The sequence below is a fragment of the Somniosus microcephalus genome, chromosome 9 (assembly GCF_052327205.1).
Source record: "Somniosus microcephalus isolate GS21.2 chromosome 9, FLI_Smic_1.0, whole genome shotgun sequence".
Classification (NCBI taxonomy): domain Eukaryota; kingdom Metazoa; phylum Chordata; class Chondrichthyes; order Squaliformes; family Somniosidae; genus Somniosus; species Somniosus microcephalus.
The window spans coordinates 228,652,940-228,787,710 of NC_140995.1; the positions used below are offsets into that span (position 1 = coordinate 228,652,940).

The window sequence follows — 134,771 nt, forward strand, 5'->3', positions numbered from 1 at the left end:
CCTGAGTGTATAAATATACAGGTAGACTATCCTTTATCCGAAAACCTCGGGACCAGCCGTGTTTCGGTTTTTGGAAAATTTCGGATTTCGGAAGGTATTTTATAAGACTGGGAAATTTGTTGGGGGTGGGTTGGCGGGAGTCGGGGGGGTCGGCGGGGGGGGTCGGCGGGGGTCCGCGGGGGGGGTCGGCGGGAGTCGGGGTCGGCGGGGGGGTCGGCGGGGATCGGGGTCGGCGGGGGGGTCGGCGGGAGTCGGGGTCGGCGGGGGGGGGTCGGCGGGGGTCCCCGGGGGGGTCAGCGGGAGTCGGGGTTGGTGGGGGGGTCGGCGGGGGGGTCGGCGGGAGTCGGGGTCGGCGGGGGGGTCGGCGGGTGTCAGGGTCGGCGGGGGGGTCCGCGGGGGGTCGTCGGCGGGGGTCGGGGTCGTGCGCACGACTTACGCTGACCCTCTGCTCAGCGTAAGTCGTGCGCCACTCTGGTCATGTCATGCGCACGACTTACGCTGAACGAAAAAACCTTCGGTTTTTAGAGGGTTTCAGTTTTCGGAAGTTCGGATAAAAGGTACTCTACCTGTACTTTCATATAATTTATATATACTCTTTTCTTATATTTAGTGGTTGTCCCTCTGTTTATGGCAAGCTGTAACATAGTGTGCCGCTAGTGTTACGCAATTTCTCTCTTCCCCTAGTAGGTATGGGAGTTTTTGGTCGTCATTCAAATTTCTGAATTCAGGGCATATTTTTGTGAATTTTGGGTAGAAATTCTCCCTTATGCCCTGATATTTTCTACAAGCTGTGAGGAAGTGCATCTCTGTCTCCACCACTCCCTGGCTGCAGTGAGAGCATATCCTGTCCTCTCTTGGTAGCCGGGTCTGCCTGTGTCTACCTTTTTCGATCGCCAGGTTATGTTCACTAAGTCTGTACATTGTCAAAGTTTTTCTCAGTTTGCTATCCTTTACCATGGTCAGGTAATCAGCCATGTTGTATTGTCTGTTTAGGGCCAAGTAGCAATTGAGTTTGCTTTGGGTACACTGGGGTACAGGTCTGCTGGGTACAGGTCTGTCATTATCAGGACCGATCTCCATCAGTAGCAAGACAAGCCTAATATCCAGAGAACAGCTGCAAACCTAAAGAGGACTTTTTTTTGGCGGGAATGTGTTTTTAGAAGCAGTCAGTCAGCTTCTGCCAGTTTTCTAAGTTGCTTTGAATCAGTAACGTACTGTAGGAATTCCAAACTAATAACTGAGGTCGACTCAGGAGATCAATCAAACAGGTCTTTAATGTAAAACTAAACGAGTTCAAACAGTTTGATGAGATCGATACAGGAGAACCACGAAACAGGTCTTAACAAGATGGAGCTTCCACGAGGACTGCCTGGGCAGTCACATGGTTTGCGACATGACGTCATCGCGTTTGCCCGCGTTTTCCCGCACTCTTAAAGGGGCCACGCCCCGTGCATACAAACACTATATACAAAACGAAGTAATGTCTAACACAATGGTACAGGTGTTAGAACACCGTTAAAGGGAATTATGTACAGTTGCCCGGAGTCATTCAGTGGCTCCGCCACATGCGCCCCCCCAGAATTCGCTTTAACAAACAAAGTCAAATGGCGAGGGGGTCTGATGAGCCTGTCGGAACGACTCCTGTACTCCTGAGGTGGAGGCTGCTGGGCGGCTGGCGGTTTGGCGGGCGGTTGCGCTTGGTCTGCCGGAACGGCAATGGGTGGCCGACCTCATCTTGGCGGGAGTGCTGTCTCGACGGGGCGGTCGAGTCCAGATGTGCCGGCTTCAATCGATCGACTGAAATGTGGTCCGGCTTACCACCAACATCTACGGTGAAGGTTTTGTCCCCTGCCTCCAACACGCAGAAGGGACCAGTAAATGGGGCCTTGAGTGGATTCCTGTGAGCATCGTGGCGGACAAAGACGTATTCTGCCTTGTGAAGCCCCGTTGGATCGCGCGAACGCTGCAGCCCGTGGTGCGAAGTGGGCACCGGCGCAAAACAGCTGGCCACCTCCCGGTGACTAGTAAGCTGGTCAGATGTGGACCAAGGCTTTGTCGATTCTGGTAGGAAATCTCCTGGGACTCGCAACGGTTGTCCGTACACCAGCTCCGCGGATGAAGAGTGAAGGTCTTCTTTGGGGGCCGTGCGAAGGCTCAACAGGACCCACGGTAGCTTGTCTGCCCATCCAGCGTCCTGGAGGCTGGCCCTCAGGGCGGCTTTCAGCGACCGGTGGAAACGTTCACAGAGACCATTCGCCTGTGGGTGGTAGGCTGTGGTGCGGTATCATTTGACACCGAGTCCTTGGGCCACTGCATTCCAGAGTTCGGAGGAAAACTGTGGTCCCCTGTCTGAAGAAATATCAGCGGGCACTCCGAAACGGGTGACCCAGGTGGAAATGAACGCCCTGGCCACGTCCGCCGAAGTAGTGGACGATAGGGGAACCGCCTCCGGCCATCTGGTGGTGCGGTCAACCATGGTCAGGATGTGTGAAAAACCATGGGAGGGTGGGAGTGGACCCACCAGGTCCACATTGACATGGTCAAACCGTTGCTCCGGCACTGTGAAGGTGGCCAACGGAGCTTTGAAGTGACACTGCACTTTGGCCTTTTGGCAGACCACGCAGGTGTTGGTCCAGTCGCGGACATCCTTGTGCATGCTGTGCCATATGAATTTCGCTGACATCAGCTTCTGGGAGGCCTTCATTCCTGGGTGTGACAACCCATGTATGGCGTCGAACACTTTGCGGTGCCAGCCGGCCGGTACAACAGGGCGAGGGTCCCGTACGGAGACGTCCCGTACAGAGCGTGGCACCTGCCGCATGGAGCTTGACGTCGGCCAACTGGAGGCCAGTGACGGTGGTTCTGTAGGCTTGGACTTCTGGGTCCGAGGCTTGATCCGCTGCCATGAGGGCGTAATCGATGCCTAAATGAACCGTATTGACGGTCGCGCGGGAGAGGCAGTCAGCCACCAGGTTGTCCTTACCGGCCACATGCTGTATATCTGTGGTGAACTTGGATATATAGGTCAGTTGACGTTGCTGTCAGGATGACCATGGTTCGGCGGTCTTGGCTATGGCGAAGGTGAGCGGTTTATGGTCCACGAAGGCGGTGAAGGGACGTCCTTCGAGGAGGAAGCGAAAATGGCGGATGGCCAGAAAAAGAGCGAGCAACTCCCGGTCAAAAGTGCTATACGCTCTCTCGTTCCACCGTAGTTGATGGCTGAAGAATGCCAACGGCTGCCACGTCCCGTTCACCCACTGCTCTTGCACGGCGCCGATTGCGTAATCTGACGTGTCGGTGGTGAGGGCAATGGTGGCTCCTGGCAGCGGGTGCACCAGCATAGTCGCATTGGCCAAGGCGCTTTTGGTGTCAGCGAACACCCGGGTCATGTCATCCGTCCAGTCTACCTTATCTTTGCCAGTCTTGCCCTTGAGGGCCTCGTACAGGGGCTGCATGAGTAGTGCTGCCTTAGGCACGAAACGGTGGTAAAAGTTTACCATGCCTAGGAAGTCCTGCAGGGCCCTAATGGTTTGCGGGCATGGAAAGGATGTCACCGCCTCTACCTTCGCTTGTAAAGGAACCGCTCCCTCTGAAGTGATGCGATGCCCCAGGAAATCAATTTGTTGCAGGCCAAACTGACACTTGGCCGTGTTGATAATCAGGCCATGTTGGCTGAGACGTCGAAAGAGGGTGCGTAGGTGACAGATGTGTTCTTTTTTATTGGGACTGGCAATGAGAATATCGTCCAGGTAGACGAAGAGGAACTTGAGGTCCCGCAGCACGGAGTCCATCAGGCATTGGAAAGCCTGGGCGGCGTTCTTCAACCCAAACGGCATTCTTAAAAACTCGAAAAGGCCGAATGGGGTGATGACTGCGGTCTTCTGGACGTCTTGGGGATGAACGGGGACCTGGTGGTAGCCCCGGATGAGGTCGACTTTCGAGAAGACAGTGTTCCCTGCCAAATGGGCGGAGAAATCCTGGATGTGGGGGATCGGGTACCGATCAGGAGTGGTGGCATCGTTTAGGCGTCGATAGTTGCCGCATGGCCGCCATCCGCCGCCAGGCTTCGGGACAATGTGGACGGGAAAGACCAGGGACTATTCGACCGGCGAATAATCCCTAACCGTTCCATGGTCGCGAACTCCGCTTTTGCAACCGCCAGCTTGCCAGGTTCCAGGCGCCGGGCCCGCGCGTAGACCGGGGGGCCGTTGGTGGTGATGTGGTGTTCCACACCGTGTTTCGTGGCTGTGGAGGAGAACGTGGGTCTGGTCAGGTCGAGGAATTCACCGAGCAGGCGAGCGAACTCATCCGGAGCCGGAAAAGCACAGGCGACGGTGCGCGACGTAATGTTACTGCGGTAACAAGGGATAGAATGAAAAGTTGCCGCATTGACCAACCGTCGGTTCCGCACGTCGACCAAGAGGCTGTTGGCGCACAGGAAATCCGCGCCGAGAATGGGTTGCGAAACCTTGGCTGTAACAAAGCCCCGTGCATACAAACACTATATACAAAACGAAGTAATGTCTAACACAATGGTACAGGCTTAAGCTGGTGTTAGAACATCGTTAAAGTGAATTATGTACAGTTGCCCAGAGCCATTCAGTGGCTCCGCCACAGTACCCATCTTCCGATGTGATTCTGCAGCTGTGGGGTGCAGCATGTGTTCATCATTAAATGACCGCTAACGTGGCCTTAATGAGTTAAATTGGTCTTTTCTTCACTTCCTATTAACCTTTTTCACAGGTGCAGATGCTCAGCAAAAATAAAACCCGCAAACAAATCATGCATTGGTGCTTTCTATACCGATCGCGGTCGGTACGTGTCAGCTCAGTTGGTCGCACTCTGAGTCAGAAGGTTGTGGGTTCAAACCCCGCTCTAGCTCTTGCGTGTATTAATCTAGGCTGATACTCGGTGCAGTACTGAAGGAGTGCAGCATTGCTGGAGGTATATAAATACAAGTTGTTGTTGTTGTTGTTGTTGAGGTGCCATCTTTCAGATGAGATCGCGCTACCTGATCAGATGGACATTAAGGATTTTATGGTCTCGTTTGAAGACAAGCAGAAACGTGTCCTGCTCTGTACTTTGCTGCCACCCATAAACCGGGGTTCTTTCCCTCAGTGCCAATTGTGGGACCTTGCTGTGCGCAAAATGGCTGCCTGCATTACAGCAGTCGCTGTATGTCAGCGCTGTTTTTACTGAACACGGAAATGCCGCCGTAGGGCGCTTAAATATTTTTGCTATAAAATGGATTTCTTTTTGTTGTTCAGGAATAGCAGAACATCTGATTTTAATACAGTTACAAATGTAAGGTTTTGTTTGTTTTTCCAAAAACTAGCTCAGCAATTGAATTTTTCCTCCCAGCGCTCCAGTGTTTCCCGCCGGGACTCCACCTCCCCGATTTTTGTTTACTGCACGTGTGCGAGCTTCCCGATTATGGATTGGATTGTGGTGCGGAGTGTTTCCGAGAAAGGGGGACCCGGTGACTCAACCATCGCTGTTGCCACGACGCCTCCACGCAGGGCGGCAACGGCAGCGACAGCAAGGTGAGAGGTTTCTCACTCGGGAACGTTTCCCGAAGGCGTCGACTGAATCTGGCAGGGCATTTCCTGAGAGAGGCCTTTTCTTGGGCCCGACAGCGTGGTTGGCCAGAATTGGACTACTTCCAACACTGGGATGTTTCGTGAAAGACTAGTTTCTGAACACATTGAAAAGGAAGGCAGCTGTGCATCTTTAGTTACGGAACAACACACACAAAAAAAATCAGGTGATACTTTTCCCAGTGGAATCTTACTGTAAATAAGTAACAGGTTTGCCGAGTGCACGTACTTCCTTCTCACTCTCTTCTGCCATTAAAGACATATGGTAGATTTGATGGGCATCCTGTCACATGCTGATTTTTATTGTGCTCTAGATGTATAAAGGCCAACTTAAGTCAGGCCTTCAAGGAAATTAATTAGCTCCCCAATGGTCCTTTATTTGTTCATTTGTTGTTGGGATGTGGGCGACACCAGCAAGGCAGCATTTATTGCCCATGCCCAGTTGCCCTGAGAGTTTTAAGAGTCAACCACATAGTGTGGGACATGTGTGCCACGTGTAGTCCGGACCGGGCAAGGGTGGCAGGTTCCCTGTGCTGAAAGTCGGTGGTGAAGCAGTTGCCTTTTTACGACAATCCAGCATCTTTCACCCACCTAACATTGGCCCAGTAATTTCTGTCACAACGTGTGAGTACAGACGGGGTACTCACGCGTGTGCCCGGAGGAATTGCCGGTTTTCAGCATGCACAGCGCATGCGCTGAAAACCGGCATTTCCTGTCCTCTGACCCAAGGGGTTAAGAGGCAGAAATCTTGCGACTTATGATGCAGCGCGTGCGCGCTGAAATTCCTTTTTTTTTCCAGAGTTGCCCGAGTGTAAAGGCCTCCGTTTTTCACGCGTGGAAAAACCAGACATAAGTATTTAGTTTTACAGGTAAGTGGTCTTTTAGTACAATTTAGAAAAAAAATTTCCACAGGTTTATTATTTTTAAAGAATTTACAGTAAGGTAAGTTTAGTTTTAGACCCTATTTTTAAAAAATTTATTTTTTTCAAAAATTTGATTAATTGTTTAAAATATTTTTTTAACTTATTTATAGTTAATATAATCAGTGGGATGTTTTTTTAAATTTTATTTAAAGTTTAAGTAGTGTTTTGGCAGCCCATACTTTTCATGAGTTTGACAGTTCTTACTCTCAAACTCATGAATGAAGTTTCCCCTCCCCTGATTGGCTGCACAGTGCTCACCTGATCCCAGCCGGCACATCGCACTAACTACGCCGCTGGATCAGGTAAGCACATCGCGCCGACATCCGAACCGGGCCAGTGACAGGAAATGCAAGCAGGCCCGGGCTTCGGATGTCGGCGCGCAGGGTGAGTGCAGATCGGGGGCTTGCACGCGCGGCAAGCTCCCGATCCTAATTTCAGGGCCATTATCAGTTTGTATTGAGTACAATTTAACTGCTCACTATGAAAGAAAGACTTGCATTTCTATCGCACCTTTTACAGCCTCAGGACATTCCAAAGAGCTTTACAGCCAATGAAAGACTTTTTGAGGTGTAGGCACTGTTGTAGTGTAGGAAACGCGGCAGCCAATTTGCGCACAGCAAGCTCCCACAAACAGTAATAATCTGTTTTTAGGTGTTGGCTGAGGGATAACTATTGGCCTCATCCTGTTCCTATGTTCCTAATCCCAGTTCCCTGTCCTTCTTCCTTGGCGATATTCCACAGTCCTGCCCTCCCAGCAGTGTAGCTGCACTCACCGGAAGCTCAGAGTCGAAGATGGGGCAACAGCACTTTAGCCCTTTAGCAGGCTCAACGGGCCGAGTGGCTTGCCCCAGTTGCTGGGTTCCTTCCCTGGTCTGTGCTCTGATCTCAGTAAGGGTGAGGAGGGGGAACTCGAGGTTGTGCTAATGGAGGAAACAATTTTGGGCAGGGTGCCCACTGAAATGAGAAAGTACGTGTAGGCTCAGGACCGGATCACCTGTGGTCAAATTATCTAACATAATAATGCTGGGCAGGAAAAGACCAGCTAGTCAATCAAGTCTGCCCCACACTCATGATGCCTGGAGTGCCATGACTAACACTTCCACCGCCCCCCCCCCACCCATCTCACCCCCCACCACCACTGGCATGTAATCTCCTGGGAGAGGTAAAGAATCAGGAAGAAATAACAGGGCCACCAATAAGGGGGGAAATAACTCTGGAAAATTCCTCTACGACCCCCCCCTCAGGCGATCAAAACCAGCCCAGGAGACCCCATTGGCCATATGTATGTTAACTGTTAATTCCCTTACCTTTTATATGGTGCAGTCTCTGCCCCAGTCACGAAGCGGTCCAGCTCCCTTTTGAAGGCGTGCTGAGAGTCAGCACCCACCGCATCAGAGGCTCACTTTTTCTTTTCATTCCTGGTGTGTGGGCATCGCTGGCAAGGCCAGCATTTATTGCCCATCCCTAATTGCCCTTGAGAAGGTGGTGGTGAGCGGCTTTCTTGAACCGTTGCAGTCCGTGTGGTGAAGGTACTCCCACAGTTCTGTTAGCGAGGGAGTTCCAGGATTTTGACCCAGTGACGATGAAGGAACGGCCGATATACTTCCAAGTCAGGGTGGTGTGTGACTTGGAGGAGAACTTGGAAGTGGTGGTGTTCCCATGAGTCTGCTGCCCTTGTCCTTTTAAGTGGTAGAGGTCGCAGGTTAGGGAGGTGCAGCCGAAGAAGCCTTGGCGAGTTGCTGATGTGCATCTTGTAGATGGTACACACTGCAGCCACAGTACGCCAGTGGTGGAGGGAGTGAATGTTTAAGGTGGTGGATGGGGTGCCAATCAAGTAGGCTGCTTTGTCCTGGATGGTGATGAGCTTCTTGAGTGTTGTTGGAGCTTCACTCATCCAGGCACTACTCTCTGGGTAGAGAAACCACCGAACATCTAGCCTGTTACTACTTTTGTTTAGTTCAAATGTAAGTCCTCTGATCCTGCCCCAATCTGCTCACATTCACTGTCCAGCAATGAGCCGGCATAGACACGATGGGTCGAATGGCCTCCTTCTGTGCTGTAACCTTCCATGTTGCTACGGTCTAGGCTCACACATGGAAGAATTGTTGAGGGACCAGAGGGAGAGGCTTGGTTCCAATGGAAATGCATGCTAGTGCGAGCCAGCACCATCGGAAGGGAACGGAAGAACATTGGAAATAATCAGCATCAGATGTTACAAGGAGGGGGAAAGTGGAAAAGCTAAAAATGGGGTATGTGTTATTGCATCTTGACCGAACAGTAATGAATGGAGGAGACAGAATGTACCTTTTACTATTTACTGAGTAAATGGGTGGACATTACAGCACATTGTCTGCAGGGCAGAACCCGAAACTGAAAGTGAAAGACAAAGTAAAACCGAGCCCCCCAGCACCCCCTTCAGGTAACACCCGGGAACTGGGACAAACTTAATTGAAGCAAAACTCAAAACACAACACTCCTTTCCCCCAGATAAAACCACTTAGTCCTCCAGGCGTCTGGGACGGAATCTAACCCGGCTTGAACGCCGCTGGACAGGCATAGTCGGGGTGCCACTGCTAGCCGCAGGAAAACCTTCCTCCGTGACTGATGACTCCGTGACACCTTCTGTCGATGTGGCTTCCGTCGTTGTTGCAGGAAGCAGGCCATCACTGCCTGGCAGAGGTGGCAGAGACAATGGCCTAGCCTGTGACGTCTCTGTTACTCTCACCGGAGTACGACCCCGTAGCTGGTCTATGTGGTGTCTGTGTAGCTGGCCATCAGGTGTACGGACGCTGTACGACAGGGGACCCGTGGCCTGCTCCACCACGGCAGGCATCCATTTGTCTCCTCCTGCATAGCAACGGGCAAACACAGTCTCTGACGGCTCGAACTGCCTGGCGGTGCCCTGGTGCTTCTTAGCCAGCTCTTCTTGCTTTGTGTGCACCTCATCCCTGTAGTCCGGGTGTAGCCGGTCCAGTGCAGTCGCCAGCCGGCGACCCATCAGCATCTCGGCAGGACTCTTCCCCGTTGCTGAGTTTGGTATGGTATGCTGTGATAACAGGAACCTGGCCAATCTGGTTTGCCAGTCCCCCACCGATATCCTCACCAGTGTGGTTTGCACCATCCTCTCTGCCTGCCCGTTAGAGGAGGGGTGATAGGGCGCTGTGTTCACATGGCGGATCCCGTTTCTGCCTGCAAAAGCCTTGAACTCCGCTGACGTGAAGGCTGCTCCATTGTCCGAAACCAGCACGTCGGGGACCCCATGTGTGGCAAACAGCAAACGCAACGCGTTGATCACTGCACTGGATGTCATGGAGCTCATGATAGCCACCTCCAGCCATTTCGAATGAGAATCCACCACTATCAAAAAGACCTTCCCCTGAAATGGCCCTGCAAAGTCAATGTGGAGTCTTGACCATTTACGAGTGGTCCACTCCCAGGGGTGAAGGGGAGCCTTGGATGGGCTGTGGCGAATCAGCTGACATGTCTCACAGCTCTTTACCACCTCCTCCACGTCTCGGTCCAACCCCGGCCACCAGACGTAGCTTCTCGCCAACGCCTTCATGTGCACAATCCCAGGGCGTGAGTCATGCAGCATTTTCAGCACCTCCTCTCTTGCGGCGGCAGGAACCACCACACGGCTTCCCCAGAGCACGCAGTTCTTGTGTGCAGACATTTCATGGCGCCTCTGAACGAAGGGCTTGAAATGCTCCTCCTGGACCTCGGAGGGCCAGCCATGCAGCAGCCAGCGTAGCACCCGTGATAAGACTGGATCTTCCTGTGTGAGGCTGCCAATCCGTTGGGTATGGAGTGGGGCCTCCGGAACCTTCTCCAGTAGCAGCACCTCCAGGGGCGGTGGCGTCTCAGCCATCGGCCGGTTCAAAGGCAAGCGACTCAGAGCATCAGCATTAGCCAGCATCTTCCCAGGCCTGTAGCAAAGTTCATAACTGTAGGCCCCCAACATCAGACTCCACCGAAGCATACACGGTGATATGATCTGGGGCATGGGCTTGGAGTGATGCAGGAGCCCCAAGAGTGGCTTGTGGTCTGTGTAGATGACGAACTGTCTCCCTAACAGGTACTGGCTGAACTTCTTTACCCCAAATATGATGGCTAGGGCCTCCTTGTCAATCTGGGCGTAATTACGTTCTGTTGTTGAGAGTGTTCTTAAGGCAAAACTGATAGGCGCTTCCCGGCCATCTGGCTCTATGTGACCCAACAGAGCTCCCAGCCTGTATGGTGAGGCATCACACACCAACACCAATGGCTTGTTTTCATCATAGTGTGCCAGAACCTTATCTGCTTGTAGCAGTTCCTTTGCCTGTCTGTAGGCTGTTTCATGAGCTGAGGTCCAGTTCCACACTGTTGCTTGGTCTAACAGCCTGTGCAGTGGCTCTAAGATTGTGGCTTTGCCCTTGAGAAAACAACTGTAGAAGTTTAACAGTCCGAGGAATGCCTGCAGTTCGGTCTTGTTCTTGGGGGTGGGAGCGCTCCTGATAGCCTCCACCTTCTCCGTAGTCAGATGCACACCGTCTTTGTCCACTCGGAATCCCAAGAACTCCACCCCATTGGCAGCGAACACACATTTCTCCTTCTGAAGGCGTAGTCCTACCTCAGCCAGCCGGCGTAGTACTTCCTGCAGCCGCTCATCATGGGCTTCCTGTGTCTTGCCTGTAATCAGTATGTCATCCAAGTAAGGCTGAACTCCCGGAACACCAGCCAACAGGGTGTCCATGAACCTCTGAAAGATTGCCACAGCCGTAGACACCCCAAACTGCAGCCTTGTGGCTCGGAAAAGTCCTCTGTGGATGTTGATTGTCAACAGCTCGGCTGACTCTTCATCCAGGACCAGTTGCTGGTATGCTTGCTTGAGATCCAGCTTGGTGAACAGAGTGCCTCCAGCCAGTGTTGAAAACAGCTCTGTAACTGTTGGTAAGGGATACACATCTGGTAACACAGCAGTATTAACCGTACATCTGTAATCTCCACAGATTCGCAGGCCCCCATCCTTCTTTGCAATGGGCACGATAGGGGTGGCCCAACGGAAGTTCTTCACTGGCAAGAGAACCCCTTGGTTCACCAGCTTATCCAGGGCCTCATCCACCTTCTTGCGCAACGCAAAAGGAACTGGTCGCGCCTTGAAGAACTTAGGCGCTACCCCTGGGTCCACTTCGATTGAGACTGGCGGTCCCTGACAGGCCCCGAACGCACCAAAAACCTCTTCATAGTTCTCCAACATAGGCATTATGGGCTGTCGCTGTACCGTGTGTACTCCTGTCACTTCAATACCGAGGAGCTCAAACCAATCTCTGCCCAGCAGGCTTGTGCCCTGCCCCACCACCACGTAAAGTGGAAGTGTGTCCTTGACTGCCTGATACTTAACTTCCACATGAATCATACCCAGCACCTGGAGTTGAGCTTGGGACCACTGCCGTAGCACGCCACTGACCTGAGCCATCGCCAGGGGTTCACTTGGCCACAGCCTATTGCAAGTCTCTTCACTTATCAACGAACACGCTGAGCCTGAATCCACCTCCATGCAGAGTGGTGCCCCATTCATGATCACATTTGCCGTGTATCCCCACCGTCCGTGGGGTAGCTGCTCAGCTTCCGTGGTATACACTGTGTACTCATCGTTGTCCTCCAGTGTCAGGGTGTGTGTCTGCGATGCTTGTGTTGGCTCTGCTGCAGCAGCCTGAGCTTTCTTCATGCAGACACGAGCTATGTGTCCTCTTTTCTTACAGAAATGACATACCGCTGACACAAATTTGCATGTAGTGGAACCATGGAGAGCCCCACAGCAGAAACATTTTCTTCCTGTCTCTTTAGTTGCCTCCATGTCTCTTGCAGCAGCAGCTGCGTGTGTGGTCTTGTGCACCTCCTCGGCGGCCTGAGATGGTGCTGCCTCTGTACGGAGCATACGTGTGTTCATCGATGCAGCCTCTGCTGCTAAAGCCTTCTCCTTGGCCAGTCGGAACGTCAGGACCTTCTCCGCTAACAGCTGTCTCTGCAATGCCGAGTCCAGCACTCCACACACAATCCGATCACGGAGCATATTGTCTAACTGGCCACCAAAATTACAATGTGATGAGCATTTCCTCAACTCAGCAATGTAACTTGAAATAGATTGTCCAGGCTGTTGTTTACAATTGTGAAAATGGAAACGCTGCACAATCTCTGAGGGTTTTGGGTTAAAATGTTTCTGCAGCTTCTTAATCAAATCAGCATAATCCACCTCACTAGGTTTACGAGGAGCCACCAATGAACGCAGGATGGAGTAAGTAGCAGCTCCACATACACTTAGCAACACTGAGCGCTTCTTCTCTTCTTTGTCAATATTATTGGCCTCAAAGAAACACCCCAGTCTTTCTGCGTATTCCTCCCATGAACTGTCCTTATCCCCAGAGAACTCTTCAATACGTCTCAAGGTTGTCATAGTTTTAATGTGCACTGTCCCTTTAAGATCCACGGACTTTTTTCTTTTTTTTAAAGTTCTTTTTCTCCTCCGGCCAGAGTTACGGAAGCTACACTCACGGCAGTTGCCTGGCCCACACAATACTCTGTCCGCCGTCTACGTCGCAGCTAGCCAACTATCAAAATGCCGTTGATGTTGCTAGCTGAGTGGCCCGCTCGTCGCAATTTCCAATATCACGGCTGTAGGTTCGCATGTCTATCTCCGTCCTTCTAGAGAGTTCAACAGTCGTCTCGTCGCCAGTATTTCATCTTGACCGAACAGTAATGAATAGAGGAGACAGAATGTACCTTTTACTATTTACTGAGTAAATGGGTGGACATTACAGCACATTGTCTGCATGGCAGAACCCGAAACTGAAAGTGAAAGACAAAGTAAAACCGAGCCCCCCAGCACCCCCTTCAGGTAACACCCGGGAACTGGGACAAACTTAATTGAAGCAAAACTCAAAACACAACGGCCTAGAAATTCAGTTGCTTGCGCCTTAGGAGGAGGAGATGTTGGGCGCTAGGCGGCTAGCGGCCGGGCGCAGCGCGATCTGCGCCTCTCCCCAACTTCACTCACGATTTAGCGGCGGCGCAAAGTCTTTGCGCGCGCTCAGCTGCGCGTGCAGATCCTGACGTCATTTCCTCATGCAACGCCCTTTGTGCGCCCCAAACCGGAAATTCAGTGGCGCCGCCCTTCTTTGCGCCTGGCGCCCCCAGTGACTGGTAGAGGGGAACGGTTCCCAGTCGCTGCGGGGTGCGGGGGGCGCTATTTAAAGGGGACTCCTCCTGCAGTATAAGTGGCAGCCATTTTGTGCCAATCCCTCTGTGTGAGAGACGGATATTTGGAGAGAGACAAAGGCAGAGAGCTTTCTGCTTTGACTCAGCGCTTGCACAGGTACTTGTGGCTTCAGGCCAGAGCTTTGCACTTGGATTTCACTTTCAGTGCCATAGCCTTGAGTCGCCACATATAATGGGGGCTGCAATGGGTGGAAACGTTGGCTTTCTGCATTGCATTCAAAGGGATCAGAGACGCCGTGAGAGAGTGCCAGTCATGGCCAGACGGAGATTGGCCAACAGGCGTCGGCACAGGAGGCCTTACCCACCCAGGGTATACCGCCAGCAGTTCTCATATCTGAGCATGTCTGAGGAGCAGTGTGTTCGGAGGATGCGATTCAGAAGGGAGGTGGTCACTGAGATCTGCCACCTGCTTCGCAGAGATCTGCAGCCACAGCTGAGGAGCAGGACGTCTCTGTCAGTGGCAGTGAAGGTGACGGTGGCTCTCAACTTCGATGCCACTGGCTCCTTCCAATCCGCTACTGGGGACATTGCCAACATCTCCCAGTTCGCAGTACATTGCTGCATCCGCCAGGTGAACAATGCCCTTTTCAGAAGGAGACGTCAGTACATCTCCTTCCCCATGACCCTGGACAAGCAGCAAGAGTGTGCAATCGGCTTTGGAAGAATAGCGGGCTTCCCCATGGTTGAGGGCGTAGAACTGATGAACCAGCAATGGTCAGGCCTTGCTTCAGGGCTGCAGTGTGCAGGGCATGGCAGCCAAACAAGTCGACCCTTCCCCTTTAAGAGCTGACCGGCGCCAGCGTGTCTGCCTTCATTGAGCAACTCGCCGCTCCTGCGCTGCACCCGTCCTCGGTGTTAGCGCCCCGGATCACCGGCTTAGCGCCTAATGATAGTTGTGCATCGCCTGCTTTAGCGCAGCAGCAACCTCTTGGGGCGATGCAACTGAATATCGGCGAAGGTGGCACGAAGTTGCGCCGGGCGCAAACTTTAGCGGCCGCCCGGCTGTAGCGCCCCAAACGTGGCTATACTGAATTTCTAGGCCAACATGTGTGACGATTGCCCATGACAGAGTGACTTTGCCATGAATCGGGTTCCTTTCTTGCAGACAAATTTGAAGTTCTAGCTTCTTATCTTGTGTTTACACTCCAAGTTTTACAGTAATATGAAGAAATGTCCTCAATGTGAGCCAACCATTAATAGAGACATAGGCCTAGAAATTCATTAAGGCGCTGCCAGCTTTGCGGCCAGTTACCGCCTAAAGAGGGCTTCTGCGCCAAAAAGGAGTTTGCGCTGATATTCAACGCAGCGGTATTGGCGGCGGTAGCCGTTAGCGCTACGCCGGCACCGATGACGTCATCGGTGTGCGCAGTGCCCCGGTTCCGCCCTGAAACCGGCCCGATCCCCATATTTAGTTGCGGCCGCCTCCTCCGCAGCGGCCGCAAACAGCGACCAGAAAACGGGGCCGTACTGTAGCCTTAGTGGGGCGCTTTAAGGTGGAGGTGCGGCTGGCCGCTTTTTCGGTGGCCGCCTGCCCGCACCTTCTTCCCCGGCCTCCTCCACCACCCCCCCCGCGGCATTGCCGGCTGCTTTCCGCGAACCCGGCACTTCTCCGTGGTGCCGGGCTCATTTGTCGGCACTATCCAGCGGCGATCTTCCCGTTGCAGGCAGCTCCCCCTTAAGAGAAGGAGGAGGCCTGCAGTACCGCAGCCTGCCGCTCCGCAGCGGCTGGCGCAGCGGCGCCAAGAGCGCTGAAATTCAGTTTCAGCGCCCCAAGTGGAGGCGGGCACACCCTGGAATAGCGCCCGGTTCCGAATTGGGGCGCAAAAACTGAATATCTGACGATCGCAAATGGCTCCCCGCCCAATGCTAACTTTTGGGCGCTAGCCAGCTGGCGGGGCCATAGTGAATTTCTAGGCCATAATTTCCTGGTAGTGACTATTGTACTGGAATTGGATTTGCATTTACAATGAGTCACAGAGATAACCACCTGGACTAGTACCATGGCAGATTGTTGAAGTATGCTGTTTCACAAGATCAAAAGATAGCGTAGAAGGAAAAGGAAGTTGGGGGAAAGAATTTAGTGATCCCTAAAGTAAAGGATGCACAGGTGTTGATGGTGAATTGGAGGAGATGAAGGGAGAAAGTCCATGATAGATTGATCATACCGAGACTCTGCACGGAGCAAAGTTGAGAGAATGAATGGCCTTTTATTGCTTCTTCATGTTCAAGCAGAGGCCTTCGACCCAGTTGATCTCACCCTACTGCCTGCCTCCAAGCGATTCGGCCCCAGATGGAGGCGAACCGTGAAGTACTGAAGCTTGGGAAGATATACAAGATGGCTGCTCCCGCTGGTGGAACCATCACCCTGGCAACAGTCAGTGCTATTCCGGAATCTTCTGAAAGACAGGATATCTGCCCGCCATAAGAAGAACTTGTATTTTTTTATAGTGTCTTTCAGGACCTCGGGGAAATCCCAAAGCACTTTACAACCACTGAAGTACTTTTGAAGTGTAGTCAGTCTTGTAATGTAAGAAAGGCAGTAGCCAATATGCGCAAAGCAAGGTCCCATAAACCGCAATGTGATAACAACCAGATAATCTGTTCTAGTGATGTTAGTTGAGGGATAGGTACTGGTGCAGGACACCATGGAGAACACTCCTGTTCTTCTTCAAATAATGCCATGGGATCATTTACCTGGGACCTTGGCTTAACGTCTCATCCAGAAAGACAGCACCTCTCTGGAGTGGGACTTGAACCCACAACCTTGTGACTCAAAGACAAGAGTGCTACCAACTGAGCCACAACTGACATAAAGATATGCCCCTGTCCTGATCAATTTTCCAGTCCCTTAAATCATTTCGGCAGGCTCCCAGGCCTCCACCCGATGATCCACTGCACAGAGGTTCCAGGCCTTAGAAGTTAACTATCTCAGGCCGCCCTGACGTCCAGCCCAGGTTTGTCGCAGATGGCGGAACACACGTTGGATGATGTGCTTCCGCCGTTTGAGCATCTTTGCGCCGTGCACACCCACGTACGAGTGAGCCGTCGCCCGCCGCTTCCAATGGGAAATCGGACGGCTGCCGAAATGGACGGCGGCCTAACGGAATGACCATCCGGCTCATTTCCTGCGGTGGGAGGGAGACGGAATTTCAGCCCCTGTACAGCGATCGGTATATAGAAAAGTCTTGACTTGTCCTGTATGTGTCTGTCACACTCCAGACATCTCACTTTGAACTGGTAAAGTATTAAAAAGAAGAGAGAAAGATAGTCGTATCATACCAGCTTCTCCTCACCGAGAGCCAAAATATTAGAATCAGCTGCCAGTTCGCACATTTCCCTCACCTACACCAATCGGCGTCGAATTTATAGAAATTGCTCGATGAAAAAAGACCAAGGTCCATCCAGTTCGCCTTCTACCATCCTGGTAGTCACTCAATACAACGCTCATGGAGCTGTTGACTAACTGTAGCAATCAATCTCTATCAATTAGTCTACAGCAGACCCAGACGTGGGGCAAGGAAAACCCCCCAGCGGTGGAGAACTTTGGGAACCAGAGGTCCAAAGTCACCTGTTCCTCCCGAGCATGCTACACTCACCACACGTCATGTCTCAGATTACTCAAACATGTGTATCCCAAAATGTTACTTTCTGAAAGAAATCGATCTCATTTACATTTGAATGAATCGACACTAACTGCTTCCAGCGTCTCCCGAGGGAGTCTGTTCCATAGATTGGCCACTTGCTCACTGAAATAATGTTGCTGCAGACTATTGAATTTACCCCACTTCCAGCGCAGTCCGTGTCCTCTGGTTCGACTGTCCTGGAGAAGGTGAAACAACTCATCATGGTCCCTTTAGAATCCTAAAAACAGCAAGCCTCGCCTCTCAACCTTCTCTTTTCCAGTAAGAATTGACCTCAGTATGTTTCTATGTGGAGCAATTTATGAGAACGGTAGCGTAGTGGTAATGTTACTGGGCTAATAATCCAGCAAGCCTGGACTAATGATCCGGAGACATGAGTTCAAATCCCACCATGGCAGCTGGTGAATTTAAAATTCAGTTAATTAAATAAATCTGGAATAAAAAGCTAGTGCCAGTAATGGTAACCATGAAATTACCAGATTGTCGTAGAAACCCATCTGGTTCACTAATGTCTTTAGGGAAGGAAATCTGCTGTCCTTACCCGGTCTGGCCTATATGTGACTCCAGACCCACAGCAATGTGGTTGACTCTTAGTTGACCTCTGAAATGGCCTAGCAAGTCACTCAGTAGCAACAAACCACTACAGAAAATAATAATAAGAAAAACGGACAGACCACCTGGCGTTGAGCTCGGCACCGGCTTTGGATCTCTGTTCCTTTATCATCGCTGGGTCAAAATCCTGGAACTCCTTCCTTAACAGCACTGTGGGAGTACCTTCACCGCACGGACTGCAGCGGTTCAAGAAGGCGGCTCATCACCACCTTCTCAAGGGCAATTAGGCATGGGCAATAAATGCTGGCCTTGCCAGCGATGCCCACACCCCAGAAACAAATTTTAAAAATGTTGTTGTCTTCAAGGGCTATGCTAACTTGAGGACAGGAGCAGAATAATACATTGTGCATCACATGGTACCATGTTCCTGTCACTAGAAATCTGTGTGTCCTCCAACTTCACATTAGCAACACCACTGGAGATTTGCTGCCATATTAAAGGGCGTGAGGGCTTGTTCAGAGACGAGACTGAGTTGAAAAGTCTGGGGCATTGGCGTGGAGAGATCAATAGAGAGGAGACTTGAGAGAGACACACATAAAGAGGAAATGAGAGAGAGAAAGAGAAAGAAAACAAGAGGGAAAAAGACGAAAGAGAAAGAAAGAGGGGTAGTGAAAGAAAAGGACAGAGAGAGAAAGGACGAGGGGGAAAGAAAGAAACAAAAAAGAAGGGAAAAAGAAAGGTGAAAAGAGGGAGAAATGGGAAAGGAGTGTGATAAAGAGTAAAAAAGAGCAAAAGAAAGCATGAGAACAAAAGGGAGAGAAAAAGAAAACGCAAGAAAAGTGAGAAAGACAGAGCGAGAAAGAAAGAAAGCTGAGAGACATTTCTGGCCTCAAATAGAAATGAAATTGCATTTTGCACTGACCTCTGGCAGCGATGCCTATCAGCAACATCCTTACACCTGTGCATGTGTTAGTCTGACAGCTGCCTACATGCGATGCAACAGATGGGATTGGACGCATCCAAACTTATCAGTGGGTTTATCGTGCATGCAGACGGCGCAGGACTCGATTTAAAAAGACTTTAAATGTCAATCAATAGTCACCATCAGCGAGCCTCTCCGTCAAAGCCCACCACAGCTAAACTCTCGCTGACCCTGGAAGCTTCACAACGATTTTATTATTTCATCAGCAGCGGCAGGCCCCGAGTTTGGTAGTGAGGATTTGTTATGTTTCAATTAGCTTTACTCCCTCGGGCGTGAGAAGTTATCTCCCGGATAACCACGTTCCCCCACCCCACCCCACCCCCGCTTTGTTTCGATAAGCTGCTGCACAATTACATTGCACTGTGTGTGGGTGGGTGGGTGCGGGGGAGGGGGGCAGTGCAGGGCTGTTTTTGGGGATGGGGTGGGGGAAGTGATGGAAAGGGGGGAATACGGGAATATTGCTGGCTATGCAGAAATAGGAGGACGTCCGAGGACACTGTACTGAATGCCTCGAGCGCAGGCAGCCTTGATCTGCAGCCTACATCTTATCGTCTTGACTTGCAAGTCTACAATCCAGACTAAAAGGTATGATCAGTAAGTTCGCAGATGACACGAAAATCGGTGGGGTGGTAAATTGTGAGGAGGAAAGCCTCAGGCTACAGGACGATATAAACGGGTTGGTCAGATGGGCGGAAAAGTGGCAAATGGAATTTAACCCTGAAAAGTGCGAGGTGATGCATTTTGGACGGACAAATAAGGCAAGGGAATACACAATGAGTGGTAGGACGCTAGGAAGTACAGAGGGTCAGAGGGACCTTGGTGTACATGTACATAGATCCCTGAAGGCAGCGGAACAGGTAGATAAGGTGGTTAAAAAGGCATATGGGATACTTGCCTTCATTAGCCGAGGCATAGAATATAAGAGCAGGGAGGTTATGATGGAGCTGTACAAAACGCTGGTGAGGCCACAGCTGGAGTACTGTGTGCAGTTCTGGTCGCCTCACTATAGGAAGGATGTGATTGCTTTGGAGAGGGTGCAGAGAAGATTCACCAGGATGTTACCTGGGATGGAGCGCCTCAGCTATGAAGAGAGGCTGGACAGGCTGGGGTTGTTTTCCTTGGAGCAAAGAAGGCTGAGGGGGGACCTGATTGAGGTGTACAAAATGATGAAGGGCATAGATAGGGTAGATAAAGAGGAACTTTTCCCCTCAGTAGGGGGGTCAATAACAAGGGGGCATAGATTCAGGGTAAGGGGCAGGAGATTTAGAGGGGATTTGAGGAGGAACTTTTTCACCCAGAGGGTGGTTGGAATGTGGAACGCACTGCCTGAAAGGGTGGTAGAGGCAGGAACCCTCACAACATTCAAGAAGCATTTGGATGAGCACTTGAAATGCCATTGCATACAAGGCTATGGACCAAATGCTGGAAAATGGGATTAGACTGGACAGGGATGGAAGGGCGGCGCAGACACGATGGGCCGAAGGGCCTCTTTCTGTGCTGTAAAACTCTATGACTCTATGACTCTATGACTAAATATCATCCTGGCGAGGCTTGTGAGAGCTCTTACTTTCTTAGGAGAGGAGGCAGCAACGCGTAATGGAAGTGACACTTGGAGCTTACAGGCGGGTCGAGCGTGTTAAACCAACTTTGCGCAGGCTGATGCGATTACGCTTCTTTTGGAAAACGTCTTCTGCAATTTCCGTGCAGCTGTCTGTCGAGGTGACAATGTTGAGCGCTAAATGCTTGAAACCAGTGATAAAAGAAAGAGCTTTGCATTTCTATAGCGCCTTTCGTGACCTCAGGACGCCCCCGAAGCACTTTACAGCCCATTCATTACATTTTGAAGAACTGCTGTAATGTAGGCAAATGCGGCCGCCAATTTGCGCACAGCGAGGTCCCACAAATGGCAATGTGATAATGACCTGTTTTTAGAGGCGTTGGTTGATGGATAAATGTTGGCCAGGACAACGGGAGATCTCCCCTGCTCTTCACTGAATAGTGTCACGCAAGGTTCCCTCTGAATTTTTGGGCCGCGCGGCCCCTTTAAGGGGCAGCACAGCCCATTCAAAAAACTGTGCATGCGCTGTTTTTGCATTTAAAAGCCAGTGCGCCGGCTGCGCGGGAGCACCAGGCCGCTGCCTGGCCACCCAGCTTAAAGGGAACATTGGTGCCATCTTTTACATCCACTTGAATAGGCAGACCGTGCCTTGATTTAACATCATCCGAAAGATGGTACCTCCGGCAGTGCAGCACTCCCTCAGTACTGCGTTGAAATGTCAACCTGGAATTACGTGTTCAAGTCTCTAGAGTGGGGCTTGAACCCACAACCTCCTGACTCAGAAGCAAAAGCGTTACCACTCAGCCACAGCTAACACCTCTAAATGCTAACGTTTAAGCAATGAAAGATGCAAGGAACGCATAGGCGAAACCCCGACCGCCCTCTCAGGTGGACGTAAAAGATCCTGTGGCACTGTTCAAAGAAAAGCAGAGGAGTTCACCCTGGTGGCCTGACCAATATTTATCATTAAAACAGATGATCTGGTCATTATCGCACTGTTTTTTGTGGGATCTTGCTGTGTGCAAATTGGCTGCCACCTTTCCTACATTACAGCAGTGACTACACTTCGAATAGTACTTCATTGGCTGTAAAGAGCTTTGGGATGTCCTGAGGTTGTGAAAGGTGCTGTATAAATGCAAGTTATTTCTTTCTTTCTTTCTTCCCTCCTGCTCAGCAGCCACTAATCCCTTTGCTCGGTACCGGGCTCAGACATGTTGTTGCGCATGTGAGGATTCCATTGAAAATGCAAGTTGTTGTTTACGTATGTCTGCATTTATAATTGAAACTCCCTGTGTAAACATGTCGTGCAGTAATAAAATGTTCTCACCAGTGCAGATGCTGCAGTGCCACCACTGGTGGGAGGGTGTAATTGCAGCATGACAAGTTTACATAGGCAGTTTCCATTGTAAATGTGGACATAGGAGTGTATAACGGAAATATAAAAATAAGGACAATGTGAATGACATTTAAAATGGGGACTGAATCGCATCTGTGCATTCTGGTCTAATTATCCCCACCTTCTAATCCTACTTCATCAGAAGATTTACCTTTGCTCTTGACTTGCTGTGTGCAAGAAGATCGACTCATCCCAATAAAGTGTACATCTGCTTTGGAACAGAATGTGGAAAGATAAGATTCGTGTGAGCTTTCATTTTGAATCTTTTCTTTATGAAGGCAATCTTTGAAAAAAACATGTTTGAATTAATTGACTTGTTTTGAGGGTGTGCGTGTGCAAATGTGTCTGTGTGTCCACTTTTTTCTGTGTGTGTGTGTGTACGTGTGCATAGGCATGTGTGTGTGCACGCATGCGTGTTATATTTGTTTAATGATTGCAGAACACACTGACCTGAACTCTCTGGTGCAGGACAATGTGTAACATTGCACAATTAGGTTATATAACCTATGCTCCGTATTTGAATACCGGACACTTTAATGATGTTTGCTTGCCCTCCCTTGACAACTGCAAGGGAGTTTCCTTGAGCCCGTTCAGATCTTTGCTTCCTGGGGTGGTGTCCGATTTCCTGGAAGGTCGTGTTATGAGATAGATTGCTGTTAATCTGGCTGTAATTAATTTGAGAGGCTTCGTTTGGACAGATCTCCGTGTTGTAGTCTGTTTATGTAACTTATCTAGTGCCTGCTCTGGCACTGTACTGTAACTTCCAATTAATCAGCATCTTATATGTACTGTTTATAAAAAGACAACAGTTGGACTCGCACCAATTCATAGTGCAAAGGTCTGTTTAGTCTCTCTCTATCTCATTCACTATCTCTTTTTTCTCTCTTGGTGTCTCGCTGTCTCTTTCACTGACTTGGGCTGATTCTGCAATCCAGGTCTCCCAGCGGATGGGGTAGTGTATAGTGGTTCCAGTGCTGAACTAGCAAACCCCAAGGTTGTCAGTTCAAATACTGCCATGGCAAATTGAGCATCTGAACTCAATTAATTGGGTAATTTGGAGGCTAGCAGCAGGAAAAACGACCGTCAAATCAACCAGATTGTTGTAAAAAAGTAACTGAACTGGTTCACTAATGTCCTTCAGGGAAGGGGATCTACCACCTCCACCCATTGTCTCACCATCTTCTCAGGATAAGTAGGGATGAGCAATAAAGATAATCTTGCAGTTTGCTGATTTCACCCATCTACAACACCATTAACGTAATAAAACGTCCCAAGGTGCTTCACAGGAGCATAATCAAACAAAATTTGACACCGAGCTACATAAGGAAATATTAGGGCAGGTGACTAAAAGTTGGTCAAAGAGGTAGGTTTAAAGGAGCGTCTTAAAGGTAGAAAGGTGGAGAGGTTTAGGGAGGGAATTCCAGAACTTAAGGCTGAGGCAGCTAAAGGTACGGCCGTCAGTGGTGGAGCGATGAAAATCATGAATGTGCAAGAGGCCAAAATTGGAGCAGCGCAGAGATCTCAGAGGGTTGTAGGGCTGGAGGAGGTTACAGAGATAGGGAGGGGCGAGGCCATGGAGGGACTGAACACAAAGATGAGAATTTTAAAATTGAGGCATTGCTAGACCGGGAATCAATGTAGGTCAGCGAGCAGAGGGGTGATGCGTGAATGGGACTTGGTGCGAGTTAGGACACGGACAGCAGAGTTTTGGATGACCTCAAGTTTACCGTGAGTGGAAGCTGGGAGGAGAGGTCAGTGAATTTCTTCTAGTATTGAGTAACCCTGCAACGGTTGCTGGAGTAGGGACTCACTGCCAAAACCACCTCTTTCCACGGACCTAGAACATGGGTTTGCCACCCTCAGGGTCAAAGCATTGTGTCCTTCTTTGCTGGATTCCAGACAAAGCTTACACTCTTGCCTCTGGGTCTGAAAACTGTGGGTTCATGCCCCACTCCAGAGACTGGAGCTCATAATCTCGGCTGAGGGAGTGCTGCACTGTCAGAGCTGCTGTCTTTTGGATGAGATGTCAATCCGTCTACCCTCACAGTTGACCCCAGGACGTCCCAAAGTGCTTCACAGCCAATGAAGTACTTTTTGAAGTGTAGTCACACGTAGGGAAATGAGGCAACCACTTTCCGCACAGCAAGGTCCCACAAACGTCAATGAGATAAACGACCAGGTAATGTCTTTTGATGATGTTGGCTGAGGGACAAATGTTGACCAGGACACTGGGGAGAGCTCCCCTGCTAGACTAAGAAAAGGAAAAGTCAGCCAGGATTCTTGGTCTGAACTGTTCTCCATTCACCCCTTTCGGAAAACACAGGAGAGAACAGGATCACCTTGGCTGGCCGCCCATCTTCAACGCCCCTCCTCTCTACGCCCCCTCACTACCCCACCCCAGGACTAGATGCCTTCCAGAACTCACTGTCTAGCCTAACACATGAACATTGTCCACTTAATTAGTTACCAGAGGGCATCAGGTGCCCACGAAACTGCACGCTAGCATGACTTGGCAAATTCAAGAGCCAAAAAATGACGCAGAGAGCAAACAAAAATAACATTTGTATTGATGCAGTTGAACTTGACTTAATTTAGTCCTTAGGATAACTGGCCGGATAGTAACCAGTCACCCATCAATTACTCAGATATTGCAAAAAATTAAGGAAGTTCATTTTAATAAGCACATTTATTTTCATTTTAGTCTGGTATTAAGTTACATTATTTTCAGCATCATTTACCAGTGTTGTCGGGAAGGTTTCTAATATGTGACCCACTGAAAAAAAGAAGAAAAGGGAAGACTATGATTTACAGTGTACCTTATCGTAGCTCCAAGAAACATCCCAGAAGTACTTTACATGAATTACTTTGAAGTGCGGATGGTGCTTTATGTAGATAAATGTGGCAATCATTCATGGCAGCCATTTTGCACAGACTGGTGTTGCACAAACAGCAATCCTTGTCTGTTTTAGGTGAGGGAGGAATGTTGGCCAGGAAACTCCCTTTCTCTTTGAATAGTGCCGTGGGATCTTTAACATCCATCTGAACAGGCAGTACTGCAATAGATTATGTGCTTCAGCCTTGGAGTGGGGTTACTTCCTGACTGATGGGCGAGAACACTACCTACTGAGCAATGCCGATAGTTCAGCCAGCTCAGAGATGAAGAACTGATCCATCTTCCCAGTGGAAATGAGAGCTTTAAAGAAACAATAATATAACTGATTTCCTGCCTTCCCATCTCAACCTTCTCTCCCCCCCCCTCTTTATTAAGGTGCTAACTCCTACTGGGGTACAGTCCAATTGAGGGCCGACAACCATCTGGTGTCCAGTTCCAGCACCCGTTCTTCGTGTGTGACCTAGACAATGAGTGTCCATAACTATTTTGAAAGACTGAACAGGCTGGGGCTCTTTTCTCCAGAAAAGAGATGACTCAGAGGTGACCTAATAGAGGTGTTTCAAATTACATAAAATTACATAGAATCTACAGCACAGAAACAGGCCATTCGGCCCAACCAGTCCATGCCGGCGTTTATGCTCCACACAAGCCTCTTCCCACCCTACTTCATCTCACCCCATCAACATATAACATAAAAATCTCATATAACCCTACCACATGGAGTAGTTGAGGTGGATAGCAAGGGGAGGCTAGATAAACACACGAGGGAGAAAGGAATAGAAGGATATGTTGATAGAGTGAGATGAAGTGTTCATAAACACCAACAGATGCTGCCTTGATGTCAAGGGCAGTCACTCTCACCTCACCTCTGGAATTCAGCTCCTTTGTCCATGTTTGGACCAAGACTGTAATGAGGTCGGGAGCCGAGTGGTCTTGGCGGAACCCAAACTGGGCATCAGTGAGCAGGTGATTGGTGATTAAGCGCCGCTTGATAGCACTGTCAATGACACCTTCCATTACTTTGCTGATGATTGAGAGTAGACTGATGGGGCGGTAATTGGCTAGGTTGGATTTGTCCTGCATTTTGTGGACAGGACATATCTGGGCAGTTTTCCACATTGTCGGTTAGATGCCAGTGTTGTAGCTGTACTAGAACAGCTTGGCTAGAGGTGCGGCTAGTTCTGGAGCACAAGTCTTCAGCATGATAGCCGGGATGTTGTCAGGACCCATAGCCTTTGCTGTATCCAGTGTGCTCAGCCATTTCTTGATATCGTGTGGAGTGAATCGAATTGGCTGAAGACTGGCTACTGTAGTTGTGGGGATCTCAGGAGTAGGCCGAGTGGTGAGAATGTGGAACTCGCTACCACAGGGAGTAGTTGAGGCAAACAGAGTCATAGAGTCATAACGGCACAGAAGGAGGCTATTCGGCCCATCGAGTCCGTGCCAGCTCTCTGTAGAGCAATCTAGTCAGTCCCATTCCCCTGCTCTATCCAGTCTCCCCTTGAAAACATTGAGTGTCTCCGCTTCCACTACTTCCGTCGGCAGCGAATTCCAGGTCATCACCACTCAATGCGTATAAAAGCTTTTTCGCACATCCTCCCTGTATCTCTTGCCCAAAACCTTAAATCTGTGTCCCCTTAGTCCTTGTACCATCAACTAGTGGGAACAGCCTTTCCCCGTCCAGCCTATCCAAACCCGACATAATCTTGTACACCTCTATCAAATCACCCCTCAACCTCCTTTGCTCTAATGAAAACAAATCCAGCTTCTCCAACCTGTCCTTGTAGCTAAGATCCCCCATCCCCGGAACCATTCTGGTAAATCTCCTCTGCGCCCTCTCAAGTATAGTGTAGATGCATTGAAGAGGAGGTTAGATAAGCATATGAGGGAGAAGGGAATAGAGGGTTATGCTGATACAGTTAGACACCAACAGTTGGGCCGAATGGCCTGTTTCTGTGCTATACAATTCAATGAAATTCTGTATATTCATTTATATAGGGCATTACAGCTGAGCCGAATCCTATTCTCTCTCAATGTAATTTTATCAGAATAGCAATCAGGAAGAGGAACCCTCACTGATTTTTCCATTCATTAAGCCTAGGCGATGCTCTGTCCCATTCCAGTGACCTCACTACTACCCAGTCTGGGCTCAGTTAACACAGCACAGACTAGGGATTGGACCTGCAACTTTCCCAGTTTGCATGCGTTCAATTGTAAGTGCCCCACACCCCCGCCCCCACCTTATGTTCAATAAAGCTATGAAGAGACTTGAGAAGCTGGGATTGTTCTCCATGGAGCAGCGAAGGTTAAGGGAAGATTTAATAGAGGTGTTCAAATTTATGAGGGGTTTTGATAGAGGAGATCGGGAGAAACTGTTTCCACTGGCAGGGGGATCGGTAACCAGAGGACACCGATTTAAGGTGATTGGCAAAAGAACCAGGGGGGAGATGAGGAGAATATTTTTTTTATGCAGCAAGTTAATATGATCTGGGATGCACTGTCTGAAAGGATGTTGGAAGCATATTCAATGGTAACTTTCAAAATTATTAAAATGGTAACTTTCAACACTATTTTGAAATGGACATATACTTGAAAAAGAAACATTTGCAGGGCTATGAGGAAAGAGCAGGAGAGTGGGACTAATTGGAGAGCTCTTTCAAAAAGCCGACACAGGCATAATGGGCCAAATGGCCTCCTTTTGTGCTGTATGATTCTACGTTAAGATCCCAGCAATACTTGATCCTGAAAAGCAAGCCTTGGGGTGACTCTCCAGGGATCAAGGCAGCCATGGGTCAATATCCCAGGACGTCAAGTGAAGGTAGAAATAATGGGGTACTTGACTGCACCAGAGTTATCATCGAGCATGCCAATGGCATGCTGAAGCAAAGCCTCAGGTGTTTGGATTGATCTGGGGGGTGTCCTGCAATACTGCATAACAAGGGTTTTAGGGATTCACCCTTGGCTCAGTGGGTAGCACTCTTACTTCTGAGTCAGAAGGTCATGAGTTAAAGCCCCACTCCAGTGACTTGAGCGCATAATCCAGGCTGACACTCCAGTGCAGTACTGAGGGAGTGCTGCTCTATTGGAGGCACCGTCTTTCAGGTGAGATATTAAACAGCCCCCTCAGGTGGACGTAAAAGATCCCATGCCACTATTTCGAAGAAGAGCAAGAGAGTTCTTCCTGGCTAAAATTTATCCCTCAACCAACATCACTAAAACAGATTATCTGGTCACGTTCACATTGCTGTTTGTGGGAGCTTGCTGTGCGCAAACTGGCTGCAGCGTTTCCTAAATTACAACAGTGACTCCACTTCAAAAAGTACCTCATTGGCTGTAATGCACCTTGGAATGTCCCGAGGTTGTGAAAGGCGCTATAGAAATGCAAGTTCTTTCTTTAGTTCTTATTGATACTGTCTGCTGTGAGGTGGGGGCTCCTGTATGCTAGGCATCTGCTCGCTACCCGCGCACAGCGACCTGGGGAATCGGTGGAGGAGTTCCTAGGCATCCTGAAAACGCTTGGCAAAGACTGCAAGTGCCAAGATGTAAAAGCCGCAGTGTACACTGACGAGCTTGTTCGCGATGCCTTTATCACAGGCCTCAGCTCCACTTACATCTGGCAGAGACTGCTGGAAAAAACGGGATTGGACCTGAAAAGGGCTGCGGACACAGCGTGATCCCTGGATGTGGCCCAGAGAAACTCGGACGCCTACTCTTCAGCCCGCGCCATCCACGCCGCCATGTGTGCCCCAAGGGCGCCGCCATCTTGGAAGGCATCTTCCCCGCCCGGCAGCCCGACACCGTCGGGGCCCCGCTCTCCCCTCAGAAGCCCTACGACAGCCGCGACGCGTCGGGGACCCAACTGCTACTTCTGCGGGCAGCCGAAGCACACCAGAAACCTGTGCCCGGTGAAAGGCACCACCTGCTTTAAGTGCAGTAAGAAGGGGCACTTCAGGAAGGTGCACAGAGGGAACCCCGCCGGAAAACCCGCCACCGCCGCGTGTGCGCCGTGGGAGTGGCCATCTTGGACGCCATCTTGCCCGACCTCGTGGGGTCCGCCATCTTGTGAGCAGACAGCGTGGACACCATCTTGTCTTGATCAGGGCCCTACAGTGGCATCGGTCACAGTGGACCAGACCAGGCCGCACCCGCTATCCAAATCAATGGTGGATATCGAGGTAAACGGGTGCGGGGTTAAATGTTTAATTGACAGTGGAAGCACGGAGAGTTTTATCCACCCTGAACTGGCACAACAACTCTCCCTAAAGGTGGTCCCTACTCGGGGTACCATCTCTATGGCTGATAAAACCCAGACATCGACCATTATGGGTTACTGCACGGTACAATTGTCCGTTAACGGAACTGTATACGATAATTTTAAAGTACTAATCATGAAGAATCTATGTGCGAGCGTGATCTTGGGCCTGGATTTCCAGTGCAACCACCAAAGCATCACATAGAAAACATAGAAAACATAGAGATAGGAACAGGAGTAGGCCATTCGGCCCTTCGAGCCTGCTCCGCCATTCAATGAGATCATGGCTGATCTTCGTCTGAGATCATAGCTGATCTTACCAGTTCAGTACCCCGTCCCTGCCTTTTCACGCTCAAGTACGGTGGGTCCCAGCCGCCCCTCACAGTGTGCGGTCTGGCTACCCTGAAGGTAAAGCCGCCTTCGCTATTCGCGAACCTTACTCCCAACTGCCGGCCAATAGTGACCAAAAGCAGGAGGTACAGCTGGGAGGACAGGCGGTTTATCGCGACCGAGGTAGACAGGCTCCTGAAGGAGCGCATTATTGAACGCAGCAACAGCCCGTGGCGCGCCCAAGTGGTGGTGGTAAGGGGTAGCGAGAAGAAACGGATGGTGATCGACTATAGCCAAACGATCAACAGGTACACCCAACTAGACGCCTACCCGTTACCCCACATATCAGAAATGGTGAACCAAATCGCCCAATACCGGGTGTTCTCCACCATCGACCTCAAGTCAGCGTACCACCAGCTCCCTATCAGACCAGAGGACCGCCCGTACACCGCCTTCGAGGCGAACGGACGCCTCTACCAATTCCTCAGAGTCCCCTTTGGGGTGACGAATGGGGTCTCGGTCTTTCAGAGGGAGATGGACCGCATGGTCGATGACCACCACTTGCAGGCAACCTTCCCCTACCTCGACAACGTCACCATCTACGGTCACAACCAGCAGGATCACGACTCGAACCTCGAGAGGTTCCTGAAAACCGCACAAAAACTCAACCTCACCTACAACGAGGACAAGTGCGTTTTCAACACCACGCGCCTCTGCATACTAGGCAGCGTGGTGGAGAATGGGGAAATCGGACCAGACCCCGACCGATTGCGCCCCCTACGGGAGTTGCCCCTGCCCAACACTCCCAAAGCCCTGAAAAGGTTCCTGGGGTTATTTTCTTATTATTCCCAATGGGTCCCCAACTACTCCGACAAAGCCCGCCCCCTCTTGAAAGCATCCTCTTTTCCGCTCTCTGCTGAGGCCCACGCCGCCTTCAAAAGCATTAAGCATGATATTGAGCGGGCCACGCTACAGGCAGTGGACGAGAACACTCCATTTCAAGTGGAAAGTGATGCGTCTGACTTTGCCTTGGCGGCCACCCTCAACCAGGCGGGGCGGCCCGTAGCTTTCTTCTCGAGGACCCTCCAAGGACCCGAGATGAGACACTCCTCCGTGGAAAAGGAGGCCCAAGCCATTGTGGAGGCAGTGCGCCACTGGCGCCACTACCTAGCCGGCAAACGCTTCACCCTACTTACCGACCAGCGGTCGGTAGCGTTTATGTTCAATAATAAACAGAGGGGGGAGATTAAAAATGATAAGATTCTTAGGTGGCGGATCGAGCTTTCCACCTTCGATTATGACATCATTTACCGGCCAGGGGCCCTTAACGAATCCCCTGACGCCCTCTCACGAGGGATGTGTGCCAGCGCCACCGGGGATCGGCTACAGACCCTCCACAACGACCTCTGCCACCCAGGGGTCACGCGGCTGTTCCACTTCATAAAGTCCCGCAACTTACCCTACTCGATTGAGGAAGTTCGGTCTCTGACCAGGAACTGCCGCACTTGCGCTGAGTGCAAGCCTCGGTTCTACCGCCCAGATAGAGCCCACTTAATCAAAGCTACACGGCCCTTTGAGCGGCTCAGCTTAGATTTCAAGGGCCCCCTCCCGTCCGTCGACCGCAATGTTTACTTCCTGAACATTGTGGATGAATACTCCCGGTTCCCATTCGCCTTCCCCTGCCCAGACATGACCAGCGCCACGGTCATTAAATGCCTCAACAGCCTGTTCTGCCTGTTCGGTATGCCAAGCTACATCCATACGGATAGGGGGGCGTCCTTCATGAGTGAAGAGCTACGCCAGTACATGCTGTCCAGGGGGATCGCCACGAGCCGTACCACCAGCTACAATCCCCGGGGTAACGGTCAAGTGGAGCGAGAGAACGGGACAGTATGGAAAGCAGTCACTCTAGCTCTAAGGACCAAGGGCCTCCCCATCTCCCGCTGGCAGGAAGTCCTCCCAGATGTGCTCCATTTGATACGGTCGCTATTGTGTACTGCCACTAATGCCACGCCTCATGAACGAATGTTTGTCTTTCCCCGGAAATCCACCTCAGGCGTATCCATGCCGTCATGGCTCTCCACCCCAGGTCCGGTATTCGTGCGAAGGCATGTGAGGGGCCACAAGACGGACCCTCTCGTGGAGTCAGTGCACCTACTCCACGCCAACCCCCAATACGCGTATGTCCGGCGCGCCGACGGAAGGGAGGACACCGTGTCCATAAAAGACATCGCCCCAGCCGGTAACGACAACAACCATGACAACAGCAGCAACAACGATCACAGCAACTCTTACCCACCCACTACTTACCCACCCACTACTCTTTCATCACCCCCGGAAGAACATCGACCAACGGTACCCCCACCAACTACCCCTTCAACAACCCTGGCGGCACCCCCGGCAGAGACCCAGGAGGCCACCGGGGACACCCAGCCGACACCCGCGGCACCACAACAGCCACGTCGGTCACAGAGGACTATCAAACCCCCGAACAGACTAAATCTATAGAAGGGGTGAATGTGATGAAATATGCCATTCATCACTCACAGTATTCTCTGCCTGTGACTGTGGTTTAGTTTCAGTTTCATTTCCCTTACCTCAGTTCCGTTTCCTCACCATTGTATTGTGTTGTAATGTATTGTGTGTAGGGCTCCGCCCATACCTGGCCCCTATGTAAGCTGGCTCAGCCTGCCTCGCATCCAGTACAGCAGACCTCTGGATGGAAGATACCTCTCCACTGTGTGTTACCTTCTAAGTTAATAAAAGCCTTGTTTTGTTCCGCTAACATTGAGTCTCGGATTTATTGAGGCACATCACCTAGCTCCCTAAATTCTTGTTGCAGGACCTCATCCCTCTTTCTACCCATGTCATTGGTACCAATGTGAACCACGACCTCTGACTGTTCGCACTCCCACTACAGAATGCCCTGCAGCCGTTCAGTGACATCCTTGACCCTGGCACCAGGGAGGCACCATACCATCCTGGAGTCACATCTGCAGCCACAGAAATGCCTATCTGTTCCCCTTATGATAGAATCCCCTATCACTATTGCTCTCCCACTCTTTTTCCTCCCTTCCTGTGCAGCTGAGCCACTCGTAGTGCTACGGACTTGGCTCTTGCTGCATTCCCCTGAGAAACCATCTCCCCCAGCAGAATCCAAAACAGAAAATCTGTCGGAGAGGGAGATGGATCCAGGGGACTCCTGCACTACCTTCCTAGTTCTTTTACCCTGACTGGCGGTCACCCATTTCCTGTCTGCCTGTGCACTCTTTACCTGCGGTGTGATCACCTCGTTAAACATGCTATCCACGAAGATCTCAGCTTCGCAGATGCTCCACAGTGACTCCAGCCACAGCTCCAGCTCCGAAACGTGAATTTCGAGTAGCTGCAGCTGGAGACACTTCCTGCACATGTGTTCACCCTGGACACCAAAAGTGTCCCTGACTTCCTACATAGCACAGTTTGAGCACTCCACGCTGCCGAGCTGCCCTGCCATATCCTACCCTTAATTTACTCCCTTTACTTCCTTTAAATTAAAGAATATTAAATACACTAGGGACCTTACTTCCCTTTAAACACAACTTACTCTAAACTAGAGACCTTATTTCTCTTTAACGACTGAACTGTAGAAATACTCACCAGGTCCTACTTACCAATTAGCTCCTTCCCTGGTTGTGACGTCACTTTAACGGTTTCGTAGTTGTTGCTGTTTGACTGCTCCCGCTCTCGGACTCTTTCCTTGGTGTAAAGTAAGAACCAATTCCTACAGTGTGAAAAGTTAGGAAAAACAAAGGCGAAGCAAGGGAGCTCCTCCTTCCACTCCTCACAAGACTCCCTGACTCAACCAACTCATAGCACTCTGTTCAAACCACACTCAGTGCAAAATCGCACTTCAAAGCCTGTTTTATAGGCCCTGAAACAAAGGAGACTTGCTGAGCCCAGCTACAGGAGAACCAGTTTAATCTAGTTTCCCTAATTAACTGCCTTCAGCTGCTCTGAATTGTAGACCTTGTATATCCCTTTATAACCCTGCTTAAAGCTGGGAAATTTAGATTTTAAACAGTAGACAGTCACAGTAAATGTGGAGAGAGACACACAGGCTGCGAGATTCTCAGCAGCTCAGCTCTGCTCGGTGCTGTGTGAACGGGCTGCTCCACACCCCGGCTGCTCGTGGGGAATGCCAGTGCGGAGGGCCCAGTGCAGAAGGCCTAGGGTGGAAGACCCAGAGGAGAATGTCCTAGGCGGGAGGCCCAGCACGGAGGACCCTAGGCGGGGGGCGCAGGGCGGAGCGGCTGGTTGACAGAAGCGGAGTCGGGAGATGCTGTGGGTGAGCATGCTGTACAGTTTCTAAAGTTGAAGAATGGTCTCCGGACCGAATGAGTTCTAGCGGCCCCGTCTGTGCTCCGTTTGGTAGCAGCTGTGAGGCTTTTTCTCGGTGACGGGTGCCGGATTGTGTGCTGCCATTTTGGTGGAGGAAAGACAGACTGTTCCCATCTATAGTATGGCGCTTGAGTGGCCATAAGGTGGGAAATGAGAACGGAATAATAGTGAAAAAGGAAAAAAGGAAAATAAAAGGAAGATAAAAGGCAAAACAAAGTAATATCAGCAAGGAATAATGAATGTCTTGATGGCTGGGTCCTGTGAGTGATAACAGCAAGAAGGAAATTTGAGTAGTCGTTTTCTTCTTTTACAGAATTTGAGAAAGTGGTCGGCTTCTTTTCTGTGGAAAAGTTGAAGACTGTGGACAAGGATCATGACATTATATGGTTAGATAACATTATATGGTTAGATAGCCCTGTTCCTGGGACTAGGGACAGGGTCACTGGACAAGGCTTGGAAGCTAAGCAGAGCCAGGCCTGGTTAGTACCTGGTAGGGGTGACCATCAGGGAAGACCAGGTGCAGAAGGTCACGGAAGGAGCCCCGAGGAGGGGCGGTTGGTGAGAAGGTCACGGAAGGAGCCCCAGGAGGAGCGGCTGGTGAGCAGGCCCGGGTGTTGGGCTGAAGATTGTCGGACAGGAGGAATGGTGGAAATGGAATGGCGGCGTGCACCGACGCAGCGGCTTTGCTTCTCCCAGTCATGGGAGCTTGCAAGATCACATTTTGTTGTTCATGTACTTGTGCAATGACAATAAAGTTGAATTATTATTATTAAGTGAAAACGAGGAGTTATTAGAGTGCCAATAGGACTGGCGTAGAACTGGTATTTACTTGTTTTGCTGAAGAAGTTTCGGGTTTCTGGTTAAAAGTAGTTTACTTGAAGTTTTAATTGATTTCTGATATGGTTATGGGACTTTGTATATTGTGGTGTTATTTAGTGTTAAAGCCTTCCTCAATGTATGGACGAATGAACGAATGCTCAAGTGAACGCACGCATGCGGACACAAATAATACGCACGCACACACGCATACACAATGGAACTTACGTTCGACCGAATGAAGGGCCCTCGCTCCCCAGGATGAAGTCTGGCATCCTATTGGGTGAGCATGAGGCCTGCCAGGACGGATGAACGAACGCACGCATGCACGCAGGTAGACAAATGACATGCAGACATGCACAATGGAATTTACGCTTGAGTGAATGAACGAACGAACGAACGAACGGAGGAATGAATGACTGAATGATTGAGCGATGCCAGTGGGACTGGCATATACGGGTTCTTTCGTTTCTTGGTTTATTAAATAGTGGCAGTTTGTACTGTAAACATTATTGATTCATCTGTAAAAAATTATTATTGTATTTATATTGTTGACCATAAAGCTGTTTTTGAGGCTTTTTTTTGTGGTCAATGAATGTAATGGATTTACTATGTAATTGATGAGTTGTATAAGTACTGTTGTACTTGAATGTTAAAATAAAAAAGGACAACAGGTAATACCAAGCAAAAACGAAGAGTTACTAGATTGCCAATAGGACTGGCGTAAAATTGTTTTTCACTATGGGTACCTGTACTGTTAATATTGTTGATTTGTCTGTAAAATTTACCACTGCATTTGTACTGTTAATCCTAAAGCTGTTTTTAAGGCTTTGTTTTATTGCGGCTAATGAATGTAATGGATTTATTATGTAATTGATGAGTTGTAACAAGTACTACCATATTTAAATAAATATGTTTGACTCAAAACAAACACTAAATGTGAAACAAACAAAAGTTTGATTTTAGCAACCAATTAAGACTCCCTGACTCACCCAACTTGCAGCACTCTGTTCAAACCACACTCAGGTAGAGAATTTCACAGGTTCACCACCCTCTGAATGAAGAAATTTCTTCTCAGCTCTGTCCTAAATATCCTACCCCATATCCTGGGACTGTGATCCCTCGTTCTAGACGCCCCAGCCAGGGGAAACATCTTCCCTGCATCCAGTCTGTCCAGCCCTGTCAAAATTGTATACGTTTCAATGAGATCCCCTCTCATTCTTCTAAACTCTAGTGAATACAGACCTAGTTGGCCAATCTCTCCTCATACAACAGTCCTGCCATCCCAGGAATCAGTCTGGTGAACCTTCACCGCACTCCCTCTATGGCAAGCATATCCTTTCTTAGGAGACCAAAATTGCTCACAGTGCTCCAGGTGATGTCTCACCACGGCCCTGTGTAACTAGTAAGACATCCTTGCTCCTATACTCAAATCCTCTTGCAATGAAGGCCAACATATCATTTGCCTTCCTAACTGCTTGCTGCACCTGCATGTTTGCTTTCAGTGACTGGTGTACAAGGACACCCAGGTCCCTTTGTACATCAACATTTCCCAATCTATCACCATTTAAATAATACTCTACCTTTCTGTTTATCCAACCAAAGTGGATAATTTCACATTTATCCACATTATACTGCATCTGCCATGTATTTGCCCACTCACTCAACTTCTCTAAATCGCCTTGAAGCCTCTTTGCATCCTCCTCACAACTCACAATCCCACCTACTCACATCAGCATACTTGGAAATATTACATTTGGTTCCCTCATCCAAATCATTGATATATATTGTGAATAGCTGGGGCCCAAGCACTGATCCCTGCGGTACCCCACTAGTCACCGCCTGCCACCCCAAAAAAGATCCATTTATTCCTACTCTCCGATTCCTGTCTGTTAACCAATTTTCAATCCATGCCAGTACATTACCGTGAATCCCATGTGCTTTAATTTGCACACAAACTTCTAAAGTGGGACTTTATCAAAGGACTTCTGAAACTCCAAATACACCACATCCACTGGTTCTCCCTTATCTACACTACCAGTAACATCCTCAAAAATATTCCAGTAGGTTTTTCAAACACAATTTCCCTTTCATAAATACACTGAGCATTAATGGTCCCAGCACTGAGCATTAATGGTCCCAGCACTGAGCATTAATGGTCCCAGCACTGAGCATTACTGGTCATAGAAACATAGAAACATAGAAGATAGGAGCAGGAGTAGGCCATTCGGCCCCTCGAGCCTGCTCCACCATTCAATGAGATCATGGCTGATCATCCAAATTCAGTACCCGGTCCCTGCTTTCTCCCCATACCCCTTGATCCCTTTAGCCTTAAGAAACATATCCAACTCCTTCTTAAATAAATTTAAGAATTGGCCTCTACTGCCTTCTGTGGTAGAGAATTCCACAGGTTCACCACTCTCTGGGTGAAGAAATTCCTCCTCATTTCTGTCCCAAATGACTTACCCCTTATCCGTAGACTGTGACCCCTGGTTCTGGACTCCCCAACCATCGGGAACATCCTTCCTGCATCAAATCTGTCCAGTCCTGTCAGAATTTTATAAGTTTCAATGAGATCCCCTCTCATTCTTCTAAACTCCAGCGAGTATAAGCCCAAATTGACTCAGAGACTAAGGTCCTGAATTTAAACAAGGGGAATTATGATGCCATGAGACGGGAACTGAGTAGGTCTGATTGGACAACGTTCCTGGGAGGACTGGAGGTAGATAAACAATGGCAAACATTTAAAGATAGAATGACAAAATTGCAAAAATTGTTTATACCAATCTGGCATAAAAGGAAATCTAAAAAGGTGACTCAACCGTGGATAACAGGGGAAATTAGAGACAGCATAAAATCCAAAGATAGGGCGTATAAAATAGCCAAAAAAAGCGCCAGAGCGGAAGATTGGGAACAGTTTAAGATAGAGCAAAGGAGGGCAAAGGGCATGATCAAGAGGGGCAAAATAGCTTACGAAAACAAGCTGGCGGAAAATATAAAAACTAACTCCAAAAGCTTTTATAAATATATCAAAAGGAAAAGACTGGTGAAAACCAAAGTTGGTCCATTGCAGTCAGATACGGGGGAATATATAATGGGAAATAAGGAAATGGCAGATCAACTAAATGCATACTTTGGGTCAGTCTTTACGAAGGAAGACACAAAAAACCTCCCTGGGATATCGGGAAAAATAGGGACATTGGCAAAGGAGGAACTGACGCAAATCAATATCTCTAAGGATATGGTGTTAAGGAAGCTAAAGGGATTGAAGGTGGACAAATCCCCAGGGCCTGATAACATGCATCCTAGGGTACTGAAGGAGGTGGCCCTAGAGATAGCGGATGCACTAAGGATGATTTTTCAGAATTCATTAGACTCGGGAACAGTGCCGATGGATTGGAGGGTAGCTAACGTTACCCCACTATTCAAAAAGGGGGGTAGGGAAAAAGCAGGTAATTACAGACCTGTAAGCCTTACATCAGTTGTGGGCAAAATGCTGGAGTCCATCATTAAGGATGAAATAGCGGAGCACTTAGCAAATGGGGACAGGATAGGACAGAGTCAACATGGATTTACAAAGGGTAAATCGTGCTTGACTAATCTATTGGAATTTTTTGAGGGAGTAACTGGTAGAATAGATGGGGGAGAGCCAGTAGATGTGGTGTACCTGGACTTCCAAAAGGCCTTCGATAAGGTCCCACATAAAAGATTAGCATGGAAAATTGAGGCTCATGGGATAAAGGGGAAAGTTTTGGCGTGGATAGGGAACTGGCTGTCAGATAGAAAACAGAGAGTTGGAATAAACGGCTCATTTTCTGAATGGCAGGCAGTAACAAGTGGGGTACCACAGGGATCTGTCCTGGGCCCCCAGCTGTTCACAATTTACATTAATGACCTGGATCAGGGAGTCGGATGCAGCATTTCCAAATTTGCAGACGACACTAAACTAGGAGGGGGGGTGGGCTCAGAGGAAGAGACCAGGAAGCTCCAGAGCGATTTGGACAGACTGGGCGATTGGGCGGATAAATGGCAGATGCACTATAATGTGGACAAGTGCGAAGTTATCCACCTTGGGTGCAGGAACGGGAGGGCAAATTATTATTTAAATGGCAATAGATTGGGAGAGGGGGAAGTACAGAGAGACCTGGGTGTTCTTGTACACCAGTCACTGAAGGCGAGCATGCAGGTGCAACAGGCGGTCAAGAAGGCAAACGGTATGCTGGCCTTCATAGCAAAAGGGTTAGAATACAGGAACAGGGATACCTTGCTGCAGCTGTACAGGGCACTGGTGAGACCACACCTCGAGTACTGTGTACAGTTTTGGTCGCCTCATCTGAGGAAGGATGTTCTTGCCATGGAGGGGGTGCAGCGGCGATTCACCAGGCTGATACCAGGAATGGCGGGAATGACCTATGAGGAGAGACTATGTAGTTTAGGGATGTACACACTGGAGTTTAGAAGATTGAGAGGGGACCTCATAGAAGTGTATAAAATTCTGACAGGTCTAGACAGACTGGATGCAGAAGGAATGTTTCCCTTGGCGGGTGAGAACAGAACTAGAGGACATAATTTAAGGATAAGGGCTAAACCATTTAGGACAGATGAGGGGGAATTTCTTCACTCAGAGAGTGGTGAACCTGTGGAACTCATTGCCACAGAGGGCAGTGTACGCCAGCTCATTAAATATATTTAAGAGGGAATTAGATATATTTCTACGGGCAAAAGGGGTTAAGGGTTACGGAGAGAAGGCGGGGACGGGATACTGAATTAAAGGATCAGCCATGATCTCATCGAATGGCGGAGCAGGCACGAAGGGCCGAATGGCCTACTCCTGCTCCTATCTTCTATGTATCTATGTAATCGACCCAATCTCTCCTCATACATCATTCCTGCCATCCCAGGTATCAGCCTAGTGAATCTTCACTAAACTCCTTCCAAGGCAAGAACATCCTTCCTCAGATAAGGCGGCCAAAACTGCACACAATACTCAAGATGTGGTCTCACCAAGGCCCTGTACAACTGCAGCAAGACATCCTTGTTCCTGTACTCAAACCCTCTCGCTACGAAGGCCAACATACCATTTGCCTTCTTAACCGCCTGCTGCACCTGCATGCTTACCTTCAGCGACTGGTGCACAAGGACACCCAGGTCTTGTTGCACGTCCCCTTCTCCCAATCGATTGCCATTCAAATAATAATCTGCCTTCCTGTTTTTGCCACCAAAGTGGATAACCTCACATTTATCCACGTTATATTGCAGCTGCCATGCTTCTGCCCAATCACCCAACCTGTCCAAATCTTCCTGGAGTTTCTCGGCATCCTCCTCACAGCACACACGCCCACCCAGCTTTGTGTCGTCTGCAAATTTGGAGATATTACATCTAGTTCCCTTGTCTAGATCATTAATATATATTGTGAATAGCTGGGGTCCAAGGACCGAACCCTGCGGTACCCCACTAGTCACTGCCTGCCACTCGGAAAAAGACCCGTTTATTCCAACTCTTTGCTTTCTGTCTGCCAACCAGTTCTCTATCCAAGTCAATACCTTGCCCCCAATCCCATGTGCCTTAACTTTACACGTTAATCTCTTATGCGGGACCTTATCGAAAGGCCTCTGAAAGTCCAAATACACCACGTCCACTGGTTCTCCCTTATCTATTTTACCAGTTACATCCTCAAAAAATTCCAGTAGATTATTGAAGCACGATTTACCTTTTGTAAATGCATATTGACTTTGTCCGATCCTGTCACTTTTTTTCAAGTGCTCTGCTATTACATCTTTTATAATGGACTCTAGCATTTTCCCCACTGCCGATGTCAGGCTGTAATTCCCCGTTTTCTCTCTACCACCTTTTTTGAATAGTGGGGTAACATTAGCTACCCTCCAATCCATGGGTACTGTTCCAGATTCCATCGAATGTTGGAAGATGATCAGCAATGCATCTACTGTTTCTAGGGCCACTTCCTTAAGTACCCTAGGATGTAGATTATCAGGCCCTGGGGATTTATCGGCCTTCAATCCCATCAATTTCCCTAACACCATTTCCCTACAAATACTGATTTCTTTCAGTTCCTCCCTTTCAGACCCTATGTTCCCCGACATCTCTGGGAGGTTATTTGTGTCCTCCTTTGTGAAGACAGAAACAAAATATGTATTTAATTGGTCTGCCATTTCTTTGTTCCCCATTATAAATTCCCCTGATTCTGACTGCAAGGGACCTATGCTTGACTTCACCAGTCTTTTTCTCTTCACATATCAATAAAAGCTTTTACAGTCAGTTTTTATGTTCCCTGCAAGCTTAGTCTCTTATTCTATTTTCCCCTTCTTAATTAATCCCTTTGTCCTCCTTTGTTGAATCCTAAACTGCTCCCAATCCTCAGGTTTACTGCTTTTTCTGGCCAATTTATATGTCCTCTCCTTGGATCTTATGCTATCCCTAATTTCCCTTGTTAGCCATGGTTGAGTCACCTTTTTTGTTTTATTTTTATGCCAAACTGGGATGAACAAATTCTGTAGTTCATCCATGTGGCCTTTGAATGTTTGCCATTGCCTATCCACCGTCAACCCTTTGAGTGACATTCCCCAATCAATCCTACCCAACTCGCTCCTCAGACCATCGTAGTTTCCTTTATTTAAATTCAGGACCCTAGTCTCTGAGTCAACTGCTTCATTCTCCATCTTAATGAAGAATTCGATCATATTATGATCGCTCCGACCCAAAGGGCCTCGTACAACAAGATTGCTAATTAATCCTTTCTCGTTACATAATACCCAGTCTAAGATGGCCTGATCTCTGGTTGGTTCCTCAACATATTGGTCCAGGTAGCCATCCAGTAAACACTCCAGGAATTCCTCCTCCACAGTATTGTTACTAATTTGGTTAGCCCAATCTATATTTAGATTAAAGTCACCCATGATGACTGCTGTGACCTTATTGCACACTTCTCTAATTTCCCTTTTAATGCCATCCCCAACCTCTGCATTACTGTTTGGCGGTCTATATACCACTCCCACTAACGTTTTCTGCCCCTTGGTATTTCTCAGTTCTACCCATACAGATTCCACATCATCAGAGCTAATATCCTTCCTTATAATTGTGTTAATCCCTTCTTTAACCAGCAATGCTACCCCACCTCCCTTTCCTTTTTGCCTATCTTTCCTGAATATTGAATACCCCTGGATGTTGAGTTCCCAGCCTTGGTCACCCTGGAGCCATGTTTCCGTAATCCCAATCAAATCATATTCGTTTACCTCTATTTGCGCAGCTAATTCATCTACCTTATTACGAATGCTCCTCGCATTAAGACACAAAGCCTTCAGGCTTGTTTTCTTAACGCTCTTAGACCTATTCGAATTATTATTTACTGTGGCCATGTTTGATTTAAACCGTTGATTTCTCTGACTGCCACTTTTGTTTTTCTCCTTCCTATCTTTTGCTTTTATCCTTGTTTCCCTTTCCTCTGTCTCCCTGCTCAGGTTCCCAACCCCCTGCAATTTTAGATTAAACCCTCCCCCACAGCACTAGCAAACACTCCTCCTAGGACATCGGTCCCGGCCCTGCCCAGGTGCAAACCGTCCATTTGAACTGGTCCCACCTCCCCCAGAACCGGTTCCAATGTCCCAGGAATTTGAATCCCTCCCCCTTGCACCATTCCTCTAGCCACGTATTCATCTGAAATATCCTTCTATTTCTACTCTGACTAGCACGTGGCACTGGTAGCAATCCTGAGATTACTACCTTTGAGGTCCTATTTTTTAATTTACCTCCTAACTCCCTATATTCAGCTTTTAGGACCTCATCCTGTTTTTTACCTATATCGTTGGTACCTCTATGCACCACGAGAACTGGCTGTTCACCCTCCCCTTCCAAAATGTTCTGCAGCCACTCTGAGACATCCTTGACCCTTGCACCAGGGAGGCAACAAACCATCCTGGAGTCTCGTTTGTGGCCGCAGAAACACCTATCTATTCCCCTTACAATAGAATCCCCTATTACTGTAGCTCTACCCCTCTTTTTCCTCCCGTCTTGTGCAGCAGAGCCACCCCTGGTGCCAGGAAGTTGGCTGCTGCTGCCTTCCTCTGATAAACCATCCCCCCCAACAGTACTCAAAGTGGTGTATCTGTTTGAGTGGGGGATGTCCACAGGGGACCCCTCCACTACCTGCCTGCGCCTAGTACTCTGTCTGTTGGTCACCCCTTCCCTTTCTGCCTGTCCAACCCTTACCTGCGGTGTGACCAACTGCTTAAACGTGATATCCACGACGTCCTCAGCATCGCGAATGGCCCAGTATGTATCCAATCACAGCTCCAGCGCCGCAATGTGGTCTGCTAGTAGCTGCAGCTGGACACACTTCCTGCACACATAGTTGTCAGGGACACAGGAAGTGTCCCTGAGTTCCCACATAGCGCAGGAGGTGCATACCACGGGGCAATATGGTCCCATCACTGAGCATTAATGGACCCAGTACTGAGCATTAATGGTCCCAGCACTGAGCATTAATCTTCCCAGCACTGAGCACTAATGGTCCCAGTACTGAGCATTAATGGTCCCAGTACTGAGCATTAATAGTCCCAGCACTGAGCATTAATGGTCCCAGCACTGAGCATTAATGGTCCCAGCACTGAGCATTAATGGTCCCAGCACTGAGCATTAATGGTCCCAGCACTGAGCATTAATGGTCCCAGCACTGAGCATTAATGGTCCCAGCACTGTGCATTAATGGTCCCAGCACTGTGCATTAATGGTCCCAGCACTGTGCATTAATGGTCCCAGCAGTAAGCATTAATGATCCCAGCACTGAGCATTAATGATCCCAGCACTGAGCATTAATGGTCCCAGCGCTGAGTCATCCCAGATATGCGGGTCCTGTTCCTGGGCCTGAGCAGGTATCGCTTTGAACAGAAAACTTGTTGATGACGCTCCCTTTCTCCATGGGGTACTTCTGGTCTCTGTTCTGCATCCCTTTGCAATCGTACTGGTAAATCTCGGCGATGCAGTGATGTGAGGACGTGAGATGGGGCACCTTTATCAATTCCCTGTCCTGCATCCATTCTGGGATTCAGTGTCCATAAAAGGAAAAGAAGGAAGAAGGTAAGAAGTTGGAACATAGGAACAGGAGTAGGTCATTCAGCCCCTTCAGCCTGTTCCTCCATTCAGTTAGCTCATGGCTGATCTGTATCTTAACTCCATCTACCCGCCTTGGTTCCGTAACCTTTAATACCCTTGCCTAACAAAAATCTATCGATAGTTTTATTGAGGTTGCATTTCTATAGCACCTTACACACCCTCAGGGAATGACAGAGTACTTTACAACCACTGAATTGCTTTTGAAGTGCAGTCCCTCATTCACACGGAGGTTAAAGAGTCCATGGCACAACTTGAAAAAGAACAAGGAGTTCTTCCGGTGCCCTGGCCAAGATTCTTCCCTCAAAATCCATGAACCAAAAAAAATAAAGCAGATAAACTGGTCATTCACCTTATTGCTGATGGTCAAACCGTGTTGGTACAGAATTGGCTGCCCGCGTTTGCCTACATAACACCAATGATTGTGCTTCAAAAGTCCTTCATTGGCCGTGAAGCGCTTTTGGGAGGTCTTGAGGATTTGGAAAAAGCGCTGTATGAAATGGCGAGTCCTTTTATTTCCACTGGGGGAAAGGGAGCCAAAAGTCTTCACAACAGAGTCATGTTAGGAATTCCTAAGTCCCCTGAGCACCAAGAACAATCAGGGCTCCTCTGCAACCCTCCCCCAACCACCCCTCTCTGCCCCCCTCCCTCGCACGATCCTTCCCCCCACCCCCCAACGATCCATAAAACATAAACCTGTAGTAAAACACAAAGAAAAGAAAGAAAGACTTGTGCCTTTCACGACCACTGGACATCTCAAAGCGCTTTACAGCCAATAAAGTACTATTTGAAGTGGAGTAATGTGGAAAACGTGACAGCCAATTTGCACATGGCAAGGTCCCACAAACAACAATGTGATAATGACCAGATAATCTGTTTTAGTGATGTTGATTGAGGGATAAATATTGGCCAGGACACTGGGGAGAACTCCCCTGCTCTTCTTCAAAATAGTGCCGTGGGATCTTTTACGTCCCCCTGAGAGAGCAGACGGGGCCTCGGTTTAACGTCTGACTCAGGGGCGAGTGTGCTACCAACAGAGCCACAGCTGACGCTTGAAGAAATAGGCCCATAGAATGTTTACACACTGCATTAATGATAGTTACTTTACCAGAATGGTACCAGGGATGATGGGACTTTGGTTATGTGGAGGGACTAGAGAAGCTGGGATTGTCCTCATTAGAACAGAGACGGTTAAGGGGAGATTTAATAGAGGTGCTCAAAATCATGAGGTATTTTGATAGACTAAATAAGGCGCAATTGTTTCCAGTGGCAGAAGGGTCAGTCACCAGAGGACACAGATTTAAGGCAATTGGCAAAAGAACCAGAGGGGAGATGAGGAGACATGTTTTACATCGTGATTTGTTATGATCTGGAATGCACTGCTTGAAAGGGTGGTGGAGGCAGATTCAATGATAACTTTAAAAGGGAATTGGACAAGGAAATATTTGCAGGGCTACGGGGAAAGAGCTGGGAGAAGTGGGACTAATTGGATAGCTCTACCAAAGAGCCAGCACAGCCACGATGGGCCGAATGGTCTCCTTTTTGATGTAAGATCCTAAGATAAAAGTCCTGGCCGGCCTCCCATCTTCCATCCTCCATAAACTTGAAGTCATCCAAAACTCTGCTGCCCGTGTCCTGCCTTGCACCCTGTGCTCGCTGACCTACATTGGCTCCCAGTTAAGCAAAGCCTCGATTTTAAAATTCTCATCCTTGTTTTCAAATCCCTCCATGGCCTCGCCCCTCCCTATCTCTGTAATCTCCTCCAGCCCCACAACCCTCCGAGATCTCTGCGCTCCTCCAATTCTGCCCTCTTGAGCATCCCCGATTATAATCGCTCCACCATTGGCGGCCGGGCCTTCTGTTGCCTAGGCCCCGAGCTCTGGAATTCCCTGCCTAAACCTCTCCGCCTCGCTACCTCTCTTTCCTCCTTTAAGACGCTCCTTAAAACCTACCTCTTTGACCAAGCTTTTGGTCACCTGTCCTAATTTATCCTTATCTGGCTCGGTGTCAATTTTTTTTGTCTTATAACACTCCTGTGCAGCGCCTTGGGACGTTTTACTATGTTAAAGGCGCTATATAAATATTTGAAAGCACTGGAGAGGTACCACCAACGCTGCCTCCGCAAGATCCTGCAAATCCATTGGCAGGATAGGCGCACCAACGTCAGTGTTCTTGCTCAGGCCAACATCCCCAGCATCGAAGCTTTGACCACGCTCAATCAGCTCCGATGGACGCGTCACATTGTCCGCATGCCCGATACGAGACTCCCAAAACAAGCGCTCTACTCGGAGCTCCGACACGGCAAGAGAGCCCTAGGTGGGCAGAGGAAACGCTTCAAGGACATCCTCAAAGCCTCCTTGAAAAAGTGTAACATCCCCACTGACACCTGGAAATCCCTGGCCCAGGACCGCACAAAGTGGAGGAGAAGCATCCGGGAAGGCGCCAAACACCTCGAGTCTCTTCGCCGGGAGCAAGCGGAAGCCAAGCGCAAGGAGCGCACGTCAACCCAAGCACCCCACCCACCCGCCCCTTCAACCACCGTCTGCCCCACCTGTGACAGAGACTGTAGGTCCCGCATTGGGCTCATCAGTCACCTGAGAACTCATTTTTAATGTGGAAGCAAGTCATCCTCGGTTCCGAGGGACTGCCTAAGAAGAAGATAAATATAAGTTGTTATATATTAGTCAATATAAATTAAAATGAACCAGCGGTTGTGTGCAGTCTTTCTGCCTTACAGTGACTGTTACCGGGGGCCCCGTATTTGCCTGGTGTGTGTTAATCTGCCCTGTCTTAAAACCATCGGTGTCCCTTTAGATATGCTATGCTGCTGGCACTGGGCTCTGCTCAGCCGAATCTCAGGCAGACGGATGGCGGCAGCCAGCGTAAACCTTCCACTCTAATCCTCCACAAATCCGGCGTCTAGCGCCTCCTGCTGTCAAAGTGCAAACATGAGGACAACATTTACTTGTTCACTTTCATTGTATCCACGGTATCGTCGATTTAACAGAGTTCTGCATGCAACGACCCCTTGTCTAGTTATGCAATTGATATATATATATAATAATAACTATCAAGGTTGGCGTTGGAGGATTTTCACATGCAAAGCCCCATGCACACACCCTCATGTCGATATCCAATGAAACTGACTTTATGGCTTCCCACAAGTTAAATCAAATCGCACTTTTAGTGAACTGACTGCGATGGTTGATTTTAAACACATTATTCATCATGGTTTAAAAGGAGAAAAAGATCACCGGATCTCTTAAGATTGTGTTGTGGATGTTTTAATTGAATTTACTTTTTTTTTAAATCTATTAATCGGCCCATTGATTCCAGCCGGTGGTAATATGTAATCTTGTCACCTCTCATAAAGGGGACATAATGAAAATACGTTTTAATGCGAGTTATTATATAATATGTGTGTAAAATATGAAGATATTAAAGTTGTATATGTAGTCTTGGTGAAAGTGAAGCAATTCTGTCTTTCTAGGAACCTTGAAGTCTTTAATCCCCCCTCAAGTCCCTGCAGTTTGTAAATCAGGACAGTTTTTTTTATTCGTTTATAGGATGTGGGCGTCGCTGGCAAGGCCAGCATTTATTGCCCATCCCTAATTGCCCTTGAGCTGCCTTCTTGAACCGCTGCAGTCCGTGTGGTGAAGGTACTCCCACAGTGCTGTTAGGGAGGGAGTTCCAGGATTTTGACCCAGCAACGATGAAGGATCGGCGATATACTTCTAAGTCAGGTTGGTGCGTGACTTGGAGGGGAACTTGGAGGTGGTGGTGTTCCCATGTGCCTGCTGCCCTTGTCCTTCTAGGTGGAAGAGGTTGCGGGTTTGGGAAGTGCTGCCGAAGAAGCCTTGGCAAGTTGGTGCACTGCATCTTGTAGATGGTACACACTGCAGCCATGGTACGCCAGTGGTGGAGGGAGTGAATGATTAAGGTGCTGGATGGGGTGCCAATCAAGCAGGCTGCTTTGTCCTGGATGTTGTCGAGCTTCTTGTGTTGTTGGAGCTGCACTCATCCAGGCAAGTGGAGAGTATTCTATCACACTCCTTACTTGTGCCTTGTAGATGGTGGAAAGGCTTTGGGGAGTCAGGAGGTGAGACACTCGCCACAGAATACCTAGCCTCTGACCTGCTTTTGTTGCCACAGTATTTATGTGGCTGGTCCAGTTAAGTTTCTGGTCAATGGTGACCCCCAGAATGTTGATGGTGGGGGATTCGGTGATGGTGATGCCATTGAATGTCAAGGGGCGGTGGTTAGACTCTCGCTTGTTGGAGATAGTCATTGTCTGGCACTTCTCTGGCGCGAATGTTACCTACCACTTATCAGCCCAAGTCTGAACGTCGTCCAGGTCTTGTTGCATGCCAGCATGGACTGCTTCATTATCTGAGGAGTTGTGAATGGCACTGAACACTGTGCAGTCATCAGTGAACATCCCCATTTCTGACCTTATGTTGGAGGGAAGATCATTGATGAAGCAGCTGAAGATGGCTTGGCCTAGGACACTGCCTTGAGGAACTCCTGCAGCAGTCCTGATTGACCTTCAACCACCACAACCATCTTCCTTTGTGCTAGGTATGACTCCAGCCAGTGGAGCATTTCCACCCGCCCCCCCCCCCGATTCCCATTGACTTCAGTTTTACTAGGGCTCCTTGATGCCACCAAATGCTGCCTTGATGTCAAAAGCAGTCACTCTCACCTCAGGAATTCAGCTCCTTTGTCCATGTTTGGACCAAGGCTGTAATGAGGTTGGGAGCCGAGTGGTCCTGGCAGAACCCAAACTGGGCATCAGTGAGCAGGTACCGCTTGATAGCACTGTCGATGACACCTTCCATCACTTTACTGATGATTGAGAGTAGACTGATGGGGCAGTAATTGGATTTGTCCTGCTTTTTGTGGACAGGACATATCTGGGCAGTTTTCCACATTGTCGGATAGATGCCAGTGTTGTAGCTGTACTGGAACAGCTTGGCTAGAGGTGCGCCTAGTTCTGGAGCACATGTCTTCAGCACGATAGCCGGGATGTTGTCGGGGTCCACAGCTGCTGTATCCAGTGCGCTGAGCTGTTTCTTGATATCACATGGAGTGAATCAAATTGGCTGAAGACTGGCTTCTGTGATGGTGGGGATCTTGGGAGTAGGCCAATATGGATCATCCGGCACTTCTGGCTTAAGATGGTTGCAAATGCTTCAAGCCTTGTCTTTTGCACTCACCTGCTGGGCTCCACCATCATTGAGGATGGGGATAGTCATGGAGCCTCCTCCCGTTAGTTGTTTAATGGTCCACCACTGGATGTGGCAGGACCTGATCCATTGATTGTGGGATTGCTTAGCCCTGTCTATAGCATGCTGCTTCTGCTTTTTAGCATGCATTTAGTCCTGTGTTGCAGCTTCCCCAGGTTGGCATCTCATTTTTAGGTACACCTGTTGCTGGCTCCTGGCAAGCTCTTCTACACTCCTTATTAAACCAGGCTTGATGGTAATGTGAGGGATATGCCAGGCCATGAGGTTACAGATTGTGGTGGAATACAATTCTGCTGCTGCTGATGGCCCACAGCGCCTCAGAGGTATGACTAGTCTGTGGGACAGCTTTCCCAATTTTGGCCCAAGTCCCCAGATGTTGGGGAGGAGAATTTTGCAGGGTCGACTGGGCTGGGCGTGCTGTTGCCAGTGCCGAGGTTGATGCCAGGTGGTTCCTTCGAGTTACATTCTTATTATTGTGTTTTGTAATAGTTTGTTAGGCCATTTCAGAGTCAACCACATTGCTGTGTGGTCTGATATAGGCCAGACCAGATGGGTTTTTACAACAATCCAATAGTTTCATGGTTACCATTACTGATACTAGTTTTTTAATTCCAGACTTTTATTTAATTAACTGAAATTAAATTCCCCAGTTGCCGTGGTGGGATTTGAACTCACTGGATCATTAGGCCAGGCCGCTGGATTGCTAGCCCAGTGATATTACCCCTATGCTACCATTCCCCTTGATACTACCAACTTGCTTAATTTCATGTTGCCTGGAGTCAATTCATAAATAGGGTTATAGATTGTTATTTTGTACTGTCTCAGTGCATGACGTCAATAGCATTTGATATAACCAGGAGGATCTATTTTTAAAATGCAAGCATCAACATATCAGTTTGCCAATTGTGCTTTACTGCGGACAGCGGGATGCTTAGTAAAGATTCTCTCAGTTTGTGCTTAGTCTTTTTTACAGAACCTTATTTCTTTCAGGGTGTGTTTTATATCGTTGCATTCTCCACCGATCCTGCCTGCAGAAAATGCCTTCCGTCCCTCTCTCTCTCTCTCTCACTCCCCCTTTGCTGCTTCAGCCAGACGCCAGTCACACGTGGGCTTTGGGTTTCCAACGCTCCAGGGTTGTCCCAGAGCGCCCGGGAATTAAAGATTCATCTCCTGCTGCGAACAACCCGGGAGAAAACTCACAGGGGTGTCGAAAAAAATGGTGTTTTTTCCCCATTTTCTTTGAACGTTCTCATAGAATCATAGAATGGTTACAGCACAGAAGGAGGCCATTCAGCCCATCGAGCCCGTGCCGGCTCTCTGCAAGAGCACTTCAGCTAATCCCACTCCCCCGCCCTTTCCCCGTAGCCCTGCAAATTTTTTTCCTTCAGGTACTTATCCAATTCCCTTTTGAAAATCACGACTGAATCTGCCTCCACCGCCCTCTCAGGCGGTGCATTCCAGATCCTAACCACTCGCTGCGTAAAAAAGTTTCTCCTCATGTCGCCTTTGGTTCTTCTGCCAATCACCTTCAATCTGTGTCCTCTGGTTCTCAACCCTTCCGCCAATGGGAACAGTTCCTCTCTATCTACTCTGTCCAGACCCCTCATGATTTTGAACACCTCTATCAAAGCTCCTCTCAATCTTCTCTGCTCTAAGGAGAACAACCCCAGTTTCTCCAGTCTATCCACGTAACTGAAGTCCCTCATATCTGGAATCATTTTTGTAAATCTTTTCTGCACCCTCTCCAAGGCCTTCACATCCTTCCTAAAGTGCGGTGCCCAGAATTCGACACAATTCTCCAGTTGAGGCCGAACCAGTGTTTTATAAAGTTTCATCATAACTTCCTTGTGTTTGTGCTCCACACGAGCGTCCTCCCACTTTTCTTCATCTAACCCTATCAATATGTCCTTCTATTCCTTTCCCCCTCATGTACTTATCTAGCCTCCCTGAAAGGCATCGATGATTTCATATTGTTTATTGGTAATAAAATTATTGGAGATGAAGAGATAAAAAGGCTGTTTGACTGGGACGGGGCGAGGCAGAGCAGTTGGAGGTCGAAGGTTATGTGATCAAACCTCCAAGAACACATCCAGCCAGAGCTGGCAACCTTATACAATAACAAATGTTCTAGGCTGACACTCCAGTGCAGTACTGGGGGGGCGCTGCACTGTCAGAGGGTCAGTACTGAGGGAGTGCTGCACTGTCGGAGGGTCAGTACTGAGGGGATGCTGCACTGTCGGAGGGGCAGTACTGAGGGGACGCTGCACTGTCAGAGGATCAGTACTGAGGGAGCGCTGCACGGTCGGAGGGGCAGTACTGAGGGAGCACTGCACTGTCAGAGGGTCAGTACCGAGGGAATGCTGCACTGTCGGAGGGGCAGTACTGAGTGAGCACTGCACTGTCAGAAGGTTCGTACCGAGGGAGCGCTGCACTGTCAGAGGGGCAGTACTGAGGGAGTGCTGCACTGTCGGAGGGTCAGTACTGAGGGGACGCTGCACTGTCGGAGGGGCAGTACTGAGGGAGCATTGCACTGTTGGAGGGGCAATACTGAGGGAGCGCAGCACTGTCAGAGGGGCAGTACTGATGGAATGCTGCATCGTCGGAGGGGCAGTACTGAGGGAGCACTGCAGTGTCGGAGGGGCAGTACTGAGGGAGCGCTGCACTGTCGGAGGGGCAGTACTGAGGGAGCACTGCACTGTCGGAGGGGCAGTACTGATGGAACGCTGCATCGTCGGAGGGGCAGTACTGAGGGAGCACTGCAGTGTCGGAGGGGCAGTACTGAGGGAGCGCTGCACTGTCGGAGGGGCAGTACTGAGGGAGCGCTGCACTGTCGGAGGGGCGGTACTGAGGGAGCGCCGCACTGTCGGAGGGGCAGTACTGAGGGAGCGCTGCACTGTCAGAGGGGCAGTACTGAGGGAGCGCTGCACTGTCGGAGGGGCAGTACTGAGGGAGCGCTGCACTGTCGGAGGGGCAGTACTGAGGGAGCGCTGCACTGTCGGAGGGGCAGTACTGAGGGAGCGCTGCACTGTCGGAGGGGCAGTACTGAGGGAGCGCTGCACTGTCGGAGGGGCAGTACTGAGGGAGCGCTGCACTGTCGGAGGGGCAGTAATGAGGGAGCGCTGCACTGTCGGAGGGGCAGTACTGAGGGAGCACTTCACTGTCAGAAGGGCAGTACTGAGGGAGCGCTGCACGGTCGGAGGGGCGGTACTGAGGGAGCACTGCACTGTCAGAGGGTCAGTACCGAGGGAATGCTGCACTGTCGGAGGGGCAGTACTGAGTGAGCATTGCACTGTCAGAGGGTTCGTACCGAGGGAGCGCTGCACTGTCAGAGGGGCAGTACTGAGGGAGTGCTGCACTGTCGGAGGGGCAGTACTGAGGGAGCGCTGCACTGTCGGAGGGGCAGTACTGAGGGAGCGCTGCACTGTCGGAGGGGTAGTACTGAGGGAGTGCTGCACTGTCGGAGGGGCAGTACTGAGGGAGCACTGCACTGTCGGAGGGGCAGTACTGAGGGAGCGCTGCACTGTCGGAGGGGCAGTACTGAGGGAGCGCTGCACTGTGGGAGGGGCAGTACTGAGGGAGTGCTGCACTGTCGGAGGGGCAGTACTGAGGGAGCGCTGCACTGTCAGTGGGTCAGTACTGAGGGAGTGCTGCACTGTCAGAGGGGCAGTACTGAGGGAGCACTGCACTGTCGGACGGGCAGTATTGAGGGAGCGCTGCACTGTCGGAGGGGCAGTACTGAGGGAGCGCTGCGCTGTCGGAGGAGCAGTACTGAGGGAGCGCTGCACTGTCAGAGGGGCAGTACTGAGGGAGCGCTGCACTGTTGGAGGTGCAGTACGGAGGGAGTGCTGCACTGTCGGAGGTGCAGTACCGAGGGAGCGCGGCACGGTCGGAGGTGCGGTACTGAGGGAGCGCTGCACTGTCCGAGGTACAGTACTGAGGGAGCGCTGCACTGTCCGAGGTGCAGTACTGAGGGAGCGCTGCACTGTCAGAGGGGCAGTACTGAGGGAGCGCTGCACTGTCGGAGGGTCTGTACTGAGGGAGTGCCGCACTGTCTGAGGGACAGTACTGAGGGAGCGCTGCATGTCGGAGGGGCAGTACTGAGGGAGCGCTGCACTGTTGGAGGGGCAGTACTGTGGGAGCGCTACACTGTCAGAGGTGCAGTACTGAGGGAGTGCTGCACGGTCGGAGGTGCGGTACTAAGGGAGCGCTGCACTGTCCGAGGTGCAGTACTGAGGGAGCACTGCACTGTCCGAGGTGCAATACTGAGGGAGCGCTGCACTGTTGGAGGGTCAGTACTGAGGGAGCGCTGCACTGTGGGAGGGGCAGTACTGAGGGAGCGCTGCACTGTGGGAGGGGCAGTACTGAGGGAGTGTTGCACTGTGGGAGGGGCAATACTGAGGGAGCGCTGCACTGTGGGAGGGGCAGTACTGTGGGAGTGCTGCACTGTCGGAGGGGCAGTGCTGAGGGAGTGCTGCACTGTGGGAGGGGCAATACTGAGGGAGCGCTGCACTGTGGGAGGGGCAGTACTGAGGGAGCGCTGCACTGTGGGAGGGGCAGTACTGAGGGAGTGCTGCACTGTCGGAGGGGCAGTGCTGAGGGAGTGCTGCACTGTCCGAGGTGCAGTACTGAGGGAGTGCTGCACTGTCCGAGGTGCAGTACTGAGGGAGCGCTGCACTGTCAGAGGGGCAGTACTGAGGGAGCGCTGCACTGTTGGAGGGTCTGTACTGAGGGTGTGCCGCACTGTCTGAGGGACAGTACTGAGGGAGCGCTGCATGTCGGAGGGGCAGTACTGAGGGAGCGCTGCACTGTTGGAGGGGCAGTACTGTGGGAGCGCTACACTGTCAGAGGTGCAGTACTGAGGGAGCGCTGCACGGTCGGAGGTGCGGTACTAAGGGAGCGCTGCACTGTCCGAGGTGCAGTACTGAGGGAGCACTGCACTGTCCGAGGTGCAATACTGAGGGAGCGCTGCACTGTCGGAGGGTCAGTACTGAGGGAGCGCTGCACTGTGGGAGGGGCAGTACTGAGGGAGCGCTGCACTGTGGGAGGGGCAGTACTGAGGGAGTGTTGCACTGTGGGAGGGGCAGTACTGAGGGAGCGCTGCACTGTGGGAGGGGCAGTACTGAGGGAGCGCTGCACTGTGGGAGGGGCAGTACTGAGGGAGTGCTGCACTGTCGGAGAGGCAATGCTGAGGGAGTGCTGCACTGTCAGAGGGGCAGTACTGAGGGAGCGCTGCGCTGTCGGAGGGGCAGTGCTGAGGGAGCGCTGCACTGTCGGAGGGGCAGTGCTCAGGGAGCGCTGCAATGTCAGAGGTGCAGTACTGAGGGATCACTGCACTGTCAGAGGGGCAGTACTGAGGGAGCGCTGCTCTGTCGGAGGGGCCGTCTTTCAGATGAGACGTTAAACCCAGGCCCCAGCTGCCCTCTCAGGTGGATGTAAAAGATCCCACAGCCACGACTCGAAGAAGAGCTGGGGATTTCTCCCCGGTGTCCAGGGCCAATATTTATCCCTCAACTAACATCACTAAAAAGCAGATTATCTGGCCACTATCACATTGCAAGTACCCAGAAACAGGTTGATAGCCCCCCGAGACCCCCACCCACCATGATCGTGACCCGTACCCCTCTCCCCAGAAAATAACCTCATTGCCGGCATGCTGCGGCCCGATCTTGAGGCCTCGATCCGGTTAGCTGCGCTGGGAATGCTGGTTTTCCACCTCACAGCTCGCCTGCTAGATTTAAAGGAGGCCGGGGCTTCACAGGACGGGGGTCGGTAGAATGGGCGGTCGACCAGCCCCCCCATACCCCACCCCACAGAGTGTAAGAGTGGGAGAAACAGTCACACAGTGCAGGAGCCAGTTTACAGCTTTGTTTAAACTGCCAGGCTATAACCTATACTCTAGCTAATGGGCATTACATCTTCTACCACAATAGCAAAATACCGCGGATGCTGGAAATCCGAAATAACAACAGAAAATGCTGGAAAAACTCAGCAGGCCAGGCAACATCCGTGGAGAGAGAAACAGAGTCAATGTTTCAGGTCGAAACCCTTCTTCTACCACCACGGTCCAAGGGAAAGCAGCTCGGAGACAGGGCTATAACATTGTGGGCCCGAATCTCCAACACAGTGAGGGCAGCTCTCCATTTGGGAGCACGGAAATCAACACTGAGATGGATAGGTTTTTGGTGGGTAACGGTACCAAGGGATATGGAGCAAAGGTGGGCAAATGGAGTTGAGATGCAGATCAGCCGGGATCTGATCGAATGGGGGAGCAGGCTCGAGGGGTTGAATGGCCTTCTCCTGTTCCTACGGTTGCGGAATTATTCCCTCAATGTATTGAGTGCACAGGCACATTATGAGGATACGGTCGCGCAGACTTTGCTTGTATTCCCTTGCGTTTAAAGTATTGAGGGGTAAGCTAATCGAGGTGTTTAAAATGGTAAAGGGATTCGATAGGGTAGATAGAGTGAAACTATTTCCACTAGTGGGGGAATCCAGAACAAGGGGGCATCACCTTAAAATTAGAGTTAGGCTTCAGGGGTGAAATCAGGAAGCACAAAGGGGAGTGGAAATGAGGAACTCTCTCCCCCAGAAAGGCTGTGGATGCTGAAGGACAATTGACTTTATCAGGACTGAGATCGATAGACTGACTGAAACTGTTCGGTTTAACCAGGAAGATGCTAAAGTAGAATTAATTACACTTTGAAAAAAGGGAGACAGACAGAGAGTAAAATACACTGAAACCATGGAAACCCCTTATTGTCTGCCGAGAGACAGTCTGTACAGACTTGGAGCTCCAGTCTCCTTTAGTGTATCGCACAAAAAGAACATTTTAAAGCAAATTGTTCCTTTTTGGGAGCCATCACAGTGCTCCTCCCTGCTTTTACTGCCTATGTATCAGGTTGGTTTTTTTCAGATGTGTTGCTCCAACAGCGACTGGCCTCTGAAGGGGAGGGAATCGTCACTATGCTCGCCCCACTTCTGAGCAATCTTCATCCCCTGTATTAACTCATTACCAGTCACTCCCCTCTGGTACAGCGCATTAGCTGGATTATCATGAGGGCCCTTGTACCAGGAACAGGGGATGCATTGTGTGAGGCCTTCATTAGAATTGCTTAAAAAGGAAGTCCTTCCGTGTGATTAAAAAAAAAAAAAAATAATCCCTCCAGGGTTTTCTGTGTAACAAAGTGTAATAGTCCTGGCAAACACTCCATGGCCCACTGCACAGAAACACATAGACAGGCATGCACTGAGACACACCTACACACATACAGATATATACACACACACAAACATACACACATATACATACACATATAGATACAGAGAAACAGACACACATACATATACACATATAAACATGCACACAGAGAAGCATACACACACACACAGAAATATATACACACATAAACACAGGCACATAGAGAGAGACACAGACACCCATCACGGAGATATACAGAGATATGCACACACAGAAACACACATACACAGAGTTACACACAAAGACACAGACAGACATTTACACACAAACATAAGCACACATAGCAAACACCCACACAGATACACACACACACAGAAAAATGCATAGACATTCACATAAATACATGTATGTACACATACACTTAGATAAACTCACATACATAGATACACACACATACACAAGCACACAGCAGATACATACATAGGGGCGCAAACCCATAGACACACAGCCACAACTAGAGACTGGGTAACAACCCCAGAGACACACAGCCACAGCTAGAGACTGGGTAACAACCCCAGAGACACACAGCCACAGCTAGAGACTGGGTAACAACCCCAGAGACACACAGCCACAGCTAGAGACTGGGTAACAACCCCAGAGACACACAGCCACAACTAGAGACTGGGTAACAACCCCAGAGACACACAGCCACAGCTAGAGACTGGGTAACAACCCCAGAGACACACAGCCACAGCTAGAGACTGGGTAACAACCCCATAGACACACAGCCACAGCTAGAGACTGGGTAACAACCCCAGAGACACACCGCCACAGCTAGAGACTGGGTAACAACCCCAGAGACACACAGTCACAGCTAGAGACTGGGTAACAACCCCATAGACACACAGCCACAGCTAGAGACTGGGTAACAACCCCAGAGACACACCGCCACAGCTAGAGACTGGGTAACAACCCCAGAGACACACAGTCACAGCTAGAGACTGGGTAACAACCCCAGAGACACACAGCCACAGCTAGAGACTGGGTAACAACCCCAGAGACACACAGTCACAGCTAGAGACTGGGTAACAACCCCAGAGACACACAGCCACAACTAGAGACTGGGTAACAACCCCAGATACACACAGCCACAGCTAGAGACTGGGTAACAACCCCACAGACACACAGCCACAGCTGGAGACTGGGTAACAACCCCAGAGACACACAGCCACAACTAGAGACTGGGTAACAACCCCAGAGACACACCGCCACAACTGGAGACTGGGTAACAACCCCAGAGACACACAGTCACAGCTAGAGACTGGGTAACAACCCCAGAGACACACAGTCACAGCTAGAGACTGGGTAACAACCCCAGAGACACACAGTCACAGCTAGAGACTGGGTAACAACCCTAGAGACACACCGCCACAGCTAGAGACTGGGTAACAACCCCAGAGACACACAGCCACAGCTAGAGACTGGGTAACAACCCCAGAGACACACAGCCACAGCTAGAGACTGGGTAACAACCCCAGAGACACACAGTCACAGCTAGAGACTGGGTAACAACCCCAGAGACACACAGCCACAACTAGAGACTGGGTAACAACCCCAGAGGCACACAGTCACAGCTAGAGACTGGGTAACAACCCCAGAGACACACAGCCAGAACTGGAGACTGGGTAACAACCCCACAGACACACAGCCACAGCTAGAGACTTGGTAACAACCCCACAGACACACAGCCACAGCTAGAGACTTGGTAACAACCCCAGAGACACACAGCCACCCTATACAACATCACTTTCCAACAGTTCACACCGTCCGTTTAACCTCGACCATTTGCTTTCATCATTTTTCCCCAGTGCCGTCTAATGCCAGAAAGAAACCTCAAAGAAGTATCCGACTTAATGGTTTGGTCCTGTGTTTGCTTTAGTGATGGTAAAAGGTTTATTGTAGTAGCCGGTTTGCTGGCAATCCCAGCGAGGACCCCCAGCCCACCACCCACAGCACAGACACAACAAAAAGGGTCGCAGTATGAAAGTGTCAAGGAAAGCATTCCAGGAAAGCCAGACACACCTGGAAACTCAGCCTGTGTCACAGTGCGTGTGGGCTGGAGATCTGGGGCGTGTGTGTATCGCTACATTACAACCCAACTCTCGAATATTTTATCACGCTATTTTGTCATTCTAATCTTTGCCCGTAGATTGATTTAATACAATCAGTCATAGCTTCAAATAAATCCCTTGAAGGCTCCCAGTAGTGTGTCTAGGGGAAGGTAACATCATTTTAAAAGGAAAACTCTCCCCTCCCCTTTTTTTTAATGAGTGTGAAATCGATTGGTGTTCCACCACAGTCCAACGAACCCGTTGATCCGGACTACACAGAGAGAGAGACCCGTCCGCCCTGAGAGCTGAGGGGAGTTGTTACTGTAAATTCACCAGCCATCCTAACAAATTAACATCGATTTCCCGAGCGGCCGCGAGTTCATTTATTGTCTCCCCCACCCCCGCCAAGCTCGGTTTCAGACATTTGCAGAAACGCACTCGACCCCCAGCTTCAAAGCGCGCTGGTCTGGCCTCAGACTCAAGCCCGTCACTTGCACCGTCTGAAAGGGGCATCGCCGACCGTCCCTTTTTATTCATTAGCTTGACTTCCCGATTTACCCCGGCGCTTCACAGTAAAATATTTGCATCGACCGTACCAGGAAGTTACTTCTGTCCACTTTGTGTGTGTGTGATGTGTGATGTGTGCGTTTCATTTCTCTATTTGGTGGGACCCGCTTTTTAATAAAGTAATTTTCGATCCAGTTTTTTTTCACAATGGAGGAAAAACGGACGTGTACAACTGCATGTACAGTGCAGCCTGCGCGGCTCTTACAGCCCCAGCGGTGAAGCAATAAACGGAATTAAAAGGGCAATACATTTTATATGTGTTCCTACTATTGCCTTGGCACATAATAGAAAGTCCCATCAAGCTGGTTTCCTCCCCCTCCCCCAGTAACTAGAGACCCTTTTTTGAGAAGCTGCTCCTCCGCCCCCCCCCGGTCATTTATATATATTGTGAATAGCTGGGATCCAAGCACCGATCCCTGCAATACCCCGCTAGTCACTGCCTGCCACTCGGAAAAGGACCTGTTTATTCCAACTCTTCCAAGAGGTTATCCACTTCGGTGGCAAAAACTGGAAGACCGATTATTATCTGAGATTGGGAGAAGGGGAAGTGCAACGAGACCTGGGTGTTCTTGTGCACCAGTCACTGAAGGTAAGCATGCAGGTGCAGCAGGCAGTTAAGAAGGCAAGTGGTATGTTGGCCTTCATAGCGAGAGGATTTGAGTACAGGAACAAGGATGTCTTGCTGCAGTTGTACAGGGCCTTGGTGAGACCACATCTCGAGTATTGTGTGCAGTTTTTGGTCGCCTTATCTGAGGAAGGATGTTCTTGCCATGGAGAGAGTACAGCGAAGATTCACCAAACTAATACCTGGGATGGCAGGAATGACTTATGAGGAGAGATTGGGTCGATTAGGCTTATATTCACTAGAGTTTAGAAGAATGAGAGGGGATCTCATTGAAAGTTATAAAATTCTAACAGGACTAGACAGACTAGATGCAGGAAGGGTGTTCCCGATGATGGGAGAGTCCAGAACCAGGGGTCACAGTCTAAGGATAAGGGGTAAGCCATTTAGGACTGAGATGCGGAGGAATTTCTTCACCCAGAGAGTGGTGAACCTGTGGAATTCTCTACCACAGAAGGCAGTGGAGGCCAATTCATTAAATATATTCAAGAAGGAGTTAGATATATTTCTTAAGGCTATAGGGATCAAGGGATATGGGGAGAAGGCAGGGACAGGGTACTGAATTTGGATGATCAGCCATGATCTCATTGAATGGCGGAACAGGCTCGAGGGGCCGAATGGCCTACTCCTGCTCCTATCTTCTATGTATCTATGTATCTGCAGCCACTGTTTGCTCTAGAACCCACCACCTGCACTTGAAGGATTCACAAACACTCCGGCTGGAGAGGGTCAGTGTTACCCGTGGCCCAGTGGGTAGCACCTTCGCCTTTGACTCAGAAAGTTGTGGGTTCAAGTCCCACTCCAGAGACTTGAGCACAAAAATCTAGGCTGACACTGCAGTGCAGTACTAAGGGAGTGCTGCACTGTCTGAGGTGCCGCCTTTCAGATGAGATGTTAAACCAAAGCCCTGTCTGCTTTCAGGTGGACGTAAAAGATCCTAAGGCACTATTTTGAAGAAGAGCAGGGGAGTTCTCCCCGGTGTCCTGGCCAATATTTATCACTAAAAACAGATTATCTGGTCATTATCTGATTAGCTGCCACGTTTCCAACATTACAACAGTGGCTGCACTTCAAAAAGTACTTAAGTGGCCGTAAAGCGCATTGAGACGTCCAGTGGTTGTGAAAGGTGCTATATAAATGCAAGTCTTTCTTTATTTCAAGGCAAGTTCCCCGGAGTTCAGTTGCCGACCTGTGCAATAAAGGCTATAGATGCTGAGAGTCAATTCAAGCTTTCGAGACTGATATCGATAGGTTTTGGTTGGGTGAGGGCATCAAGAGATATGGAGCAAAGGCAGGTAAATGGGGTTGAGGTACAGATCGGTCGTGATCGAATTGAATGGCAGAGCAGGCTCGAGGTGGCTGAATGGCCGACTCCTGCTCCGATGTATCTCGTAAGAAAGGGGGAGGGGGAGAGGGAGGGAAACCTAGACAGGAGCACCACAGTTGCATGGTCCCTGGCATCCCCTAGTGGCCAGTTATAGGCAAGGAGGCATTAGTGATAACTGTGAGCTCACCCTCCCAGCCACAGGGTGTCAAGTCAGAAATCAAAGTGAAAAAGGGGAATTATGAGTAAAATAACCTTGTAACCAAAATAAAATGAACACTCCTGGATAAAAGAAAATGAACAATTACATTGTCAAAAGCTCAAAATATATATATTTTTTTTTACACAAGGCACATGATCATAGGTAGGGGCCAGTGATTCAGCAAGACAATAACAACACTTTTCAATTCTACAGTGCCTTTAACGTAATAAAAGGTCCCAAGATACTTCACAGGAGTGTTATTAAGCAAAATTTGACATCGAGTCACGTAAGGAGATGTTTGGATGGGTGAGCAAAAGCTTGGTCAAAGAGATAGGTTTCAAGGAGCATCTTAAAAGAGGAAAGAGAGGTAGAGAGACATAGAGGCTTAGAGATGGAATTCCAGAGCTTAGGGCCTAGGCAGCTGAAAGCACGGCCACCAATGGTGGAGTGATGAAAATTGGGGATGTGCAAGAGGCCAGAGTTTGAGCCGTGCAGACATTTGGGAGGGTTGTAGGGCTGGAGGAGTTTACAGAGATAGGGAGATAGACATCAACAAATCCCAACATTTTCTACAAGGGGTCAGAAAGCTCCCAGATTCGATTCCTGGTCTATGGTCACTGGGCTAGGGATGGGGGAAGCAGGGCTGGGGGAGATGGGGAGGGGTAAGTCAGCCAGGGTTCTTGCCGCTGATTGTTGCTGCCATCCAATGACCCCCCATCCAGTTGGACATCAGGGGGAGGACAAGATCAGCCTCGCTTGTGATGTCCTTCCACAGCCGAATAGCCTGCCAGAACTCACTGACCAGCCTCGTGTGCAAAGAAAAAAAAGCCCACTTGGGGAAGGGAGCAAATGGCTGCTTGCAGTCATGGAGCTGTACCCTAGCATTGAGCCAGTGAGCTCAGGAAACAAAGGGTAATGAGTGCAAATTAAAGCCTTTTTACATAGTGTGCAGATAATGACATATGCACAGAAGCACATTGCTTCCCCATTACAATTGCAATGCAGAATGACATTTTCCAGAATCCTCAGCAATAATATAAAAGTGTCATCAGAATAAGGAATTACTCCAGTATGTCTTTAGCTTAACCTGGTCCCTCTTCCCCTCTGGATCCGTTGGGTACAAAGTAACAGAAGAGAAGTGCATCTTACACTCTTGTATTTTGATCTCGACAGGTCCCATTCCATGGCTGTCAATGAATATATAAATTAGCTTTCATCTACATTAAACCTTTAGGATCACAGCTGGATCAATTGATCCTGGGAGTGACTGCAAGGCTGGAATCTAATCGAGGGGTTCAGATGGTTTATATATAGAATAATGGATACCTGGGAGTGATTACAGACTGGAATCTAATCGAGGGGTTCAGATGGTTTATATATAGAATAATGGATACCTGGGAGTGATTACAGACTGGAATCTAATCGAGGGGTTCAGATGGTTTATATATAGAATAATGGATACCTGGGAGTGATTACAGGCTGGAATCTAATCGAGGGGTTCAGATGGTTTATATATAGAATAATGGATACCTGGGAGTGATTACAGACTGGAATCTAATCGAGGGGTTCAGATGGTTTATATATAGAATAATGGATACCTGGGAGTGATTACAGACTGGAATCTAATCGAGGGGTTCAGATGGTTTATATATAGAATAATGGATACCTGGGAGTGATTACAGGCTGGAATCTAATCGAGGGGTTCAGATAGTTAATATATAGAATAATGGATACCTGGGAGTGATTACAGGCTGGAATCTAATCGAGGGGTTCAGATAGTTAATATATAGAATAATGGATACCTGGGAGTGATTACAGACTGGAATCTAATCGAGGGGTTCAGATGGTTTATATATAGAATAATGGATACCTGGGAGTGATTACAGACTGGAATCTAATCGAGGGGTTCAGATGGTTTATATATAGAATAATGGATACCTGGGAGTGATTACAGACTGGAATCTAATCGAGGGGTTCAGATGGTTTATATATAGAATAATGGATACCTGGGAGGGATTACAGGCTGGAATCTAATCGAGGGGTTCAGATGGTTTATATATAGAATAATGGATACCTGGGAGTGATTACAGGCTGGAATCTAATCGAGGGGTTCAGATGGTTTATATATAAAATAATGGATACCTGGGAGTGATTACAGACTGGAATCTAATCGAGGGGTTCAGATGGTTTATATATAGAATAATGGATACCTGGGAGTGATTACAGACTGGAATCTAATCGAGGGGTTCAGATGGTTTATATATAGAATAATGGATACCTGGGAGTGATTACAGACTGGAATCTAATCGAGGGGTTCAGATGGTTTATATATAGAATAATGGATACCTGGGAGTGATTACAGACTGGAATCTAATCGAGGGGTTCAGATGGTTTATATATAGAATAATGGATACCTGGGAGTGATTACAGACTGGAATCTAATCGAGGGGTTCAGATGGTTAATATATAGAATAATGGATACCTGGGAGTGATTACAGACTGGAATCTAATCGAGGGGTTCAGATGGGTTATATATAGAATAATGGATACCTGGGAGGGATTACAGACTGGAATCTAATCGAGGGGTTCAGATGGTTTATATATAGAATAAAGGATACCTGGGAGTGATTACAGACTGGAATCTAATCGAGGGGTTCAGATGGTTAATATATAGAATAATGGATACCTGGGAGTGATTACAGACTGGAATCTAATCGAGGGGTTCAGATGGTTTATATATAGAATAATAGATACCTGGGAGTGATTACAGACTGGAATCTAATCGAGGGGTTCAGATGGTTTATATATAGAATAATGGATACCCGGGAGTGATTACAGACTGGAATCTAATCGAGGGGTTCAGATGGTTTATATATAGAATAATGGATACCAGGGAGTGATTACAGACTGGAATCTAATCGAGGGGTTCAGATGGTTTATATATAGAATAATAGATACCTGGGAGTGATTACAGACTGGAATCTAATCGAGGGGTTCAGATGGTTTATATATAGAATAATAGATACCTGGGAGTGATTACAGGCTGGAATCTAATCGAGGGGTTCAGATGGTTTATATATAGAATAATGGATACCTGGGAGTGATTACAGACTGGAATCTAATCGAGGGGTTCAGATGGTTTATATATAGAATAATGGATACCTGGGAGTGATTACAGACTGGAATCTAATCGAGGGGTTCAGATGGTTTATATATAGAATAATGGATACCTGGGAGTGATTACAGACTGGAATCTAATCGAGGGGTTCGGATGGTTTATATATAGAATAATGGATACCTGGGAGTGATTACAGACTGGAATCTAATCGAGAGGTTCAGATGGTTTATATATAGAATAATGGATACCTGGGAGTGATTACAGACTGGAATCTAATCGAGGGGTTCGGATGGTTTATATATAGAATAATGGATACCTGGGAGTGATTACAGACTGGAATCTAATCGAGGGGTTCGGATGGTTTATATATAGAATAATGGATACCTGGGAGTGATTACAGACTGGAATCTAATCGAGGGGTTCAGATGGTTTATATATAGAATAATGGATACCTGGGAGTGATTACAGGCTGGAATCTAATCGAGGGGTTCAGATGGTTTATATATAGAATAATCGATACCTGGGAGTGATTACAGACTGGAATCTAATCGAGGGATTCAGATGGTTTATATATAGAATAATGGATACCTGGGAGTGATTACAGACTGGAATCTAATCGAGGGGTTCAGATGGTTTATATATAGAATAATGGATACCTGGGAGTGATTACAGACTGGAATCTAATCGAGGGGTTCAGATGGTTTATATATAGAATAATGGATACCTGGGAGTGATTACAGACTGGAATCTAATCGAGGGGTTCAGATGGTTTATATATAGAATAATGGATACCTGGGAGAGATTACAGACTGGAATCTAATCGAGGGGTTCAGATGGTTTATATATAGAATAATGGATACCTGGGAGTGATTACAGACTGGAATCTAATCGAGGGGTTCAGATGGTTTATATATAGAATAATAGATACCTGGGAGTGATTACAGACTGGAATCTAATCGAGGGGTTCAGATGGTTTATATATAGAATAATAGATACCTGGGAGTGATTACAGGCTGGAATCTAATCGAGGGGTTCAGATGGTTTATATATAGAATAATGGATACCTGGGAGTGATTACAGACTGGAATCTAATCGAAGGGTTCGGATGGTTTATATATAGAATAATAATGGATACCTGGGAGTGATTACAGACTGGAATCTAATCGAGGGGTTCAGATGGTTTATATATAGAATAATGGATACCTGGGAGTGATTACAGGCTGGAATCTAATCGAGGGGTTCAGATGGTTAATATATAGAATAATGGATACCTGGGAGTGATTACAGACTGGAATCTAATCGAGGGGTTCAGATGGTTTATATATAGAATAATGGATACCTGGGAGTGATTACAGGCTGGAATCTAATCGAGGGGTTCAGATGGTTTATATATAGAATAATGGATACCTGGGAGTGATTACAGACTGGAATCTAATCGAGGGGTTCAGATGGTTAATATATAGAATAATGGATACCTGGGAGTGATTACAGGCTGGAATCTAATCGAGGGGTTCAGATGGTTAATATATAGAATAATGGATACCTGGGAGTGATTACAGACTGGAATCTAATCGAGGGGTTCAGATGGTTTATATATAGAATAATGGATACCTGGGAGTGATTACAGACTGGAATCTAATCGAGGGGTTCAGATGGTTTATATATAGAATAATGGATACCTGGGAGTGATTACAGACTGGAATCTAATCGAGGGGTTCAGATGGTTTATATATAGAATAATGGATACCTGGGAGTGATTACAGACTGGAATCTAATCGAGGGGTTCAGATGGTTTATATATAGAATAATGGATACCTGGGAGTGATTACAGACTGGAATCTAATCGAGGGGTTCAGATGGTTTATATATAGAATAATGGATACCTGGGAGTGATTACAGACTGGAATCTAATCGAGGGGTTCAGATGGTTAATATATAGAATAATGGATACCTGGGAGTGATTACAGACTGGAATCTAATCGAGGGGTTCAGATGGTTTATATATAGAATAATGGATACCTGGGAGAGATTACAGACTGGAATCTAATCGAGGGGTTCAGATGGTTTATATATAGAATAATGGATACCTGGGAGTGATTACAGGCTGGAATCTAATCGAGGGGTTCAGATGGTTTATATATAGAATAATGGATACCTGGGAGTGATTACAGACTGGAATCTAATCGAGGGGTTCAGATGGTTTATATATAGAATAATGGATACCTGGGAGAGATTACAGACTGGAATCTAATCGAGGGGTTCAGATGGTTTATATATAGAATAATGGATACCTGGGAGTGATTACAGACTGGAATCTAATCGAGGGGTTCAGATAGTTTATATATAGAATAATAGATACCTGGGAGTGATTACAGGCTGGAATCTAATCGAGGGGTTCAGATGGTTTATATATAGAATAATGGATACCTGGGAGTGATTACAGGCTGGAATCTAATCGAGGGGTTCAGATGGTTTATATATAGAATAATAGATACTTGGGAGTGATTACAGGCTGGAATCTAATCGAGGGGTTCAGATAGTTTATATATAGAATAATGGATACCTGGGAGTGATTACAGGCTGGAATCTAATCGAGAGGTTCAGATGGTTTATACATAGAATAATGAATACCTGGGAGTGATTACAGACTGGAATCTAATCGAGGGGTTCAGATGGTTTATATATAGAATAATGGATACCTGGGAGTGATTACAGACTGGAATCTAATCGAGGGGTTCAGATAGTTTATATATAGAATAATGGATACCTGGGAGTGATTACAGACTGGAATCTAATCGAGAGGTTCAGATGGTTTATACATAGAATAATGAATACCTGGGAGTGATTACAGACTGGAATCTAATCGAGGGGTTCAGATGGTTTATATATAGAATAATGGATACCTGGGAGTGATTACAGACTGGAATCTAATCGAGAGGTTCAGATGGTTTATACATAGAATAATGGATACCTGGGAGTGATTACAGACTGGAATCTAATCGAGGGGTTCAAATGGTTTATATATAGAATAATAGATACCTGGGAGTGATTACAGACTGGAATCTAATCGAGGGGTTCAGATGGTTTATATATAGAATAATGGATACCTGGGAGTGATTACAGGCTGGAATCTAATCGAGGGGTTCAGATGGTTTATATATAGAATAATGGATACCTGGGAGTGATTACAGACTGGAATCTAATCGAGGGGTTCAGATGGTTTATATTTAGAATAATGGATACCTGGGAGTGATTACAGACTGGAATCTAATCGAGGGGTTCAGATGGTTTATATATAGAATAATGGATACCTGGGAGTGATTACAGGCTGGAATCTAATCGAGAGGTTCAGATGGTTTATATTTAGAATAATGGATACCTGGGAGTGATTACAGACTGGAATCTAATCGAGGGGTTCAGATGGTTTATATATAGAATAATGGATACCTGGGAGTGATTACAGACTGGAATCTAATCGAGAGGTTCAGATGGTTTATATTTAGAATAATGGATACCTGGGAGTGATTACAGACTGGAATCTAATCGAGGGGTTCAGATGGTTTATATATAGAATAATGGATACCTGGGAGTGATTACAGACTGGAATCTAATCGAGGGGTTCAGATGGTTTATATATAGAATAATAGATACCTGGGAGTGATTACAGACTGGAATCTAATCGAGGGGTTCAGATGGTTTATATATAGAATAATAGATACCTGGGAGTGATTACAGACTGGAATCTAATCGAGGGGTTCAGATGGTTTATATATAGAATAATGGATACCTGGGAGTGATTACAGACTGGAATCTAATCGAGAGGTTCAGATGGTTTATATTTAGAATAATGGATACCTGGGAGTGATTACAGACTGGAATCTAATCGAGGGGTTCAGATGGTTTATATATAGAATAATGGATACCTGGGAGTGATTACAGACTGGAATCTAATCGAGGGGTTCAGATGGTTTATATATAGAATAATGGATACCTGGGAGTGATTACAGACTGGAATCTAATCGAGGGGTTCAGATGGTTTATATATAGAATAATGGATACCTGGGAGTGATTACAGACTGGAATCTAATCAAGGGGTTCAGATGGTTTATATATAGAATAATGGATACCTGGGAGTGATTACAGACTGGAATCTAATCGAGGGGTTCAGATAGTTTATATATAGAATAATGGATACCTGGGAGTGATTACAGACTGGAATCTAATCGAGGGGTTCAGATGGTTTATATATAGAATAATGGATACCTGGGAGTGATTACAGACTGGAATCTAATCGAGGGGTTGAGATGGTTTATATATAGAATAATGGATACCTGGGAGTGATTACAGACTGGAATCTAATCGAGGGGTTCAGATGGTTTATATATAGAATAATCGATACCTGGGAGTGATTACAGACTGGAATCTAATCGAGGGGTTCAGATGGTTTATATATAGAATAATGGATACCCGGGAGTGATTACAGACTGGTATCTAATCGAGGGGTTCAGATGGTTTATATATAGAATAATGGATACCTGGGAGTGATTACAGACTGGAATCTAATCGAGGGGTTCAGATGGTTTATATATAGAATAATGGATCCCTGGGAGTGATTACAGGCTGGAATCTAATCGAGGGGTTCAGATGGTTTATATATAGAATAATGGATACCTGGGAGTGATTACAGACTGGAATCTAATCGAGGGGTTCAGATAGTTTATATATAGAATAATGGATACCTGGGAGTGATTACAGAATGGAATCTAATCGAGGGGTTCAGATGGTTTATATATAGAATAATGGATACCTGGGAGTGATTACAGACTGGAATCTAATCGAGGGGTTCAGATGGTTTATATTTAGAATAATAGATACCTGGGAGTGATTACAGACTGGAATCTAATCGAGGGGTTCAGATGGTTTATATATAGAATAATGGATACCTGGGAGTGATTACAGACTGGAATCTAATCGAGGGGTTCAGATGGTTTATATATAGAATAATGGATACCTGGGAGTGATTACAGACTGGAATCTAATCGAGGGGTTCAGATGGTTTATATATAGAATAATGGATACCTGGGAGTGATTACAGACTGGAATCTAATCGAGGGGTTCAGATAGTTTATATATAGAATAATGGATACCTGGGAGTGATTACAGACTGGAATCTAATCGAGGGGTTCAGATGGTTTATATATAGAATAATGGATACCTGGGAGTGATTACAGACTGGAATCTAATCGAGGGGTTCAGATGGTTTATATATAGAATAATGGATACCTGGGAGTGATTACAGACTGGAATCTAATCGAGGGGTTGAGATGGTTTATATATAGAATAATGGATACCCGGGAGTGATTACAGACTGGAATCTAATCGAGGGGTTGAGATGGTTTATATATAGAATAATGGATACCTGGGAGTGATTACAGACTGGAATCTAATCGAGAGGTTCAGATAGTTTATATATAGAATAATGGATACCAGGGAGTGATTACAGACTGGAATCTAATCGAGGGGTTCAGATGGTTTACATATAGAATAATGGATACCTGGGAGTGATTACAGACTGGAATCTAATCGAGGGGTTCAGATGGTTTATATATAGAATAATGGATACCCGGGAGTGATTACAGACTGGAATCTAATCGAGGGGTTCAGATGGTTTATATATAGAATAATGGATACCTGGGAGTGATTACAGACTGGAATCTAATCGAGGGGTTCAGATGGTTTATATATAGAATAATGGATACCTGGGAGTGATTACAGACTGGAATCTAATCGAGGGGTTCTGATGGTTTATATATAGAATAATGGATACCTGGGAGTGATTACAGACTGGAATCTAATCGAGGGGTTCAGATGGTTTATATATAGAATAATGGATACCTGGGAGTGATTACAGACTGGAATCTAATCGAGGGGTTCAGATGGTTTATATATAGAATAATGGATACCTGGGAGTGATTACAGACTGGAATCTAATCGAGGGGTTGAGATGGTTTATATATAGAATAATGGATACCCGGGAGTGATTACAGACTGGAATCTAATCGAGGGGTTCAGATGGTTAATATATAGAATAATGGATACCTGGGAGTGATTACAGACTGGAATCTAATCGAGGGGTTCAGATGGTTTATATATAGAATAATGGATACCTGGGAGTAATTACAGGCTGGAATCTAATCGAGGGGTTCAGGTGGTTAATATATAGAATAATGGATACCCGGGAGTGATTACAGACTGGAATCTAATCGAGGGGTTCAGATGGTTTATATATAGAATAATAGATACCTGGGAGTGATTACAGACTGGAATCTAATCGAGGGGTTCAGGTGGTTAATATATAGAATAATGGATACCTGGGAGTGATTACAGACTGGAATCTAATCGAGGGGTTCAGATGGTTTATATATAGAATAATGGATACCTGGGAGTGATTACAGACTGGAATCTAATCGAGGGGTTCAGATGGTTTATATATAGAATAATGGATACCTGGGAGTGATTACAGACTGGAATCTAATCGAGGGGTTCAGGTGGTTTATATATAGAATAATGGATACCCGGGAGTGATTACAGACTGGAATCTAATCGAGGGGTTCAGATGGTTTATATATAGAATAATGGATACCTGGGAGTGATTACAGACTGGAATCTAATCGAGGAGTTCAGATGGTTTATATATAGAATAATGGATACCTGGGAGTGATTACAGACTGGAATCTAATCGAGGGGTTCAGGTGGTTTATATATAGAATAATGGATACCTGGGAGTGATTACAGACTGGAATCTAATCGAGGGGTTCAGGTGGTTTATATATAGAATAATGGATACCCGGGAGTGATTACAGACTGGAATCTAATCGAGGGGTTCAGATGGTTTATATATAGAATAATGGATACCTGGGAGTGATTACAGACTGGAATCTAATCGAGGGGTTCAGCTGGTTTATATATAGAATAATGGATACCTGGGAGTGATTACAGACTGGAATCTAATCGAGGGGTTCAGCTGGTTTATATATAGAATAATGGATACCTGGGAGTGATTACAGACTGGAATCTAATCGAGGGGTTCAGATGGTTTATATATAGAATAATGGATACCTGGGAGTGATTACAGACTGGAATCTAATCGAGGGGTTCAGCTGGTTTATATATAAAATAATGGATACCTGGGAGTGATTACAGGCTGGAATCTAATCGAGGTGTTCAGATAGTTTATATATAGAATAATGGATACCTGGGAGTGATTACAGGCTGGAATCTAATCGAGGGGTTCAGCTGGTTTATATATAGAATAATGGATACCTGGGAGTGATTACAGGCTGGAATCTAATCGAGGGGTTCAGGTGGTTAATATATAGAATAATGGATACCCGGGAGTGATTACAGACTGGAATCTAATCGAGGGGTTCAGATGGTTTATATATAGAATAATGGATACCTGGGAGTGATTACAGACTGGAATCTAATCGAGGGGTTCAGATGGTTAATATATAGAATAATGGATACCCGGGAGTGATTACAGACTGGAATCTAATCGAGGGGTTCAGATGGTTTATATATAGAATAATGGATACCTGGGAGTGATTACAGGCTGGAATCTAATCGAGGGGTTCAGGTGGTTAATATATAGAATAATGGATACCCGGGAGTGATTACAGACTGGAATCTAATCGAGGGGTTCAGATGGTTAATATATAGAATAATGGATACCCGGGAGTGATTACAGACTGGAATCTAATCGAGGGGTTCAGGTGGTTAATATATAGAATAATGGATACCCGGGAGTGATTACAGGCTGGAATCTAATCGAGGGGTTCAGGTGGTTAATATATAGAATAATGGATACCCGGGAGTGATTACAGGCTGGAATCTAATCGAGGGGTTCAGGTGGTTAATATATAGAATAATGGATACCCGGGAGTGATTACAGACTGGAATCTAATCGAGGAGTTCAGATGGTTTTTATATAGAATAATGGATACCTGGGAGTGATTACAGACTGGAATCTAATCGAGGGGTTCAGATGGTTTATATATAGAATAATGGATACCTGGGAGTGATTACAGACTGGAATCAAATCGAGGGGTTCAGATGGTTTATATATAGAATAATGGATACCCGGGAGTGATTACAGACTGGAATCTAATCGAGAGGTTCAGATGGTTTTTATATAGAATAATGGATACCTGGGAGTGATTACAGACTGGAATCTAATCGAGGGGTTCAGATGGTTTATATATAGAATAATGGATACCTGGGAGTGATTACAGACTGGAATCTAATCGAGGGGTTCAGATGGTTTATATATAGAATAATGGATACCTGGGAGTGATTACAGGCTGGAATCTAATCGAGGGGTTCAGATGGTTTTTATATAGAATAATGGATACCTGGGAGTGATTACAGACTGGAATCAAATCGAGGGGTTCAGATGGTTTATATATAGAATAATGGATACCTGGGAGTGATTACAGACTGGAATCTAACTGAGTTTAGAAGTTTCGACTGTGTTGTCAGTTATTTATAAACTATGCTGTGAATGTCTTGACGTAGCTTTATTCAATTTTCTCTTGGGGGAGGTGGGATGGGCATTGCTGTGGCCAGTGTGCGCTGGGCTGTCAATACTAGATGATGTCAATACTGCTGAACTAATGTCTGCAATATAATTATTGCAAATTGATTGAGTCACAGTCAGCAGTTCATTTCCAGGAAATCGCACCTCAGTGGACACTATATAATCAATAACCGTGTTCTAAATTATAGAACGATTCAGCACAGAAGGAGACCATTCGGCCCATCGTGCCAGTGCTGTCCAATTGGCCCCACTCCCCTAAGTAAAATCAAACGTTATCTGCTGTTGCTCCCGTCTTTTCAGAGCGAGAGAACTTTTGCAAACGGACATGGTCTGCGCGCCCCCTTTAAAACAGTAAAAGTTGTTTGATCAAACAGCTCGGATGTTTAAATAGAGGGGCGGAGATCACATGGCCCAGAGGTTGCCAGCGCCTCAGGGGTACCGCCTCTACACCGCCCGACCAATGGCCGAGGGAGCTTACTCGACATGCACTCGAGTCATTCGAGACAGCTCATTTCATCAGACGGAAAAGGGAAAGAGTGAAAGGCGCAGAGACAGAGAGAGGCCAAGAAAGCAGAGACGGTATATACAAGCAGAAGAACATTAATTGATAAAACATCAAAGGCAAGGAAAGGCTGAGTTTATTCCCTGTTGCATTTTGATGCTGCCTCGTGTGTTCTTGACTTTCCCTCAGATCAGACCAAATATTTAACTTTGAGTAAAGGAGATCTGCTTTAAGCTTTATTTTGAAATGATATTCCGAGTTTACTTGATCTAAGCGATTTATCTCTCCAGGATGGTTCCTCTCTCTGGACTTCAGTCTCTCTGAACCCCCTCCTCGTTGCTCATCCCCCCTCGACAGTCGGGATCATTGTTCTCCACTGGACCCTCTCCAAAGTTTGTATAAGGGTTTTTTTTTACAGCTTGGAATCTAGAAATGAACACAGCAGGGATAAAATAACAAGTCAGACAAGAAAGACCAGGCAGTGGGAGCTAGAGGTGAGATGTGGAAAGAGAGAGGGAGACAGGTAGAGAGAGAGGAAAGGGGAAAATCATGAGGCAGGGAGGAAAGACAGAGACAGCAAAACAAGTGGAGACACAGATACACCGGGAGAAACAGAATGCAACAGAGAGAGAGGAGGGAGTGGAGCGATGCAAGTGTAGAAATCAGTGCCAGTAATATTAAAGACTCAATACATTTCCAATGATATTCTTTTGTCAGAGGCATTAACCCATTTAAAATGAACAGCTTAAAGCCTCTGATACAACAGTGGACATGGGGAATGTCCAAAATACACATTAAACATTCATCTGCTGATATCAGCCACGGTAATTCTTGGCAATGGAGGGACAGATACAGAGAGAAAGAAAGAACACAGATGGCAAGTGAAACAGAGATAGGAGAGACAGATTATATATATATATATATATATATATATAGAGAGAGATGAACAGGCAAACAGACTCATACAGATACAGAGAGGAGAAATACAGACAGCGAGAAACAGAGATAGGAGAGACAGAGGTATATTTAGAGAGGCAGGTGGACAGACCGATACAGATACAGAAAGAAAGAGCCTAGGCTGCAAGAGAAACCGATGATAGAGTCACATTGTATATATAGAGAGAGAGACGGAGAAACTGTACAGATACAGAGAGGGCAGACAAAGAGGAGCGACAGCAAGAAATTGTTCTGCTCTCCATATTAAAAGGATAGAGAGGCACTGGAAAAGGTGCAAAAAAGGATTTACTAGAATGATACCAGAACCGAGAGGAAAGATTGAACAGACTGAGGCTCTATTCTCTAGAAAAGAGAAGGTTGAGGGGGTGACCTGATAGAGGTCACAAGATTATGAAGGGTTTGATAGAGTAGATGTCGAGATGTTTCCACTTGCGGGCGAGGCCAGAACTGGGGCCATAAATCTAAGATAGTCACTAATAAATCCAGTAGGGAATTCAGGAGAAACTTCTTTACCCAGAGAGTGGTGAGAATGTGGAACTCGCTGCCACAGGGAGTAGTGGAGGCGAATAGCGGAGATGAATTTAAGGGGAAGCTAGATAAACACATGAGGGAGAAAGGAATAGAAGGGTGTGTTGATGGGGTTGGATGAATTGGGGTGGGAGGAGGTTCGTGGGGAGCATGAACACCGGCATAGACCGGTTGGGCCGAATGGCCTGTTTCTGTGCTGTGCATACCAGGGAATTCCAATTCAAACACACATTGAGATTCATGGGGCCGGCCGGATTGTTCAACCTATCAGACGATACCCAGCGCCAGACATTTTCAGGGAGCAGCTGGCATTCTATGTACAGGCCACAATAAGATACTGAACCTGCAATGGCTATTGCCCATGGAGTTACTCCCTCTGCTTCTGATCTCTTCTACAACACCATGACATCAGTAGAGTGTGCATCACCTTCACCGCAGTAAGTCCCTCTCACCTTTATTCCTTCACCCCATCCACATACACACACAAACATCTTTATTCAACATTTCATAAAACCATGGACACCTCCACACAGAAGGAATCCATTCCGCCCTTTCCTGCCCCTCCCTCCATGCCAGTGCTACGCTCCAATCCCATTTCCCTCCCTTGCCCCGGTGCCCTTTAATATTTATTCTTCAAGTCTTAGTCTAATTCCTTCAATTGACTTGTCTTCAATAGCCCATTTGTGGTAATGTACTTCATACCCTGACAACCCTTTGCATAAAAATGTACTGAAACGTAGACATGCATAGAAGTTGCAAAGCAGAAACAGGCCATTCGGCCCACCCAATCCATGTCAGGCTTTCCCCTCCACTCCAGCCAATAGTCCAGATCACATTGACCCGCCCTGTTCCCATTTCCCTTTCATCCCCTTTTCCTTCATTGCCACCCCCTGTACCCAATGTAACCTTGAATGTTCTAACCTTCCTCTTTTACTCCTGATACTAATTCTCCCCTTGTTAACCTGCGGAGATATCTTTCACTCTTTACTCTCAAACCCTTTCTTCGGTAATTAAAGAATCAATATTATTATTGTTCGAGAACAAAACAGCAAATTGAACAAAATCAAAACTAGCTGTGAAAAGACTGTACCTTGGACCCGCAGTCGCCGCCTAGCTCACATGCCTATACATGAGCGTTGCCCTTTTAAGAATAGGCACTCAATCCAACTTTCGCTTTTAAAATCTCGTTCTTATTTCCACACGCTGGGTTTAGTTTCAGGAGTTGCCGAGAAGGCAAGGCAAGGTTGATAGACTGCAGAGGCTCCCTCTGTGAGACGCTGGGTCTTACCAATAATCCAATAGGTGGGGAACATTGGAAATGCTGGACGAGAAAAGGACAGCGGTCCACCCAATTCACTTTCTACCATCCTGGCAGTCGCATGATACAACGATCATGGAGTTGTCGATTTATCATGGCAATCAATCTCTATCAATTACCTGCCCAGAGCCAGAATCCGAGCTGGGGGAAATCCCCAGTGTCCTTAGGAGAGCTTTGGGAACCTGAGGTCCGCGGTCACCTGTTGCTCCCGAGCATGCTGCACCTCCAATTACTCCTGTCCTGCATCCCAAAACCTTACTTACCGAAAGAAATCGATCTCATTCGGATTTGGAATGTATCGACACAACCTGTAATAAACAATTGAAGCCCAAGTAGATCAATTTCCCCAGACCAATGTCCAGAACTGTCACCGCACAGATGATTCTAAAATTCGGATTTTTCTGGGGGGTTAAGGGAATAACTCCCCAACTTTTTTTTCTCAATAACGAGCAGACGACAAGCGATCAAACGATTGGCAACGCCCATCAGTGCAGAGAGTTACTCTATTGGCGGAGCAGTGAGTGTTCAATTGGACCAGAGAGAGAGTGAGAGAGGGAACCAGCGCAGTTAAACTCAGCGAGACTGGCAGTCGGATTACCAACACAAGGCGTTCGAGAGCCCACTTCCAACCCAGTACTTTTTCCCCCCTCCTCCCCATAATTCTATAAATACATATACAGATTTTTTTTTTGTTGGAATTGCTTCTCCTTCGGTGCTGGATTTGTTTTTCTTGCTCCAACTACAGCAGAGGATCTTGGATTTGAATTTTCATGACATATATTTATCAAGAATTTTTTTTTCTTTTTTTTTGAAAACAAGTTGTGGGCTTCAACCAGCCAGCCAGCCAACCAACCGTCCCCCTCGCTCCCCTGCAAGAGCAGAGGACAAGCAGCTGTCTGAACAGGAGCGGATCGCTCGTGTGTGTTTGTGTGTATGTGTCTGTCTGTGAGAGAGAAAGTCTGTGCAATCAACTTCGTCTTTGCAGTTGGCCAGCCGAAGACGTGTGTGTAGAGAAAGAGAGAAACACACACACACACTCAGAGGAGAGTGAAAAAAATTAAGAGGGTCGATGGTGTTTTCCCCACACAGGAGGGATGTTACATTGAGAACAGAGGATTGAACGCGGGAGAACAGAAGTGGAAGAGAGAGAGAGACCGGGAGGGGGAAAAAACCCGAAACTGTTACACACAGGAGATCGGCGTACTTGCTCGAAACCCCTTGGCAGTAAAACATTACAAGAGATCGTGATATTGCAACAAGAACGATTCTATTTGTTTTTACAACCCTCCAAAAACAGACACGGGCCGTGGAGTACGATGACGACAGTCTGCTTATAGCGCGCAGACTCTTTTCAATATTGCTTTTTAATTTTTTTTCAAAAGTCTAACGCAATCAAGAAAGTTCCTCTCGTCGTATTTCTGGTGGGATACAATATAACCGAGCGACCATGAACTCGCTCCTCAGTTTATTCAACTGCTTTCTGGCCGCTCTGCTGTACTTTCACAGTGCTAAGGTAAGTCCCACTCTCCGGATATATAGAGAGATTTATTTATTACCCTAATGATTAATAATTGAATATATTATATATTTGTTATTGTTAAATTATTGTACAGCAGCACGTGTGAGTTGCAGAGCCGGTTTGACACCGGCTGGAGGGGAGGGCAAGTAATGATGAAATTGATAATATTGTTCAATTTCACTTTCTCTCTTCACTCTCCCTCTCTCCCCCTGTTTCTCTCCCTCTCTGTCTCTCTTTCCCCTTCTCCCTCTCACCCTTTCTCTGTCTCTCCCTCTCCCTCTCTCTCACCCTGTCTCCGTCTCTCTCCTTCTCTACCTCTCTCTCTCTCTCACACCCTCTCTCTCTCTCCTTCTCTACCTCTCGCTCTCTCTCACCCTCTCTCCTTCTCTACCTCTCTCACCCTCTCTCTCTCCTTCTCTACCTCTCTCACCCTCTCTCTGTCTCTCCCTATGTCTCTCTCACCCTCTGTCTCTCTCCTTCTCTCCCTCTCACTGTCTCTCTCCTTCTCTACCTCTCTCTCCCTCTCCCTCTCTCCCCCGCTGTCTCTCTTATCCTCTCTCCGTCTCTCCTTTTCCCCTCTCACCCTCTCTCTGTCTCCTTCTCCAGCTCTCTCTCCCTCTGTCTCTCTCACCCTCTCTCATCCTCTCTCCTTCTCTCCCTCTGTCTCTCTCCTTCCCTACCTCTCTTTCCCTCTGTCTCTCTCCTTCCCTACCTCTCTCTCCCTCTCCCTGATTCTCTCTGCCTCTCTCTCTCTCTCCCTCTCTTTCTCCTGCTCTCTCCCCACACACACACCAACCAGAGTTTGACCAGATTTAACCCTGGTTGCTGCGGTTTGACTCGCAGACCGAATTGCGGCTGAACGGACCCGGTCTCCGGAGAGAGGGAGGGAGGGAAACTTATTTGTCTATTCATGTACTCTCCTCCCCCCCTCACCCCCCGCCACATCTTGTAAGACAATGATGTGACTACCTACTTAAAAGGGAAATATTCGCGCGTTTGGATACGTTTAAAAAAAAACAATAAATTCAGGACGGCAAACTCCACAGCTGCCTAGTGTGTCCCGCGCAGTGACAAGTCCCTTTCATAAAGTTTGATATTTTTTACAAAAAATCTCAGGGGGCTGTTGCCAGCTCTGATCCTCCCTCTCCCCCTCTCCCTCTCCCCCTCCTTCTCCCTCTCCCCCTCCTTCTCCCTCTCCCCCTCCTTCTCCCCCTCCTTCTCCCTCCCCCTCCTTCTCCCTCTCCCCCTCCTTCTCCCTCTCCCCCTCCTTCTCCCTCTCCCCCTCCTTCTCCCTCTCCCCCTCCTTCTCCCTCTCCCCCTCTCTGCCTGACCCTGAAAACGGGTTGAGATCACGAATTGGACCACGGGTTTCGGAGACTTTCCACCTTTGCCCAGAGCCGCTTGCAGCTTCCAGGCTTGTGAAGGAGATGGGCGGGCGGGCGGGGGGGGGCGGGATTCTCAGACAGGCTCTGTAAAGCAGTGATTGGAGTCATTTCTATGAAAGCCGTGAGACGGGAGGCGGTGACTATTAATTATTATTGTTTCTGGGAGGGGGGAAAGAGATGCTGATTTACATTCAAATCCTTCAGTAATCTGCACATTTCCATAGAGAGCCGCCGGCTGAGCATCACAGCTCCGCGCCTGACCGGACTGTTAATGCCCATCATTACTAGTTAAAGGGCACGGAATAGACACACAGGGAGACAGACCCCGAGACAGACATCGAAACACGCAAACTGGCTAATACACTCACTCATACACTGCCACACTTATACACACTCACACACACACTGCCACACTTATACACACTCACACACACACTGCCACACTTATACACACTCACACACACACTGCCACACTTATACACACTCACACACACACTGCCACACTTATACACACACACACACTGCCACACTTATACACACTCACTCACACACTGCCACACTTATACACACTCACACACACACTGCCACACTTATACACACTCACTCACACACTGCCACACTTATACACACTCACACACACACTGCCACACTTATACACACTCACACACACACTGCCACACTTATACACACTCACTCACACACTGCCACACTTATACACACTCACTCACACACTGCCACACTTATACACACTCACACACACACTTACACACACACTCACACTCTCACTCACACACACACACACACTCTCACACTCACACACACTGCCACACTTATACACACTCACACAAACACTCTCACTCAAACACACTCTCACTCACACACACAGTCACACTTACACACACACTCACACACACTGTCACACACTCTCATACACACTCTCACACTCTCACTCTCACACACACTGCCACACTTATACACACTCAACCACACCCTCACACACACACTGTCACACACTCACACACACTCTCTCATGCACACACACTCGCACACACTGCCACACTTATACACGCTCTCACACACACTCAAACACACACTCACACACACTGTCACACACACACTCACGCACTCACACACACACACTTATACACTCTCACACACACTCAAACACACCTTCACACTCACACACTGTCACACACACTCTCATACTTATACACACACTCTCACACACACTGCCACACTCACACACACTCTCACTCACTCACACACACACTGCCACACTCACACACACTCTCACATACTTTCACACACACACTCACATACACACTGTCATATTTATACACATGCTCATACACACTCTCACACATTGTCACTTATATAAAGGCACACACACTTATAACCACATTCACACACACTTATACACACACTCTCTCACACTCACTTATATACACAGTCACACACACACTTATACACACACTTACATATATATATGCACAGACACACTTATACACACACTTACATATATATATGCACAGACACACTTATACACACACACACACAATAAACGGACACAGAAATAAATACAAATAAAGAGACACTCATGAGACCAGACAGACGTCTGCCGAGACAGACAACCTTTCAAAAGTGTGACTGATGCTGTTTTTGCACTTGTCTCTCATTCTGTCTACCCCCTCCCTCCCGCTGCCTCATTCCGTCTATCCCCTTCTATTTTGTCCCTACATTTCTCCATCCCCCTGTCTCTTTCCCTTTCCACCTATTTCTCTCTCTCCGATTCTCTGTTGAATTCCCCTTTTCCCTTTCTGTTTCTCCACCCGTTTCAATCTCTATTTGTCCCTTTACTTCTCCCTCGCCACCCATCCATCTATCTCTTCCCCCGGACTCTCCATTTCTCCCTCTCCCTCCACCTCCACCTGTTTCTCCCTCTTTCTATCTATCTATTCGCCCACCGACTTGTTTTCGACACGTCCAATGTTTGAACGACCAGTGAAAGCGGCAACCTCTCTGCCTGAAACTTTCACCCCTCTCCAGCTTGCGACACACGTTGAGCCCAAGTGCAGCAGGTGCCGCTCTTCGGCGATGGTTAATGTTACACTGAAGACATTCTTGACAATTATTGCCTGTTCCTTGACTAAATATTTTCTCCCGCTCTCTCTCTCTCTCTTCAATGATTATTATTCCTGCGAGTAAATCAATATTTTTGTATAAAGTCCGTGATGTCGAAATGTGAAATCAGGAGGTCGCATTTCAAAATAAATAACTGAATCCCCCTTTGACCTGGGTTCATGATCTAGTCACTCCTCCCGCCCTTGTGCTGCCGCCAATTTTTGTTTAGAAGTGAACTTTTTTTTAAGTAAACTGAGGTTCGCTGAAATGTTTGGTTGTCACGCCCGGCCAACTTAAAAATATATCTTGTAAAAAAAAGCAGGAACAAGATATTGTCAGAGAGGTCTGAATATTAATTCTCGGCCATGTGAATCCTGGAATTGTATCTATCATTTCTTTTGAAAAAAATGAATAAGATAAAATACTTGAGCAATGTGCAGGGCTCTGGGGAAAGAGCTGGGGAGTGGGGCCAATTGGAGAGCTCTTTCAGAGAGCTAGCACAGGCAGGGTGGGCCGAATGGCCTGCTGCTGTGCTGTGTCATTCTATAAGTCATTTTTGTTAAGGGGTTAAAAATACAAATAGTGTAAAATAATCCACATTTCTGGAAATCAAGCCATTGGCAAACCTGTTGCAGACTGGAACCTTTATGTTTGTCCAGTATGTTTGCAATGCGTCCTTTTTTTTGTCTGTGTGTTCTTTTGCTGCCACCTCGTTTAATAAATGACAGCCTGGGGTGAATGCCAATGCCTTTTTTTAACTATTTATCATCTCTCTTCCCTCCTCTGTTTTATTTTTTGCTCTGTAGACGGCGCACATCCCCAGCGAGGGACCTCGAAGGAACGAAGGTAACGAACTGTTGCATGTAACGAACGATTGCGGTAATTTCAGACCAAACGTTATCTATTTCCCTCCCCACCCTCGACCCTCCTGTTGAAATGAGACAGATTCGCGTTTGAATCACTGGCGGCTCCAGATTGCTCAGCACGGGATTAGATTGCCACCTGCTGGTCACTGGCAGAAGCACGGCTGCCAGCCTGTATTCCCCTCCCCTCCCCTCCCCCCCCCCCCCCCCCCCCCCAAGGCTTCGCTGGGATGTTCATTATCTGTATCTGGTATCCAGAGGCGGTGGTGGTGAAGAGGCCTTTTGGGCTATTTAAAGAGCCACTATTTCCATGAATTGGTATCTGGCAAACTGGTTGTAAGCACAATTGTGTCAAAGATTTCATATGAGGGCAGTGTAACCGACACAGGGCTGTTCCCATTTCCCCAAATCCCCGTCACCTCCAAAGAAATTATTTGGCATTCACTTGAGTACGGAGTCGGCAACTTCTGGTTGGGCATCGGCGCCAGTAACGTTGCGCTAAACCTTTAGAAATCACTGGTTAGGCCTCAGCTGGAGTGTTGTGTCCAATTCTGGGCACCGTCCTTTAGGAAGGATGGCAAGGCCTTAGAGAGAGTTCAGAGGAGATTTAGTAGAATGGTACCAGGAATCAGGGACTTCAGTTATGTGGAGAGACTGGAGCAGCTGGGGTTGTTGGGCAGAGAAGGTTAAGGAAAGATTAACAGTGGTGTTCAAAATTATGAGGGGTTGCGATTGAGTAAATAAGGCAAAACTGTTTCCAATATCAGGTGGCTTGACAGAAAGGGATCGGGGCGTATGAGAGACTGAGTGGTATATGGCATTTTTCATGAGTTGGACACTGTTCAAATGCCGTGCTCTCTGGAGATTTTGCTTCAATGTAAAGCTGTATTGGTTGCGTTCTGATGTAAGATGCGCTGATTAATTCCAAATTATCATCGAGCACACAAGATTCATTACAGACAGGTAGTGATACTGTAAGAGGTACTGATACTGGTACAGACACTTACACTTGTACAGGTACTGATACTGGTACAGACACTGATACTGGTACAGGCTCTGACACTTGTACAGGTACTGCCACTTGTACAGGTACTGATACTGGTACAGACACTGATACTGGTACAGACACTGATACTGGTACAGGCACTTATACTGGTACAGTCACTGATACTGGTACAGACACTGATACTGGTACAGACACTGATACTGGTACAGACACTAATACTGGTACAGTCACTGATACTGGTACAGACACTGATACTGGTACAGACACTGATACTGGTACAGACACTGATACTGGTACAGTCACTGATACTGGTAAAGACACTGATACTGGTACAGACACTGATACTGGTACAGTCACTGGTACAGGTACAGGTACTGATACTGGTACAGTCACTGACACTGGTACAGGCACTGATACTGGTACAGACACTGATACTGGTACAGGTACTGATACTGGTACAGACAATGATACTGGTACATGCAATGATACTGGTACAGACACTGATACTGGTACAGACACTGATACTGGTACAGACACTGATACTGATACAGGCACTGATACTGGTACAGGCACTGATACAGGTACAGGCACTGATACTGATACAGACACTGACACTGGTACAGGTACTGATACTGGTACAGTCACTGATACTGGTACAGACACTGATATTGGTACAAACACTGATACTGGTACAGGCATTGATACCGGTATAGACACTGATACTGGTACAGTCACTGATAATGGTACAGACACTGATACTGGTACAGTCACTGACACTGGTACAGACACTGATAATGGTACAGACACTGATACTGGCATAGACACTGATACTGGTACAGGTACTGATACTGGTAGAGACATTGATACTGGTACAGGTACTGATACTGGTACAGACACTGATACTGGTACAGTCACTGTTACTGGTACAGACACTGATACTGGTACAGGCACTGATACTGGTAAAGGCACTGATACTGGTACAGTCGCGGATACTGTTACAGACAGTGATACAGGTACAGACACTGATACTGGTGCAGATACTGATACTGGTTCAGACACTGATACTGGTGCAGACACTGATACTGGTACAGTCACTGGTACTGGTACAGACGCTGATAATGGTACAGGCACTGATACTGGTACAGGCACTGATACTGGTACAGGCACTGATACTGGTGCAGACACTGATACTGGTACAGGCACTTATACTGGTACAGACACTGATACTGGTACAGACACTGATACTGGTACAGTCACTGATACTGGTACAGACACTGATACTGGTACAGACACTGATCCTGGTACAGTCACTGATACTGGTACAGGTACTGATACTGGTACAGTCACTGATACTGGTACAGGCACTGATACTGGTACAGATACTGATACTGGCACAGTCACTGATAATGGTACAGACACTGATACTGGTATAGACACTGATACTGGTACAGGTACTGATACTGGTAGAGACACTGATACTGGTACAGACACTGATACTGGTACAGACACTGATACTGGTACAGTCACTGTTACTGGTACAGACACTGATACTGGTACAGGCACTGATACTGGTACAGACACTGATACTGGTACAGACACTGATACTGGTAAAGGCACTGATACTGGTACAGTCACTGACACTGTTACAGTCACTGATACAGGTACAGACACTGATACTGGTACAAACACTGATACTGGTGCAGACACTGATACTGGTACAGTCACTGGTACTGGGACAGACGCTGATACTGGTACAGACACTGATATTGGTACAAACACTGATACTGGTACAGGCATTGATACCGGTATAGACACTGATACTGGTACAGTCACTGATAATGGTACAGACACTGATACTGGTACAGTCACTGACACTGGTACAGACACTGATAATGGTACAGACACTGATACTGGTATAGACACTGATACTGGTACAGACACTGATACTGGTACCGACAGTAATACTGATACAGACACTGATACTAGTACAGGCAGCGATACTGGTACAGACACTGATACTGGTACAGGCACTGATACTGGTACAGACACTGATACTGGTACAGGCACTGATACTGGTACAGGCACTGATACTGATACAGACACTGATACTGGTACAGGTACTGATACTGGTACAGTCACTGATAATGGTACAGACACTGATACTGGTACAGACACTGATACTTGTACAGGCATTGATACTGGTACAGACACTGATACTGGTAGAGTCACTGATACTGTTACAGAGACTGATACTGGTACAGACACTGACACTGGTACAGACACTGATAATGGTACAGACACTGATACTGGTATAGACACTGATACTGGTACAGGTACTGATACTGGTAGAGACACTGATACTGGTACAGGTACTGATACTGGTACAGACACTGATACTGGTACAGACACTGATACTGGTACAGTCACTGTTACTGGTACAGACACTGATACTGGTAAAGGCACTGATACTGGTACAGTCGCTGATACTGTTACAGACAGTGATACAGGTACAGACACTGATACTGGTACAGACACTGATACTGGTGCAGACACTGATACTGGTACAGTCACTGATACTGGTACAGGTACTGATACTGGTACAGACACTGATACTGGTACAGACACTGATACTGGTACAGTCACTGATACTGGTACAGACACTGATACTGGTACAGACACTGATACTGGTACAGACACTGATACTGGTACAGACACTGATACTGGTACAGTCACTGATACTGGTACAGACACTGATACTAGTACAGGCACTGATACTGGTAGAGACACTGATACTGGTAAATACACTGATACTGGTACACTGATACTGGTACGGACACTGATACTGGTACAGACACTGATACTGGTACAGTCACTGATACTGGTACAGAAATTGATACTTGTACAGTCACTGATACTGGCACAGTCACTGATACTGGTACAGACACTGATACTGGTACAGACACTGATACTTGTACGGACACTGATACTGGTTCAGCTCCTGGTACTGGTAGAGACACTTATACTGGTATAGTCACTGATACTGGTACAGACACTGATACTGGTACAGACACTGATACTGGTACAGACACTTATACTGGTACAGGTACTGATACTGGTACAGACACTGATACTGGCACAGTCACTGATAATGGTACAGACACTGATACTGGTACAGACACTGATACTGGTACAGGCATTGATACTGGTACAGTCACTGATACTGTTACAGACACTGATACAGGTACAGACATTGATACTGGTGCAGACACTGATACTGGTACAGACACTGATACTGGTGCAGTCACTGGTGCTGGTACAGATGCTGATACTGGTACAGGCACTGATACTGGTACAGGCACTGATACTGGTACAGGCAGAGATACTGGTACAGACACTGATACTCGTACAGTCACTGATACTGGTACAGACACTGATACTGGTACAGGTACTGATACTGGTACAGACACTGATACTGGTACAGACACTGATACTGGTACCGACAGTAATACTGATACAGACACTGGTACTGGTACAGGCAGAGATACTGGTACAGACACTGATACCGGTACAGGTACTGATACCGGTACAGGCACTGATACTGGTACAGACACTGATACTGGTACAGGCAGCGATACTGGTACAGTCACTGATACTGGTACAGACACTGATACTGGTACAAGTACTGATACTGGTACAGTCACTGATACTGGTACAGACACTGATATTGGTACAGACACTGATACTGGTACAGACACTGATACTGGTACAGGCACTGATACTGGTACAGTCACTGATACTGGTACAGACACTGATACTGGTACACTGATACTGGTACAGACACTGATACTGGTACAGGCAGCAATACTGGTACAGACACTGATACGGGTACAGTCACTGATACTGGTACAGACACTGATACTGGTACAGATACTGGTACAGGTACTGATCCTGGCACAGACACTGATACTGGTACAGTCACTGATACTGGTACAGACACTGATACTGGTACAGGCACTGATACTAGTAAATACACTGATACTGGTACACTGATACTGGTACAGACACTGATACTTGTACAGTCACTGATACTGGCACAGTCACTGATACTGGCACAGTCACTGATACTGGTACAAACACTGATACTGGTACAGACACTGATACTGGTACAGTCACAGATACTGGTACAGACACTGATACTGGTACAGGTACTGATACTGGTAGAGACACTGATACTGGTACAATCACTGATACTGGTACAGACACTGGTACTGGTACAGACACTGATACTGGTATAGGCACTGATACTGGTACGGACACTTATACTGGTACAGTCACTGATACTGGTACAGACACTGATACTTGTACAGTCACTGATAATGGTACAGACACTGATACTGGTATAGGCACTGATACTGGTACAGACACTGATACTGGTATATACACTGATACTGGTACACTGATACTGGTACAGACACTGATACTGGTACAGGCAGCGATACTGATACAGGTACTGATACTGGTACAGACACTGATACTGGCACAGTCACTGATAATGGTACAGACACTGATATTGGTACAGGCACTGATACTTGTACAGACACTGATACTGGTACAGTCATTGATACTGGTACAGACACTGATACTGGTACAGGCAGCGATACTGGTACAGTCACTGATACTGGTACAGGCACTGATACTTGTACAAGTACTGATACTGGTACAGGTACTGATATTGGTACAGACATTGGTACTGGTACAGGCATTGATACTGGTACAGACACTGATACTGGTACAGGGACTGATACTGTTACACACACTGATACTGGTACAGGCACTGATACTTGTACAGACACTGATACTGGTACAGACACTGAAACTGGTACAGTCATTGATACTGGTACAGGCACTGATGCTGGTACAGACACTGATACTGTTACAATCTCTGATACTGGTACAGCACTGCTACTGGTACAGACACTGATACTGGTACAGGCAGCGATACTGGTACAGTCACTGATACTGGTACAGACACTGATACTGGTACAAGTACTGATACTGGCACAGTCACTGATACTGGTACAGTCACTGATACTGGTACAGACACTGATATTGGTACAGACACTGATACTGGTAGAGTCACTGATACTGGTACAGGCACTGATACTGGTACAGAAACTGATACTGGTACAGACACTGATATTGGTACAGACACTGATACTGGTACAGGCACTGATACTGGTACAGGCACTGATACTGGTACAGGTACTGATACTGTTACAGGCACTGATACTGGTACAGACACTGATGCTGGTACAGACACTGATACTGGTGCAGACACCTATACTGGTACAGTCACTGATACTGGTACAGTCACTGATACTGGTACAGGTATTGATATTGGTAGAGACATTGGTACTGGTTTAGGTACTGACATTGGTACAGGCATTGATACTGGTACAGACATTGATACTGGTACAGGTACTGATACTGGTACAGGCACTGATACTGGTACAGGCACTGATACTGGTACAGACACTGATACTGGTACAGACACTGATACTGGTACAGACACTGATACTGGTAGAGTCACTGATACTGGTACAGGCACTGATACTGGTACAGAAACTGATACTGGTACAGACACTGATATTGGTACAGACACTGATACTGGTACAGGCACTGATACTGGTACAGGTATTGATATTGGTAGAGACATTGGTACTGGTTTAGGTACTGGCATTGGTACAGGCATTGATACTGGTACAGACATTGATACTGGTACAGGTACTGATACTGGTACAGGCACTGATACTGGTACAGGCACTGATACTGGTACAGACACTGATACTGGTACAGACACTGATACTGGTACAGTCAATGATACTGGTACAGACACTGATACTGGTACAGGCACTGATACTGGTACAGTCACTGATACTGGTACAGTCACTGATACTGGTACATCCACTGATACTGGTACAGACACTGATACTGGTACAGACACTGATACTGGTACAGTCACTGATACTGGTACAGTCACTGATACTGGTACAGACACTGATACTGGTGCAGTCACTGACACTGTTACATGCACTGATACTGGTACAGTCACTGATACTGATACTGGTACATGCACTGATACTGTTGCAGTGTGGGAAACGTGGCAGCCAACTTGCGCACAGCAGGGTCCCACAAACAGAAAATGATAATAACCAAATAATCTGTTTTTTGAGGGATAAATAGTGGCCAGGACACCTGGGATAACCCCCCTGCTCTTGTTCGAAATAGTGCCATGGGATCTTTTACATCCACCTGAGAGAGCAGCTAGAGCCTCGGTTTAACATCTCATTTGAAGGACGGCACCTCCGGCAGTGCAGCACTCCCTCAGCACCGCACTGGAGTGCCAGTCTAGCTTTATGTGCTCAAGTCCCTGGAGTGGGACTCTGAACCCACAACCGTCTAACTCAGAGGCGAGTGTGCTACCCACTGAGCCATGGCTGGCACTATAGGGAAAGAAATCTGCCGTCCTTACCCGGTCTGGCCTCTCCGTGACTCCAGACCCACAGCAACCTGGTTGACTCTTCACTGCCCTCGGAAATGGCCTAGCAAGACACTCAGTTGTACCAAACCGCAACAACATGGACTGCAGCGGTTGAAGAAGGTGGCTCACCACTACCTTCACAAGAGAACTTAAGGATAGGCAATAAAGGGCGGCCTTGCCAGCGATGCCCACATCCCATGAACGAATCAAAAAAAACACTGTAAAAGCCATCTCATTAAATTTTAAAATGAAATTCATTGTTGAAACGGTTCTGTTTCTGTGCACACATTCAGCTCCGGAGTCAGGGAATGTGTAGAGTCCTAATAATAAACCGTTTATGTAGTTCTCAGTGTTTTATATGCAGTTTATATAATGTGCCCCCAACTTCCTCTGAGTTCTCCTCAACCCTCCTCTCGCTCCCCGCAGGGTTTGGCTCTGTGTGCGGCAGAGATCCAGTGATCAGGCGAGGAGATCGCCACAGTCAGTTTCAACGTCCCTGGGCTTGCGAAACATAGCCAGGTCTCCCGCTCCTGATCGCTGCCCTCCCACTTACCCACCCCCCACCACCCACCGCCCCCCTCACTGATGTGTTTTTAAGAGAGTAATGGAAGCAAGGGATGTCATACTGCAGGATGCTCTGTACATAATAACAAATCTTCTTGGCCGACACTCCGGTGCAGTACTGAGGGAGTGCTGCACTGTCGGAGGTGCCGTCTCTTGGATGAGACGTTAAACCCAGGCCCCGTCTGCTCTCTCAGGTGGACGTAAAAGATCCCATGGCACTATTTCGGACAAGAGCCGGGGAGTTCTCCCCGGTGTCCTGGCCAATAGTTATGCCTCAACATACATCATTAATGCAGATGATCTGGTCATTATCACGTTGCTGTTTGTGGGATCTTGCTGTGCGCAAATTGGCTGCCGCGTTGCCTACATTACAAGAGTGACTACACTGCGGAAAGTACTTCATTGGCGGTAAAGCGTTTAGGGACGTCTTGAGGTCGTGAATGACACAATAGAAATGCAAGTTATTTCTTTGATAAACAGAGAGATCATTTTATGTCTCTATAGCTTATGACGTAAAGCTTTGGGTACCAGAGATATCGATCAGAAACGCAGGCATGTGAATCCCAGCATTCCAAACACTGAAGACTAACATTTACCTCCGGGTGTTAGGGAGGGAACTGTATGTAGTGTGTGTTGCATCAGAAAGTGGGACAGCTAGATGTGTTGGTATTTTTGTTCTTTGTGCTGCCTCTGTTAGAGTGGGAGCTGTAAGCTGCATGTGTTATTTCAAAGTCTGCCCCATTGGGCAGTTGACACACTTTGCATCTCCAGATCTTGGCCAGTATAAAAACATGGCCAGCGCTATCACTGAATAGGGTCTTTTATATTCTCGGAATGGCAGCTGAGGGGAGCCGCCCGGTGCTCCTTCTATTGGGCCCACTTCATGGTGCGAACAGCACTCCTCCGCCCCACCCCATGCCCACCCCACCATTGTGTTTGTGGAATTGGTGGCATCACAGACCCACAGAACCAGTCCAATGCTTCTCCAGCATGTGTCAGCTGTGGCTCAGTGAGTAGCACTCTCACCTCTGAGTGAGAGACTTGAGCACAAAATCTAGGCTGACACTCCAGTGCAGTACTGAGGGAGTGCTGTGCTGTTGGAGGTGCTGTCTTTCGGATGAGATGTGAAACCGAGGCCACGTCTGCTCTCTCAGGTGGATGTAAAAGATCCCGTGGCACTATTTTCGAAGAAGAGCAGGGGAGTTATCCCTGGTGTCCTGGCCAATATTTATCCCTCAATCAGCATCACTAAAACAGATTCTCTGGCCTTTATTACATTGCTGTTTGTGGGAGCTTGCTGTGTGCAAATTGGCTGCCATGTTTCCTACATTACAACAGTGACACTTCAAAAAGTATTTCTTTGGCTGTAAAGTGCTTTGGGACATCCGGTGGTCGTGAAAGGTGCAATAGGAATGCAAGTCTTTTTAGCTGATACAGCAACTGGGTTTCAACATTCCCTAGCTGATCCTGCGCTGGGCACCCCACGGTGAGGTAAATGGGGGAAGAATGACGCACCAAGGTCACACTCCATAGTCAAAAATAATAAAAATACGCAACATCTATATAATATATGACATGTAGCATGCACTTCCTCTAAGCGTCACACTTATTTCCTGTCACACCTTATCCGTCACACTTTAGGGTATCCTCTGACTCGCCGCGAACAAGGCTACAGGAGATCTGCCATAAGTACCTTAGAAGTCTAGCGCGTATTTCCAGTAAGTGTCACACTTACTTCCTGTAAAGCTTTTCCTGTCATACCCCTGTTCTAAAACCACTCATCCCCCAGCTCGCCGTGACTAATGGTAGGGGAAGCACAAAACAGAAAATGGTGGAATTTCACAACGGGTCTGTCGGCACCTGAAAGGGAAAAGACGGGATCAAATATTTTTTTGGTTCATTTGGTTGCTTGTTTTCTCAGTTCTCATGGTGTGGCGGTTCAGGGTAGGTTGGCTCGCACTTGCAGTATAACTGGGATCCCTTGGAACGCCTGGAGCATGTTAGAAGCTTACCCAGATGTTTTTTCTTCTCTGTTTACGTTTTGCGTGGTCTGGTCACACGTGCAGTGTCAGCAGTGGCTCAGTGGGTTGCACACTCTCGCCTCTGAGTCAGAAGGTCGTGGGTTCATGGTCCCACTCCAGAAACCTGAGTTTGTAATCTAGGCTGACACTCGAGTGCAGTACTGAGGGAGTGCTGCACTGCCAGAGGTGCCGTCTTTCGGATAAAACTGAGGCCCTGTCTGCCCTCTCAAGTGGATGTAAAAGATCCCAGGGCACAATTTTGAAGAAGAGCAGGGGGGGGTCTCCCTGGTGTCCATTTATCCCTCAATCAACACCACCAAAACATGATCTGGTCATTTCTAGCATTGCTGTTGGTGGGAGCTTGCTGTGCGCAAATTGGCAGCTGCATTTCCCTACATCAGAACATGGACTACGCTCCAAAAGTATTTCATTAGCTGTAAAGACGTCCTGTGGTCGTGAAAGGCGCTGTAGAAATACAAGTCGTTTCTTTCTCGCTCTGGCCCTGAGAGTGGGATTTGCTGCCTGGCCGAATAAATCAAGGTGCTGCTGATCGCAAATGGATACTATAGCTACTGGCCTCAGGGTCAGCCATAAGTAGGCCCTAATATCAGCAACATATTCAAAGTACAGGACTACAAGCCCCTTCAGTGCCTTTCCCTGCGCACTACCCAATCCCCCTTCAGGGAGAAGGTCCTTTATGATCGGGTCATGAGGGTGGCTTCGATTACCACACAAAAGACAGTGGTGGTCGAGGGAGGCTTTGTAGCTGTCCTGATAGTGCAGCGTTATCTGATCTCGCTCCACATTCGACCACAGCATATACAATTGGGGTGGGGTTGGTGGTGGAGTGGTGGTTGGGGGGTGGTAGTGGGGGCGCGGGGTGGTTGAGAGACAGAGAGATAGAAAACTGAATAAACAGCTCTGTGTACAGTTTAGCAAAATATAAGATAAGATACCAGCAGACCTGGTTGCTAAAGGCCATCTTTAAAATGTGATTGAACAGCAACAACACGAGACAAGGTCATACAGTAGAGGCTTGTCCTTCATTGACCTGCCTTTTGCGAACTCGTATTCACAGTGTCTTGCTTCAGAATTCGGTTTAAACCTTTCATGGCTCTGTTGGTGAATCTTCCATTACCACAGTTTAATTTTTTTAAATGTAATTTTATTTGGGTGGGGAGGGGGGATTGTGTGTGTGGTGAGTGTGGGAGAAGGCTCTTGTGTAGTAGCTTGTAAGATAGCCACAGGCAGTCACGGAAAGTTCCAGACTTGACTCCCCGCCTCCCTTCCCCAACCCTCGATTGGCGTTCTTGGTACTGAGCGCTACAGACCAGGAAGGATCAGTGGGTTAAAAGCCCTCCCAGTCCCTTGCTGAGTTAGTTGATGTCTGCTGGGACTACTCTCTAAGGGAGAGGAAAGGAGAAGGGAAGGTTGGGGTAAGAAGGGGTTGAGGAGTGAGAGCTACAATTCATTTCGGTGCTCTCGGATTAGGGAAGAGGAAAGATCAGCCCATGTTCCTGCACGGATTGACTCCCTCTGGACCGTGTCCCCCCGCTTTGTGCATTTTGGGGTGGAGGCGGGGCAGGATCAGGCTCGTCCGTGAAGTCTCCCATGGTCGAGATGCCGACCAGTGCTCTCATCATCTAGATTCACAGGTGAGGAATAGCCAGCTGTGTGAGATTCAGAAGCGCCCATGGAACTGTAATGCCCAGAAAGAGTCAGCAGCTTCAGGAGAGGAGTTGGGGGAGAGGGAGATAAAAAAAAGAGAGAGATTCCGAGCCTTGTTAAAGGGTGAAGTGGATCTGCTGGCGTGTGTGTGTGTGTTTGTGTCTGAGGACAGTCGGTATTCTGAGCACAGGCTGCATAACTGGAACAGCTGAAGGACAATACTGAAGGTCAGACACATCATTCTAAAGGCCAATCCCTCGATCTGGTTCAGACGGTATTGTCGTCACAATCACCCAGCACAGTGCTCTTATCATTCCGTGTTTTTGTTTTTCCTCTTGTCCTGATCATTTTATTATATATCGGCAGATTCCCCTTTTGGCGTAGTGCGCGGAAAGTCGGGGCAAAGCAAATTCTCCCCTCAGGGTGCATTAACGCTGCAGTGGGTATCGGCTGTGGGGCGGGCGTGTCGCTTCTGGAGCTTGAAAAACTCCGTCTAGTGGTACAAGTGTGCAACTGCAGGCGTGACAGTGTGACAGGTAAAAAGAAAGGACTTGTATCTCTGTAGCTCCTTTCACGACCTCCGGTCGTCCCAAAGCGCTTTACAGCCAATGAAGTACTTTTGAAGTCTTGTAATGTAGGAAATGTAGCAGCCAATTTGCGCACAGCAAGATCCCACAAACAGCAACGTAATAATGATCAGAGAATCTGCTTTAGTGATGCTGGCTGAGGGATAAATATTGGCCAGGACACCGGGGAGAACGCCCCTGCTCGCTTTTGAATAATGCCATGGGATCTTCTACGTCCACCTGAGAGAGCAGACGGGCCCTCGGTTTAACATCCCATCCGAAAGACGGCACCTCCGACAGTGCAGCTCTTCCTCAGTACTGCACTGGAGTGTCAGCCAAGAAGATTTATTATTATATACAGAGCATCCTGCAGTGTAATATATGGGCTCAAGTCTCTGGAGTGGGACTTGAAGCCACGACCTTCTGACTCAGAGGCGAGAGCGCTACCCACAGAGCCACGGCTTCCTTTAGGAAAGGAAACCGGTTGCCCCTTACCCAGCATGGCCTGTATGTGACTCCAGTTCTCACACCAACGTGGTTGACTCTGAACTTGCCTCTGAAGTGGCCGAGCAAGCCACTCAGATGTACCAAAAAACCACTACAGTAGTTCAGGAAGATGGCCCACCACCACATTCTCAGGGTGACTAGGGATGGGCAATAAATGTCGGCCTTACCAGCGATGCCCACATCCCGAGAATGATTTAAAAAGAAACACATGTAACACACAGTGTACTGCTGCTAAGGTGGAGCCATGTCCCTTTCCGATCCCCAAGGTCTAATTGCTGTGAGTACGAAGTCAGTTAGAGGCTAGTTCCTCTGAGGTATATCTTGAGGTCAATTAGAGCAAAGTTATTTCTCTGTAGGTTGGCGGGTGCTTGTAAATCCCAAAGTCAGAGACAAAAAAAACACAGGAATGGTTGTGTTGCACCCAGAACAAAGTGTGACAACTCTGAAGCGAGACGCCAGCGGTGCTCCCATGGAGTTGCTCCCCGGCAGTCTTTGCTCTGGAGCGTGGTCGCCATGTCCAGCAGTTAACCCGGCCTGATTCCCCCTTATGCCTTGCTGCTCTAAATAACAAATCTAGGAAATTGCAGCTTCTTCGAAACAGCCAAGGTCAGCCTGGGGTCAAGGCACTTGCAGCCAATTGTACATTTTCAGGCTCCAATCTAATAATTAACTCGGGGAGTAGTGGCGCAGGAAGAAACTGTCCAACTTGTGGCGCTGGGCAGCTGGCTGCCCAGCCAGGCAGCAACCTAGCCTACCCAGGGTCTGGCAGTGCCAGGGTCTGGCAGGGCAAGGCAGTGTCACCACAACCTGTGGCCGGAGGGCATTGTTGTACCACCATGGCATCAATGGTCAACCGCTCGGTGTGCAAAGCCGAACTGAAGATCGGTCGTTACTAAAACAGGAACATTTTAAGCAACTGCTTTCCCATCCATTTTGGCCCAGATTGTCTCATTAACATTAGCACTGGGCGGATTTAGCTATTTTGTGGGGGGAGGGAGCGGGGGTGGCGCCTAGTGCAATTACAGTACATATAAATTGTACTCTATAAAGTTATGCTGTGCATATGACAAGCTACAACCTTTGGCCCGTTACAGCCAGTGAAGTACTGTTTTTGTTTGGAAGTGTAGCCACTGTTGTAATGCAGGAGGCGGTTTTGTCATCTGCTTCCGGGGCATAACACCCCTGGTGACAAAGGTGAATGGTTGCTACCGGCGCCAGTCGCCCAGCAGCCCTGCCATTTTGTTCCAGCCGCTGAGGTCAGGGAGGGGCAAAGGTCGCAGGCGGGTGATGCAGCGTCCGCCTGGCAGTGCAGACGGGGCGCATTTCAGTACAGCTGCACGCCAGGTCGGGTAAGGCTGCACCGCCGAAGTCTGAGAGGGCCCAGGGCGGGAGTGGGTTAACAGCTTTGCGTCAGGCAGAATAAAGGAAGGCCGCTCTTTCCATAATGTATAGTTTTATCGCTTTGCAATTACCCCCTCTCAAAAAAATAAGATATGAGGCTGCTCATAATCGAGCGTTCCAACCTCGCTCGTAACCTCGGCAAACAAGAGGCGTTCTCTTGACAGCGGTCGGGAACCTGTGAGCCGACATGGGCTGATATTAAGCCATTCGCTAGCAGGTTAATCGGCGCTCTTATCAGGCACGCGACCCAATCTAATCTCCACCAACGCCACCAAGTTTGTGTCTGCAGTCAAACAGAACCACTGTGCAGGCAGACAGCTTCCTCGGTCACAGCTGAGTGGCGGTGACAGGTGCAGTCAGCGTGAACAGTGCGGAAAATTGTCATGGCAGAGTCGGGGAAATCACGCCCTGCGACTATTCCAGTTTTCTGAAACAACCCGTATTCCGCAGGAACGATGCGAATCAATCCGAGGATTTGTAACGCGATGTCCGGAGGGATTTTCCTTTCCTTGGTTTTCCCCGCCCTTTTCCTCTTCTTGTCAAACTGATTTCACTTTGAACTGGCCGTGGACCAGTCATCGTTCCCTCTCCCCTCCCCGCCCCCCCACCCAGCCCCCCGTCCCCAACCCACACACCCCATTACCTCCCGAGTGACTCAGTAAATATACCGCACACTGGTTCTGAGTCACATGAGCCAGGAAGGTCTGGTCCCGGCCTGTGCTGAGTTAGCGTATTCCATTGGGCTGGTGACGGGGGCATGACAATTGGTCTCAGTATGGCTTGGGTTAGGATCCCTGCTCCCGATCACCATATCAACAACAACAACTTGCATTTATACAGTGCCTTTAACGTAATAAAACGTCCCAAGGCGCTTAACAGGAGCGATTATCAAACAAAATTTGACACTGAGGCGCAGAAGGAGATACTAGGACAGGTGACCAAAAGCTTGGTCAAAGACGTAGGTTTTAAGAAGCATCTTAAAAGAAGAGAGGTAGAGAGGCAGAGGGATTTAGGGAGGGAATTCCAGAGCCTAGGGCCTAGGCAGCTGAAGGCACGGCTGCCAATGGTGGAGCGATCAAAATCGGGGATGCGCAAGAGGGAAGAATAGGTGGAGCGCAGAGAGCTCAGAGGGTCTTAGAGCTTGGGAGGTAGAGAGATAGGGAGGGATGAGGCCATGGAGGGATTTGAACACAAGGATGAGAATTTTAAAATCGCGGCTTTGCCTGACTGGGAGCCAATGTATGTCAGCGAGCACAGGGGTGATGGGAGAACGGGACTATCCATTAACACCCCACCTCCCTGACACAAACCCATCCCGCCACGCCCCCCCCACCACCCCCCCCCCCACACTCCCTCCACTGCACTGAAAATCGTGTACGGATTTCAAGTGAGGAGGGGACCGGGTTTGACGATAAACCTGCCGACACTATCTGGGCTAGCACGCAGAGGGTGACCACTTGGACAAGGGACTGGAGCACCCTTGGCCTTTGAGGGCAGGTGGTAGCTCCTGCCCATTAAAGGTCAATCCCAGGAGCACAAGGCTCAGCACCACAACGCTGGGCCACGGGGAGCCTGTTTGAGGAAGGGAGAAATCCCCAGCTGATTTCAGACTCTCTAAGGACTTTGAGCGGAGGTTTTTTTTCCGATTTCCGTTAACCGTCTCGTTTTCCTTCCTTTTCAGTCATAAAGTTCATGGAGGTGTGGAACAAGAGCTACTGCAGGCCAATAGAAACACTAACAGACATCTTACAGGAGCACCCCGACGAAGTGGAGTACATCTTTAAGCCTTCCTGCGTGCCTCTAATGAGGTGTGGCGGATGCTGCAACGATGAAAGTTTAGAGTGCGTCCCCACGGAAGTGCATAACGTGACGATGGAGGTAAAAGCAAGCTTCAGTACTTGGAGGTAAAGCGGGCAAAGCTACTCCAGTGGGATTTGGCTCAGTGACAGCACTCTCGCCTCTGGTTCATGAAGGTTGTGTGTTTAAGCCCCACTCCAGCATTTTTGTTTGATTCATTCACGGGATGTGGGCGTCACTGACACAGCCAGTCCATTTATTGCCCATGCCTAGTTGCCCCTCGAGAAGGTGGTGGTGAGCCAGCTTCATGAACCGCTGCAGTCCGTGTGGTGAAGGTACTTCCACACTACTGTTAGGGAGGGAGTTCCAGGATTTTGACCCAGCGAAGGTGAAGGAACAGCGATATACTTCCAAGTCAGGATGGTGTGTGACTTGGAGGGGAACTTGGAGGTGGTGGTGTTCCCATGCGCCTGCTGCCCTTGTCCTTCTAGGTGGAAGAGGTTGCGGGTTTGGGAGGTGTTGCTGAAGAAGCCTTGGTGAGTTGCTGCAGTGTATCTTGTAGATGGTACACAATGCAGCCACGGTACACCGGTGGTGGAGGAAGTGAATGTTTAAGGTGGTGGATGGGGTGAATGTTTAAGGCAGTGGATCACATCATCTAGGCTGACACTTCAGCGCAGTACGGAGGGAGTGCTGCACTGTCAGAGGTGCCATCTTTTGTACGAGAAATTGAACTGAGGTACACTGGTACGTGTTTAAAGGTGGGAAGGGGTTGGGAGGTGTATCCTAGAAGGATGGGCCAGCTGGCCTCCTCCTGTGCGAGAATTTCTATCAAGGTTGCCCCGTGGTTTGATATATGCTAGCAAACCTCCCGTGGCAATGCTCACGGCTAATCTAGGGCCTGGAGCACAGCTGCGATGTTGAGCTGCTGACCCGGCATGTCACTTTAAGACCGCTGCTGAGGTGCTGCCTGTGGGAAAGCGATCTAAATAGGCCTCAAGGTCAATTGCAGGTCAATTGCTGTTAACGAGGGAAGTTTGCAGATCGCCAGGTGCTTGTAACATTCTGGCTTCAGGTCAATCTGCAAATGACCTCGTCGACCCCAATTAATATCAGCACAAAATGGCTGCCCTTCTGTTTAAGCTTTGAAGCTTCAAAGTTTGACAGACACTCAGCTTTCTATATATACATATTTATATATATTTATAGACCTCAAGACGTCCCAAAGTGCTTGACAGCCAATGAAGTACTTTCGAAGCATTGTAATGTAGGAAACAGGCTATGAAAGTCAATCCTTTCATCCACTGGGAGATTGTAGACGTGCTACAATTGACCTCGCCTGCTAAAGGAGGGACAAAAATCAGCCAGGGTTCCTGCTTCTGATCACGATATAGAATATTATAGCACAGAAGGAGGCCATTCGGTCCATCGTGCCTGTGCCGGCTCTTTGAAAGAGCTCTCCTAATTAATCCCACTCTTCCCCCATAGCCCTACAATTTTATCCTTTTCAAGTATTTATCCTTTTGAAAGTTATTATTGAATCTGCTTCCACCACCCTCTCAGGCAGTGCACTCCAGATCACAACAACTCGCTGCGTAAAAAAAATTCTCCTCATCTCAGCCTCTGGTTCTTTTGCCAATCACCTTAAATCTGTGGCCTCTGGTTACCAACCCTCCTGCCAGTGTAAACAGTTTCTCCTTACTTACTCTATCAAAGCCCTTCATAATTTTGAGCACCTCTCTTAAATTCACCTTCTCTGCTCTAAGGAGAACAATGCCAGCTTTTCTAGTCTCTCCGCATAACTGACACCCCTCATCTTTGGTACCATTCTAGAGAACCTCCTCTGCACCCTCTCCAAGGCCTTGACCTCCTTTCTAAAGTGTGGTGCCCAGAATTGGACACAATACTCTAGCTGGAGCGTAACCAGTGACGCCCTGTGCCACCTGGTCACATGTAGTGACACCCTGGCAGAAAGTGCAAGTTCCGCTTTTGTTCTTGAGATGTAGATAGCGCTGGCAAAGCCGTACTTATCGCCCATCCCAAGTTGCCCTGAGAAGGTGCCATCTCCTTGAACCAGTACAACCCTTATGGTGATGGCATTAGGGCGGGAACTGTGGCCCAGCGACAACTCAATAGGCCGAACGGCCTACACCTGTTCCTGTAAATCACTGTTGGATGAAGGAGGACCGGAAGGAAATTACGCTGTATTCATTTTAATGGGGAAGGAGTCAGTCCCGGGATTAACCTGTTACTAATGTGCATTTGTTATTTCTTCCCCTCAGATAATGAAAATCAAGCCCCACCACGGGGAGCATATAAGACTGATGCACTTTGTACAGCACAGTAAATGTATCTGCAGGTGAGAGAATCTTTTCACGTTCACTTCATTCAACTGCACAGGGAACGGGGAACAATGCCGTCCTTCGGGTGAGACATTAAACCAAGGTCTTGACTGCCTGCACAGGTGGGCACAAACGATCCCATGGCACTATTCGTAGAGCTTCCTCAATCAAACACCGGCTGTTCATCTCATTGCTGTGTGTTCTGCGACGTGGCTGGAGTAAAATGTTTGCCTCTGTAGCGACAGCTGCTGCAGTCCACCCTTCCAGCAGATGTCTCGCTCCCGTCAGGTGTTCCACAAGTTTAATGGGGAAAGGCCGCAGAGGAGAAAGGACAGTGTGTGACCCACTGTACCAGCCGGTCCCAGAGGAGAAAGGACAGTGTGTGACCCACTGTACCAGCCGGTCCCAGAGGGGAAAGGACAGTGTGTGACCCACTGTGCCACCCGGTCCCAGAGGAGAAAGGACAGTGTGTGACCCACTGTACCAGCCGGTCCCAGAGGAGAAAGGACAGTGTGTGACCCACTGTACCAGCCGGTCCCAGAGGAGAAAGGACAGTGTGTGACCCACTGTACCAGCCGGTCCCAGAGGAGAAAGGACAGTGTGTGACCCACTGTACCAGCCGGTCCCAGAGGAGAAAGGACAGTGTGTGACCCACTGTGCCACCCGGTCCCAGAGGGGAAAGGACAGCGTGTGACCCACTGCACCACCCGGTCCCAGAGGAGAAAGGACAGTGTGTGACCCACTGTACCAGCCGGTCCCAGAGGAGAAAGGACAGTGTGTGACCCACTGTGCCACCCGGTCCCAGAGGAGAAAGGACAGTGTGTGACCCACTGTGCCACCCGGTCCCAGAGGGGAAAGGACAGTGTGTGACCCACTGTGCCACCCGGTCCCAGAGGGGAAAGGACAGTGTGTGACCCACTGTGCCACCCGGTCCCAGAGGGGAAAGGACAGTGTGTGACCCACTGTACCAGCCGGTCCCAGAGGAGAAAGGACAGTGTGTGACCCACTGTGCCACCCAGTCCCAGAGGAGAAAGGACAGTGTGTGACCCACTGTACCAGCCGGTCCCAGAGGGGAAAGGACAGTGTGTGACCCACTGTACCACCCGGTCCCAAAGGGGAAAGGACAGTGTGTGACCCACTGTACCAGCCGGTCCCAGAGGAGAAAGGACAGTGTGTGACCCACTGTGCCACCCGGTCCCAGAGGGGAAAGGACAGCGTGTGACCCACTGTATCACCTGGTCCCAGAGAGGAAAGGACAGTGTGTGACCCACTGTACCACCCGGTCCCAAAGGGGAAAGGACAGTGTGTGACCCACTGTACCACCCAGTCCCAGAGGGGAAAGGACTGTGTGTGACCCACTGTACCACCCAGTCCCAGAGAGGAAAGGACAGTGTGTGACCCACTGTACCAGCCGGTCCCAGAGGTGAAAGGACAGTGTGTGACCCACTGTACCACCCAGTCCCAGAGGGGAAAGGACTGTGTGTGACCCACTGTACCACCCAGTCCCAGAGAGGAAAGGACAGTGTGTGACCCACTGTACCACCCGGTCCCAAAGGGGAAAGGACAGTGTGTGACCCACTGTACCACCCAGTCCCAGAGAGGAAAGGACAGTGTGTGACCCACTGTACCAGCCGGTCCCAGAGGTGAAAGGACAGTGTGTGACCCACTGTGACACCCGGTCCCAGAGGAGAAAGGACAGTGTGTGACCCACTGTGACACCCGGTCCCAGAGGAGAAAGGACAGTGTGTGACCCACTGTGCCACCCGGTCCCAGAGGAGAAAGGACAGTGTGTGACCCACTGTGCCATACGGTCCCAGAGGGGAAAGGACAGTGTGTGACCCACTGTACCACCCGGTCCCAGAGGGGAAAGGACAGTGTGTGACCCACTGTACCGCCTGGTCCCAGAGGGGAAAGGACAGTGTGTGACCCACTGTACCACCCGGTCCCAGAGGGGAAAGGACAGTGTGTGACCCACTGTACCACCCGGTCCCAGAGGGGAAAGGACAGTGTGTGACCCACTGTACCACCCGGTCCCAGAGGGGAAAGGACAGTGTGTGACCCACTGTACCACCCGGTCCCAGAGGGGAAAGGACAGTGTGTGACCCACTGTACCAGCCGGTCCCAGAGGAGAAAGGACAGTGTGTGACCCACTGTACCACCCGGTCCCAAAGGGGAAAGGACAGTGTGTGACCCACTGTACCACCCGGTCCCAGAGGGGAAAGGACAATGTGTGACCCACTGTACCACCCGGTCCCAGAGGGGAAAGGACAGTATGTGACCCACTGTACCACCCGGTCCCAGAGGGGAAAGGACAGTATGTGACCCACTGTACCACCCGGTCCCAGAGGAGAAAGGACAGTGTGTGACCCACTGTACCACCCGGTCCCAAAGGGGAAAGGACAGTGTGTGACCCACTGTACTGCCTGGTCCCAGAGGGGAAAGGACAGTGTGTGACCCACTGTACCACCCGGTCCCAGAGGGGAAAGGACAGTGTGTGACCCACTGTACCACCCGGTCCCAGAGGGCAAAGGACAGTGTGTGACCCACTGTACCACCCGGTCCCAGAGGGGAAAGGACTGTGTGTGATCCACTGTACCACCCGGTCCCAGAGGGGAAAGGACAGTGTGTGACCCACTGTACCACCCGGTCCCAGAGGGGAAAGGACTGTATGTGACCCACTGTACCACCCGGTCCCAGAAGGGAAAGGACAGTGTGTGACCCATTGTACCACCCGGTCCCAGAGGGGAAAGGACAGTGTGTGACCCACTGTACCACCCGGTCCCAGAGGGGAAAGGACAGTGTGTGACCCACTGTACCACCCAGTCCCAGAGGGGAAAGGACTGTGTGTGACCCACTGTACCACCCGGTCCCAGAGGAGATAGGACAGTGTGTGACCCACTGTACCACCCAGTCCCAGAGGGGAAAGGACCGTGTGTGACTCACTGTACCACCCGGTCCCAGAGGGGAAAGGACAGTGTGTGACCCACTGTACCACCCGGTCCCAGAGGGGAAAGGACAGTGTGTGACCCACTGTACCGCCCGGTCCCAGAGGGGAAAGGACTGTATGTGACCCATTGTACCATCAGGTCCCAGAGGGGAAAGGACAGTGTGTGACCCACTGTACCACCCGGTCGCAGAGGAGAAAGGACAATGTGTGACCCACTGTATCACCCGGTCCCAGAGGGGAAAGGACAGTGTGTGACCCAGTGTACCGCCCGGTCCCAGAGGGGAAAGGACAGTGTGTGACCCACTGTACCACCCGGTCCCAGAGGGGAAAGGACAGTGTGTGACCCACTGTATCACCCGGTCCCAGAGGGGAAAGGACAGTGTGTGACCCAGTGTACCACCCGGTCCCAGAGGGGAAAGGACAGTGTGTGACCCACTGTACCACCCGGTCCCAGAGGGGAAAGGACAGTGTGTGACCCAGTGTACTGCCCGGTCCCAGAGGGGAAAGGACTGTATGTGATCCACTGTACCATCAGGTCCCAGAGGGGAAAGGACAGTGTGTGACCCACTGTACCACCTGGTCCCAGAGGGGAAAGGACAGTGTGTGACCCAGTGTACTGCCCGGTCCCAGAGGGGAAAGGACAGTGTGTGACCCACTGTACCACCCGGTCCCAGAGGGGAAAGGACAGTGTGTGACCCACTGTACCATCAGGTCCCAGAGGGGAAAGGACAGTGTGTGACCCAGTGTACTGCCCGGTCCCAGAGGGGAAAGGACTGTATGTGACCCAGTGTACCGCCCGATCCCAGAGGGGAAAGGACAGTGTGTGACCCACTGTACCGCCCGGTCCCAATGAAAACAAGATAGTTATTATTTTTCTTTTTTTTGTTCCCACAGACCAAAGAAAGAAAGCAAAGAGACACAAAAAAGGTAAGAAATGTCTCAAAATAGAAATAATCCACACATAGTTTGAAAGAAAAAGCAAAACAAAGAATTATTGAGACCCTATTTTGTGTGCTTTTGACTTACCTCATAGCTGGAGAGTGTTGGAATTCATTTACTCTTCATCTAAACAGCGCCTTCAAATGTGGCAGTGAAGGTGGCATCGACTAATTTTAGTAATGGCCCATTGGACTGTGGGGAAGTTAGAAAACCACTTTCCATCGAACGTTATCAATGTCTGCAAGACATTACTAAAGGTGTAAGCCTCCCCCCACCCCGCCCCCACCTCCTCCTCCTCACTAACCCTCCCCCAGAAGAAGTTAAACGGTTTGCAATACGGCACGTATTGGGAAGCCCCATTGCATTGCTTGCTCACAATGTCATCAGAATAAAATTGACTTGAGGCTTGTCCGGGATGTTCCCCCCGCCAACCCCCACACCCAACCCCCGTTCCCCAGCGTGGTCAATTAAGACCACTTAGAAATTAACCCACAAGGCTTTGCTGCTAACCTCCCTAAAAAAGAATTAATTGTCTGTTGGGTTCAATGCATCATCAGTGCCATGTGCTTTTTGACCAATATCTGTTGGCTTATTTGGTTTTCGCTTGGGAAGTGTTCTGTAACTCTGTATATTGTGAGACAACAGAATTTCCCATTGTGTGTTTAACAGTTTCGCTAGCACTCTTTAATCAAACATAGCACAAAGAGGGTCATTTTGCATTCAGGTCATATATGGGTCCGGTAGTGTAGAGCTTACATTATGGGAGTAGTAATCCAGAGACTGTGAGTTCAGTGTGTGACCCACTGTACCACTCGGTCCCAGAGGGGAAAGGACAGTATATAATGTAGCCAATTTGCACACAGCAATGTCCCACCAACAGCAATGTGATAAATTACCCGATCATCTGGCTTAGTGATGTAGGTTGAGGGATAAATATTGGCACAGGGACACTGGAAGAATTCTTCAAAATAGTGCATTGGAATCTTTTATGTCCACCTGAGAAGACAGACGGGGGCCCTGGTTTAACTTTTCATCTGAAAGATGGCACCCATGACAGCGTAGCTCAGTAATGCACTGTAATCTAAAAGGGGGCAGAAGTAGAGAGAGTCCTGCTAAAAGCCTTCATTTCTTTAAGTGACATAGTCGAGATAGAATCCAGTTGGTTCGCGCTATGTGAGGTCCTCCCGTCTACAGTCAATCGCACTTTTCTTGCCTATCTTCTCAGACTTCTCCTTATCGAAATAGTTGGGCGAAGAATAAAAACCTCCTTTTTTATTTTAGTCTGGAAAGGTTAAGCCTTTAAACATTTCTTGCGCCTCATCAGGCTGCCATTTTGGACGCCAATCCGCTTACACTTTGAAGTTGGTTCTTGCTTAAACATTCTCCTCCAGTCGCCGCTGGTTGCTTAACTGTGGCTATTTATTCTTCAATTATTTATTAAACTAGACAAAAAAGACAATGCTGCCTGCTTATCAGGAGATACGAGCTCCACCCAGGGCAGACGATTGCTTGCTCCCGTAGGTACATTCCGTCATCATTCCTCAGGCAACGGTTGGGGGAGATTGTCCAATCCCAGAGTAGTTGAGCTTCCAATCCCCAATCCTCCAACAAGGCCCCTTCCCCGCCGCTCCACTCAAACTCCACCTGCACCTGCTGGACACCACAGGGGACCTTTTGCTAAACTGTAGAACTGTGCTCTTTTCACAGCAAGCCGAAGAGAGGGAAAGGAAAGGGTCAAAAACGAAGGAAAAAGAAAAACAGAGTGAAAAATTGCAGGCCGTATGTCAGTCTTCGCTTTCCCATTCAACGTTCCATGCCTGGCCTGAATAATTCTCTCTGAGCTTATTATTAATTTTAAGGGGCTGGGCAGGAGGGTACCAATGGTGGTGGGGAAAGATTGGAAGTGGTGACTGGGAGAGGGAAGCTGCAACTTAATTTGGCATGAAAATTTATCGCGCTTTATAGTAATTCCAATCGGCCTTGGTTTGTATGGAAGCCAGGGCTGTGGGGAATTACCTCTGCTCATGGTGGAAGGCATGGCTGGCTTGTACGACCAATTATTACTAATCACGGTGTGACATTAGTCGATGCATCCTTCACTGGGGTTTGCTGTGTCTTGGTGCCACTACTAACACCGAGCGCTCATTGGCCTAAGGTGCTAAGAATAACTCACCACCCTGTTCATTTTTCCACTTCAAGTTCCAAGTAGTCAAGCTGGAGACATCCATCTGGTCATTGGCGATAATGTTCACTACGGCAACCACCTTCGATCTGCTGCCTGTCTTCGCTTGGTGTCCCAGCGGCCTGCTGGGAATTCTGATCCTGTGGTTCCACTCGAACCCCATCAACCGCACGTCCAACCATTTCAAATTAGTGCTCATCTTATCATTTAAATATGATGGAGATTGCCCAAATTGCTGTTAATAGGACAATTTTAGCTTAAGCCACTGGAATGTTGAGTAAGAACAGCGATGTTTCAGTAGTTTGTGCCCGGATTGAAGAACGTCACCGATATAATTGGTGATAATTTATTCTGGAAAGATTTAGGCCTTTAAACATTTCTTGGGCCTCATTAGGCTGCCATTTTGGACGCCAATCTGCTTACACTTTGAAATTAGCTCCTACCTGTAGATTCTCCTCCAATCGCCACTGGTTCTTTAACTGTGGCTTGACGCCAACATAATTTTAGCCATTTATTTATTTATTCTTTTTAATTCAGTTTCTTGAAGCTTCTCTTTGTTTTCATGGGGGTGCAACTGTCCCCAGACACAAAATAAGGGCACAAAAACTGAAACTGAACTATTCTGCCCCTCCTCGAGAAAAAGGAGGAACTTCCAAATATGTGGAGAAGATTGTTTTTTTTTGGAGAGATCACTACCTGAAAGGAGCTTTCAAAAGTACCAAGCTAATAGTCACATAGTGGGCTCAATGTGCAATTCTGCTTTATTTGTTTTGCTTCATCTAGCCACTGAAGTAATAAGTGTCTAAAATCAATTTAATGTCGTGATTTTCTTTTTCTGAATAATGGATATTCAGTTTATTCTGTGGGTTTCTGGTGATGCTGAAATACCTCAGGAATCTGGTTCGCAACTGATGGGAAAGCTGTTTCACGCCACACAGGAACAGGAGGAGGCCATTCAGCCCCTCGAGCCTGTTCCGCCATTCAATTAGATCTTGGCTGATCTGTACCTCAGCTCCGTTTACCTCCCTTTGTCCAGATCCCTTTATACTCTTACCCAACAAAAATCTAGCAATCTCAGTCTTGAAAGCTCCTCTTGTCCCCCAGCATCCACAGCCTTTTGGGGGGAGACAGTTCCAGATTTCCACTAACCTTTGTGTCAAAAAGTGCTTGCTGATTTCACTCCTAAATGGCCTGGCTCTAATTTTAATATTATGTCCCCTTGTTCTGGATACCCCAGCAGAGGAAATGGCTTTTCATTATCTACCCTATTAAATCCCTTTATAATTTTAAAACACCTCGATTAGATCACCCCTCAACCTTCTAAACGCAAAGAAATACAAGTCATGTTTACGCAACCTGTCCTCATAATTTATCCCATTAAGCCCTGGTCTCATTCTGGTGAGTCTGCGCTGCAGCCCTTTCCAAGGCCAATATAGCTTTCCTAAGGTTCGGTGCCCAAAAACTGAGCACCGTACTCCAGATGGGGTCTGACCAAGGCTCGACAATTGAAGCATCACTTCCTCACTTTAGAATGTTGATCCCCTTGAGATAAAGGTCAATATTCCATTAGCCTTTGGGATTATTTGTTGTACCTGTGCACAAGTTTTCAGTGATTTGTGTACATGGACACCTAAGTCCTTTTACTCCTCCACAACTCCTAGGGGGAAAAATTCAGTTGGTTTGCGCCTCCCGTTAGCGCCATAAGAGGGCACTAATGGGGCGCAAAGCAACTAGCGCCTGGGCGCGGCGATGTTTGCGCCGCTCGCAAAATTAACTAGACATTTTGCGGCAGCGCTAAACACTACTGCCGCGATCTCCTGCGCCTGCAGATCGTGACATCAGTCGAGTGCGCAATGCCCCGGTAGCGCCCCGGACTGGATATTGAGTGGCGCCCCCTGCCTTACCGCCTGCCGCTAGCAACAACAGGTTGAGGGGAGCATTTTGGAGTCAGAAAGGGACTGGGGGAGCACTATTTAAAGGCGACCGCTTCCTGCCTTTTTTTGTTGGTGACATTTTTGCACCACGCATTCTGAGAGAGAGAGACTTCTAGAGAGATTCAACAGTGTGTGAAGGAGTTTTGGGTACTGAGCAGCACTTTGCAGGTTCAGTTTGATTTGCCCTTCCTTGCTTCGCCAGCGCTCTGAGGTAGCGCCTCGCTCCTCAGCCTTTGCGCCTTAAGACAGGTGTGTAACGCCTGATTTAGCGCTCCAATCACCTCCAAGGGCGATAAAAGCCAAGTTTGCCGTCAGAGGCGATAATTAGCACCAGGCGCTAAACTTTGCGCACGGCCGATAATGGCACCCTAAACGGGGCGATACTCAATTTGTCCGCCCTAGTCTCTCACCATTTAGAAAATAATGTCCCGCACCATGTCACGTGCATCTTAAGGGCACAGCCCTTTTCAGTGGAAGATCTAGTGTAAATCACTCACATCTTATAAAACGCTTGTGACTTTATTGGGTCTTTCGCACTCGTGAAAGTGCTCCTGTGCCATGCCATAATTTCCAGCATGTGGGGCTGCTGATCTCATTTTGCCTTGGACGAAAATAAGGACCGATTTCAAGACCAAGAAGCTGATTTGAAAGGAACGGTGTTCAGATGAATTTCCCCCTAATCCCACTTGTGAGGAAAGAAAGAATGAGACAGAGACCAAAAGGGACAGGGAGAGAAAAAGAGACAAAGAGGTACAGTGAGAGCCGGAGAGAGACAGGGGCTACAAGACAGCGAGAGCCAGAATGTGACAGAGAGAAAAGATGTGAAGAGAGAGGATGAAATGATTTGGCTTAATGAGCGCTTTCTCTTTAAATGTATACACTTGGTGCAGTCTGTAGTTGTTTGGAAAAGTATGTATCAGGAGAGAAATGATTACAGACGTAAATGATCTCTCCCTTTCTATTCATCTATCTCCCCCTCCCCTTACTGCAGCAGGCAGATCAAGTGTTGCGCTGAGCTGCCGAGCAAGCACCTTGATTGTGGGATTTGCATGTCTAAATGTTTCTTTGCTGACGTGCTGTAGATTTAGAGATCTTTTCTGTTACCTTTTTGCAGTCACTGTGAGCCTTGCTCAGAGAAGAGAAAGCACTTGTATGTACAGGATCCAGAAACCTGTAAATGTTCGTGTAAATTCACACATTTACGTTGCAAGTCAAAGAGGCTTGAGTTAAATGAACACAGTTGCAGGTTCGTCAGAAAAAGCTTGCTTCATGCTTTATTTTTTATTTTGTTTTACTTTTGACAGTGTCTGTGCTGTGTGCTCTGTTACCGTCGGTTCTGTTGTGGGTCAGACGTTACCTTATTACATACCCATTCTCCGTCAGGGCCCGCACAGTCTCAGAGTAGGGCTTTGGCCAATTTCTCAAACCCGAACATTGGGCTGGAAAGGTAAGGGGTCACCACTCACTGTCAAGACCAGCACTGCGCAGAGGTCAGAGAAGAGGGGGGTCAACACCCACTGCCAAGTTCTGCACTGGATAGGGGGCAGGTAATTAGGGGTGACCACCGCCCACTGTTATGCCCTGCACTGGTCAGGGGAAAGGAGAGGGAGGTGAGATAATGGCTTAAGTTCAGAGATTCGCTTTGTTGCTATTAAAATCCATTTTAAAACTCAATAAATAATACCATGAGACACCGAAACAAATGGACTTAAAAAAATTCTTCCCATGTCCAGTTTACTGTTGGAGATTTCAAGAGACCCCGCTCATCCCAGCCAGGTACTACCTTACCTGGTCTTTCTTCACTCCCAGTTTCACTCTGCTCCAACACCAGTCAGTCTAGGACCTTCCTAGATAATATGCCTAAAAAGAACCCCACAAAAGATGCAGCAGTAACATAATCTCCCTTCTCCTCTCCCCCCTTCCCCTCCTCTTCTCTCCCCCCTTCCCCTCCTCTCCCCCCTTCCCCTCCTCTCCTCTCCTCCCTTCCCCTCCTCTCCTCTCCTCAACCTCCTGGCCTACAGGTCAAAGAGTCTTCCCATATCAAGATAAGTGGGCAAAATTAAGACTCAGTTTGTCCATAACAATTTGGCAATTGGCCTCTGAAAACAAGGAGGAAAGAAAAAAATGTCACCCCCAAAAGAACAAGTGTGCGTGATCCTAAAATGTCCCCTGTCAACCCCCTCTCTCAAAACTTGGGTTCCACATGACAGTTCAGCTCAGACGGATGCAATGTGTGAATAAAAATGGGTATGTAATAAAAATCTTATCACATGGGCGAAACGCTTGGATCTTCTTGACCTAGGATGAGTTTCCCAAATGAAAATTCATTCTTCCTCATTGAGATAGGAAGCCCATATAATAAGAAACAACGGCCTCGGTTTGCTCTGAAATGTATTATCTGCATGGCGGCTGTCTTACACCAGAAGGTATTAACATTGTCGTTCTTCTATTATGTTTCATTTGGGTGATGTTCTGTGGTGGATAACAACTGTTATATAATGCCGCGTCCTACCCTTGGGGTGGGCGGTGTGTAACGTGGCCCACCTCTGCCCCCTTTCTTCCCCCTCCGCTGGCATGCCGCCAGATGGCATTATCTAACAACAGTAATGAATACAAAGAGGTGTGTGTTATTGGTGAATGATCAGCAGTTGCCCTCTCGTCCAACCAAAAGGGCACTTGTTTATTTAAACAGCTGAGGCCTGTGGAATTGCATGTGGGAGCGACGGATATTTTTTTTTAACATGGTAAAAAGTAAAATCTGCACCCCCTTCCGCACGTACCCCTCCCACAAGTGATTGTAATGTCGGCGTCAATTTGTGTCTGATAACGACCTTGTGAAGCGCCTTGGGACATTTTCCTACGTTCAAGGCATTGCATAAATGCTTGTTGTTGTTGTGTGCCCCAGTACCAAGTGTTTAAAGCAACATTAATGTCAGGTTCCCTTAATCCCAACCGCCACCCCCACCAAAATAAAACTTACCACATTTATCATTAAACCGCCCACTCATGGGTATGGTGTTAAGGGGCCGAGGGGAGTTTTAATCAATTTAACTGTGCCAGGCTGTGGCACAGAAGCGCCCTCGTGCATGGCACTCACGGGCACATTAAAATGTGTGGTATGAACGAGGCAGAAGGGCAGGGGAAGGTTAGAATAATCCGGCTTATTCTAACTCCTGGAATGATTTGTGGTTGGCGGAAGGCCTGTGTCAATGCTGTAACTCACAGGTACAGTCCACTGTGGACCTTGTCTAATGCACCACCTCTGAACAAGACAGGACATGAAGCTTCATTGGTCAGGCCTCCTAATAAGTCTTCACTGAACGATTTGAGGCCTTAATCCCTTTAACTATTTTGCTTTGCCCATAAGAATTTTTGGGAACTGGAACTTTTGGAGCCCAACAATCCCGTCATTATTTTGTTTTTTAAATCGATCTCAAACCCATCTCCCAGCCTTCTAACCTGTCCCTCAATCCCTTCTCACTTCAGAAAAGCATGGAATTGCCCACTTATCCTGTTCACTTCCCCGGTAACTCATCCCATAATTATCCTCTCAGTAGAAAGGGTTCTGCCTGAATTCCATTTCTCACTCCTGGCTGGCTAATTTTTAACTTGGTATTTGAACCTTTTGCCACAGTCAACAGTCTGCACGGTCAGGTTTGTCAATCCCCTTTCACAATCTTGAAAGGTTACCTGTTCCCATAGTCCCCTGTTCTCCAAAGAAAACCTCCTTAATCTTTACCTCGTAACTTCCTCTTACCTCGACTCCTTAATCAGACTCTAATAATGAACGTGGGTAAATGGTGTATGATTCCGACAGGTCAGTGGGGGGTGTCTATCTCTGCTAGAGTGCACAAGTTAAATCATTACTGTCAAACCTAGCCACACACGAGTATTAATTATTGCTGGGAGGGAAGGAGGGAAAGATTTTGAAAAGTTAAAGGTGACTCATGTTGGGGGCCGTATCCCCGGGTACAGGACACCCTTGGTTACCTTGCCCAGGTGACCAGTCGCACATGATCTAGACAATGAATGACAGGTCACTCAACCATGGATACATTGCATGTTCCTGTCCTCATCTGAGGTCCACATGCACACACGTTCCTCCAGGAGGGCCCTGGATAGCCGCCAGGAGCGGGGAGCCTGGCTGATAGTTCCCTTGCCCAGTTTAAGGCACTGAGACCAATGGTAGTGCCCACTCAACTGGCCCAACGAGTTGGTGAGGATGCAGCAGCAGCAGGGTAGTGCTCAGAACCCACCATTTCCTGACAGAGCCCGTTGATATGCCAAGGCCCTTCCCACCATGCTAATTTCAAAATGAGATAGCACCTATTGCCCCAAACCTCCTGTAATGACATTGCAATCGAGATATAACACATGGGCAGAGATAAGAGATAGTTTGGCAGCTGTGGCTCTGTTGGAATGCTGGGCTAATGTAGATTAAGATATACATCTGTTTATCTCAGATAATTGGCCATTGGCTCTTGCCAACATAAGTGTCAGTTGTCACCTGACAGACCAGCAGTATTTTGCCTTAAAACCTGAGCGGCAGGCTGCCAAGACCTTCAACTTCCCAATAACAGAGAGGTGAGGTTTCAGTTCTCTCTATCATGCCTGTCCCGGCAAGGATAGGAACCAGGAGATGAACGTACAAGTATCCAGCATGGGGCGCCAACCTGCTCCCCCACTCCTTCCTCGTCCATGTCCCCCTACCCCAATCCCAACCTAGGTAAATAAGTAACAATGGTGGTATAACTGGCTGATAATACGCACCTCCTTTATTCATTACTTTGCACAACGACATTAACAGTAGTTCAGCATGGTGGGAGTGCTCGGCGTTTTCTATTGCTTTACCTTAAGTATGTGTAACTGTAAATAAGTTGCTTACCTGGCCTGAACTTTGTTTAACCGGTTGTGTTGGGTGTCATTGCACCTGCAGAGCTTCTGGGTAACACCTATTTCCTTTCCTTTCTTGTGTTTATATAAGCATGCAGCACTCTCCAGGAGTGGGTTCTCTCGACTTGGCACAGCCTGCTGTCTGTCCTTTCAGCTGCCCTGTTAGCATGTTAGGTGAGGCAGAGGGTGTGGGCGTTAAGAGAGAGGCGAGGCATTTCCATTCATCATTGATGAAACTTTGGGCCCATTGCCAAGGCTTATTATTATTTTTGAGAAACTGAGGCCCTTTGCCATGGTTTAAAAGAGAGGAAAATAAATCAGAAGGCAGTGGGTAGGTGACGCCAGGTTTGGCTTTTAAAAGCTTGTAGGCTGTAAGAGGGAAGGAAGGTTGAGGAAGAGAAGGTGGGTAGATGGAGTTGAGGTGCAGTTCAACCATACTCTAACTGAATGGTGGACCAGGCTTGGAGGTGGCTGGATACTTCTGCACCTATGTTCCATAGTTTTGAGGTCCTGGGAAATGAGTGAGACTGGGAGACAGAACAAATGAGTCTTGATTTCATAATTGTGAGGGTACCGCAAGGAGGAAGATGATGGAGGCTGACATGTTTGGAGCTGGAGAGGAAGGTTCAGAAGACCACTGGTCACAATAGCATTGATCAAATAGAGAAAGGACGCTTTTGATGTTGAGGTGAGAGAAAAGTAGCATTATTCCAAATCAAGTGCACAGGTATAAATAGGGACATTCTCAGGTACTTCTCGTCCTTGCTTCCTCGGAGCTTCTAGTGCCAGGTGCCATTCCTGGCAGACAGGACAGGCTAGCAACCCATGTCACTCTGAAACCTGGCTCTGGGAGAGGGCACTCAGCCCATCTGCAGTGCAGGGAAATGCTCCCTTAGGTCATTCCCTCCTCCACTCCCTTCTTCGTGAGCATGTGTCTGGCATTTGCTCCCTATCCACCCCACCGCTGCACAGTGGAGTCTGGAGAACCCAGCGAGTGAAGGATCACGGAGCGACATCCCATCGCAGGTTGGACACGCTCCGCCACCTTGAATCGCAGCGTTACATTGGGTGCACATACCCGCTACACCACATTTCGAAGTGGGACTTAACGGACATCTGAATATATGGGAGAAGTGATCCTGTCTCCTTCAGGCCTTCGCACTTCTTGGCCTTTGGATTTTTGTTCCTGCATTGCCCCCTCGGAGCCCTGTCCTGCAAAGTGGAGACACGCTCAGGCCCTAAGCTTTAGGCTGCCTTAACAAGCCAGGAAATAGCGGTGTCCAACACAGTCCATGGATCAAATGGGGATTTCTCACTAGCCAGTGGATTGAAATGAAGAGAAATGAAGTCCAGCAGGATCTGAGGCAACCTTTCGTATCTAATGGGACAATGGTTTATATGTTATAACATCGGGACCGACGGAATACAACCGTGGGCTGTTACGAGGGCCTGTGCTGTTGGCCACCATTGGAAGCAGCAGAGTCCACACAAGGCGAAGATGGAGGACAGGTGTGCTCCCTCAGTGAGGGTAAGACTTCTCCCTTTGGTTAGAAGATCGAACCCATCGGATGTGGTTCCACAGTCTCCAAATCTGTTACTGGGACAGACAGATGGAAATCCAATACAGTGAAACCAGTATGGGAAAAAAAAACATTCCACTTAATCCTTAAGAAAACCTTGCCTTAAAGATCAAATAAATTCAGAAGGAGTATTTTACCTAGCCAGACCTGATTCCGAAAGACCACTCAACTACACCATGGACCTGCCTCAAAGACTGACGATTTGAAAGGACCAGCTACTTCACATATATTTAGAAAGACCACCTGACGAGAAGAAAATAGTCTCTGCCCTCCAATTAGAAAGCTCCCCCAATAATGAAAGGCCAATCTCAAAGGTTGTCACCCCCTCCCCCACCCCATGAGTTTTGGCACACGCCGAAAAGGGTGATCGCAGCCATCACATCATTGACGGCCATAAGCGATTGGCGTTCGGTCTGCTCCCTTGTGCAAATGATCACAGTAAATGATCTAATGAAGTAATCCGACACATCCCACCTTGTCAAGTGAAATGTACGTGGGATCTTTGGACCTCTGGTGATTATGGAGGCCTCGGCCATTACAGGAATGTGAAAACATTCTTTCAACCTGTTTTATTAGCTCTTAGATAGCAGTGGCAGGCATTTGTGACAAGAGTTTACATAAAAGGGCAGAATGTTTTTAAAGTAATCACATGGAATGGCCTGGAAAGACTTCATTAGCGGTTTTAATGGAAGCTGAAATTATTTTTATTTGTCTTTCGGTCAATCATTAACGTTAGGTTGTGAAACACTTGTCGGCCTCTCGCCAGCAGACTACATAAGTGCCACCGCGGTGGAATAGCAGGGTGACGAGGAGGAGGATGGGGGAAATAAGGAGGGTAGGGACTAGGAGGAGGAGGGGAGGGAACTAGGAGGAGGAAGGGAGACAGAGGTGAGGAAATGAGGAAGAGATGGAAAGGAGGAGATAGAAAGGTATAAGATGAGGCTCTGGGATCAGAAAATGGTCATTTGCTCAACAGCAGGACCTGGGCAGCTCCAGTCAATAGGCAATCACTGTTATATTTCTCTTGACAGTACATCGTCTTCCAGACTTTTCCATATCTCCATTTCAGACCTTCCTACCTGAGGAAAGTTTGATGAGGGTGATAGCGCCAAAGTGGCTGGTGATTCAGGGGCTGCTTAAAGCCCCCCAAAACCATGGGTGGTCACCAACCCTCTATTTGTTCTGCTTGAATGCGGGAAATGAGGCTCTCAAAACGAGGGTGAGTTGAAAGGTCAGGTATAGTTATTGGGGGTGAGGGGGCGAATTGGGGGTGGGCAGCAGAGCTGTCACAAAACTTGTCTCTACCTCCCTAGCCTGTTCAGTCTTTCACCTCCAGTGAAAGCGATAGAAAATGTCACACAGCAGACCTGCGACACCGCTGAACCCTTCACTTAATCTCATTGAGTTTGTTCTCAATCGATAAGCTTGTCACCTACAGGAAAACAACTAGTAGTGGCCAGGGAAATCCCAGGTCACTTCCCCTTTCCTCCTCCCATTGGCTGCCTGAAATTTTGTGGCGGCAGTCAGCTCCCACAATGCCGCTCACCACTTGTGTTGAGCACGCTCAGTGCCATGAACAAAAATGGCTCCTTCCACTCAGCCAAACACAAACCTGTCAACCCGTTATCCACCAGCAGAATTTTACAACCAATTCTTTATATTGTCGCATGGACCCGAGCAGATGTGCTATCTTGTCCAATTGATTCTATTTTTTACGCTGCGAGTTGTTATGATCTGGAATGCACTGCCTGAAAGGGTGGTGGTAGCAGATTCAATAACAGCTTTCAAAAGGGTATTGGATAAATACTTGAGGTGAAAAAATTGCAGGGGGAAAGAACAAGGGGGAGTGGGACTAATTGGACAGCTCTTTCAAAGAGCCGGCACAGGCACAATGGGCCGAATGGCCTCCTTCTGTGCTGTATCATTCTATGATTCTATAGTGGTCATGAAGCTCTTGACCAATCAGGAGCTTTATTTCTTTTCAACTTGTAAGTAGACACTTTCCCTCACGGCAGGGCGAAGAACATCCTCTCGTTTCCATGGCGACTGTCTAACCAACCAGATCAATTATTGTTAACAAAAAAAACCAATTTTTTTAATAGTAAAAATTTATTGTAATAATTATCCCGCATACCCAGATTTTTTTTTTAACTGCGCCTTTCCTCACCTCTTTTCCGTGTTGCGAAGGAGAGGAAAGGCCGTCTTAAAAAAAAAGTCTCCGCGGATCATTCTGGATGAGCCTGGCGACGGAAATACGCGACGGGAAGGTCAAGTCTGCCGCTGGTCAGGTCCACACCTTTGTGCAAGACGGTATACATGGTGCCTGCAGCTGTCTCTCAATCACACCTTCCCAACAGTTACCTTCCCATTCCATGCCTGTACTGCTTCCGGAAAATTCCCCCTCCCCACAACGTGATGAATCCAACGCGGCTTCATCAAAGCGCACCCAGTGAAGTTCAACTGCCTTCGGTCGGTGCTCGTCAGCCAGTAACGACACCGGTATTCGAATGAGGTGTGATTGACTAACAAGACAGTATTTAAAGGGACATAGTCTTCTGGGAAGGGGGTATGCCAAACCTCTTTATTGGCTTGCAAAGAGATAAATTCAACGAGGTAAATCATTTCAGAATGGATCACTGCATCTTTTGTGCATGATAATGGCTTGCAGGGTCGTCTTCTCCCAACAACTTAAACAAAGGTTTGGCAAACATTTATTCAAGAAGACCATGTCCCTTTAAGTAAAGACTTTTTCTAATTATGAAAGATTTGTTTATGAATAAGATGTGAACTTTTTAGCTGCACGCTGACAGACTGCTAAACCATAATCAAAAAATATGCTGTTATCCGAGCTCAGTGCTTTATGGAAACGAACAGGCAGTGGTGCAGGAGGCACCATAGGACAAGATTTGTTGTTACTGTCCATTTATCTTGAGTCAACATCAATTTGTCCTGTCAGAACTTAACAGAGAGTCAGTTCCCCTCACCACCCTCACCCGCCCCCCTTAAAGACCGGGATAGTCCCAGGTTTGATTCCTGGCTAGTTAACTGATAGCAACAGGGACAGCGGTGAATCTAATCAGCCATGATCTCACTGAATGGCGGAACAGGCTCGAGGGGCTGAATGGCCTGCTCCTGTTGCTATGTTCCTAGATGGGATGGTGAGAGGGTGCTGCAATTAAACGCAGCAGCCCTGGGTTGGGGGAGGGGAACCGTCCGGACGCCCTGCTTCTGGTAACTTCCCTGTCGGAAAATTATGCTCCCGCCCCCTCACCACCCCCCTCCTAGCCAGCTGGCGCTCAAGCCTAGACTTATCAATTGCTCTGACGACGGTGGCCCATTTGAGCGCCATTGGGTTGCCTTTCTCGTGGCGATGGGTCAACCTAGGCCTCATTGCCTAGGCTAGGCACCTGAAGAACGGCCGCCTGGGTTAGGGTCGGCAGCGCTCGCGGAACCAGACGGCAAGCAACGGGAAGAACCTGCGGAAAAGGAAAAGGGACGGAAATGAGACAGTCTTGTCAGGGTGCAGATAAAACGTACAACTTTCTATGGCGAATGTTGGCGGGGGGAAGGGGGTGGCTGGCCTGTGTTGCAGAAACCCTACTGACCCAGGTTCTCTCTGTTTCCGATTACAGGTGTGAAAAACCCAGGAGATGAGCGAAGACGTAGCAACGAGCTATATTTTCTGTCGGATTTTAATCGTTGTATTTTTTTTTTTTTAAAGTCTTTGTTTTTTTTGAAAAAGAAGACATAGACATGAAGGATAGAAAGAGCACAGCACTTTGAATTCAATACGATATCTGGAGGAAAAAATAAAAACAAAAACAGAAAGAGTCATTCCCGGGAAGAAGGCCTTCTGTGATTTGTGCCGATATATTATTATTAAAAGGCCTAGTATTATTCAGGATACATGCTGCTAAAAAAAAGAGAAAATTACTTGGAAAACTGTTGGGGAAATGATGGATCCGGGATTCCTGGTTCTATTCATTGGGTCATTTTTTAAGACATATATATATATATATATAATAGTAAACTATATATATATAATACAGGCCTCACGAAAGACTTCTTTAAAGACTGAAAAATAAAATATATATATTATATATTAAAATACGGACGCATTGAAGCTTCGTGTGGAGGACCCAAGATTTTCCAGGGAATGATAACCAAGGACGAAGATGTTTTAATGGAAGGGTTGGGGTTGGGGGAGAGGAGGGGCTGGAATAATATCACGTGCCCCAGAGCTCTGCTTTTCAAAAGACAAAACCGCTGGGAGTGTCGTCGGCCCGCGGCCCACGCGCGGCCAGCAGTTGGTCTGCGCACGACCGTTTGTTCCCGCCCCAACCGGGTCTGGAAGGGATTGGCAGCCAAACAAAGCCGAACACCCGAAGAGGACTTGACTCGGATGGAGCCCGTGCAACGTACTTGGTCGGGAGGAGGAGATTTCCAACCCCAACCCCTCCGCCGTGAGCAGCGCCCGAATGTCGTCGCATGACCAGCTGAGGAAATGTTGTTAAAACGCTCCCCTCCACCCCCCGCCCCCACCCCACCATGCGGCGCCCGAATTTCATCGCCAACGGGCCACAGAACTGTCGTTAAAACGGTAAATCTCGGTCACTGACACTGAAATGGTCGAAAGGGATATTCATTAGCATGTATGTATATATATATATATATAGAGAGAGAGAGAGAGCTGGGTTACTACCAGGCAACAGATGCAACAAGGCCTATTGAGGCCTGGCCTGTGGAGGTCCATGCTCTGACCTAATCCACAGCTCTGGGAGATGTTCTATAGGATAGTCGGGAGAAAAGGCTGTAATGTTTCGCTGCTAGGCCTGGCCTGGCCTGGCCTGGCCATGTCTTTTTGAGGCCAGGAGCTCCCTGTGGGGAAGCGGTCGACTAGTTTCCCCGAGGTCACTTCTAGCCTAATTGCTGTTTTTGGAAATTTCTCCTAGATTATTAACTCCTCCCCCCTCCCCCCAATCTCAAAAAAAAATCATAAACAGCAGGAAGTGGTTGGGTTTCCTTCTCCTTTTGTTCAGTTGTGGCCTATTGATGTTTTATACAAAGCGTGATGCCTGGGGTGTGACGCCTGTCCTGAAAACATTGATATTAATTGATATTTCTGATTTCCTTCATTGAAAGATGGCAGGTGTGAAAGATCGGGTGGGGGTGGTGTTGCAGCAGCGCTGATGTGAGGCAGTATTCCTGCCCCCTGTTCCCCGCCCCCACCCCCCCTCCCCAAGTTAAAATAAGTGCAGTCCTGCTTAATAAAACCAAACGGCTAATCGTAACTGAACCCGGGATGAAAAAATGGGGTCAGCTGAGCTTGATGCCGGATTTACTTCTGATCCAAATTGGGCGAATCCTGTCAGGTCAGAGCAGACCGCCCTCAGCCTAATGGTTGGCAAGTGAGGAGCAACCAAAAATCCCTCACCGCAGAACGAGCATGAACCTGTAGGTGCTGCACGTACGTGTGTTACGGGACACCCTCATGCAAGGGCCATGCACGCCCCATTTGTGAAGGACATGTACCCCATTTACTTGCAGGAGGGGGCGGGCGGAGAGGTTGCCCCATTGACGCACCTCTTGGCACGTAGTTGTCCCATCCGTAAGCATCAGCCTTCTGCTGTGGGTGAAGACAGACCTCACCCCAAACAGGACCGTGCACAAGGATCAAAATCCGAGACTGGCACAAGTCCCAGCACCAGACGGCAGTGCTCGTGTCTTGAAAGGTATTCGAGATTGTCACCGGAGCTCTATATATCCTGAATCCATATCCCTTTGGGGTTTTTTTGTGTGGGGGAAGGCGGAGTGGGGGAAATCAGTGAAAATGTAACGTGTAAATGTATGTTAAAATTCTTCAAAGCAAACAGAAGTGAATCTTGTGAACCAGTGTTAAGTGTACTTGCATTTGCTAATGTTGTACGGTTGTTATGACAATTAGTGTGCCCTCTCCCTCTTGCTACCCATTACCCTCTTCCACCCCCACCCCCGCCACTCACCCCAACTCTGAACCATCTTCTTTCCTGACGCACCTGTTCTGCTCTCTCTCTCTCTTTCCTTGTCCTATCACACTTACAACTAAAGACAAAGTAATATGGGGGGAAAGATACCCGCCACCTTGGCAAGATGGGAAACGGAGCGTGACACGAGGAGCCAATCTCCGCCACCCGCCCCCTGCCAATCATGTGAATTGAAGCGCATTCCTCCACACACACACAGACGCGTGCACACACATACACAAAAGTAGTAGGCTGGCTTGCTTAAACCGGCTGGCGAGATTCTGGTCAGTACTGGTTGAACGCCAGGGACGAAGGTCGAACAGGAAGGATTGCACGCGAGAAACAGAGTCCTCCCATCCCCAGCATTTCTCGTACCATTGGCAGAGTCCGTTACGGGCGGCGACCCAACCCGTCCCGTCTTGGTTTCTTTTTCCGTTCGGCACTTCAGCCAGGTGCCGCTTCACGGCACGAGGCGGAAACACCTGCCCCAAATATGTCCGCTCCCCAAACCTGCCGCTCTTTTCCAAGACCCTTTCCTCTCCCTGAAAAGCTGAGGCTCAACGGACAAAAAATAAACTAACCTTCGTGAACTGCTGTGGACTTTGTATAGAATTAAGAGAACGGTTAGAATCAACAATGTATTCAGCCGGTTATATATTAAAAAGAACGAGCGGATGAAAATAAAATCCACACAATTGATTCTTTGCGCAATGTTTATAGTCACATTTTTAGTATATTTTTTTGTCACTTAAAGTATATTTATTGGTGCTACTGTCTCTCTGTTCATAATTGTTAAAAAAATACTGTTTAAATATTAACAACATTATTTTGCTCTAGTTAATTATTCCGTAGCATCACATATTTATTTTTAAACTAAAATATGTTAAATGTTTTTTTTATTAAAAAATTTTTAATTGTAATTCCTTGTTGTGCCTACTTCAAATTATATTAATGGGAAGGGGGAGGGGCGGGGGGAAGGAGGAGATGGTAAAATTAAAGAAAGGCTTGGATTAATGGGGCAACTCTCAAAACGCTTCACGCACTCAATAGGGCCCTGGCGTAAACGGGGCGGTAGAGGCCTAAAAATGGAATTGCATCGCTAACCGCTCGCGCTGCCGCCATCTTGGTTTGGGTCCTGAGAAGGTCGGCCAGAGCACCTGCCTGTTTCAGGCGGGATGCTACTTGTAATATGCGAATCAGATCCCGTGATGTAAGTAGGACCATAATTTATTGCAATTGCGAGATACGAATGGGCAGAGCATGCACAGCACAGACCCCACCCCATTTATACCAGAGGGCGAGCGGTCTAACCAGCGGCTCTTAAACGGCCCGCTGGAGTCTGCTCACAAAATGGTCTAGGAAACTCTTCATTTTGATTTTGGCTGGGGCTAGGAAGTCCACAAACATGAAAGCCCTACCCCAGGGATTTCCTCCCTCCCCCTTTCCCAGGCTCCGACTGTCGGCTAACCTAGTTTGGGAGTCAGACGATCTCCCGCCCTCCCAGAACCGGCAAGGCTGCTGCGGATCAATCACGTGGTGCCCGTGGCTCACAGGCGGGATGTAATTGAGGCTCTGGCCGCAAAATAGCTCGGGCCTCACGCCGGGAAGAACAGGGGAGTATCAGGCACACCCTCACCCCCCTCCCACCCACCCCCTGGCCCGCCTGGTTTCCACCAATAGTCAAAATCACCCCTAATGAATTGAGCTAAATTTAGATCTCAAAGGTTACATTTTTAGGACACCAGGGAGGGACTGATTAAGATTCAGACAGCATGTCAGAATCAGCATGCTTCAGACAATGAAACATTCCAGTGGCGGTTCACACTCATTGCTGCTATTAACAGCTCTATTCATTCAAACTCAGTAGGAGTCATTGCCAAGTTCAGTTTTGGATTTTCGATTGGAGAGAAGGTAATCAGTTTGACTAAAAGCTGACGCTGCAGTCAGCTGACTTTGGGAAAGACAGCAGACTACAGGGAGAGAAGGCTTTGCCCTGTGCTGAAGGCCAAAAATGGACGGTTAGAGTTTCCTTGTAACCAGTTATTGTACGTAAAGTACGATCATTTTGGAAATATGAGTGAGACAGTCCACCAGTGTTCAATAGTGTGGTAAGTTCATTATTCATGCACCGGAAGTGAAGTGTAACTGAGTGGAATATGTGAGTTTTGATTACTACTGGTATTCTGCTGATTCACTTATCGATTTGTAGGTGGTTCGATTTCACCAAGTGGGGTTTTCCTCACCTCTGTTGTAGACTAATTGATAGAGATTGATTGTGACGATTAGTCAACAACTCCATTATTGCATCATGCGACTACCAGGAGGGTAGAAGACAAACTAAATTGACCTCAGTCTTCGTCTAGCAACTCCCATGTTCCTAAGTGTTTTCTTAGTCCGACTTTGGGAAGATTCGAGAGAGACACGAGAAAGCCACGACTATCCGGTTCAGCTCACAAGAGGGTCCTATTGTTACACTACTGGCTCACGCTATTGTGTACGTAGGTATTGGGCAGTGTCAGTCAACTCTGGGAAGATGTGGGGCATGGGTTCCGTTTACGGGTGACTGACTAGCAAGAGACATAAAGAGAGATTGTAAAAGCTTTTATAAGTATGTGAAAAGGAAGAGATTAGCAAAAGTAAATGTGGGTCCCTTACAGGCAGAGACAGGAGAAATTATAACGGGAAATAAGGAAATGGCAAACATTAAACAAATACATTGGCCGCGATTTTTTCAATGGAGGTGGGTCGGGTGCGGGTCAGGTGGTTTCCGGCTTCCAGTCCCACCCTAACTGCATCCGGCCCACAGACGTGATTTTACTTTGATTGACCTTGTTAAGCCCACCCTGCGGATTTGCCAGCCAATTAAGAGGAAGCCGCTCAGATGACGTCATTTGATGACGCGTCATCTGCCGGCTTTCTTAAAAGGACCACGCACAATTTTTTTTGGCAGCTGATTTCGTAGTGTTTGATAGCATTGAGGTGCTGTGAACACTGACAATCACTGCACAAAGGTGAGCTCTTGCACCCAGGCTCTCCAATGACTCACTCCATAGGCTGGAATAGATGGCAGCTGCAGGTGAGGTGACAAGTGATCTGTCACTAGTGAGAGAGGTTCTCCCAATGAGGTGGCACTGGACATGGATTTCAAAACTGGTAACCTACAGAAATGTGTAAATGCATTAAAAATGTATTTACCAACATTTTCTTACCTCTGAGACTCACCAGTGCACCATTGGATCCTTCACACCACTTCTGCAGCTGTCATCAATCCAGAAACATTACAGCAGACTCACAACACGCCACACTTACCTGGCGTGGTGTCCGGATGCCGGGAAACCCGAGGCAGAAGCAGCAAAATTCAAAAATAGCCCGTCAACTCCTATCAACTACCTGTTAATAGGCAGGTAATAGGCTTTAATCCTCTTCCCGCCACTAGGTGTCAGGCACATGCGCAAATCGGGGACCCGACATTTGGGAAAATTGTTTAGAGGCAGTCTGACGGTGGGATCGCAACCCGCCATCAATCAAAACGATTTTACCCTTTGACCCACCTCCAAACCTACCCTGTGAGCGGCGGCAGCAAAATCCAGCCCATTATATCTGTCTTCACGGTAGAAGACACAAAAAACATTCCAGAAATAATGGGGAACCAAGGGTCTTGCAGGAATGAGGAACTTACAAATGTAACCCCACTCTTTAAGAAAGGAGGGAGCGAGAAAACGGGGAACTACAAACCTGTTAGCCTCACATCAGTAGTTGGGAAAATGCTGGAATCTATTATAAAGGATGCAATAACTGGGCACTTAGAAACTAATAGTAAGATTGGGCAGAGTCAACATGGACTTATGAAAGGGAAATCCTGTTTGACAAACCTATTGAAGTTCTTTGAGGCTGTAACTAGTGGAGTAGACAAAGGGGGACCGGTAGATGTGGTATATTTGGATTTTCAGAAGGCCTTCGATAAGGTCCCATCCAAGAGGTTGGTGAACAAAATTAGGGCACATGGAATTGGGAGTAATATACTAGCATGGATTGAGAATTGGTTAACAGACAGAAAACAAAGAGTGGGGATAAACGGGTCTTTTTCAGGATGGCAGGCTGTGACTAGTGGGGTACCGCAAGGATCGGTGCTTGGGCCCCAGCTATTCACAATATATATTAATGATTTGGATGAGGGGACTAAATGTAACATTTCCAAATTTGCTGATGACACAAAGCTAGGTGGCAGTGTCAGTTGCGAAGAGGATGTGAAGAGGCTTCAAGGGGATCTCGATAGGCTCAGTGAGTGGGCGAGAAGATGGCAGATGGATTATAATGTGGATAAATGTGAAGTTATCCACTTTGGTAGAAAAAAACAGAAAGGCAGAGTATTTCCTAAATGATGAAAGAATGGGGAATGCAGATGCTCAAAGGGACCTGGGTGTCCTTGTACATGAGTCACTGAAAGTGAATGTGCAGGTGCAGCAAGCCATTAGGAAGGCAAATGGTATGCTGGCCTTCATTACAAGAGGATTTGAGTACAGGAGTAAAGAAGTATTACTCCAAATATATAGGGCCTTGGTGAGACCACACCTGGAGTACTGTGTACAATTTTGGTCTCCTTACCTAAGGAAGGATATACATGCCATAGAGGGAGTGCAATGAAGGTTCACGAGATTGATTCCTGGGATGGCAGGACTGTCGTATGAAAAGAGATTGAGTAAACTAGGCCTGTATTCTCTTGAATTCAGAAGAATGAGAGGGGATCTCATTGAAGCATACAAAATTATTACATGGCTTGATAGGGTGGATGCTGGGAGAATGTTTCCCTTGTCTGGGGAGTCTAGAACCAGGGGCCACAGCCTCAGGATAAAGGGTAGGCCATTCAGGACTGAGATGAGAAGAAATTTCTTCACACAGAGGGTGGTGAATCTTTGGAATTCTCTACCCCAGAGGGCTGTGGAGGCTCAGTCATTGGGTATATTCAAAACAGAAGTCGATAGATTTCTGACTAGTAAGGGCATCAAGGGATATGGCGATAGGGCCGGTGAATGGAGTTGAGGCAGAAGATCAGCCATGATCTCATTGAATGGCGGAGCAGGCTCGAAGGGCCGAATGGCCTACTCCTGCTCCTATTTCTTATGTTCTTAAAAAAATTAGTATCAGTAAAGAAATAGTACTGGATAAATTAATGGGACTAAAAGCCGACAAATCCCCTGGACCTGATGGCCTACACCCTAGGGTTTTAAAGGAGGTGGCTACAGAGATAGTGGATGCATTGGTTTTGATCTTCCAGAATTTCCTAGATTCTAGAATGTTCCCCGTGGATTGGAAGGTAGCATATATAACCCCACTATTCAAGAAAGGAGGGAGATTGAAAACAGGGAACTATAGGCCAATTAGCCTGGCATCAGTAGTAGGGAAAATGCTAGAATATATTATTATGGACATGGTAACAGGGCACTTAGAAAATCATAATATGATTGGGCAAAGTCAACATGGATTTATGAAAGGGAAATTGTGTTTGACAAATCAGAGTTTATTGAAGTTGTAACTAGTAGGATGGATAAGGGGGAACTAGTGGATGTGGTGTATTTGTTTTTTTTAAAAGCATTCGATAAGGTGCCACTCAGAGGTTATTACACAAAATGTGGGCTCATGGTGTTGGGGGTAATATAGCATGGATTGAGGATTGGTTAAGGGACAGAAAACAGAGAGTAGGAATAAACAGGTTGGCAGGCTGTAACTAGTGGGGTACCGCAAGGATCAGTGCTTGGGCCTCAGCTATTTACAATCTATATCAATGACTTAGATGAGGGGACCGAGTGTAATGTATCCAAGATTGCTGACAATACAAAGCAAGTTGGGAAAGTAAGCTGTGAGGAGAACGCAAAGAGGCTGCAAAGGGATATAGACAGGTTAAGTGAATGAGCAAGAATGTGGCAGATGGAATATAATGTGGAGAAATGTGAAGCTATCCACTTTGGTAGGAAAAACAGAAAAGCAGAATATTTTTTGAAAGGTGAGCAACTGGGAAATGTTGGTATTCAGAGGGACTTGGGTGTCCTTGTACACGAATCACTGAAAGTTAACATACAGGTACAGCAAGCAATTAGGAAAGCAAATGGTATGTTGGCCTTTATTACAAGAGGATTTGAGTATAAGAGTAAAGGGGGGAGAAATTCGGTGGAGCCGCAAATGGGGCGCCCAGCTCACCTGGGCGCCGGAATTACCGCTGCGATCGGAGCAGTTGCGACCGCCGGAAATTCATCTTGAACACCCCAAGAAGGACTCGGGGTGCTGCTCGAGGTGCCCCGTGTCCCTCTTAGGGCGCTGAAACTGAATATCGCAGCACAAAGTGCCGCAGCGCCACACACCACGGCACGGCGCGCTGTGGTACTGCAGGCCTTCCTCCGCTTCTTAAGGGGGAGGGGCCTGCACCAGCGCGATGAGCGATCGCGAGTGCCGGCAAAAGAGCCCGGCACCGAAGAGAAGTGCCGGGCTCTCGGGAAACAGCCGGCACTGCCCGGGGCTGGGGGGGATCAGGAGGCCGGGGACGGAGGAGCTGGCAGGCGGCCACCGGAAAAAATGGCCGTCCCGCGTCTCCACCTTAATTTGCGCCACTGCCGCCACAGGTAGGCCCCGTGAACCGGGCGCGATTTGCGAACGGCGCTACAGAGGCGGGCGCTACCAAATATCACGATCGGGGCGGTAGCGGGGTGCTGCGCACACTGATGATGTCATCGGTGGCGGCGCAGCACAGCAGGCTAACGCCGCCATTAGCGCCCCGCTAAATATCGCGGGAGGCGTGGCCAGTGGCGCTAAAGCCACTGAGTGCCCTCTTTAGGCGCTAACTGGTGGCGCAGTCCACCGAATTTCTAGGCCAAGATGTCTTACTGCAATTATATTGGGCCTTGGTGAGACCACACCTGGAGTACTGTGTACAGTTCTGGTCTCCTTACCTAAGGAAAGATATACTTGTCATAGAGGGAGTGCAATGAAGGTTCACCAGACTGACTCCTGGGATAAGGGGATTGTCCTATGAAGAGAGATTGAGTAGACTTGGCCGATATTCCCTAGAGTTTAGAAGAATGAGAGGTGTTCTCACTAAAATATATTAAATTCTTTCAGGACTTGATAGGATAGATACTGAGGGGATATTTTCCTTGGCAGGGGAGACTAGAACTAGGGTCACAGTCTCAGAATAAGGGGTTGGCCATTTATGACTGAGATGAGGAGAAATTTCTTCACTCAGAGGGTGGTGAATCTTTGGAATTCTCTACCCCAGAGGGCTGTGGAGGCTCAGTCGTTGAGTATATTCAAGACAGAGATCGATAGATTTTTGAATATTAAGGGAATCAAGGGATATGGGGATAGTTGGGAAGGTGGAGATGATGTAGAAGATCAGCCATGATCTTACTGAATGGTGGAGCAGGCTCGAGGGGCCAAATGGCCTACTCCTGCTCCTATTTCGTATGTTCTTTGTACTTAAAAAAAAAACTTGTAAGAATACACGTGCTTAAAAAAACACAACCTTTATTTTCAAATACTTTTTGTGGAAAAATTAGCCCCAAATCCTGAACCATAATAGTTACTATTTACCCAAGTATTCTTGTACCTTCACAACAGTTAGGGGGGAAATTTGGTGGCTTTGCACCTCCCGTTAGCGCCCTAAGAGGCCCAGGGAAAGAGCTCAGAGTGCAGCCCCCATAATCTCTTCTAAATCGAAGCAAGGAAGGTCAAATCAAAACCAACCTGCAAAATGCTGCTCAGTACCCAAAACTCCTTCACACAGCGTTGAATCTCTCCAGAAGTCTCTCTCTCTCTCTCTCAGAATGCGTGGTGCAAAAATGTCACCGACAGAAAAAGGCAGGAAGCGGTCGCCTTTAAATAGCGCTCCCCCAGTCCCTTCCTGACTGCAAAACGCTCCCCTCAACCTGGCGTTGCTAGCGGCAGGCGGTAAGGCAGGGGGCGCCACTCAATATCCTAAGAGGGTGCTAATGGGGCACAAAGCAACTAGCGCCCGGGCACGGCGATGTTTGCGCTATTCACAAATTGACCAGACATTTTGCGGCGGCGCTAAACACTACCGCCGCGATCTCCTGCGCCCACAGATCATGATGTCAGTCGAGTGCGCAACGCCCCGGTAGCGCCCCGGACCAGATATTGAGTGGCGCCCCCTGCCTTACTGCCTGCCGCTAGCAACGACATGTAGAGGGGAGCGTTTTGCAGTTGGGAAGGGACTGGGGGAGCGCTATTTAAAGGCGATCGGTTCCTGCCATTTTCTGTCGGCGACATTTTTGCACCACGCATTCTGAGTGAGAGAGAGACTTCTGGAGAGATTCAACACTGTGTGAAGGGGTTTTGGGTACTGAGCAGCACTTTGCAGGTTCATTTTGATTTGACCTTCCTTGCATCGATTTAGAAGAGACTATGGGGGCTGCACTCTGAGCTCTTTCCTTGGGCCCCTCCATTGTTCTTTCCAGCAGATTTGATGTACAGGTCTCTCCAGGCCGAGATTCAAGGCTGCAATGAGCAGGGTGTGGATGGAGAGCAAGATCGGCCCTCCCCTTTAGTAACTGGCCGGCGCCAGTGTGTCTTGTGTTGCATTGCTGACTGACAGCACATGAGCTTCGCCAGCGCTCTGAGGTAGCGCCTCGCTCCTCGGCGTTAGCGCTTTAAGAGAGATGTGCAGCGCCTGATTTAGCGCTCTAATCACCTCCAAGGGCGATAAAAGCCAAGTTTGCAGTCGGAGGCGATAATTAGCACCTGGCGCTAAACTTTGCGCCCGGCCGATAATTGCGCCCCAAATGGGGCGATACCGAATTTCTCCTCCTTGCTTTTCTCTTCTTCATTACCCAGATCGAGCACTGCACTATTTTGTCATCCAATTTGTCATGTTTAATCCCAATTTCATGCCCTCTGTCTCAATAACATTACTTCCCAAAGAAGTGCCGTTCTCCCTTTTAAATAACTGGGTGCTCAACACTTCAGTCTGACTTCTCTTCTAACACCTCACTTCCTCGATCTTTAACTCGCCTCTGCGAGTTAATTTGCACCCAATTTGCCTGGGTCAACTTTCACCATCCTGAAAACTTTGATTATGAAACCTCCCCATTTTTTCCCCAGAGAGAAGTCCAACTTCCTTACGCTTTCCTCGTGACTCAAATTCCCGACACCCGGAGTCACTTTCATCCGTCACCTCTGTCCAAACCCAAGGGCAATACTCTCCTGCTCGTGAGTCGGATTGCACGGTCACAGCGAGCCTGATAAATAACGACGATCACAAACTGCAGAGCTGAAAAGATGAGCTGGGCAGGCACTTTTGTTCAAACCCAGGCAGGGGTCGATAGAGATACATAGGGTTAAGTTGCAGGCGCAAGCTGATTTCTCTCTCGTCCCCCATACCCCACTTCTCGACACCCCTGCATGATCTTTACTGTGCTTCAAATTAGCCATCGGTTTCCCATCTGTGTAAACAGGCCTGAAGAGCACAGTCCCCCCAGGTTATGGCTTGATCGCTATTTACACCAGAGCTTCAACTGGCCTGTCGGTGGGGTAAAGGTCACATGATGGATGCATCCATCAAATGGTCAGTCCACAGCCACGGCAGCTACTGTATAAACAGCAGGCATAAACCTGACAAGTGCCAACTTTGGGCAATTAATCCTCAGCTATTGGTCATGTTGAGGGCTGGTGGGTGGGTGGGTGGGTGGGGGGTGCAAGGAGTTATTCTCCCCAATCAGGATTCCGCTCAAAGTCTCACTGTTGCCATCATTTTTAGTGCCGTCACCACACAATCAATCGACAGCAGGACCCCCTTTGAAGAAGGAATAAATGATCAGGTTCCTTTAAAGATAGCAGCACGGTGGCATAGTGGTTAGCAGTGTTGCCTCACAGCGCCAGGGACCCGGGTTCGGATCCGGCCTCGGGTGACTGTCTGTGTGGAGTTTGTACATTCTCCCCGTGTTTGCATGGGTTTCCTCCGGGTGCTCCGGTTTCCTCCCACAGTCCAAAGATGTGCGGGTTAGGTTGATTGGCTATGATAAATTGACCCTTAGTGTTAGGGGGATTAAATACGTGGGGTTATTGGGATATGTGTTGGTGTTGGTGTAGGGGTTACGGGGATCGGGTGGGATATGTGTCGGTGCAGGCTCGATGGGCCGAAATGGCCTCTATCTGCACTGTGGGGTTTCTGTGATAGCCTCTTGCCGTTCAAACTTCATTCATCTTATCGTATACAATTCATTATATTCTATTCGCTAAGAAAGATAGAGCATGCCGTTCACATCCTGAGGACATCAGAAAAAGCTTGGCAGAGGCCGAAGTACTTTTGAAGTGCAGTCAAGTCGGCAAAACGCAGCAGCTAACTTGCACACAGCAAGACCCCACGAAAATAGCACTGAGATAAGTGAGGAGATCATCGGCCTTTGGAGGTGTTGGTTGAGGGAGGAATGTTTTCCAGGATACCAGGAGAACTGCATAATTTTCCTTCAAGGGGATCTTTAATATCCACCTAACTTGAAGTAGCTTTATTGTCTCATTCAAAAGCCAGCACCTCCGACAGTTTACAGTCTCTCAGCATTGCAGTGAAGATGATGTGCTCAAATCCTGGATTATTATAACTCTGCACTATTCTCTATAATATATACAGGGTGTGTTATGCTCTATAATATATACAGGGTGTGTTATTCTCTATAATATATACCGGGTGTGTTATTCACAATAATATATACGGGGTGTGTTATTCTCTATAATATATACAGGGTGTGTTATTCTCTATAATATATACAGAGTGTGTTATTCTCTATAATATATACAGGGTGTGTTATTCTCTATAATATATACAGGGTGTGATATTCTCTATAATATATACAGGGTGTGTTATTCTCTATAATATATACAGGTTGTGTTATTCACTATCTATATATATAAAAGGAGGATACATCTGTCTGTCTGTCATTCCGTCTGTCTGTCTGTCTGTCTGTATTGAATTAACTCGAAAGTTATAGAGCGTACTGACACGTGCGTGACATCAAAAGAAAGCTGACGATTCAGAACCGTTCTAAAGCATATTTACGTTTCGGCCGGACAAAAGTTGCGCCCGCGGTATCCAAAAAACATTCAACATTCCGCTCATTATCCGCTCATTAGCATCGAGTGACGTCGAGGTTGACCAATCGTACGGCGGGTTCCTGGCGCGTGCAGCCGGGCCCTCCTACGGTCGAGTGATGGGACGATTGACCAATCCTATGCTTCGGTGACCTGACGGTCCACCAATCGGTGCATGTGTGGGCGGGCCTTATCATTCTGAACCGAGGTTCTTGATTCCAAACTTTTCCTTTCTTTTTCCCGTTTTCTGCGTGTTTCTTTTCAAATCTACATTTCCAGCAAAAAAAAAGTTGCTTTTAAAAGACAAATTGTTTTTAAAAAAGTTAATTAATTTGTAAATCTTTTGTCTAACCTCTATAATTTTCCTACCTTTCACCGTTTTTCCAGGCCTCAAAGCCTGGGCGTCTGTTGACCAGCCATGCCCGAGCTAGGCCGCCTCCCATCGCGATCTTTGTGAAGGCTGGAGGGGGCGGGCCTGAGCCGAGCGCCGCCACCCGCCGCCATCTTAGTAAAGGCGGGCGGGGCGGGAGTCAGCGTCCGCGTCATCTTCTGCCCGGAGCGTGACTTGAGTCCGGCCGGGCCTCACGCGATAGATTGCGCAGCGGCGTCTCTCTGGTCTTGAAGCCGGCTCGGGCGGGGACAGCGGGAGATCGTGGGGGCGGGACATCGGGAGATCCGGGGGCGGGACATCAGGAGATCGGGGGGGCGGGACATCGGGAGATCGGGGGGGCGGCACATCGGGAGATCGCGGGGCGGCACATCGGGAGATCGCGGGGCGGGGACATCGGGAGATCGAGGGGCGGGACATCGAGAGATTGGGGGGGGTGGGACATCGGGAGATCGGGGATCGGGAGATCGGGGGGGCGGGGATCGGGAGATCGGGGGCGGGGCTCTGGGACTCCCCCTCTCCCCCTCCTCTCCCCCCTCCCCTGCCCCTCCCCCTTCCCCTCCCACTCCCCTCCCCTTCCTCCCCCCTCCCCTTCCTCCCCCCTCCACCTCCCCCTCCCCTTCCTCCCCCCCTCCCCCTCCCCTTCCTCCCCCTCCCCCCCTCCCTCCCCCCTCCTCCCCCCCTTCCTCCCCTCCCCTCCCCCCTCTCCCCCTCCCCTCCACCTCCCCTCCCCTCTGCTCCCCTCCTCCCCTCGCCCCTACTCCCCTACCCTCCCCCCTCCCCCCCTGCCCCTCCCCCTCCCCTCCACACCCCTCCCCCCCTCCCCTCCCCCCTCCCCCTCCCCCCTCCCTCCCTCCTGCCCTCCCCCCTCCCCTCCCCCTCCCTCCACCCCTCCCTCCCCTCTCCCCCTCCCCCCTCCCTCACCCCCTTCCCCCTCCCTTCCTCCTCCCTCCCCCCCTTCCCCCCAGTCGCTGTCTCTCTTCCCCCATGTCGCTCTCTCTCTTCCCCCCAGTCGTGCTCTCTCTTCCCCCCCAGTCGCGCGCTCTCTCTCTCTCTTCCAACGACTGAGAACCGTTCCCCTCTACCAGTCGCTATGGGCGCCAGGCGCACAATAGGCCGGCGCCACTGAATTTCCGGTTTGGGGCGAACAAAGGGCGTTGCACGATGAAATGACGTCAGGATCTGCGCGCGCAGCTGAGCGCGCGCAAAGGCTTTGCGCCGCCGCTAAATCTTTACTGAAGTTGGGGAGAGGCGCAGATCACGCTGCGCCCGGCCGCTAGCCGCCTAGCGCCCCACATCTCCTCCTCCTAAGGTGCTAGCGGCTGGCGCAAACAACTGAATTTCTAGGCCATATTGTTTTTAAAAAAAGTTAATTACTTTCTAAATCTTTTATCTAATCTCATTAATTTCCCTACCTTTCCCCATTTTTGCAGGTAGGCCTCGAAGCCTGGGTGTCTGTTTCCAGCCATGCTGGACCCTAGGCAATTGTTTTGTGGCAAGCTCCTCCCACCCCTCACCCCCCACCCCCCCCCGCTGGGCCCGATTCCGAACCAGCGGCCAGCCATCTTGGTAAAGGCTGGCTGGGCTCACTGCAAGCTCCTCGCGCTTCATTCGGGGGGGGGGGGGGGAGTAGGGCTCAGGAGGGGAGGGGGAGCGCAGAGGGTTACCCCGGCAACCGGGCTCGCCAGCCGGAATCGGCCGTCTCAAGCCGCTCAGGCCCAGGCCCGGTCCTGGAGATCGGGAGGCGGAGAGGGGAGGAAGGTTACCAAGGCAACCGGGCCCGGCCAGCCGCAATCGGCCGTCTCAAGCCGCCTCAGGCCTGGCCTCGGGAGGGCGGGGCTCGGGCTGACCGGGGCGCTGCGCTCAGCATGTCAGTGCGTGGGGTGGCACGGAGCTCAGCGGAGCCATCGCCGGCAGAGGGGAGAGGGTCTGCTGGCTCCCCCCTCCCTTTCTCCCCCCCTCCTTCCCCAACCTCCCCCACCCCTCCCCTCCTTCCTCTCCCCCTCCCCTCCCCTCCCCCTCCCCTCCCCCCTCTCCCCTCCCCTCCCCCCCTCTCCCCTCCCCCCCTCTCCCTCTCTGCTCCCCCCCTCCCCTCCCCCCCTCTCCCCTCCTCCCTCTCTGCTCCCCCCCTCTCCCCCTCCCCCTCCCCTCCTCCCTCTCCCCCCTCCCCTCTCCCCCTCCCCTCCTCCCTCTCCCCCTCCCCTCCTCCCCTCTCCCCCCTCCCCTCTCCCCTCCCCTTCCCTACCCCCCTCCCCATCTCCCCCTCCTCCCCCCCCATCTCCCCCTCCTCCCTTCCCCCCCCACCCCGCCTCCCCTCCCCCTCCCCCTCCTCCCCCTCCCCCCCTTCCCCCCCTTTCCTCCCCTTCCCCCTCCCCTTTCCCCACCACTCCCCTCCCCTTTACCCCCCTCCCCTCACCCCCTCCCCATTCCCCCTCCCCTCCCCTTTCCCCCTCCCTTTCCCCCTCTCCTTTCCCCCTCCCCTTCCCCTTCCCCTTCCCCCCCTCCCTCTCTCCCCTCCCCTTCCCCC

General features: G+C 48.4%; 1 protein-coding gene and 1 long non-coding RNA gene across 8 annotated transcripts; one reads left to right on the forward strand and one right to left on the reverse strand.

Annotated features, from left to right (window-relative positions):
- Window positions 1–59,280: 59,280 nt before the first annotated feature.
- vegfab (vascular endothelial growth factor Ab) lies at window positions 59,281–121,685 on the forward strand. Of its 7 annotated transcripts, none has more exons than XM_085997959.1 (9): window positions 59,281–59,409; window positions 76,807–77,500; window positions 81,819–81,891; window positions 97,831–98,027; window positions 100,229–100,305; window positions 104,130–104,162; window positions 105,882–105,953; window positions 109,405–109,536; window positions 118,396–121,685. In XM_085997959.1, the coding sequence occupies exons 2-9, from the start codon at window positions 77,435–77,437 to the stop codon at window positions 118,415–118,417; spliced, it is 672 nt and encodes a 223-aa protein (XP_085854085.1). In that variant the 5' UTR covers window positions 59,281–59,409; window positions 76,807–77,434; the 3' UTR covers window positions 118,418–121,685. The 7 variants fall into 7 exon arrangements, with proteins under 7 accessions (XP_085854085.1, XP_085854084.1, XP_085854090.1 ...); XM_085997958.1 differs by lacking the exon at window positions 59,281–59,409 and adding an exon at window positions 73,207–73,576; XM_085997965.1 differs by lacking the exon at window positions 59,281–59,409 and adding an exon at window positions 91,628–91,704 and having other exon boundaries at window positions 77,467–77,500; window positions 81,819–81,858.
- On the reverse strand, window positions 73,407–76,373 carry LOC147113102 (uncharacterized). The gene is made up of 2 exons (XR_015079624.1): window positions 75,760–76,373; window positions 73,407–73,610 (listed from the first exon to the last, which is right to left on the reverse strand). It is a non-coding gene; the product is annotated as an uncharacterized LOC147113102 (long non-coding RNA).
- Window positions 121,686–134,771: the final 13,086 nt, after the last annotated feature.

Coding starts and splice junctions, on each gene's coding strand:
- vegfab (XM_085997959.1), top strand. CDS start 77,435: ATGAACTCGCTCCTCAGTTTATTCAACTGCTTTCTGGCCGCTCTGCTG. Junction 98,028..100,228: donor TGCATAACGTGACGATGGAG/GTAAAAGCAAGC, acceptor TCTTCCCCTCAG/ATAATGAAAATCAAGCCCCA. Junction 105,954..109,404: donor AGAGTGAAAAATTGCAGGCC/GTATGTCAGTCT, acceptor ACCTTTTTGCAG/TCACTGTGAGCCTTGCTCAG.